Source organism: Panthera tigris, chromosome A2, assembly GCF_018350195.1.
Source record: "Panthera tigris isolate Pti1 chromosome A2, P.tigris_Pti1_mat1.1, whole genome shotgun sequence".
NCBI lineage: Eukaryota > Metazoa > Chordata > Mammalia > Carnivora > Felidae > Panthera > Panthera tigris.
The window spans coordinates 60211193-60355371 of NC_056661.1; the positions used below are offsets into that span (position 1 = coordinate 60211193).

A 144179-nucleotide genomic window follows, 5' to 3' on the forward strand; every position below is an offset into this window, starting at 1 on the left:
TCTCTCTCCCTCTCCCTATCTCTCTCTCTCTCAAAAAAAAAAAAAAAGAAAAGAAAAAACTCAATCAAAAAATACCACATTAATCAACCTCCAACCCCCACTGGGGCTTATTTTTCACCTTATAGCTTAAATATGAGTTGTTTGAGGAGACCAGTGTGCCTCTCAATTCTTCTGGCTGCTCAGGGTCTGCAGAGGAGGTGGGAGTTTATTGAGTCCTTCTTGTAGAGCTAGCACTGTGTGTCCTCAGAAGCAAAATGAGGGCTGGCCATGACCTATAATGTTGGAAAATAAGGAGGACAAGCAGTGTCCTGGTGAGGCCTTGTATTGTGGCCTTAGTGCATGTGAAGACATCTGTGATTTTGACCTATATTTTGGGTGTCTCTGAGGCAAGAGTGCCCTAGTTCCTTAGCGTAAAAGTTTTGGAACAGCTCCTAGGCAGTGGCCCAAGACTTTGTAAAAAGTTGCAGATGGAACCATTTTCTGGCCAGAGCATCCAGTGCTAAAATGGCAGCCTAAATTTGGCCACTTTTGCTGACTGTTGGGTGAGTTGTTTCCTTTATCAGGGACATAAACATTCCACTGAGCTCCATGATGTAGTATGGTGGTCATACCACCCATAAAGTATACAAAGTCCATTGCTGTTCACTAGGTTAATGTCAAGGGGGCTCCCTACATAGCCAAGGGGACTGGGGGAGGGGTGACCTCTTCTGGTATGGTAGCATCTGGCAGGGGACTAAGGAAGGACAGAGGAGGCATCCTTCTGTAGTGGCATATGCCAGAGAGTCCAAGTTTGACTCTATCCTGTATTGAGTCCTCAGTAGCTATGCCTCCCAAGGCTCAGTGGGCTGCTGCGTAGGGAGGGTCACAGGCCAGGATCTGTGAGAGCCTCCCTTTCCAGGAGAGCCTCCCTTTCCAGGAGAGCCTCCCTTTCCAGGAGAGCCCAGTATGTAGCCAGCAGTTGCTGCTCAGTTGGTGTAAAGTTAGGCAAGGAGGGTATTTTCTTGCACCCAAGGGTTTCTTGGGCAACATATATTCATTATAGGTATGTGGTCCAGGACTCCAAGAAGCATAAGAGGAGGTTGCTAATGCTTTGTCAGTGAAGGAATTTTTGAGGGCACTGATAGCAATGCCTGTTGACTTTAATTTGGACAGATTCTAGAGCCTTTTGTTGGAGGTGTCTGTTTAAAATAGCCTCCTTTGCAAGTGACAGCATAAATGGACATAAGTCAAATGTGCAGAGGAGGACTGTGTTGCCTCCAGAATTCAAAAAGGACTACAAGGTGTTGGACTTCTATGAACAGTTTATTAACAGTGTGGGTGCTGAGAGTCAATGGCTGTTTTCTGATAGTGTCAAGGATGGAGTTGCCCTCAATTTACCAAAATAATTTTTAGGAATTTGCCAAGGTGTCTGGCTTTGCCCCACATGTGGAGTAATGGCCCATCCTCTCTTTGCGAGCTCCTGAGTGTTTTGCCTTTAGTGAATGTGTCACATGAGTCTCCCTGGAGGAGGACATCATAATGTAACATTAGACCTGTGGTCCTTGAGAAAGGTGCATGCAGTTAAGATGTTGCCTGCAAGACCGTGCATGGCAGAGCTGGTTGAGGTACCCCGTGAGTAACCTGGAAAGTCTATTGTGTCCATTCAGAGTTGAAGGTCATCGGCGCCTAAGAGGGTGTGGAAATAGGCATTGAACAGAAAATATTAGCCCAATCTATAGTAGCAAAATCCTTACTGGTGCTGATCAGGGGGAGTCGGTAATTTCAGTTACATTGGATGTTGTGTATGGGGCCACAGTGGATGCCAGAGCATTAAAGATGCAGTCATTCACCCTGTGGCAGGTTCTTTCCAGGTTTAAGAGCAGGCCAAATTGGACTTTTAAAAAGAGAAGCAGTGGGGGTAATCACCAAGTAGGTCTTGTATGATAAATTTCAAACCTTGAAGTCCCTGTGTTAGCTTACATTGGGCTGTATTAACTATTTTATTTTTAGCTGGGTGGAGGGGGGTGTTCCGTGGGGTCCCATCTTGGCAGTTTAATTTATAATTCAGACTAGGTGCAGGAGTGCCACAGAGCACTTGCCAGATACAGATTGCCCTGAGGTGCCTCCTGCTGGGCTATGGCCAGTTGGCAATAGTTCTTGCCTTGGTGATGGGAGGAGATGGCATTACCCGGGAGAGACAGTGGGACATGGAACAGGCTAATAATGCACAAGCTGGCCAGCAGTTAGTGGCTCCATCCCAGGCAGCACTGGCCATGTCAGGAGCTAGTCAGGCAGCAAAGAGCAGTTACAGTGCAAGCTGACCAGGCGTCTTCTGTCAGGGTTGGGCAGTCCTGTTTGTGATGCCAGCTGCTGCAATCACCCTCTCCTTACTCTGCTGGTGAGGGAGGGGTTCCAACCCTATCATATGGAGATGGCCAAACACATGACCCCAACACTGGACTGAGGAAATCACAGTTTATCGGTCACACAAACTCACACCCAGGGACACGCAGGGTTGCACTGGAAAGCAGAGTGAACCATGAGGGGCTGCAGGAGGCAGGCTTTGTAGTAGCAATAGCATGAGTTGCCCCAGTTCTCATTGGAAGGTGTGATTGACTTGTTTGAATAATTCTGTGGGCTGGCAGGAACTAAAACCCCCTACTCAGGGATAAGTGGGAACTGTGCCTGGTCCCCTTGGTAAGGACGGTTGCTTGACTGGGGACCTTATCCACTGGAGAAGAGTGGGGAGGGGGAGATGCAGGTAGACCCTGTGAGGCCCTCCTGGTTTCACCACATGTCAAGGCAGCAGATCATAATAATTTTAGGGCCTTACACCACTCAACCTACAGAAGGCTGATTGGGTTTCTTCTTTTCTTTGTTTCTATGATTCTGTATATTCATTTTTTCACTCATTAATGCAACACGTATGTGTCAGCAGTGGGGGAGAGAGGACCAGCACTATTCTGGACCCTGTGGAGGACACAAGAGCCAGGCTCCACTCTCACAGCATCACAGTCAAGCAAGGAGGGCAGCAGATGCATTAGTGAGTGTTAGCAGAAAGAGCTATGAGGCAAGAAGGCCAGCTGCATCTCAGCCTTGGAGAGGGAGGTCCCAGAATGCCTGAGTGACATGAAGGAGCTGCTTGGAGAAAGTGCTTGAAGACAGCCAGCCCTGGGTAGGCATGAGTGCTCTGGTTCTGTGTTTTCACCTGTGGGTGGGTTCTGCCAGCGACATCAGAAGCGGGAAGTAAAGAAGAAGCCCTCCATTATTGAGAATGTAATCAGCTTGATCTCTGAGACCTTAATAGGATGAGGAAGAATTCAGGCCTTTTAAGATTGACATTTTGGCTCAGAACCAGCCCAGGCTCCAGATGACCATGAAAGGAATAGGAGGCCATTTAGAAGGTGTGCTTCTGGGAAGACACCCAGTTCCCACTGAAGAATCAGAAATGAAAGCCAGGAATGGTGATGTGCATTCCAAAGCTCTCTGGCCACCCTCTGCAGGCCTTCCTAATTGTCCTCCAAAGACACACTCCCAAAGAATCAAGGGCGTTGGAATAGATGAGTAGGTCATGCTGCAGGCCTCGGGATCCTGATTCTTTGGTCCAGGCTTGGGCTTGGGCTACACATTTCAGGAGCTCCCAGGTCATTCTGGTGGCAGAGTAGACTGAAAACCACTGATGCAGTCCTACCTCTCATGATTAGAGTTTAGAGGCCTGCACAGGGGCAGGGCCTTGTTCAGGGTCATCCAGGAAACAACCTAATGCTTGACCCAGATTCCATCTGCTGTTCAATGCAGCCCCAGAATCTAGTTCAAGGTCTTTGAGCTTTTCTCCTGTGCTAGCTATTTTTAAAATTACATTCTTGATCTTCTGGATTCTGACCCAGTAAACCATGTTGACATATTTTGTTCTCAAGTTGCATGGGAAAGTAATCTTTCTCATGTAATGATATCTTTTATTTATTTTTGGTGACATTTTATGTTTTGATGGTTATAAAAGCAAGTAATCACAATAGAATGTTAGAACATTATAAAATAAAGGTCATTTTAAATTCTGCTTCTCAACGGTAGTCACTCTTAGCATCTTGATGACTATCCTTCTGAACTTCACTACTTGCGTGTGTGTGTATTATGTGTGTGTGCATTTATCTTAATTTCTCATTTGGTTTTTTAAACAGAAATGAGAAATATTTTTTAATAATTAAGAACTTAATAAGAAATCTCTTTCTATATGGAATTATGTAAATTATTGTCTGTTTCCATATCTTCTGTACTGATGAGAATGGTTCAAGGCCCACTGTGTATGATTATACATTGTATTAGGATGTTTGACCACATTCAAAACTAAATCGCAGGAGTTGTTGAAGTCAGAAGAAAGCAATCGCTTGTTGGGGGTCCCTCCAGCTGAGTTCTGTGGGAGCCGTGTGGTCAGTGTCCAGAGAAACCAGCCCAGCCCAGCCCAGAGTGGTTCTGTCTGAAACCAATTAACGTCTCAACTCTTTTCTCTGAAATATGCCACTTGTGTCTCCCTTGTCCTGGTTCAGACTCTTGTTTGAACACAAGAACCCAAGCCACAGATGCAGGCAGCATCAGACAGGAGAAGGGTGGGGAGCAGAGAGCATGGAGGGTGGTGGAGGCAGTCTGCCCCCAGAGTTGGGAGCTGAGGGTCTTCGTCCTGCCTCTGATACTGACTTGCGGTGTGGTCTTGGGTAAACCCTCTCAGGGCCTTTGTTTTCTCATTTGCAAAATTGGTTTACTTCCTGCTGGGTATCCTAGAGATATTTTGAGAGTTTGGTGATTGAACATGAAATCAGTGTGAAAGGGCAGTGAGAGGCACAGATGGGTACAGGGAATGAAGATCTTTCAGTTCATTCATTTGTTCATTCCTTCATATGCAGGTCGTTGAGTGCTGTGTATGGTTGGTTGATCCTCATTTCTTGCTCCCATTCCTTGGGTTTCCTTCAGAGCACTTATCACAGGTCATAATTACATTTCCATTTTTATGATTATCTGCCATACTGGAAAGCTCTAAGTACGTGCTGTTCAGCTAACAGATGTACCACAACACTTAGACCAAGAGTCTGGCAAACATAAGGCCCTCAGTACTAATCTGTGGAGTAAGTGAATGAATACTTTCCCTTGCTCTGAAAGATTATGGCCATGAATCAACCAGACTCCACCTCAAGAGGAGTGCACTTTGGGATGGGAGGGTTGATGTATGTGCATTTCATTATGTCATTAGGCATATGTGGACTTCCCTCAGAGGGGTTCAAAAAAGAACGTTGGTAATTCTGGGGAAGATGTTAGGCTCTGGCCAGGACACTGGAATGGCCTCAGAGATGAGAAGTCACCTCAGTTGGCCATGAGGTTTGGCAAGAGTTTGACCTGAGCAGTGAGTGGAACATGCAGAGGGAATAGTGTGAACATAGGCACAGCCCATGTGAGGGTCCACAGGAAGCTCCTTTTAGGGCATGCGGTGTATGATCATGTACTAGACAGACAGAGGGCTCAAAAGGATGCTTTCCTCCCAAATTGTGAGAGACCTTGAATGTCTGGCCACAAAATTTGAACTCTCTCAGGTAACGAGTTGACAGCTATTGAGGATATTTGGGCAAGCAGGTGACTTGAAGATGTAATATAAGATGTTAATGTGAAGAGCAGGTATTACTTTTGGTGGACAGAAGGGTTAGGAGGTAGTTAAGGGCTATGGTGAAGGTGGTGTCCATGAGCTGGAGAGGAGGGGAAAGACATGGGGACAGGCAGATTTGATGTGGGGTTGAGTTGGTTGGGGAACGGGCAGTCAGAGTGCAGTTTGGGCTTCTGGCAGAACCATTTATTGAGACAAGAGGCTTGGGGGAGGAGTTGGAAGGAACAAACGTGAAAGACTAATTGAGTTATACAGGGGTTACACAGAGCCTGAAAGCTCAGGGGAGGGGTCTGGACTAGAGAGAGGTTTGGAAATTGTTAGTTTCTCTGAGATGAGAAAAGTAAAGGGTGGGGATGAGGTTCCCCAGATGTCCCAATTATCTATTGCTATGCAACACACTGCATCCACATTTAGTGGCTTGTTTAAAGCTAGTCATTCAGTTTGATCATGAATCTACAGTTCGAATAGGGCTCTGTGAGAATGGATGTCTGCTGTGTGCAGCATCTGCTGGGGTGGCTTGCCAAGCATCGTACCCAATCCAGGCTAGCTCACTAACATGACATGACAGTTGCTGCTGTCACCTGGATCCTCAGCTGGAACACTCATACGTGGCCTTTCTGTGTGACTACTTGGGCTTCCTCATAGCATGGTATCTGGGTTTCAAGTATGAGCATCTCAGGAGATGGGAAGCGGAGACTGTTTCTCAAGAACCAGACTGACACAGTGTCTCTTCCACTGTGTCCTACTGGTCCAGCAGTCACAGGTTGAAGGGAGGAGACAGAAACTCCAACTCCCAATGGGAGAATGTCCAAGAAGTTTAGAGCTCATTATGTCTGGCTCCAAGGAAGGGCTTAAAAATATCTATTGAATGAATGAGCAAATGAATTGTTTGAGGACAGATGCAGAGAGAGGAATATTTGGGGCATGAGGAAAATAGTTGTTGGAGTAGTTTGGCTGGAGTTAGGAGGGAGGTGGATAGGCCTGGGGAGGTCAGTAGGATCTAGATTGTGAACTCCAGGCTAAGGGGATGGGACCTGAGTGTGGGATAGACTATCCAACAGAGGGGAACCAAGAAGTTGCCCAAGAGGGCCCTGGTTTAGGAACAGGAGCAGAAGTTGAGACTCAGATCAGGAGCCTGGTCCAGGTGAAGTCCCCCAGGGTCAGTAGGTGAGTGTGCTTCTGACCTTCAGCCTTGGGCTTCTTCTGGCTGTGACCTTGATCCCTGTTCCAGCCAACCCTCATGCCTGACATTCCATCCCTGCTACCTGTGGAATGCCCAGTGCACACCCAACAATAGACTTGCTGGTAGTCAAAGGTGATATCCAAGCCTACTCTCTGGAAGGAGGTAGTAAGCTGGGTATCAGGGCTGGTCTAACCTTTGTAATGGATGAGAGTGGAGTCTCTACGGAAGCATCTTTTAAAAAAAATTTTTTTATGTTTATTTTATGTTTGAGAGAGAGACTGAGCATAGGTGGGGGAGGGGCAGAGAGAGGGGTAAACACAGAATCCGAAGCAGGCTCCAGGCTCCGAGCTGTCAGCACAGCCCAATGCATGTCCCAAACTCAGACCGTGAAATCATGACCTGAGCCGAATTCAGACACTTAACCGAGTGAGACACCCAGGTGCCCCTATGTTTATTTTTGAGAGAGAGGCAGAGCATGAGCAGGGAAGGGGCAGATAGAGAGGGAGTCACAGAATCAGAAGCAGGCTCCAGGCTCTGAGCTGTCAACACAGAGCCCAACGCCAGGCCTGAATTCACAGACCTGAACTCACAGACCTGATCATGACCTGATCAGATCATGACCTGAGCCAAAGACACTGAACCGACTGAGCCACCCAGGTGCCCCTGGAAGTGTGCTTATTAGTTTTCTGGGCCCTTGAGAGTAAAGAGGGCTGCATTTCCTCTGTGAACATAGCTTCTTCATATGGTCAAGAGCCCTTGGATTCTGAAGTCAAGATGATCACAGGTTGTGGCTTCTTTCTTGGGTACCTGCAGCCCTCTCAACCTTGAGGCATGAAACTCCTCAGGGGGCTGTAAGAGTGGGTCCTTTAGGCTGATGTTTCTCCAGGCCCTTGTCTGCCAAGAGTAGAAGCAACTGGGGAATGTGTGCAGAGGTGGTCAGGATTCTTTGTGTCCCTCACCAAGGTCAGGCCTCATGTGGTTCTGTCTCCCTGGGTCTAGCCCAAGCCAGTGTAGGCTGGAAGGCTGGATGCTATCAAGGTCACTGTGAGAGACTGATAGCTGAGGGACGTCCTGGATGACAGAGCAGCTACTCTCTGAGGAGAACCTGATCTGCAGGTGGTGGAGAGACAGTAGGAGTTCACCAAGGCCCCACATGAGGCTCTGAGTCACACTGGCCTTTGTTCCTTGCTTGCTCTGGCCCTTGGCTGAGGGGCATTCGGGGATCCTGCCAGCAGCTCAAGGCACTGGCAGTGTTCCCTATGTGCACATCTTTGGAAGCATATCCTGGTGCAGGAGGACGACAGAGGACACAAGTGGACGTCTTGCTCCTGTGAATGTGGTTGGCAGCCTGATCATGGTGGTCACCCAGCTGAACCTGCAGTTTTGCTTCCAGGGCAAGAAGTTGCGAGGCTTCAGCTGTGAACTCACCCGGTCCCCCCATGGGGTCTTCCCTGAGACCGTCTTTTCTATCATGTGCCAGATCATGGTGCCCATTCTACTCTCAGGCTTGGGCATGTTGACAGCCAGCCTGGTGATGAACACTATCCAAGTGCGTACCAGGCATTTGGGGGCCTGGGGGGAGGGGGGTGGGAAACCAGGCTCCCTAGGCATCACAGATATGATAGGCCAGGGGACACCAGAGGCCCTGAGTCGGGGTGCAGCCCAGGATTCCCGGGCTCAGTGGTGCCAGCAGGAGGATCCTCCAGGGGGCCTTGTGTCTGAAATTCCAAGAAGCTTCTGACGACCCTCTCCAAGGTCAGCCCACACTAACCACGTTAGCTCAAACCATTTTCCTTCCAGATTCATCAGGCAGGGCCTGGAGGGGTTCAAATCCTCTGCCTTTCACTTACTATTTGAGGGAATTCATTAGCTTCCCCCGTATCAGTTCCCCATCTACAGATGGGGCTAATGAATGCACCGACCTCACTGGGTTGTGAGGGTGAGACACCCAGTGTGCTTCGTGTTGTGACTCCAAGGGTGATGGGCACTGTTCCCTCCAGTCCCCAGAATCTTTGTGGGGCTCTTCAGTGAGGGGACAAGGTCCAGATCCCGGGATGGGGTCCAGATGAGTGTAGGGATGTGGTAGTCTGTGTTGATTAGAAGCATTGTAGGGAGGCCCTTAAACGAGCACACACTCTGGCATTCACTTCTCCTGGTCTCTTTATGCTCTGGGGTTGGTTCACGTAATGCTGTTTGAATCATTGAGGGTTTGCTCTGTCTACCTAAACATTTTTATAGAGTTAGTGTGTGATAGAAAAATTAGAAAATATGCACAAGTGAAGAAGGAAGGGTGCCCATAATCTCTGATCAACATCGTGGTGCGTGTCTATCAAGAATGTGTAAACATAAATATATGGGATCTTGCTATGTAATGTGCTTTTATTATATTTTTTTGAGAGAGAGTGTGTGTGCATGTGTGTACGTGAGTGAGGGAAGGAGGGGCAGAGAGAGGGAGAGAGAATCCCAAGCAGGCTCTGTGCTGTGAGCACAGCACCAAATGTGTGGCTCAATCCTATGACTCTGGATCATGACCTAAGCCAAAATCAAGAGTCAGATGCTCAACCGACTGAGCCACCCAGGCACCCCTGTAATGTGCTTTTTAATCAGTGAAATTAAATTTAAATTTAGTTGGTTTTTTTTGGTTTTTTTTTTTTTTACGTTTATTTATTTTTGAGACAGAGAGAGACAGAGCATGAGCAGGGGAGGGTCAGAGAGAGAGAGGGAGGGAGACACAGAATCTGAAACGGGCTCCAGGCTCTGAGCTGTCAGCACAGAGCCCGACGCGGGGCTCGAACTCACGGACCGTGAGATCATGACCTGAACCGAAGTCGGCCGCTTAACCAACTGAGCCACCCAGGCGCCCCTTAAATTTAGTTTTGCAGCCCATGGGAACATTGCATCTAGTGCAGTGCCTTCCTCAGTTCCACAAAGCATCTCCTTCCTGATGACAGCTCAGCATTCTTTGTGCATCTGTGTGTGAGTTGAAGAGAGATTATCAACACCCACCCTGTTCCCTGGTCTCTGAATGAGACTCTTGATGGCTCTGCCTTCAGACTTCAGTGGATGGGATACTCACCCCTCCTGGGGCTAGGGCGGCCCTTTGTGTACTGGCCAACTTGCTGTTAGAAAGCATTCATTTGGGCTTGCAACCTAGATCCCCGTCTCTCCCACCTCAGAGCTTCACCCCTTGGGGTGCTCTACTAGTCTCTCACCCAGCTGAATCTGCAGTGGTTCAGCTTCCTAAGACCCTTCTCCAGAGAAAGACTCTGCCCTGTGTCTCTGTTTTGACCTTCCATGGCCACTTCATGGAACATGGTTTTAAGCCCCTACACCACAGTGCATGTCCCTCAGTTGCTGCAGCCTGAGAGGTTATTTATCAGTCAGTTGGGGGATCTCAGCAGAGTCTGGAAGATTGGATGGGATGTCAGGGAAAGAAAGGCTCGGGATTGTACCCGACCATCAGCAGGGGTGACACAGGAGGCCAGTCCAGGAGGAACTCCAACTGGCGGGCCGTTTCCTGACCTCTGTGTTAAGTCTCCATCTGAGAGTCTAGCATGCAGAAAAGGGGATGTCTTGGGAAGCAGGCCCAGAGCATACCTGGGCAAATTTTTCTGCAAATCCAGGACTTGAGCCATCCAGCTTTGGGAGGCCCAGCATTTGGGAGGAACAGAAAACAGCCCTGAAAGACACAGCTCATTCTTTCTCTCCAGTTTGCAAATGTGCAGTGACTCCCAGGTGTGGTGGGGTTCAAGGGCACTCAGGTTTTCGTGGCTCCTGCATGTGCACCACCACCTCCCTGGTCACCCCCGCTCAGTGGTTCAGGATGTGGCCTTGTCAACACTGTTCCAGGGGGAAATTACATAACATAGGAGGGTGGCCTGGCTCCCACTGTACCCAGGCTGCCACATTCTGGGGCCTCATAGCCCCATGAGCCTGCAGCAGGGATAACCTCCTGGCAGGGGCACCTTGTGGCTGTCTCTGGCATAGTGGGCTGGCCCGAAGAGTACTGGTTGGGTGCTAGCTTTACCTACTGTAGATTTGGGGTCAGGAGTCTCTCTGTTTATGGTGTTTGGGGTCAGTCTATAGTTGGGTCCAGGGATTGGGGCCCAGTAAGGGGCCAGAGTATCAGTTCAGTTTTTTTTTTTTCAAAAAATTATTTTTCAGATACACAAGTAAGGTATATATAAAAGTTTCTCTCTCCCTCTATTTTTTTAATGTTTATTTTTGAGTGTGGTGGTGAGGGGGGGATGGGCACAGAGAGAGAAGGCGAAAAAGGATCCCAAGCAGGCTCCAAGCTGGTATCAGCGAGCCCAATGCAGGGCTTAAAGTCATGACCCATGAGATCATGGCCTGAGCCAAAGTTGGATGCTGAACCAACCGAGCCACCCAGGAGCCCATGTTTCTCTTTTTTATAAAATAAGTATCTCAGCCTTCAATCTCATTCCTGGAGGAAGCTTCTATTATCATGTCATGTGTATCCTTTCAGGCCTTCTTGGGGGTTTATGTAGACCCGTGGGCACCAGAAACAGTGACAGCGGCTGTAATTGTTAGAGTGTATGTAGTCTTTCTTCACTGAATCAGAGATGAATCAGGGTATCTGCTTTTGAGCAGTTAGTAGCTGAGCACAGAGTAGGATAGATGAATTCATTCATTCATCTGGTTCCTCGTTTATTCATTCAGCATATTTTGTTGAATTCTGTGTTAGCTGCTCTCAGGCCCCAGGAGTGCAATGGTGAGCAGAAACAGACCTGTCTCTGCCTCCCTGGCTTTTGTAGTTTAAGTGGTGAGGCAGGTGATTCATCCCACGAGCCAGTGTTAAGGGAGTGGAGCAGTGAACAGACATTTGCCTGTGAAGAAAGAGGGAACAGTTCATTCTTCCCAGAGGAGTCAAAGAATCTGCAGTTAGTAGGACAGTTGGAGTTGGACCTTAAAGGATAATATAATAGTTTCTGGGATGATGTGAGAGAGAGCAGACAGTCCAAGCAAAGGGATCAGTGTGTGCAGAGATACAGACAAATGAGTGGGCATTTGCAAGGAGTGAGGAACAGCAATTGGCCATGGTCATGGGGTGGGGTGCTGGAACAGCCCGTGAGAAGGGCTGTCTGCTCTGCTCAAGTTGTATGCTGAGTACAGAGGGGTTGCTGATTTTTGTCCTCGTTATTTTAAAATAAATGTGTATTTTATTGAAGTATATCATGGATGTGTTGAAAATTGTACGTGTTATGTGTACAGTTTGAATGACCATCTCAGGATAAATGCACCTGTGTAATCCCCATCCAGGTCAAGAGCATTTTCAGCCCCGAGTGGGCTCCTCCATCCTCTGCCCCACCTAAACCAGTCTTCTGCCTTCTAATACTGGGCATTAGTTTTGGATGTTTTTGAAGCATGATACTACCAGAGACATTCCTGTCTATTTCTTGTATGTTTTGAGGGGACAGATCTATTGGGTGTATGCCCAGGATCAGAACTGGCCAAGGGGCTGAGTGACAGGGTCATAACTGTAACAGAACTGAACTGTGGCAGCAGGGTGAAGGCCACAGGGAAGAGCTGGGAAGCTGTGGCTGTATCAGAGCCCTGCGAGTGCAAGAACCATTACTAACTCTGACTGATTTTGATCTCCCCAGTGCCCCTCATAAGATTTATTTGAAGCATTGCCAGAGAGGGCAGTGGTGGTGGAAATTAAGACAGTTACCATGACTTGGATGCCAGGCTGTCAGGGAACACAAGGGGTTACTTAAGTCCCTGCTGGAAGAGCAAGAATGCCTGGAGCCACAGTGGGCAGGGCAAAGGGTCTGGGCAAGGAAGGTCAAGTCTGGAATCCTGATTTTGAAGGGCCCATGGGATGTCAGGATTCAGTCAGCAGTTGGGTAGGCAGGTGTGGTGCTCAGAAGACAGATCTGAGCCAGAGATGTCGAGCATCACCAGCACAGAGCACAATGTCTTAGTCAGAAAACCCTAACTCCAAGTGACTAGAGTCATTTAGGATTCCTATAAAGAAGGCTACAGATCAGACTGCTCTAGTACTTGTTAGTTCCCTGGATTAACAGTGTCAGCGAGGATCCAGGGTCCTACTGCTTTTCTGCTTTAGTCTTCCCTGTTAGTTGACTTTGTCCCATAATAGACCCCTGGTGGTTATATGGTGCCTGATGTGTCTAGATGTGACTTCTCAAGTCTCTGTGGCCATCATTGTGTCCCAGCCCACACCCACATGACTGATGCAAAGGCTCTCCTCCTGCCCTTCACCCCCTTAGGGCCGCTTGTTAATGTAGGGAGGATGGAGATGGCTGTGGGTGAGGTCATGTAGGGTGTGCAGTAGAAGGTGACTCAAGCCTTGGGAGGGAGAGGAAATGGCAGGGAAGGAGAACGAAGATGAAGCATGAAGGACTCAGGATTAATAGGTTAGGAGATCTACAGCCTTTTGTCTCCTGACCTCTGGGAGCCACTGTTGGCAGAAAGCAGACTTGGAATGGATGGGTCAGGAACCATGAGTGCGCAGAGCAGTAAGTGGTTTGATGCCAGCCTAACCTTACCCTTGGCTTGGCTCTGTCTGTTCTGTAACAGGGAGTTTCTCAACTGTGGAGTTAGAGGACAGGCCTCTTGAAAACGATGGACTGTTTTCTTGAGCATCAGTTCCATAAAGCTATTACGTAACCCAAGGACGGTCCAGAGTTGAAAAGCCTGTGTCCATTTGGAAGAATCAAGAATTATTGTTAGACCTTGGTAAAATTTCTAGCTTTGCAGCCTGCCTATCTGGAGAAAGGAAATAAAATTCTTTAAATTAAATAATATTAAGAAAAAGAGGTCAGGAGCAGGAAGAGGAGCCCTCAATGGAGGTCAACATGGAATAAGCAGAGGTCAGTTTCGGACTGGGGGAATGTGGTTGTGAGTTCACAGGTGTGACATGGAGTGAGAGGTGTGCCTGTCACACAATTGGAGCTTAACACCAGCTGGGACTGGGGGTAGGGGAGGTCCATAGCTCAGAGAGCCAAGGAGTGAGGAATGGAGGTTAGAAGAGCCCAAGGAAAGGGCATTGCTATGGGGTGGGGAGGGACAGCAGCTAGCATAGCATCTGAGAGGGTGAGAACAAGACTCACTACGTTCAGTGGTGCTGAGGAAGACAAGGGCAAGCTTCTGTGATGGGATGCAGAGAGAGGGGATTTATTTTTACACTTGAGTTGGTGGGGACTTGGTCTTGTGTGTCAGCGAAAATGAAGGTGCTTGGGAGCAGGCTGAGGTGGGAGGCCAGAGGAGGCTTGGGGTAGAGGATGCCGGCCTCAGGGGAGGCTGGAGCCCAGGGAGGGGTGCCTGTGCCAGGAACTGGGCTAGGGACTTCCGTTCCATGCATGCTGTGGCACACTGGTGAGATAGCTGCACAGGGGCCAAATGCTTCTGGAAGCCTGGGAGCCACTGGAGGCCGCTGACAGACAGTGGGAGCACCTTCTTGCCTGGTGACATGGTTTTCTTCTGAACTTTCAGAGAAGGGTAGACTCATAGCTCCATCAGAGCTGGGATTGGATTCTGAATTTCCCAGCTTTGCCAATGAGGTAAAAAGAAAGAGGGAACCGGCAGCCATGAGTGCTCTTCCTCTCTCTGAGGACATGAAGGACGCCTGACCCTTTCACTCTAGACCCTGTAAGATGTTTTGTTGGGCTGCTTTAGAGGACTCTTCTGGGCTCTACCCCCATTCTCCTCCCTTCCCACCATATCTTCAGTCTCAGGCAACAGGGCCCAGACCCCAGGGCTCCTATCTCCTAGCTGACACAGTAGGAGTGTTGTTTTAGGTCTAGAATTCTAAAACCCGGAGGAGCTCTTAGCGTAGGGATCACAGAAATCTATAGGGGACTGAGAGGTAAATTAAGTCAATAGAATCAGATGAGGTATTGAAAATTGATGGGGGTAGGTTGGGGATAAGCAATCTAATTGCATATAAATTGGTGGGAATAATTTTCACCTCACAAAGAAGTTATTTTTGAGAGAGAGAGAGAACACAAGTGGGGCAGGGGCAGAGAGAGAGGGAGACACAGAATCCAAAGCAGGGTCCAGGCTCTGAGCTGTCAGCACAGAGCCCGACGTGGGGCTCAAACTCACGAACTGTGAGATCATGACCTGAGCCGAAGTCAGACGCTCAACTGGCTGAAAGACCCAGGTGCCCCCCTTTCATACTTTTTTTAATCTTTTACCTTTGATAGAGACCTGGATAGAGCTACATTCTGTCTGTTTTGACAAATCCAGTGTCCCCACATGATACTCTGGGTCACCGGGAAATCTGTGTCACTCCTTTGTCCCAGATGTTCTCACCAGCTCTCCCATTCATGAGAAATCTCCCAGCTTTGAAACTGGTGACTTGTTCCTGTTGCTACAGACACATGGGCCACCCTGGGTATGTCGTGTTTGCAGGCTGGATCCCGCCAGTCAGGCTCGGACACAGTCTGGCCTCTAGTTTTCCTAGCTGCTGAAGTTGCCACAACTTCTCTCAAGAAATTTCGAAGATGTGCCAATATGTGTGTTTGGATTGATCTTACTCTTTCCCCACCAGCACTGGCCTGTGTTTATGGAGGTTAAAGACCTATTGACGTTGGTGCCACCCCTGGTGGGCCTGAAGGGGAACCTGGAAATGACGCTGGCATCACGACTCTCCACTGCTGTAAGTAGATAGTTGAGCATCTGGGCCACCTGCCTCCCAGGGACGGACACATGGGCACCTCCCAGTTTCTCCTCATAGCCTTGTTAGGCAGGTGGGTTTGCCTCTCCGAAAAGACAGGTGTCAAGAGGTTTTGTTCTGTCATGATGCTCCACCTGGTCGCTCCTCATAGCCTGCTATCTGTTGTTCCACAGCGCAACTGGACTTCTGGTGAGGGCCAGGCTCAGCCCCGTGTGCCCTTGGTTTTTCCTATAACCTGCTATGTCCCAGAGCCTGGCTCCACACATTCACACAGAAGCTGTAATGAGCAATGCAGCCTCACTGAAGGGTTTTAGAGATGAAACAGGATTTTCGTCACCACATCATCCATCTCTGTTAGAGGATTTTCTTTTCTATGATGGTTCTGAAATGCCCCATCAGCAGAGGGGTCTTCTCAGGACTCCCTAACTCACTCTGTCCCTCGGGCTGTCACTCATTCTACCCCTCCTAGCTATCCTGGGAATTGCAGTTCTTTTCCTTCTATTATGCAGAATGCTCTTTCCCCTTCTGTGAAACCCATTTCACGTTCAGGATGTGAACAAGGCTGATGGCAAGAGTAGGTATGTTGTAGTCAGGAAACTGAAAGAAGAGTGATGTAATTGGAATAGTGAGGGAAAGAGGTGGGGCCTGCCTAGAGAGTGGGTTAGGGGTGGCTAGCCGGACAGTGGCCCCCAAAGAGCCACATCCTAATCCGTGGGACCTGTGCATAGTTTCTTATGTGGACAAGGTCTTTGCTGGTGGGATGAAGTGAGGGACCTTGACACGGGAGATGATCCTGGATTATCCACATGGGCCCAGTGTCATCACAAGGCTCTCTAGGAAGGGGGGGACAGGGACGTTTCAGAAGCAAAGGCCATGTGAGGGAAGTCAAGTCAGAGAAGATGCTATGCCACTGGGTTTGAAGTTGGAGGAATAGCCAGGAAATGTGGCTTTACCTGCTGGAGAAGATGAAGAAACAGATCCCTCCCTCGAGCTTTCTGAGGGAGTAAGGCCATGTGGACACCTTGATTTTTGCCCCATAATATGCATTTCAGACTCCTGGCCTCCAGAAGGTAGGAAGTACAGAAGTGTATTTCTGTGTACACACTAGAAATAATCATTTACAAAATACAGTTGGAAAAGAGGTATCTTTCAAACCATTGATTTTATTTTTTAATTTTATTTATTTATTTATTTACAATAGAATGTGCTTTTAATAACACTAGAAACCAGAGGAAATAAACAAGGCTGCATAGGTGATTTCATTTGCACATTTCACAAAGCAATCATGTACAATAATGAATACCCTAATTACTCAAGAACGTCCATATTAATACAGAAAAAGAATTACCAGAGGTTACATAATATTTGTTTTCAAAACAGACAAGATGGCTTTCACTGGACTTCACTGTACCCCAGAGAGATACCCAAGGTCCATGTTAGAATTTCAACACAAAGAAAAATTTGCAGGAAAAAAAAAAGATACACAGACTCAGGAAAAAGAAACATCTTTTGAAAAGTTACTCTAGGTTGTAATAAGATTTTAAGAGTGATTTCAGCTGGAGTTGCCTCTTTAGTGAACAAACAGGGGCTCTGAGGCTCACTGTGTGATGGCACAGGAGGAAGAAAGAAGCGGGACACAGTAACAGAGATGAGAACCCAAGCACTCTGGCACCAACAAGTGCTATTACATATGCAGAAGGCACTGCTTAGAGGAACTAGGGTTTCCAAAACCAGACATATTTTGGAGTGGCTAGCAGCAAAGATGGTTGGACAGGTGGCTGTTTAATGAATTTTGAAGACAATAGAATTCACAGTGGGAAGCTTACAATAGAGCTGGCCTTCTATAGGAAATCTTTCAGGAACCCTTGTGTTCTTGTTAAACATATAGGAAAGACCAAGCCAACAGATCTGCAATTCACATGCAAGACAAAGCAAGTGTGATCTGGGCTAAATACACAGAAAGGAATCAGAGCCTTCTCAAGAAGGCAAGAGGAACATTTTTGTGCACCTGCTTCTTTTACTGTGCTGACTTAGGGCATTCCACAAGAGTTGAAAATAGTGATGGATGCAAAGCCAATTAACCTGGTCTGTCAGTTATAGGTAACTGCATAATATTAAAACATAATGATGAAGAATTATAGTTGAGGTTGCTAAAGGCTAAGGAAATTCTCCAATTCTTAACTTACAATAAGAGCATTTACAGTAAATTCAAACATACAACTTACAGCTGGTTTGTCGGCTTTCCAATTCATTGCCCCAGTTTGTAAACAAGCTCTAATCACTTTGGTAGCCATCTGCACTCAGGGACACAAAGCATTCTGCAAATCACTAAAGTCCTATTTAAAATTTTCCTCCTTCCACCTAAATTTCCAGTGTGCTAAGTAATCTGCAGGACAGAAGGCAGAGAGGAATGAAGTGTGAGTCTGAACGTAATCCTGCAAGGCAGAGCTACCGTGAGTCTGAACGTAATCCTGCAAGGCAGAGCTACCAAGCCAGCCTCCACCTAGACCAAAATAAGAGCACAGAAATATGAGGGAAAACATTTCCTGAAGCTCAATTCCAAAAGGTTAAGTTGCTCAAAACTTCCAGTTTGAGAGAGGAGCATGGTTTTAGCCTCAGGTCTCCCTTTCTGATCTATAAACATCAGAAGGCCCCTCAGGAGTCACTGAAACAACATAGCATAGAAGCATCTATCAGAAGACTTAATGCTTTGCGGTGCACTTAGTTCACAGGATAATAGGAGCAGATGGAATTTCTTTAAAATACATACATAAAAGCTTACTAAGTTCTCCTAAAGATTAAACACAAAATGTCCATAACTAACCATCACTCTCCTGCCAGAACAGAGCCAGAAATGTTGAGTATGCAAGTACTAATTACAAGGATTTTAAGATTAGTCAGAAACAGTACCAGGTAACATCCCAAAGTGTACAAGCCAGTTAAACACATATAAAATTGGTACTAATCCAGTTAGATATACAAAATGAAAATTATGGATGTTGCCTCAAATATCTGGGATTCCACAAATTTACAATCAGCCTATGTAACAAAGTAGACTGTAGTTTTAAGAAAACATTACCATTCAATATCTATTTCAAAAATGATCTCAAGTCCCAATGATGTCAAAAGTCATTTATCTGGAAATTAGAATCATTTAAATGTTTGTACAAATTTGCAAATAACAAACCAAAAAATTAGAAAAGACCTGTACAAGGCTGGCCTTTAATCTATGTTTTTCCCAAATGTGTTTGACAAATCCATTAATTCAGCAGAATGATAATGGGCTATTGGTTCTCATGTAAATTGGGTGGTCTTGTGAACAGGCCCAAAGCTGTTCCATGGAGGCACAGGATGGAGAGCTTGGTTCTCTGTGGTTCATCTGGTCAGCAGAACACAGGTGGTACAAACAAAAGTTTAACTTATCAAAGACATGAGACCATCACAGTATTACAAAACTTTCCTTTGACCTAATGGATATTTAAAACAACAATGACAACAACAACAACAAAACACACATAGTTCTGTAGCTACTGCTTATGTAGAAAACTTGAAAGCACACCAGTATCTGCATGTCTTTTCTGCAGTTATATGGTGTAATGAGTTTGGCACTTCATTGTAATGAAATTTCCAATGACACAGTCCTTACCTACAGTGGCACATAACCTGCAAACATCAGGCAAACATCCTGTACAGGAAAAGTGTCTTCGCTGCCAAGTCTGACAAAAGGAAAAAAAAAAATTGCTTCCCCCCCCCTTTTTTTTTTTAATCAAGAAAAGGAAAATGAGGGGTGAAGGACATCTTTGGACTGCTTCTCTCCATTCCTGTTGTCACACAATCTGAAGTCCTTTAAACTGTAGCCTGTTCACTAACTCACTGTTAGCCTGATACCCAGCTATGTGTCATCGTCTTAACGCTGTGTGGGAAGCTTTGGTTGGGCAACACATTGTCAGCGTCAAAATCTAACATATCACCGTCCATGAGGTTGTTCCAAATGATGGACTCCATGTGAATCAACATGCCATCCAAGTCGCTTGGGAGCCTACCCTGGTTGAGAAGGCCCATCCTGCCATGGTCATTGCAGCTGCTCACTGAGGAGTAGGCCCCCAGGGCTTTCATCTGCGTGGTGTGCGATAGCAGCACTTGTAAAGCTGTCTTCACTGGCGGCGGTTCATTCCTGAGGTGTGGAGCATGGTGCTGACTGCATGGGGCAAGGCACCCCCATTAACTGCAGATGTTGGCTGGGTATGTCCGGGGTGGGTGTGGGAGCTGGGGTTCATCATTTTGTTATGAGATGCCTGACTACCATAGGTTGACATGACCAAATTAGGGCCCATTAACATATTGTGACCAAGGACCTGGCTGTTGGGTTGGGTGATCCCAGGATCAACTACTGTCATAATGTCCTGATGGGGAGGAGAGTAAGTAAGCAACTCCTTCAAGAGTCCCGGTGCACAGTTACAATGATTCATACCTCCATAGCTCAATTTGTTGTCCTGAAGTGTTTACATAGGCATGTGGGGAAAAGGACTCCTGCTGGACTGGCCGTGTGTATATTTTTGGGAGTTGGGGCTGGGTGAATTCAGACTGGTGTTTGGTAGTACATATGAGTAGCATGGTGTCTGCTGCATCATGGTCCCAGGTGAAGACTGAGTTGAAACAGTTAATGGCATTGGTGATGAGACAAGGTTGAGATTATCCAAAAGGTTTTCCATATTTTCAGGATTACTTATCTCAGACAGACTGGGTGGAGCAGAAGCCATCTTTGCAGCAGATAGTGGGTACACCATAGAATGCACATCCCCATCTCTCAGATCATCCTGTTCTGTCATAATGGGATAAAGTCTCCCACTAATAGTACTAGCATTTGAGCTAGTTGGAGGGTGAAATGCATGCCAGTTATCAAAGCCATCACTGCTGTGAGAGCCAGGGCTGTCCCAGGCACTCTCCTGACCAGACTGTAGAGACACTTTTTCTCTTAACAGCTCAGCCCTGGCTCTTAGCAAATTTACTGTTGTCCAGAGACGCAGCTCTTCTCTAGGGGGATTTTCCACTCCTACCTCCCTCTGGATTGAGCATCCACCAAGAACTTTTTCCGGTTCCTTAATTCTGCACACGAATGAACTTGGTGTGTAGGGCCAGATTAAAGCAAATTGAATTCTTCCAGCCCGCCGAGCTGTTGCTGTCACTCTTACCCTTGAAGTATGGCACATACTTGACCATCTCCTCTTAGATCTGCGACAGCATGAGCTGCTTCCACCCTGAGCTCTTGATGGACTTGGTGATGAGGTGGGCATAGGACAGGTTGCCTGATGCATTCCTGAGGGATGAGCTCCTCTTGTGGCGACCCTGCGAGGGGCCCGGTGGCGGCTGGAGGCATGGGCAGGTGCCAAGACAGCGGACTTGTGCAAGCAGCCAGCCTCTGGGCCCTGCAAGTCCCTGCACCAAACCCTGGTGGTGGCCCCAGCTGGACCCAGGCCTGAGCTGGAAGTTCCTGCTCTCCTCCAACAGGCTCAGGTTGCTCAGGAAGCTTGTGTTGACAGCAGCCCCTGAGGGCAGGCAGGGCTGGAGTGGCAGAGCTGGGCTGGCCTAATGCCGGCCTAGGCAGCGGCCAGGTACACAAGCGTGGCAGGGCCATCGGCTCCAAGTCCTGGTGGATCTCCAGAACCCGGGGCGGGGCACTTCAGCCACGGTGAGCCCTTCCTCCCCCAGCCGCGGGAGAGCCAACCAGGAGGGGGCACTAAGAGCTGGTCCGAGATTTGGAGGGGCGACATTGGTGCCTTGAGCCCACGAATACAGGAGGAAGGTGCAACGGAGTGGAAGCACGAGCCCCAAAGTTGACTTCTGACTTCGCGGATCCATCAAGCTCTAGGCTCTTTCAGGTTCGCTCAGCTCAGGCTGGACGGCAGGCAAGAGTCTCCAGGTCAGGACAGGGTCTGTGGACTGAAGACAGACTGACGGACGCTCGCTCTGCTGGGGGCTAGACCGCAGCACTGCTGTCTGTTGAATATGGCGGTGGCCGCTGCAGCAACTCTATGTTTACATTTTTTTAATGTTTATTTATTCTTGAAGGAAAGAGAGACAGAGCCTGAGTGGGGGAGGGGCAGGAAGGGAGGGAGACACAGAATCCAAAGCAGGCTCCAGGTCAGCACAGAGCCCCATGCGGGGCTCGAACTCAGGAGCTGTGAGATTATGACCTGAGCTGAAGTTGAAAATTTAAGTGACTGAGGCACTCAGGTGCCCCAACATGGTCCTTTTTAAATAATTTTTAATTGTGATAAATGCACATAAAAGAGGACTTACAAATTAACCATTTCTGAGTGTCTAGTTCAGTATATTATTAAGTATATTCACATTAAGTATAGTCACATTGTTTTTTTTTAAGGAAATCATATAAATTATTTAACCAAAAATCTAATTTCCTTTGAAAGACATAAATTGTTTATTAAACAACCATTAATCAAGAGTACTATTATACTAATTAAGAGAGAATGGCATAATATTGAGCAGAGTTCTTTGAGAACAGGTCCTGATTGGAAATATATGGTAAAATTTTTTTAACTTTATTTTTTATTTTTTAAAATTTACATCCAAATTAGCATATAGTGAAGCAATGATTTCAGGAGTAGATTCCTTAATACCCCTTACCCATTTAGCCCATCCCCCCTCCCACAACCCCTCGATCAACCCTCAGTTTGTTCTCCATATTTATGAGTCTCTTCTGTTTTGTCCCCCTCCCTGTTTTTTATTATTTTTGTTTCCCTTCCCTTATGTTCATCTGTTTTGTCACTTGAAGTCCTCATATGAGTGAAGTCATATGATTTTTGTCTTTCTCTAATTTCACTTAGCATAATACCCTCCAGTTCCATCCACGTAGTTGCAAATGACAAGATTTCATTCTTTCTGGTTTCTGAGTAATACTCCATTGTATATATATATACCACATCTTCTTTATCCATTCATCCATCGATGAACGTTTTGGGCTCTTTCCGTACTTTAGTTTTTGGTAATAGTGCTGCTATAAACATGGGGGTGCATGTGTCCCTTCGAAACAGCACACCTATATCCCTTGGATAAATGCCTAGTAGTGCAATTGCTGGGTCGTAGGATAGTTCTATTTTTAGTTTTTTGAGGAACCTCCATACTGTTTTCCAGAGTGGCTGCACCAGCTTGCATTGCCACCAACAATGCAAAAGAGATCCTCTTTCTCTGCATCCTTGCCAACACCTGTTGTTGCCTGAGTTGTTAATGTTAGCCATTCTGACAGGTGTCAGGTGGTATCTCATTGTGGTTTTGATTTGTATTTCCCTGATGATGAGTGATGTGGAGCATTTTTTCATGTGTTAGTTGGCCATCTGGATGTCTTCCTTGGAGAAGTGTCTATTCATGTCTTTTGCTCATTTCTTCACTGGATTATTTGTTTTTTGGGTGTTGAGTTTGATAAGTTCTTTGTAGATTTTGGATACTAACCCTTTATCTGATATGTCATTTGCAAATATCTTCTCCCATTCTGTCGATTGCCTTTTAGTTTTGCTGATTGTTTCCTTCGCTGTGCAGAAGCTTTTTATTTTGATGGGGTCCCAGTAGTTCATTTTTGCTTTTGTTTCCCTTGCCTCTGGAGACGTGTTGAGTAAGAAGTTGCTGTGGGCGAGATGAAAGAGGTTTTTGCCTGCTTTCTCCTCGAGGATTTTGATGGCTTCCTGTCTTACATTGAGGTCTTTCATTCATTTTGAGTTTATTTTTGTGTACGGTGTAAGAAAGTGGTCCAGGTTCATTCTTCTGCATGTCGCTGTCCATTTTTCTGAGCAGTACTTGCTGAAGAGACTGTCTTTATTCCATTGGATATTCCTTCCTGCTTTGTCAAAGATTAGTTGGCCATATGTTTGTGGGTCCATTTCTGGGTTCTCTATTCTATTCCATTGATCTGAGTGTCTGTTCTTGTGCCAGTACCATACTTTCTTGATAAGTATAGCTTTGTAATACACTTGAAGCCGGGGATTTTGATGCTTCCAGCTTTGGTTTTCTTTTGCAAGATTGCTTTGGCTATTTGGGGTCATTTCTGGCTTCATACAAACTTTAGGAATTTTTGTTCTAGCTCTGTGAAGAATGCTGGTGTTATTTTGATAGGCATTGGATTGAATATGTAGATTGCTTTGTGTGGTATTGACATTTTTTTTTACATTTATTTATTTTTGAGAGACAGAGCGAGACAAAGTGAAAGTGGGGGAGGGGCAGAGAGAGAGGGAGACACAGGATCGGAAGAAGGCTCCAGGCTCTGAGCTGTCAGCACAGAGCCCGACGCGGGGCTCAAGCCCACAGACTGTGAGATCATGACCTGAGCCAAAGTCAGACATTCAACCGACTGAGCCACCCAGGTGCCCTGGTATTGACATTTTAACAATACTTGTTCTTCCAAACTATGAGCGTGGAATATTTTTCTTTCTTTTTTTTTTTTTTTTTTTTTTTTTGTATTTTCTTCAATTTCTTCCATAACCTTTCTAAAGTTTACAGTGTATAGGTTTTTCACTTCTTTGGTTAGGTTTATACCTTGGTATTTTATAGTTTTTGGTACAAGTGTAAATGGAATCAATTCCTTGATTCCTCTTTCTGTTGTTTCATTATTGGCATATAGGAATGCAACTGATTTCTGTGGTTTGATTTTATATCCTGCAACTTTGCTGAATTCATGGATCAGTTCTAGCAGTTTTTTGGTGGAATCTTTTGTGTCTTCCATATAGAGTATCATGTCATCTGTGAAGATTGATAGTTTGCATCCTCCTTGCTGATTTGGTGTCTGTTATTCCTTTGTGTTGTCTGATTGCTGAAGCTAATACATCTAATACTATGTTGAATAACAGTGGCAGGAGTGGACATCCCTGAGGTGTTCCTGACTCTAGGGGGAACAGTCTCAGTTTTTCTTCATCTAGGATGATATTAGCAGTGGGTTTTTTTGTATATGGCTTTTATGATCTTGAGGTATGATCCCTCTGTCCCTTCTTTCTTGAGGGTTTTCATCAAGAAAGAATGATGTATTTTGCCAAATGCTTTCTCTGTATCTATCGAGAGGATCATGTGGTTCTTTTCCTTTCTTTTATTAATTTGATGTATCACATTGATTGAGTTGCAGATATTGAACCAGCCCTGCATCCCCGGTATAAATCCCACTTGGTTGTGGTGAATAATTGTTTTAATGTATTTTTGGATTCAGTTGGCTAGTATCTTGTTGAGAATTTTTGCATCCATGTTCATGAGGGATATGGTCTATACTTCTCCTTTTTAGTGAGGTGTTTTTCTGGTTTTGGAATTAAAAAAATACCATTTGATTTTGATGGAAGCAGTAGTAATGTACCTCTTTCATTTCTGGTTTTGAGTCCTCTCTTTTTTCTAATCAATGCAGTTACAGTTTTGTGAATTTTATTGATCTTTTCAAAGAACCAACTCATGGTTTCATTAATCTTCTCATTTGTTTTTCCATTCTGTATCTGTGATCTAGTCACTATTATTTCCTCGCTCCTAGTAGCTTTGCGGTTAGTTTGTTCTTCTCTTTCACATTAAAAAAATTTTTTTTAATCTTTATTTATTTTTGAAAGAGAGATAGAGTGAGATCAGGGGAGGAACAGAGAGAGAGGGAGACACAGAATCTGAAGCAGGCTCCAGGCTCCAAGCTGTCAGCACAAAGCCCGATGTGAGGCTCGAACTCACAAACCATGAGATCATGATGTGAGCTGAAGTCGGCTGCTTAGCCACCTGAGCCACCCAGGCGCCCCTTCTCTTTCACATTTAATAAGTTGTCATTTTTGGTGGTTGACTGAGATTATTATTTTTTTTAATTTAAGACTGTTTACAGCTAGAAATATCCAGCTTAGTACTGTGTTAACTGTATCTCTTAAGTTTTGGTATGTTGTGTTTGCATTTTAATTATCTGAATATATTTCCTATTTCTGTTGTGATTTCTTATTTGATCCATTGGTTGTGAAGAGTAATTTTTTTTGATCTTCATGTATTTGCTGATTTTCCAGTTGTCCTGCTATTGATTTCTAGTTTCATTCTAATGTGACTGGAAAAGACATTTTGTATGATTTCAGTGTTTAAAAATGTATTGAAACCTGTTTTGTGTGGTAACATATGGTTCATCTAGGAGAATGTTTCAAGGCTACTTAAGAAAAATTTGCGTTCTATTTTTGGGTGGAGTGTTCTATCTATGCCTGTTTGGTCCAGTCATTCCATATTGTTAGTCATATACTCTGTTTCCTTATTTGTCTTCTGCCTGGTTCTTCTGTCCATTATTGAAAGTCTTCAACTATCATAGTAGAGCTGTCCATTTCTCCTTTCATGTCTGTCAGTGTTTGCATTTGTTTAAGAGCTCTGATATTTGGTGCATTTATAATTGTTATATCTTCTTGATGATTTGACCCCTTTACCATCAAATAATATCCTTGTTTGTTTCTTACAACAGTTTTAAATGGAAAGTCTATTTTGTCTGCTAATAATATAGCAACTCCTGCTCTCTGGGTTGCTCTTTGCATGAGATATTCCCATCCTTTCATTTTCAACCTAGGCATCTCCCAAATCTGAAGGGATTGTTTTGTAGAAAGCATGTATTTGGACCCATTTTTTTTCTTAATTCTGCCAGTCTATGTCTTCTGATTGGGGAGTTTAACCTATTTATAATGAAGTAATTACAGATAGGTAAGGACTTATTATTGCCATTTTTAAAATTGGTTTTCTGTATGTCTTACAGCTTTATTTTTGTGCCTTATTTCTTTCCTTAATGTCTTTCTGTATGATTAGGTGATTTTTTATAGCAATACATTTTGATTCTCTTGTCGTTTTGTTTTTTGTTTGTTTGTACTCTATAGTTATTTCCTTTGTGATTACCATAGTGATGACATATAGCATCCTAAAATTACAACAATGTATTTTAAACTGATAATAGTTAAGTTCAATCACATAAAAAAGTCTACTCCTTTATACCTCTGCCCTCTTCTACCCTTGATTTTATGTTACTGATGTCACAAAATATCTATTTTTATTAGAGTATCCATTAGCATAGTTTCATTGTTTTTATGCTTTTGCTTTTTAAATTATATAAAAGAATAAAAAATGGAGTTACAAAGCACAATTAAAATAATATAGGTTTTTATATTTATCCAAATATTTACCTGTACTGGATAACTTTATATTTCCATACAGCTTTGAGTTCCTGTCTAGTGTCCTTTCATTTTAACTTGAAGGGCTCATTTTAGCATGTCTAAAGTCCTGTCACTTTAACTTGAAGGACTTCTTCTAGGGCAGGTCTAGTGGTATTGAACTCTCCCTCAGCTTTTATTCATTTAGGAATGCTCTTGTTTCTCTCTCTCTCTCTCTCTCTCTCTCTCTCTCTCTCTGTTGTTGTTTTTTTGTTTGTTTTGTTTTTTGCAGTACAGTTCTGCTGTATATAGAACTTTTGGTGAATTTTATTTTTTCTTCCAGCAAAAAATATATTTAAATATATTATCCCACTACCTTCTGACCTGCATGGTTTCCCCTGAGAAATCTGATATCTTACTGAAGATCCTGTATTTGTAAGGAGTCTTTTCTCTTGTAGCTTTCAAGATTATCTCTTTGACTCTGACTTTCAGTGGTTGGGTTATAATGTTTCTTGGTGTGGGCCTCTTTGAGTTTGTCCTCCTTGGGTTTGTTGACCTTTTTGCATTTGGATATGCATGTATTTCCTCAAATTTGGGGAAATTTGGCCATTATTTATTCAAAAAAGCTCTCTGCCCCTTTTTGTCTCTCTTCCCTTTCTGGGAAACACATGAGATGGATGGATGGGTGGATGGATGGATGGATGGATGGATGGGTGGATGGATCTGATTGATGGTGCCCTATAAGTCCTGTAGGCTCTCTGTTCACTTCCCTTCATTTTTTTTTTTTGTTGTTTCTGAGACTTGATAATTTCAAATGACATTATCTTCAAATTCACTGATTCATTCTTCTTCCTGTTTGAGTCTGCTATTGAACCCCTCTAGTGAATTTTTCAATTCAGTGATTATATTTTCCAGCTGCATATTTTTCTTGGTTCCTTTGTAAAAGTTTCTCTTTGTAGATATTCTCATTTTGTTATCATCATTTCCCTAGATCTCTATCCATGTCCTCCTTTAGTTCTTTGAACATATGTAAGACAGTTATTTTAAAGTATTTATTAAATAAGAGAGTGAGAAAAGTGGGGCTCACCCAAAGTGGGGTTTGTGCTCACCCAAAGAGGGCTCAAGCTCATCTACCATGAGATCGTGACCTGAGCTGAAGTCAGATGCCTACCCAACTGAGCTACCCAGGCACTCCCTGCCTTCTCATCTTTTGTCGAAAAATTGGCATTTGAGAAAATAGCTACCTCTCCCAGTCTTTGCAGACTTGCTCATGAAAGGGAGGACCTTCACTAGTCAGTCTGGTGTGAAGGCTTAAAGTCTTTTCAGGCTTTTTCTGGGCATGTGTCTTCCCTGGGCCTGTATATGTACTTTTTTTTCCATTCCAATTCACCACACATGGCTGCTATTAAATGTTTTAATTACCTTGGGCACTTGGGTGGCTCAGTCGGGTGAGCATCCAACTTTGGCTCAGGTCATGATCTCATGGTTAGTGAGTTTGAGCCCTGTGTCAGGCTCTGTGCTGACAGGTCAGAGCCTGGAGCTGGCTTTGCATTCTGTGTCTCCCTCTCTTTCTGTCCCTGTCCAGCTTGTTCTCTCTCTCCCTCTCAAAAGTAAATAAATAAACATTGAAAATTTTCTTTAAAAACCTTTTAATTACCCTAAAAAACTCAGCATTGCTTCTCCTTGGGGACTTACATGCTTTATTGTACTTTTCCGTCTATAGTCTTTGCCCCAGACATGCATGGGCCTGCAATTCCCTGCAGCTGTACTGTATCCAGCACCCTGGATACAGGGTTTCGGCAGCCTGGAAACTGATATCCAAACTATGCCACCTTTTCCTTTGATCTCCAAGTCAGGCAAAATGGAAACTAGACCCTCAGGTATCCTCCAGGAAGGCCAGGATGTTGCAAACTGGTCCACTGTTTTCCTTCTATCCTGAGGAAGGCACCATGCACTGCACTACTCTGTACCAAGGAGGAAGTGGTGCAAGGATAAGCAAAGACACTGTTGGATTTTCTACTGTTCTAAGTGTGGGTTTTTCTTGGTGAGGGGTCACTTGATTTTGCAAATCCTTGACTGGTTTCTAGAGCTCTCACAAAGCTGTTTTGGTCAGTCTCTTGTTTTACTTGGTATTTGCATGGGGGGAATGAGGCCTGGAGCTTCCTAGCCTTCCATCTTGCTGATATCATTCTCCCTCACTTTTCTTTTAAATTTGTTTTTTTGTTTTACTTTAGTGTGTCTTCTAGTAATCAGATAGGATTTGTTGGAAGTGAACTTTTTGGACATTTGCAGTGTGACAATATTTTATCTTCACAATTGAATGCCAACCTGGAAGTATAGAGAATGCATGGTTCACAATTATTTTCCGTCAGTACTGAGGCATATTTTCAGGGTCTTCTTGTGGTGAGTGTGGCTGATGGAAGCCTCATAACTTTTAAAAATAAAATTTTATTTTTAAGTAATGTCTATACCCACTGGGGGGCTCAAACGCACAACTCTGATATCGAGAGTTACATGCTCTACTGACTGAGCCAGCCATGCCCCCCTGGAAGCCCCATTAGTTTTAGAATCTAATTTCTTTTAGATTATGTGTTCACCTTTCTATCTGGACTTTTTGGTATATTTCTCTTTATCAGCTATGTTCATCATGGTGTCTCTGGCAAGGGCCTTTTCTCATTACCTTACATATATCTTAGATTTTTCTATCTAAAGGGTTATGCCCGTCTTCAGTTCTATGGAAACCTTGTTACTGCTGTTACTGCTGAATATTTTGGTATTCATTCTTTCTGTCACCCCACCCCGCACCCCCTACTACTACTATTGGGTGCACAATGCAACTTCTGAATCTACCTTCTGAGTTCCTTAACTTTCTTTTCACATTTCTTGTATTTGTGTCTGGTCTGGGGGAATACTTCTGCTTGATGTTTTATTTCACTAAATCACTTTCCATCTCTCTGACCATTGTGTTATTGAGGTCATCTAATGAAGAGCTTTTGTTTGTTTCTGTCTTTTTTTTTTTAATCCTCTCTTTTAAATTCAGAGATCAAGTTTGTACTTTCTAGAATTTAAAATTGTCTTTTCACTTACGGAAGCACCATTCTCCCACATCTGTTAATTTGCTTGCCCTAGAGTCTTATTCAATTTCCTGTTTTGACTGTTTCCTTAGATTTTTGTGCTTCCATTTGTTGACTCTGATGAATCTCTTTCATGATTGTGACCTTCCTTTCATGAACAGTGATTTTTGGTTGGTTGAGCATCATTTTATTTTAGCTTTCCTCTTACTCTGTGAATCTCTGAATGCGGTCCTTTAGAGGAGGATACTTGTAGTGATTGGGGTTGGGGGGGGTGAGTCAAAATAGGTTACCTGGAAGTATGTGCTAGTAACTGGGCTTATGGGTCTAGAGACTCTTTGTCCATCTTATCATGGCCACTCTGGGCACTGCTTTGCCTTTTTAACCCCAACACACACACACACACACACACACACACACACACACACACACACACACACACTACTTCTGCTTAGAGCCCAATGGCCAGGTGTCTCATTGTTGGCAGACAAGGGAAGAGGCCAACTCTTCTGGATGTTCCTGCTCTGCTCTCTGGGCCAAAGCCCTTTCAGTTGTCCCAGGCTCCCTTCTGCTCCCATCATCCTCAGGGCTACCTCTGCTTTGTGCAGTAGACCTTTTGGTTATGGGTCCTTCCTCCAACCTAACTCCTGCTTTACATTATTTAGGGATGCCCTCTTAAGCCGTGTTAAACTATAGATACCTCTTTTTATTTTCCACAACTTGTGTCCATTTTAAAAATCATTTCCTCAATGCTAGAATGAACCCTATGATCCTGGGTTTGACTCAGAAATATGAATATGGACTCACGTTTGTTTTAATATGTATGCAGATAGGTACAACAATAGACATGGGTATGTGTATATTCATGGGTTAGGATCCATACATACATTTCCTAGCTCTCCCACTAACAGAACCTAGAAGCAGTACCATCCCAGTGGCACCTAACACATCTGCCATCTAGGTCTTGATTTCTGATACCATTCTTCAATAAAAGAAGCCAACATTCTTGGGAAAATGGCTCATCTTAGGACTGGGGCAGAGAAAATACAAGATGTACCTGGAGTATCAGATAGTGCCAGAAAGTAAGGAAGTACTAAACAGCATGTGGGTGCATGTCAGAAAGACAACCTTAATGAGCTCCCAATGGCCACAGTGGGAGCAGTGTTAGTGACAAAATAAATATAATAGTATTATGACCTGAAGAATAAAATAAATACCCATGAGTCCAATCATACCATGTAAATAAATGATTTAAGAGGGGGAGAAGGGACCACTGTATCTCAGAGAAAATTTTATGTGCAAAGAATGAAGGAAATATAAAATCACCATTAGAATACCATACTGATCATTGTCACAGGCAAAATCCACTAATGAATTAGTAGGTGGCACTTGAAGGAGAAATAGGATCTTTGCTTGGCCCCAAACTATCTCCCCAAATACTTGTGAATCACTATAGTAGTTTGTAGATGTCCTCAAATCTTTGATACGTTGTTCTCTAGGAGGTGAAGCTGGATTCCCTTGCCTTGAATATGGAATGGGCCTAATGACTCACTAGTAAATAACAGAGTATCGGAAGGGAAACACAGTAAGTTTATAGTGGAGAATCCTGGCAGACACCACCTGAACCAAGGACCAAGGTTAAGGCCACATCTCATCAGCCATGTTGGTATGACAGCTCTCCAGATACCATGTGAAGAGAAAAGCACTATACCTCTGTAGCCTGATTTCCCTCAAAACCGAATAATCTCAGTGTAATCATGAGGAAACACCAGACAAACCCATTTGAGAGACAATGTACAAAATATCTAATCAAGTACTCTTCAAGAGTGTCAAGGTCATGAAAGACAGTGAAAGGTGAGGAACTGCCACATATTGAAAGAAACCAAGGAGACATGATGACTAGCTACATGGGCAGCCTGAATTGACACCCTGGGACAGAAATAGGACACTAGTGAAGAAACTGGAGGCATCTGAATATGTTCTGTCGTTTAGTTAATAAAGTTGTACTAGCCTTAATGTCTCAGTTGATAATTGTCCTGTGGTTATATAAGGTGTTAACATCAGGAGAAGCTGAGTGAAGGGTATATAGGAAAGTATATTAACTTTGGAACTCCTTTGAAGTCTAAAATTAATTCAAAATAAAAAGATTGTCTTTCCCTATCCTTCAGTTTGGTTAGGAAGGATAGTAAAACATTCAGTCCTCCATCTTAATCCAGTAAGTCTTTTTTTTTTTTGTTACTGGAAAATAATTGGTATATTTGTTATTGGGAAAAAATATACAAAATAATGACAAATTGGGTTTTTTTTTTATTGTGAATAAGCTAAGTGTCCTTATGAAGATAAAACTCAGTGGATAAGTCAGGATCCTGGCAGGAGAGAGGTGGCACATACAGATGGGAGCTGAGCAGGGTTTAATGAAGAGTTGACCACATTGTGGGCAGGATTATGGGAAACTGCAAAAGGGCAGTGAATCACCCTAGGACTGGCAATAACAGGAAGTGATGATCAGTCTAAGCTGAAAGGGGCAAGAGGATGGGTAGAGGTAGGGATGATTCTCAGAACCTGGGAGAGCTGTAGGAAAGGGCCATCTGGCTGGTGCTGCAGGTCTGTGTGGAGGAGCACAGCCACTGGGGCAGTGGGAAGGGCACAGAGATGCTTATACCCCACCCTCACTCTTGCTGTCCCTCCAGTGACTTTCCGTGACTCCCCACTGACCAAAACCAACCAGAAGCAACAGGGCAAGGGAGCTTGTATATGCATCTATATGGGTCAGCCTTCCAGGTACAATCCAGACCCAGAAGGTGCCCGGAGGATATGTCATCTTCATGGTCTGAATCCGTTAAAGCAACCTGTTACGATGTAGCCAATAAGGAAAGATTTAGAAAATCTAGAACTGAGATAGGACCCCATAGGATTTCACATAGCAATTTATACTTGTAAGACATTAAAAGACATTTTAAAATGTTCAAGTCTGTGTGATCCAAATGAACATTTGGGAAGGGCCTCCCCAAATGTCACCCACTGAGATGAATCTAGGTCAGTCTCCATAATAGATGTCCCAAATTCCCACTGATTTTCTCTTTACATTCTTAGCAAAAAGCCACTGAGCCTGTGCTTGGACTGGCTTTGTCTCTCCAGCTCTTACCCGGACATTTCTGGGACCACCATTCCAGGGTAAAGCAGTATCCATCTACCTTGATGGAGACCTGCTCCCAAGTGCCCCCTCCCTGTGGGTTATCCTGCTAGTCTGGTTCTGCCCTGCTTCCTTCCCTACCTTTTGCTGCCTTGGTCTGTTCCCCACTGGAAAATGGTCCATCCATTCCACATGCTCTGAAATCCTATTTCCTTACCATCTCACCCCTTCTCACAGCTTCTTTCCCTCAGGTCCTCCTCCTTCCTTGTTTGTATGAGTTCTGCAAGCTCCCCAGCCCTCCAGTCCTCCTGCTGCACCTCTTGGCATCACTCCCTTTCCAGTTCAGCCATTGAGGAAGGAATGCCCTTCTAATTAATACTCAGGGGTCATGGGCCGGTAGCTCCCCCTTATCTGATGAATAAAGGGTTAGAGTTGGTGGATTGATAGGACACAGTAAATGCACTGGTTGAGTCCACCAAGCACCCAGCATAGCATGGAGCAGAGAAGGGAAATGAGCCTGTTGGCCTTGCATGTTTGGTGTGTGGCAAGCTGTGTAGCTTCGTTCTGTTCCACCTTAGTCCCTTGTCCCGATGGGTACTCCCAAGGTGCATATTAATCTACCTGTGTGAAGTAAAAGTCACCTGGCTCCATGGCGTGTGCTACACCTGAGGTTTCCATCATGCTGAAAAGAAAAGCCTCCCCTTATTTGAAAATGAAAAGTAATTTTATTTTTTCTTTGGAGTTCAGGAACATAATGAACTAATTACAAAGGAGCTAGAAAAGTATATTTGCTTGAAACCTTTTCTTATCTACATCTTGAATTTTGCAGTAAAATGCTATGAAATTAGAAGCTGACTACCATTTTTTAAAGGAGAAAATTGTATTTCTGATCATGTTTTTTTATCCTAAGAAGGACTTAAACGTTTCTTAAATGGGATGATTTGCAGAAGTGAGATTGAGGAGGTTAGTGGTCAGCTGAGATGTGACTTGCTGTTAGTGGGAAAAGGGATTGCAGGTGCTGAGGAGAACATGGCTGAAGACCTAGCTGAGGATGCAAACCAGCTTCTCAGCAGGGGTCCTCCCCCTGCTGCCCATGGATGAGTTTGAGAGGTGGCTCTGAAATTGTTGGTGACGCTTACCTCTGTGTGTGCTTGAATACTCGAGTATGGGAGAGATGGTTCATGACACCATCTTATTCTCAAAGGGATTTGTGTCTTACCTTCCCATCCCACATCAGTTTTGAAAGTTGGGCAGAATAATTTGTTCTGGTGTTAATGAAATGGTATTTGCTGATTTCTCTCCTGAGAGATTGCCTTTTCCAGGAAGGCTTCACGTGGCTTTTTGACCAGCCAGACTTACCCTTTGCCCTTTTCTTTTCATCCTAGGCCAACACTGGACAAATTGATGACACCCAAGAGCAGCACAGAGTTATCAGCAGTAACCTCGCCCTCATTCAGGTGACTCTCCCCTTTGTCCATTTGATGAATCTCCTTCCTGCTTTGAATCTGCAATCAGGCCGGCTCCAGGTAGGAAGAGCAAAGACTAAGTGAGCCCTTGTCCCTGTACTCCAGACTGAGCTTTGGGAATGGGCCCCTCGTCCATTCTGTAACCACCAGACCACACTCATATGGCAGCTGGAGGATCAGCCCAACTACAGGCACTGGCACCGGAGTGTAGATGCCTCTTCTTGGAACCCAAGTTCGCTCCAGCTTCTCTACCTCCTTCTTTCCAAGACAGACTTATTGAAAGATTCGCCTATACTTACTTACTCCTGTTTCTCATAGCATGGACAGGGCTAACTGCCTTCTCTTCCCACTGTCTTGACTTAAGCTGTGCTTGCCAAAGTCACTGACATCCTAATTGGTGTACCCTCTGACTGCCTCGTGCATATGATCCCGCTTATAGTTTCTGGAGATTCTTCCTGTCTGGAAGTTCCTCCTTGGCCCCACTCCTGCCTCTCAGCCTGTGCTTTCTCAGCTTTTGCAGGATATCCTCCAACCCCCACACCATTGTCCCTTAAATGTTTCATGCGTGTTCAAACTTGAACCTCCTTCAAATAGACCCTAGTTGGGCTAAGTTTTCATCCGAGGAGTCTCAGAGTATTACAAAATCAGGAAGCCTAGGGCAGGGGGAGACTGGGAACAAATTGGCTCAGGGCAAGAGAGGAAGTAGTTTTATCCAGAACCTTCTGGGCTTCTTTGGCTGGGGGCAGCCTGAGGCTGCACAAAGCACCTGGACTCTAAGATCAGACAGGCTGGTGTTAAGGCTGTCATTTATCAACAGGTTGGCCTTGGGCAGACCACACAAGACTTGCTTAGCTGTATCTCCCTGTCCATCAGAGTAGGTGGGTATCCACTTTACCTCTCACCTGGGTTCTAGAGCCACTGTTTCTGGCTGTCTACGGGGCATCTCCATCTGCCCCTCACCGAAGCATCCCTGAAACACCTTAGCCAGATCTGGCATCATCACCTTATATCCTCACACTCACCTCGTGTGAAGTCCCCAATCCCAAAGAGTTTGATGGTTGAAAGTTCATTTTGGGGGTCGACCCTTGGGCAAATCACCTCATCTTATCTGTAAGATGGTCTGTTGTGAGGTTTCAATCATGTAAGGCCATGGCACCTGGCCACATGTGGTAAACTCCCAATCATAGTAGCTGTGCCTAGTGAGGAGTCTTCCCATTAATCAAGCCTGAGACCGAGTCTCTCTCAGCATCTCTGCTCCTCAACCTTATGACCACTCGCGGAAGAGTCTGCCTCTGAGCTGTACTTGAATCCAGCCCTGCTTCTTTTCTTCCTTGCCTTGGCCTCTTGGTCTCCTGCATCACTGACATCAAACCTCTTCATTGCCCCAGGTTCCTTCCCCTCTGGCTCCCCTCTGCTTGGACACCTGAGTGACCTTTTCTAAATCCTAGAGCTGATCAAACTGCCTCCTCCTGAAGCTCCTTTGTTGGTTCTACTTGTCAAAGTGTAGGCCTGGCCCAAAGGTACTCCTGGTCTGGTCCTGTCCCTTCCACAGCTTCATGTCCCCCACACCTGCTGCCTTTGTGTGTGTGGTTGCCTCTCCTTGGAATGTCCTGTCTCTTCTTATTCTTCTGGCAATGAAGTTCCAATCAGGTCTCAGTTCCAGCCCGACACCAGGTACTCTTTGGGGCCTTGCACATGCAGCTGTAGCTGACCTGGTTGCAATTCTGTGTGTAGATGTCTGCCTTCTCCACTTGAGCCGAGTCACCTGTGCCAGGACCATGGCCTATGGCTGAAGAGCTTTGGAGATTAAATGAGATGCTCGTGATACCCTTAACAGAGAGGCTGGCAAGGGGCAGGTAATAAGTGCCTGAGCTACAAGTTTCCAAATCCTTGTCCATATGTATGCACATTTCCACATGATCGATTATCAACCAACATTCATTAAGTCCTGACCTGGGCCAGACACTGGCTTGGCACATTCTGGTTTATAGCATGGATATAAGTTTGTCTCTTCTGTTTGTTAAGGAGCTTAACATTGAGTCACACATGGTCCAATAAATTTCATAATTGAACTTCTAGTATTCTATCACAAATATACCCAAATTTCACAATATCACAAATATTGTGATATTCTATCACAAATATACCCAACAGTAATATTTAAAATATACCCAAGAGTGATTTTTAACAACTGGTAGGGCCCAGGAACTCAACTAGTAAGACTGAAGTGCAGCCACTAAGAGCTGGTCCAACAGGGCCGTTGCAAACTGTCCAAATTCAGCCCTATCCCACCTCATTCGACCTTCATCACATGGGTGCACATAAAATTGTTTGTAGGCTTCTGCTCAATAAATTACACCACAATGACATTATTCTCTTTTTGCACGAATTTCTGAAGATAACTTCCCACAAGTTCACAAGGTATGAACAATTTAAAGATCTAGATTTTTCCAAAAAGGATTATAAAATATTTCAATGCTTAGTATTAAGTAATAGCACCAATGTTAATGTTTTAATTATTAGTTTCTCCATAACCTCACCAGCATTGAAAGTATTCTTCTAAACTACTTTGTATTTCCCATATAGGTGTATGTGCCCATAGACAATATATGCTATGACTTTCTGTGTTTTTTTTTTAAATATTGTTTTATTTAAGTAATGTCTACACCCAACCTGGGGCTTAAACTCACGACCCCAAGGTCAAGAATCACATGCTCTTCCAACTGAGCCAGACAGGTGTCCCTGTCTTTCTGTGTTTTTTTAAGCACAAAAAGTATTATGCTGTACCTATAATTCTGTAACTTGTACTTTTAAGAATGGCTTAATGAATGAAAATCACTTAGAATAGCAGATAGCACTCAGGAAATGTCAGCTCCAGTCATTATTCTCATTATTACATGGTTCTTTGTTCACATGTGCAAATGTTGTACTGAGAAAATGCTAGATCATAAGTATATGGGTAAATTGTAGCCAAGTTTCCTCCCAGAATTCCTGTACCAATTTTATCACCATCTGTATGTAAGAGAATCATTTTCCCACATATTTGTCAATGTGTATTTTATATTATCAACCTTTTAAATTTTTAAAAATTTATCTAATGTTTATTTATTTCTGAGGGAGAGAGAGAGAGAGCAGGGGAGGGGCAGAGAGGGAGGGAGAGAAAGAATCCCAAGCAGGCTCCGCATAGATGGCACAGAGCCCACTGTAGGACTCGAACCCATGAACCTTGAGATCATGAACTGAGCTGAAAGCAAGAGTCAGATGCTTAATCGACTAAGCCACCCAGGTGCCCCTAAACCTTTTAAATTTTAATTTTACCTAGTCTGGGGGATAAATATAGTGTACCCATGCACTCATTGATTGATTCATTCATTGGATAAGCACAGACAAGGGCTTAGCACCTGCTGAGTTCCCCACCCCCCCCACCCCCCGCCAAAACTGAGAGGGCACTGACCTTTTCATAAAGGAACACCAACATCAATTACAAAGAAATAAGATACCTACTTTCAAATTGGGATTAATTTTTTTTTTCCTATTACTTGGGAAGCTGGTCACATTTTTATTTGCTTTTTAGCCATTTGTATTTCCTTTTTGTATCTTGTCAATTTATTCCCCTTGTACATTTTTCTGTTGGGTTATCTTTTTTAAAAAGTTGGCGTTGCTTGGGGTGCCTGGTGGATGAGTCTGTTAAACATCTGACTTTGTCTCAGGTCATGATCTTGTAGTTCATGAGTTCAAGCCCCACATTGGGCTCTGTGCTGACAGCTCAGAGCCTGGAGCCTGCTTCAGATTCTGTGTCTCCCTCTCTCTCTGCTCTTCTCCTGCTCATGTTCTGTCTCTCTCCCCTTCAAAAATAAATAAACATTAAAAAAACACAAAAGTTGGCATTGCTTTGTAAAATGGACTTCATGATTTTGATCACTAACCCTTTATTACTTATAAATGGAGATATTTTCTCCTGCTCAGTTTCTGTCTTTGAAGTTTGTGGTATCACATTGAAGTCATACTTGGATTTATATACAGCTTATTTCATTTTTCTTCATAGATTTTACATATCTTCAGAAGGAGTCTTTCTCTAATCCAAAATCTGAAACACATTATCCTATATTTTTTTCTTTTCATACATTAGGTTTTATGTTTAGTGGGGTGTGTGTATGAATGGTATAATGTAGGAATCCTTTTTTTCCCCTAGATATCCACTTTTCCTTACCCCGTTTATTCAGTACCCACCCATTCCATACTGATTAGAAGTTCCACCTTTATCATATTAAATTTCCATATATACATTTTCATCTATTCTTGATGGTGTTCCTGGACTCCAGTCTGTCCTGCTGATCTATTTGTCTATTTTTGTGCCAGTACCACCCTGTTTTAATTACAGTAGCCTTAAAACTAAATATTGATAATGAATGTGCCAAACTCCCTCTTGATCTTTTTTCTCAAGGTGTCTTGGCTGTTCTTGCACATACTCATCTTTATGGAACTTAAGTTGTCAAGTGCTATGAAAAGTCTTATTGGGACTTTAACTGGAATCACGTGGGTTAACTTGGGGAACATTTTCATCCGTATATATGGTAGAGTTCTTTGTTTTTTTAGGGTTCTTTAATAATACAGCATGTTTCCATTGAGACATTTGAATTACAGTTGATCCTTGAACAATATGGGTTTGAACTGCATGGGTTCGCTTATAGGCAGATTTGTTTTCATAAATACAGTACTGTAAATGTATGATTTCTTATGATGTTCTTAATTTTATTTAGCTTACTTTATTAGAATACAGTATATAATATAGCATACAAAATATGTGTGAATCAAGTTTGTGTTATGGGTAATGCTTCTGATCAGCAGTAGGCTGTTAGTAGTGAAGTTTTGAGGGAGTGACAAGTTATACACAGGTTTTCAACTTTACACAGTGTCGGTGCCCCTAATGCCAATGTTGGTCAAGGGTCAACTGTACTGATAACATGCCAGTATTGATACTGAGATCTGGGCACCTCATGGTACTGGCCTGCATGAGCAGCAGAGGTGTGACGCCACTGAGATGAGATGGGAATTGCAGCCGGGATGGGGGAGAATGGAGAGAAAGAGGGCCACCAGCATGAAGGGCAATTGCCAAGGAAGGAAAGTCTGGGAGAGAGACAGAGTGTGCACAGAGACTTCCAAGGCATAGCTGTGGATCGTGGAAGTTTCCACATTGCAGGAGAAGTTGCATGTCTGAGCAGCTGGGGGTTATAGAGCACTTTTGCCCAGACCAGTGAGAGGAGCCATGAGCAAGAGACTGGTGGCCCTTGGCCAAAGGCTGAGTAGGAGGTGAAGATTTCATGACGGAAAATGGCATCAAACAAGTTGCAGAACAAGAAAACAATAGTTTTCAAGGGAGTTGGATTAAAGCGAGGTGTTTGTTTTTTCCAGGTCGGAAGGGCTGTTGGCAAATTTTAGGGTGAGGGAAGGAGGTTAGGTAACCTCAAGGTCAGAGAGGAGGCAGAGGCAAAGGCAGGGAGGAACAATGATGGTCAGAGACACCTTTCCTCATGTTTCTGATTTCTGCCCTGACAGGTGCAGGCCACCGTTGTGGGGTTCCTGGCTGCTGTGGCCGCCCTGCTGCTGGGTGCTATGTCTAGGGAGGAGTTGGACTTTGTGAAGGTGGAGTTGCTGTGTGCCAGCAGTGTCATCACCGCCTTTCTTGCTGCATTTGCCTTAGGTGAGCTGTGCCCCCACCCCAGTTACCACCCCCTCCTAGCTCTCCCTGTCCTCCATTCTTCAGTACTTTGCTCTCAACTCTTTGTGTTTCAGTTCCTTGAGATGTGGAAAATGGGTGCACTAATGGTGGGGCCTCACATGTCCTGCCAGAGGATGGGGGAGAGCCTATTAGTTAAGTCTCCAAGCCCCACCTTATGGATGGGCAAGGAGGACAATGAGTCCTTTCTTAGGCAATGTATGTGTCCAGGAGTGAGCTGCTGACTCCATTTCTCTTCCCTCTGCTTGTTCAGAGAACTGGCCTTTGCTCAGTTGACACATTCATCTGCTCATCCGTCCTCCATCCATTCAATGTTTCTTGAGCACAGCTTGTGAATGGGCCTGTAGAAGATTCTGGCATCTGCAGTCCTGTAGGGAACAAGACTCTAGCATTAGCTTCAATTTCATCTCTGCAGAGAGGTCTTTTCTGACTCACTCAAGTTCTGCCCTCTGCCCTTCTCCCCAGCTGCCGACATGCTCTTCTGCACTATGCACCTGTTTTCCTTATTGAGCACTTACAAACATCTGCAATTGTTCATTTTCTTCATTCTTTTCTGTCTCACCCCTTTGCTAGAATGTCAGCTCCTCAGAGAGGTGCCCTGTTAGAATAGGGCTTCTCCTATTCTGCTCCTGTCACACCACCTGCCATGCATCAGATGTTTCCTCCATGTCTGCAGAAGGCGGAACACACAAGGAGTGACAAACAACCCTGTCTTCAGGGAGCTCACTCATTTCAGGGGCAACCATGGTTGCCGTGCAATTACCATGGAATGTCCCCCCATTCGCTCCTTACTCAGTACTTACTGAGTGTCTATTGTGTGCCAGGCACTGGTGCAGTGGAGGGGATGCACTGGTGAGTAACTGTACTGTTTTGTGCTGTGTATGTTCTGGTTTGGGGTGAGACATCAGTATGCAAGCACATAGCAAATTTCAGCTAAGTGCAAGTGTCTCCTTTTTGAAGCCTCTCTGATCAGCTCTCTAGCATGACACCCCCATTCATAGTCCTGCTTTATTTTCATGTCCTGTTTTTTACTTCAAATGCTTGTTCACTTACTTGTGTGCTGTCTGTCCCTCCACCCAACAAGCATTTACTGTATGAGCCCAGAGCCTGATGGCTATTTTCAACACCTAAAATAGGCATATTACCAGCTGCCAAATGTTTGCTGAATGAGCGGACTTCATTTTGGTTCTCTTCTGGACTGCATGTCTGAGTGTCTCTCGCAAACAATGTGCACGTATAAGAAAGAATAAGTGCTAACTGTGAATCGGATTTGCATTTACCCTTCTGTTCTCCATCTGACTGCTCATGAAACACCTTTGAGCTCAGCTCTCTGTAAGGATAATGTGGCAGGTTATTTAGTGGTTTCTCTTCATTCCTGTGCTAGTGTATGTAATCGGGATGGAGGGTAAGAGTGCAGAAACCCAGGAGCAAATTCATAAATTGCACTTCCCTGGGCAGACTGCTCCTGGTCATGTACCTGTGCCTGTGCACATGGGGCAGGGGCTAGGGTGCCATCACTCAGTCTGTCCAAGGGAAGAGAAGAATGAGTATGCCACACCTTGTGGAGAAATAGAGCCCAAGAGATACTTGATATGAAGTCTCCTCTGAAAACAACACAATCAAATGATTCCAGAGGCCAGCCCTGTTCCTGTGGAGTCTTGTAGAGAATGCCATTCCTAGCTCCCCATTTTCCAGATGAGGAAAGTGAAGCATAGATGAGGGGTGAAGTTCAGCAGCATGGACATAAACTGGGTTGTCCAAAGATGTGTAGAAGTTGAGGAGCATGGCTGGTGGCTCATAGTGTGACCTCAGCATGACTGCTGTAAAGCCAGGTGGTGGTGGTGGTTTTTAATAAGTGCTCTCAAACTGGTGGTTTCTATGTAGTCCCTGTTTTTCACCAGACCACCAGCCACACAGACTCAACCTCACTTAGAACTGGCATTTCAAAAGAGATAAAGTAGCTATGACCTGGTCACAAAATAGGGCACAAACTGTGACCAGTGGCAGCAGTGTTAGTAGGCCTTGAGGTGATAATTCTAATTATATTTAGAGTTACAGAGTAGTGAGTAAAGTATTTAAACACCAAGAGCCAAGATACAATGTGTCTTTTAAAAAATGTTTATTTATTTATTTTGAGAGAAAGAAAGAGTCAGTGGTGCGAGCTTAAGCAGGGGAGGGGTAGAGAGAGAGGGAGAGAGAGAATCCCAGTCAGGCTCCGTGCTGTCATCACAGAGCCTGACATGGGGCTCGACCCCACAAACCATGAGATCATGACCTGCGTCAAAACCAAGAGTTGGACGCTTAACTGACTGAGCCACCCGGGAGCCCCCAATGCTGTTGGATTAAGTCCTAGGCAGTAGATGAGGGCTGGAAGATTGCATGTGACAGTCATCTCAGAACACAGTCAGAACACAAAATAGGACCCAGGGAGGTATAGTGGCCATGAGAATGTGTCTCTTGGGTTTCCAGTGCTACACCCAAAAATTTACCCCCACTCCCCGCTGTTAGAGGTTACCTGCTGCCTTCGCCCAATGGTGGCCCTGCCAGGATCCTGAGATGGGTCTGTTCCCCAGAGATGTGGACCCGCTGACAATGCTGTGCTGTAGTCTGCATGTGCTTCCCCTGCTTTCCTTCCTGTCTTCCACTGAGGGTGGCCTACATGCCATCTCGTGGCTCTCCCAACACCCCTGGGGCCCCCCATTCCTCCTCACAGGCCTTGTCCCTAACAAACCTCTCATGTGGCTAATCCCACTGGGGCACCTGTGTCCCCAGGGACCCCGACAGACACAAGATGCTGTGCTCTGCCCCTGGGGCTCTATTGCTCACAGTGGTTTTGGAGTCCTCTTCCTGTCAGGGAGCAGCTGTGAGCTTCACATCTGTAGTTTCTGGTTTGGGAGCCCAGGAACTACCTCCCTGCTGTCTCCCCCATGGGTTTGAGTGTATCATCAAAGCTTCCAGGCTGCTTCTTAACATCACGCCTGCAAGTGACAGGGTCCACCCTACTGCAGCCTTCTCAGGCTTCAGAATAGCGGGGAAACTGAGTGTTAGGGCAGCCTGGCTCAGGTGAGGGCTGTGTGGATACAGGAAAGTTACTGAGCAGCCTCCTGACCACTTTCTCATCCTGTGCTTTGAGTTTCCTCTGCCACCTCCCTGCAGGAATGCTGATGGTCTGCATAGTAATTGGTGCTCGGAAGCTTGGGATCAATCCAGACAACAACATTGCCATGCCCATTGCTGCCAGCCTGGGAGACCTCATCACGTTGTCCATCCTGGCCTTTGTTAGCAGCTTCTTCTATAAACACAAAGGTAAGAGGTACCCCTTGAGGTGGGGCACACGAACAAGGCTGGGTCCAATGTCGGCAAACAGCAAGCTCTCCCATCCACTCAGGTCAGCAGATAAGTTCAGTCTCCACCTTAGGGCAGGGGTGTGCAAGGAGACCAGGGAGGGCCAGAGGATGGCCTGGCCACTTCAGTGTGCCCTCATAGGTTAACAGAGCCTCCATGGGTAAGGCATGTGTCACACCGGCCATGTACAAACCAGCTGGGAAGGGACTCCCAAGGAGGCATGTCATAGCTATGGGCAGCAGCATATGCTCTCCCTGCTGGTGTGAGGCAGAAGAAGCCCAGGTCTCCTCAGAAGGTGCCCAGTGCCCTGGTCATCAGCCAAGAGAGGCGTTCACACCTCTTGTATGACAGACCCTTGTGGCCAGAAGCTCTGACTCCACCAGGGGTCTCCCTAGATCTGCCCTGGGAGCACACTGAACATGTTCCTGTCCTGGGCATTGTGGACAGGTAGCATCTCCCTTTCCCAGATGGTTCTCACCTGCTGACTACTCCCCTCTGAGCATCACAGTTTTTGCTTTCCACCTAAGCTGGCTGCCCACAGTTGTTTGGATCTAGTAAGTGTTGATTCTCTGCATGGTCATAACCCCAAGTACCTGGGGGCAGGTGGCATCAGTGAGTGGAGTGGACAGTGAAGAAGATGGTGGACAGCAGTAGGGCATGTGGTGACACTTATTTGGAGGAAATACCTAGACACAGGCACAGACACAGCGAAGCTCTGGCTTATCGTTGCCCTGTGGGAACTCAGACTCTGGACCAAGAGAAGTCACCCAGCACTTACATGCTGGCAGCTGAAGCAGACTGACAGAATACCTGTGATTTAGTGTGTCTGGGCATTGAGACCCTCTCCCTCTCAGTTCTGGGACCAGCTCCTTGTCACCCCAGGAACTGCCTTCCACCAATACTATTTGATGGTTGGGAGATCCTCAAAGTTCCTGTAAGTGGCAATGAAGATCTAATGATAAGATGACCTAATTTTATTTTTAAACCATAGTGAATTTAAAACAAGATTTGTGTGTGGGTTGGTTAATCGAGTTTTACTTATAAAACAAATTTGGGTCACTGGTGTTTCCAGACCCTTCTTCTCTGCCCTAATGTGCATGTTGCAACACACGACTTAGTAGCTGTTGAATCATTGTTGGGTTGTCCATCCCTCAAATTAGACTGTGAATTTATCTTGGGTGCACTTACAGTTTCACTGGGCCTGGCACATATGAGATAAATCTTCACTGATGAAGAATGAGCTGCTGACTGGGTCACCTGTCAATGTAGTTGGGAAGACAAGCCATGTGTGGGGGAAGTATTCATCATGGTGGTGGGAAAATATGAGGTGGAGCCTCTGCCAGAGCTCCTGAATCATTCTAGAAAAATCAGACTGAAAAAATGTCCTAAAAGCAGCACTCCTGTAGGCTGCTGCTTCCTAGAGCTTTTGAGACTTGCTTAGAGCTTCCTGGGCCTGTCTCCCACCTCCTGGGATGGCGAAGAGGCTGGCCCCTTCCATGATGAGTTACTTTTTCTGTAGTCCAAGTTGAGCACCTATGGCCTGTGCTTCCATGTAGCTGCCCAAGGAGACGGGCCTCCCTATGGCAAAGGAATGAACCATGATTGTTTAGTGCAGAGAAAGACAAGAGGGGAGGGGTCCTCCTAATGATGCTGCTCAGAGAAATGGGATGTGGGGCACAGACCTACCTGCACACCTCTGCGTGCTGGGGTCCACTTGGCAGAGGACTGTGCACCACCTGAGCCTGTCCTTTAGAGGTGGGGCTGGGGGTGAGAGGATAGCTCTAGAGAAAGCTGGTGTCTTGTTTGGAGTGATTGGGAGGGTGACACACAAAATATAAGGGAAGAAGGGAGTGAGTGAGAATGGTGGTATGTGGGGCCCTGACCTGGCTCCAGGAACAGTCAGGTGTCCCAGAACCGTCAGAGTTCTGCTGGCTCCAACCAGCAGAGAAGATGACACAGGGGCATAAGTAGCTGCAAAGCTGGGTGTGGTCTGAGCCCTGAGGGACCCATAGATGCTGGGGAGGCCACCTTAGGCTGGCCTCAGCCAGGTGCAGATTGACATCATTAACCAACTCTGGCTGTAGCCCTGATGTCTGCATGCTGGCTCGGGTGCTGGTGGGCCACCTCTTCATGCTGTAGTCTCTCCTATGCCCATCTGAGGGGGAATGGAGAACATGACATGAGTTTGTGCTCAGAAGGTGCTGGGCACAGTGCTGGCCTGTGGACACAATCCCATAAATGTAACCATTAATAATAATAATAAGGTTGAGGTGGAAGGAGATGGGAGAGGTTATGTATGTCAGGAAAATAGCAAAAAAGAGAAGTAAAGGGGCTTGTGACAGGAATTGAGGATAAAGAGGAGCTTTTCCAGTTTCTTAATAAGATGGAAAAAATCTTTAGAAGTATGGTAGGTTGTCCACCCTACCGGAGACAGAAGCGTCTCCTCAGCTCCAAGCCCACCTCTAATCATTGCAGCCCAGACTGTGGCCCCACAGTCCATGCTCATGTGCCCTGGCACTCACACTGTCTGTCTGTCTGTCTGTGTCTGTCTGTCTGTCTCTCTCTCTCTCTCTCTCTCTCTCTCTCTCTCCTCCCAGATAATCGATACCTGACGCTCTTGGTCTGTATCAGCTTCATGGCCCTGATCCCCTTGTGGGTCCTCATTGTCAAGCAGAACCCGCCCATCATGAGGATCCTGAAGTTAGGGTGGTTCCCAGTCATTCTAGCGATGGTCATCAGCATGTGCACATGAGTGAGGGCTGCCACCACCCCTTTGCTCTCCATGCCACCCCTGTCTGGCCTCTGCAGACAGGGAGAGTGGCCTGAGGCCACCAAGCCTCCAGGGTGAGGATGTAAATCATGTGGGTTTAAATCATTTTCTGGCTGATCATGGTTGGAGGCAATCATTGCTGTGGGCTCCTTCACTAAGTCCCGGTGCCGGTTGTTGAGTCATACCTCTTTGTTCTTCATCTCTTTCCCTCTCACCAAGAACCTTAGACCTTATTTATTCTGAGAGGCAGTCCTGTTTACCACTGCAGGAGTATCAGAGCCAGGAAGAACTGAACCTGGAAACATCAGATGAACACACTGATGCCAGGACCTCTTGTCCCCTCGTGGCACTGCAGGACACCTGTCTCCCCCATCCCTGCTGCCAGAGTTCCCCTGCTTGGGCTTCAGGGGGTCCCTCACCTGGCCCCACAGTGATGGCTCTGTGAATACCATTTCCACAGCATGGCTGCTGGTGCGACCTAGTGGGGCTGAGGGATTCGTCCCCCTGGGCCCTTGGGCCTTCAGCTGAGCTCAGGTCTTCCACCCTTGAACCTCACTCTCCAGAGCCCTTTCTGTTAATAGACCTGGATGAGCACCACCCCAGTGCTTTCTGGGGTGCTTTCCTAACGTTGACTCTTAGGGAGAAGTGGTTGTGGTCCAGGTGTCTTTGATTCCAGAAAGCTCCTGGGCTCCTTTTACAAACTGATCCAACCTCGCCAGGACTGTAGGAGCAGGACAGTCTTTGCTAAACTCCAGGGGCTGGTAGGAGCAAGGTCTTATTGCGACATCTCTAAGAACAAGGAGCAGAAGTGGATTCTCATGTAGGTTCCATTTACTGCTCAGGAAAGTAGCAGTTCAGCTGTGGTACATGAGCTGTCACATGGGAGAGTCCAGCCAGCTATGTGACCTCAGAGAGTTTGTAACTTGTTTTTAATGGGCTAACATTATCTGATGGGCCTTCTGTAACAGCTGAGGCTCAGAATAGAGGCGGAGAATCATGTGCGTGGTGGAGAGGACACTGTGGATACCAGCCTGTCTATATCAGATATTTTGTGTAGGGGTCAGGAAAGTGTTTGCTACACTGAGAAAGGAAACTGGTAAGACATTTTGAAAAATTTTTTATTTTAATATTTGTTTATTTTTGTGAGAGAGAGAGAGAGAGAGAGAGAAAGAGGGCCAGCGAGCATGACTGGGGGAGGGGCAGAGAGAGAGAAAATCCTAAACAGGCTCCGGGATCTGAGCTGTCAGTATATAGCCCGACGTGGGGCTCGAACTCCAGAATAATGAGATCACGACCTGAGCTAAAGTCAGACTCTCAACCGACTGAGCCACCCAGGTGCCTCTGATAAGACATTTTGTATAGAGGTGTACCAGGTCCCCTACAAGGATAGGGGATAACTAATGATAAATAATGATAAATGATAAACTAATCATTTGCCCTCTGCTCTCTCCCCAGTTTTGGAGGGCTCATCTTGAACAAAACCATTTCTAAACAGCAATTCCAAGGCATGGCCATATTTACTCCCATCATATGTGGTAGGTATTGGCAGTCACCATCACCTGGGACCCCTGGGCTGTGTTAGCCCCCAGGGCTTGGGCAGTGGGACCTGAAAAGCAGTGACTTCAGAGCTCCAGCCCCAGGCCCTCAAAGGCAGAATCTGGAAACTGAGCCATGGCTGTGTTTCTGCTGGTCAGAGACTACCGGGCTGGTTTTTCTCATATGGAAGGAGACCCTCAGGGAGAAAGCCCTGACCACTGCTCCACCAGCTCACACTCTTCCTCACAGTCACCACAGAGGCTTGAGCTGTCCCACAGAGCTAAATCCCATGCCTTGAAGGCACATCTAAGCCAGGATTCACTGCCACCTGATCGTGGCCTTCATAACTGGGGTGTTGGCTTCTCATGGTTTGTTTGTATGTTTGCTAATTTCTTAAATTTAGATTCATTGATGACATTTAAAACTAAGACTTTTGCACATAAAAATCTGGATTTCTGCCTTCTTCAAAAGCAAGACTGTGACAATACTGAGTTTACATTCTGGGTGAGGAAACAATCAGCTGCCACTCAGACAGGACTTGTGTTTGTCAGGTTTGCCTGAATCCCCTCCATTCCCTGTTGTCTTCCACCCAACCCTTCATTGATCTCCCTTCTAGGCTTAGACCCTATGGGCTCTTTTAACCAAAGCTTGGTTTGTGTCTGGCTTCTGATAAGGATCTGTAAATGGGACTGACCAGTCAGGGAGGGAACCAAATGTGATAGCTTTTTGCATACTTTGCTTGGTCCCAGGCCCTGGTGTTCTGGGGCTGCAGAAACAGGCTACAGAGGCCTTTGGGCACCCCCTCTCCCCATTTCCATGGGAACCCAGGTGATTATTCCTTGAATATCAGTGGGCCACCCAGCAGGTCTGCCCCAGTAGAGGCAGAGCTTGCCCGTCATACAAGGAGCTGGCCATGTGAAAGACAACAACTGCTAAGGCAGGCTAAAGCTTGGAAAGATTTTCTTGGATGTCACCAACTCAGATGACTGTGGGGCCACATGAGAATGTTGAATGAGTTCAGCCAGTATGACAGTAGCTGGGCAGTAAGGAGCAGCAGGAAATAGGTCATGCTGCAGAACATGTTCCTGGTGTGGAGGGAGAGGGGCCTGCTTAGCTCCAGCCAGTTGCTGCCTGGCAAGTTTGGAGGTCCAGAGTTGCCAAAACTGACTTCTTAGGAGAAGCCAGCAATTTATGTAAATGATAACAATTAATTTGAGTTACATTTTTAAATCCACTCCTCCCCCTTTTTTAAATCATGTGGATTGAGCAAAATAGATCTGCAGCCATCCTCTGCCCACAGACTTTTGCATCCAGGGTTGTTGGTCTCTACCTCTGGAGATCACTGGGGCACATCTGGCCCAGTGAGGGGTTATTCCCCAATGGGCTGAGGAAACAGGATGAAGGCAGCCTGCCCACTCTCTAAAGGAGATGGTCCTGAACAGACGCTCTTCTCTGTCAGCCTGTAATCCTGTCCCTGCAAAGACAGCTCAGCATGGCCTTTGTTGTCTTGGCATGGTCCATTCTCTGTGGAAGCTGGGAGTCTCAGCCATAAGCCCCAGGCCTGTTGCATATGCTATCCCCTCTTCCCTTGCTGCTGTTGCCCACCTTCTCTTCCATCTCCTTTCCACCTTACGTGAAAAAATCTTTTCATTTTCTCAGATGTTCCAGTCTGTAATCTGATCCCTGTCACTTCCCACGGCCTTGAAGGCCTTATCAAGATATCCTCCCATAGACCTTTCCATCACTCTCCCTCCCTCCCTCTACTTGACAAATCTGTATTGTAAACCTACTTTGCCAGTCACATTTCCTTCACCATAAGAGGTAGCTGTCAAGGTGATACAGTTACTACCCTGGCGCTTCACTCACAAGGTCGAGTTTACCCTTGCTTGCAGCCAAATAAAATCTGTTGTAAAGTGGGAGGGAAGGAAAAGAGACCAAGTGCTACATCAATCAAGGGAGGCTTCTGGAGGAAGTAGACTTAAAATAAGGGCCAGAACTGAGAGACTGGCATAAAAAGGGGGAAACCACATTCTTTTTCTCCTCCCAGGTGTTGGTGGCAATCTGGTGGCAATTCAGACCAGCTGGATCTCCACCTACCTGCACGTGTGGAGCACACCTGGGGTCCTACCCCTCTGGATGAAACAATACTGGCCTAACCCATGCTCCACTTTCTGCACCTCAGGTGAGTCTGGTATCTTCTGGAAGCCACGTGGCCATTTCTTTCAACAAGTAAAATTTGCCATTAGTGGAATCTGGTGTCTGTAGCAACAGAGGTCTAAGGCCAGTGCTGACCTCAACAGAGATCATCTTCAAGGTCATGAGTCCTTCTCCCAGAGACCTGACTCCCACCCTTGCCTTTAGTTCATTGATTCATTCATTCATTCATTCATTTAAATATTCAAATATTCAAACACTCAAATATTCGTTGAAGGTCTGCCAGGTACTAGATGTCATATTATTGTGATGAGTCAGGGAAAGCTGAGTCTTGTCCCCATGTATATACATGGTCCAGAAGAGCAGATATGGGGGCCTGTGTGGCTCAGTTGGTTGATCATCCCAACTTTTTATTTTTGGCTTAGGTCATGACCCCAAGGTCATGGGAAAGTCTCTCTCTCTCTCTCTTTCCCCCTCCCCCCCCCCCGCCTCCCTCTCCCCCTCTCCCTCCCTCTGCCCACAGTACTCTCTTCCTCTCTAAAAGCAAAAACAAACAAACAGAAGAGCAGATAAACACACCAAAAATGGAGCTCTTGACTACATATTGTGGTCTGTTTTTTAGGGGGTTTTTCTTTGTTTATTTTTTTTATTTTATTTTTTATTTTTTAAAATTTACATCCAAATTAGTTAGCATATAGTGAAATAATGATTTCAGGAGTAGATTCCTTAATGCCCCTTACCTATTTAGCCCATCCCCCCTCCCACAACCCCTCCATCAACCCTCAGTTTGTTCTCCATATTTATGAGTCTCTTCTGTTTTGTTGAATGAGTTCAGCCAGTATGACAGTAGCTGGGCAGCTACTGTCCCCATCTCTGTTTTTATATTATTTTTGTTTCCCTTCCCTTATGTTCATCTGTTTTGTCCCCTAAAGTCCTCATATGAGTGAAGTCATATGTTTTTTGTCTTTCTCTAATTTCACTTAGCATAATACCCTCCAGTTCCATCCACGTAGTTGGAATGACAAGATTTCATTCTTTTTGATTACCAAATAATATTCCATTATATATATATGCCACATTTTCTTTATCCATTCATCCATCAATGGACATTTGGGCTCTTTCCATACTTTGGCTATTAATTATAGTGCTGCTATAAACATGGGAGTGCATGTGTCCCTTCGAAACAGCACACCTATATCCCTTGGATAAATGCCTAGTAGTGCAATTGCTAGGTCGTAGGATAGTTCTATTTTTAGTTTTTTGAGGAACCTCCATACTGTTTTCCAGAGTGGCTGCACCAGTTTCCATTGCCACCAGCAGTGCAAAAGAGATCCTCTTTCTCTGCATCTTTGCCAACATCTGTTGTGGCCTGAGTTGTTAATGTTAGCCATTCTGACAGGTGTCAGGTGGTATCTCATTGTGGTTTTGATTTGTATTTCCCTGATGATGAGTGGTGTTGAGCCTTTTTTCATGTGTTAGTTGGCCATCTGGATGTCTTCCTTGGAGAAGTGTCTATTCATGTCTTTTGCCCATTTCTTCACTGGATTATTTGTTTTTTGGGTGTTGAATTTGATAAGTTCTTTATAGATTTTTGGATACTAACCCTTTATCTGATATGTCATTTGCAAATATCTTCTCCCATTCTGTCAGTTGCCTTTTAGTTTTGCTGATTGTTTCCTTTGCTGTGCAGAAGCTTTTTATTTTGATGGGGTCCCAGTAGTTCATTTTTGCTTTTATTTCCCTTGCCTCTGGAGACGTTTTGAGTAAGAAGTTGCTGTGGACAAGATGAAAGAGGTTTTTGCCTGCTTTCTCCTCGAGGATTTCTCCTCAATGCATTTATGCATTTCTCTTTGATGGCTTCCTGTCTTACATTGAGGTCTTTCATCCATTTTGAGTTTATTTTTGTGTATGGTGTAAGAAAGTGGTCCAGGTTCATTTTTCTGCATGTTGCTGTCCAGTTTTCCCGGCACCACTTGCTGAAAAGATTATCTTTATTCCGTTGCATATTCTTTCCTGCTTTGTCAAAGATTAGTTGGCCATACGTTTGTGGGTCCATTTCTGGGTTCTCTATTCTGTTCCATTGATCTGAGTGTCTGTTCTTGTGCCAGTACCATACTGTCTTGATGATTACAGCTTTGTAGTATAACTTGAAGTCTGGGATTGTGATGTCTCCTGCTTTGGTTTTCGTTTTCAAGATTGCTTTGACTGTTCACAGTCTTTTCTGGTTCCATACAAATTTTAGGATTATTTGTTCTAGCTCTGTAAAGAATGCTGGTGTTACTTTGATCGGGATTGCATTGAATATGTAGATTGCTTTGGGTAGTATCGACATTTTAATAATGTTTGTTCTTCCTATCCAGGAGCATGGAATCTTTTTCCATTTCTTTGTGTCTTCAATTTCTTTCATAAGCTTTCTATAGTTTTCAGTGTATACATTTTTCACCTCTTTTGTTAGATTTATTCCTAGGTATTTTATGGTTTTTGGTGTAACTGTAAATGGGATTGATTCCTTCATTTCTCTTTCTGTCACTTCATTGTTGGTGTATAGGAATGCAACTGATTTCTGTGCATTGATTTTATATCCTACAGCTTTGCTGACTTCATGGATTGGTTCTAGCAGTTTTTTGGTGGAATCTTTTGGGTTTTCCATATAGAGTATCATGTCACCTGCAAAGAGTGAAAGTTTGACCTCCTCCTTACTGATTTGGATGCCTTTTATTTCTTTGCGTTGTCTGATTGCTGAGGGTAAGATTTCCAATACTATGTTGAATAACAGTGGCGAGAGTGGATATCCCTGTCATGTTCCTGATCTTAGGGGGAAAGTTCTCAGTTTTTCCCCATTGAGGATGATAGTAGCGTTGGGTCATTCATATATGGCTTTTGTGATCTCGAGGTATGCTTCTATCCCTACTTTCTTGAGGGTTTTTATCAAGAAAGGATGCTGTATTTTGTCAAATGCTTTCTCTGCATCTATTGAGAGGATCATATGGTTCTTGTCCTTTCTTTTATTGATGTGATGAATCACATTAATTGTTTTGCGGATATCAAACCAGCCGTGCGTTCCAGGTATAAATCCCGCTTTGTCATGGTGAATAATTTTTTTAATGTATTGTTGGATCTGGTTGGCTAATATCTTGCTGAGGATTTTTGCATCCATGTTCATTAGGGAAATTGGTCTATAGTTCTCCTTTTTAGTGTGGTCTATTGTCTCGTTTTGGAATCAAGGTAATGCTGACTTCCCAGAAAGAGTTTGGAAGATTTCCTTCCATTTCTATTTTTTGGAACAGTTTCAAGAGAACAGGTGTTAACTCTTCCTTAAATGTTTGATAGAATTCCCCTGGAAAGCCATCTGGCCCTGGACTCTTGTTCTTTGGCAGATTTTTGATTACTAATTCGATTTCTTTACTGGTTATGGGTCCATTCAAATTCTCTATTTCTTCCTGTTTCAGTTTTGGTAGTGTATATGTTTCTAGGAATTTGTCCATTTCTTCCAGATTACCCATTTTATTGGCATATAATTGTTCCTAATATTATCTTATTATTGTTTTTATTTCTGGTGTGTTGGTTGTGATCTCTCCTCTTTCATTCTTGATTTTATTTATTTGGGTCCTTTCCTTGTTCTTTTTGATCAAACTGGCTCTTGGTTTATCAATTTTGTTAATTCTTTCAAAGAACCAGCTCTGGTTTCATTGATCTGTTCTACTGTTTTTTGCGGTTTCAATAGCATTAATTTCTGTTCTAATCTTTATTATTTCCTGTCTTCTTCAGGTTTTGGGTTTTATTTGCTGTTCTTTTTCCAGCTCCTTAAGGCGTAAGGGTAGGTTGTGTATCAGAGATCTTTCTTCCTTCTTTAGGAAGGCCTGGATTGCTATATACTTTCCTCTTATGACTGCCTTTGGTGCGTCCCAGAGGCTTGGGGTTGTGGTATCATTTTCATTGACTTCCATATACTTTTTAATTTCCTCTTTAACTGCTTGAGGAAATTCATTAGCCCATTCATTCCTTAGTAGGATGTTCTTCAGTCTCCAAGTATTTGTTACCTTTCCAAATTGTTTCTTGTGGTTGATTTTGAATTTCGTAGAGTTGTGGTCTGAAAATACGCAAGGTATGATCTCTATCTTTTTGTACTTATTAAGGACTGATTTGTGTCCCAGTATATGGTCTGTTCTGGAGAACGTTCCATGTGCACTAGAGAAGAATGTATATTAGGCTGAAATGTTCTGAATATATCTGTTATGTCCATCTGGTCCAGTGTGTCATTCAAAGCCATTGTTTCCTTGTTGGTTTTTTGATTAGATGATCTGTCTATTGTGATGAGTAGGGTGTTGAAGTCTCCTACTGTTATGGTATTACTGTCGATGAGTTTCTTTATGTTTGTGATTAATTGATTTATATATTTGGGTGCTTCCACATTTGGCACATAAATGTTTACAGTTGTTAGATCTTCTTGGTCTATAGACCCCTTGATTATGATATAATGCCCTTCTGCATCTCTTGATACAGTCTTTATTTTAAAGTCTAGATTGTCTGATATAAGTATGGCTACTCTGGCTTTCTTTTGTTGACCATTAGCATGGTAGATGGTTCTCCAACCCCTTATTTTCTTTTATTTTTTTTTTAATTTTTTTTTTCAACGTTTTTTATTTATTTTTGGGACAGAGAGAGACAGAGCATGAACGGGGGAGGGGCAGAGAGAGAGGGAGACACAGAATCGGAAACAGCCTCCAGGCTCCGAGCCATCAGCCCAGAGCCTGACGCGGGGCTCGAACTCACGGACCGCAAGATCATGACCTGGCTGAAGTCAGATGCTTAACCGACTGCGCCACCCAGGCGCCCCCAACCCCTTATTTTCAATCTGAAGGTGTCTTTAGGTCTAAAGTGGGACTCTTATAAACAGCATATACATGGATCTTGTTTTCTTATCCATTCTGTTACCCTATGTCTTTTGATTGGAGCATTGAGTCCAATGACGTTTAAAGTGAGTACTAAAAGATATGAATTTATTGGATTATGATGCTTATAGAGTTGGAGTTTCTGGTGGTGTTCTCTGGTACTTTCTAATCTTTTGTTGCTTTTGGTGTGTGTGTGTGTGTGTATATATATATATATATATATATATATATATATATAATATCTTTACATTTATATAAAATTTTATATTTATATATATTTATATATTTGGTATATGTATATATATATTTTTTTTTCATCTTTTCTCCCCTCAAAGATTCCCCTTAAAATGTCTTGCAGAGCTGATTTAGTGGTCACAAACTCCTTTAATTTTTGTTTGTCTGGGAAACTTTCTCTCTCCTTCTATTTTTTAATGACAGCCTTGCTGGATAAAGTATTCTTGGCTGCATAATTTTCTGATTCAGCACACTGAATATATCCCGCCACTCCTTTCTGGCCTGCCAAGTTTCTGTGGATAGGTCTGCTGCAAACCTGATCTGCCTTCCCTTGTAGGTTAGGGACTTTTTTCCCTTGCTGCTTTCATGAGTCTGTGCTTGCCTGAGTATTTTGTGAATTTGACTATGGTATGCCTTGTTGATGGTCAGTTTTTGTTGAATCTAATGGGGATACTCTGTGCTTCCTGGATTTTGATGTCTGTGTCTTTCCTGAGGTTAGGAAAGTTTTCCACCATGATTTGCTCATATAACCCTTTTACCCCTATTTCTCTCTCTCACTCCTCCGGGACCCCTATGATTCTGATGTTCCTTTCTATTGAGTCACTGAGTTCTCTAAATCTTAAATCGTGCTCTTTTGCCTTAATCTCCCTCTTTTTTTCTACTTCGTTATTCTCTATAAGTTTGTCCTCTATATCGCTGATTCTCTGTTCTGCCTCATCCATCCTTGCCGCCGCTGCATTCATCCATGATTGCAGCTCAGTTATAGCATTTTTAAAATCATTCTGGCTATTTTTTACTTCTGTTTTCAGCTCCAGCTAGTATTCGTATTATCGTGATTCTAAATTCCAGTTCAGACATCTTGCTTGTATCTGTGTTGGTTAAATCCCTGGCTGTCATTTCTTCATGCTCTTTCCTTTGGGGTGAATTCCTTCATTTTGTCATTTTGAAGGGAGGAAAGGAATTAATGAGGTAGAAAAATTGAAGTTAAAAAAATTAAAATTAAAAAAATATTAAAATTAAAAACACACACATAAAATCGAATAGATGATGCTAGATCCTAGGTGTGTTTTGGTCTTGGTGTTTTTAACCGTGGTGTGACAGATTAGAGGGGAAAAAAAGAGGGTGAGGGGGTGAGAAAACAAGGAAATTATGTGAGAATTTGCAAAAATGAATACGGTGAAGTAGACTAAAATGAGATTATGAGGTAAAATAAAATTTGAATAAATATATACAAAAGTAAAGAATATAGTAGAAAAAAATTAAAAATATTTTTAATAAAAATTAAAAATAAATATGAATTTTTCTTTTTCTGTAGTTAAGAAAAAGGGAAAGAAACAAAAAAGAGAAAAAGGATTTAAAAAAAAGAAATCATTTGAAAATTTGAAAAAAGTGAATATACTGTAGTAGACTAAAGTAAAATGATGGAAGTAAAATAGAATTTGAAAAAATTTACATAAATGCAAAACTATAGTATTATATTTTTTCAGTATTCAATATAATATTGTATTTTTTCACTTTTCAGCACTTGAAAAAGTGCCACTTCCTTCTGATGAGAAATTACTGTCATTTGAATTGTTTTTATTGTATACATAAGGTGTCATTTGTCTTTTGTTTATTTCAAGAATTTTACTTTACTTTTTACACTATGAGTTATGATATACCTTGGTGTCTATTTCTTAGGGATTTTCCACATTTAAAGAGAGATTTCACCTCTTTGAATAAATAGATTTAAATTTTTTCAAATTTGGGAAATTGTAAGCCATTATTTCTTCAAATACACTTTCAGTCCCACTCTCTTCTTCTTTTCCCTTAGGACTCTGATGACATGAATGATAGATCTTTTGTTCTAGTCCCATAAGCCCCTGAGGCTCTGTTTAATTCCCCCGTGCCAGCCTATTTTACCCTCTCTTGTTCAGATAGGCTAATTCCCATAGTTTTTCCCTTCAAATTCACAGATTTTTCTTCTGTCCTCTCCATTCTGCTATTCATTCCTTTCATTGAGTTGTTTGGGGTTTTTGGCCATTATGTGTTTTTTCCATTCTAAAATTTCGACATTGTTCTTCTTTGTATCTTTGTTTCTTTTCTGAGACTTTCTGTTTTTTTATCAAAACTTTCTATTTTTATCATTTGTTTCAGGTGTGTTTGTAATTGGTGGTTGAAGCACTTTTATAATAGATTCATTAAAATTGCTTTCAGATAATTCTACCTTCTTATCTCATTCTTAGTGTCTGTTAGTTGTATTTTCTCATCATGTTGAGACTTTTTTCTTTTTCCATTTTTTTAAAATTTACATCCAAGTTAGCCTCTAGTGCTATAATGATTTCAGTTGTCAATTGCAATGATTCGTCCCCTGTGTATAACACCCAGTGCTCATCCCAACAAGTGTCCTTCCTAAAGCCCCTTACCCATTTAGTTCACCCCCCCAGCCACAACCCCTCCAGCAATCCTGTTTGTTCTCGGTATTTAAGAGTCTCTTATATTTTCTTCCCCTCCTTGTTTTTATATTATTTTTGATTCCCTTCCCTTTTGTTCATCTGTTTTGTGTCTTAAGTTACTCATATGAGTGAAGTCATATGATATTTGTCTTTCTCTGGCTGACTAATTTCACTTAGTATAATACCCTCTAGTTCCATTAATATAGTTGCAAATGGCAAAATTTCATTCTTTTTGATCGCTGAGTAATACTCCATTGCATATATATACCACATGTTCTTTATCCGTTCATCCATCGATGGACATTTGGGCTCTTTCCATACTTTGGCTATTGTTGTTAGTGCTACTATAAACATTAGGGTGCGTGTGCCCCTTCGAAACAGCATACCTATATCCCTTGGATAAATACCTAGTAGTGTAATTGCTGAGTCATATGGTAGTTCTATTTTTAATTTTTTGAGGAACCTCCATACTGTTTTCCAGAGTGGCTCACCAGTTTGCATTCCTACCAGCAGGGCAAAAGAGATCCTCTTTCTCTGCATCTTTGCCAACATCTGTTGTGGCCTGAGTTGTTAATGTTAGCCATTCTGACAGGTGTCAGGTGGTATCTCATTGTGGTTTTGATTTGTATTTCCCTGATGATGAGTGATGTTGAGCCTTTTTTCATGTATTAGTTAGCCATCTGGATGTCTTCTTTGGAGAAATGTCTACTCATGTCTTTTGCCCATTTCTTCACTGGATTGTTTGTTTTTTGGGTGTTAAGTTTGATAAGTTCTTTATAGATTTTGGATACTAACCCATTATCTGATATGTCGTTTGCAAATATCTTCTCCCATTCTGTTGGTTGCCTTTTAGTTTTGCTGATTGTTTCTTTTGCTGTGGAGAGGCTTTTTATTTTGATGAGGTCCCAATAGTTCATTTTTTCTTTTATTTCCCTTGCCTCTGGATATGTGTTGAGTAAGAAGTTGCTGCAGCCGAGGTCAGGAGGTGATTCCCTGCTTTCTCCTCGAGGATTTTGATGGCCTCCTGTCTTATACTTAGGTCTTTCATCCATTTTGAGTTTATTTTTGTGTATGGTGTAAGTAAATGATCCAGGTTCATTTTTCTGCATGTCACTGTCCAGTTTTCCCAGCACGATTGCTGAAGAGACTGTCTTTATTCCATTGGATTTTCTTTCCTGCTTTGTCAATGATTAAATGGCCATATATTTGTGAGTCCATTTCTGAGTTCTCTAATCTATTCCATTGATCTGAGTGTCTGGTTTTGTACGATTTCCATACTGTCTTGATGATTACAGCTTTGTAATACAGCTTGAAGTCCAGAATTGTGATGCCTCCAGATTTGGTTTTCTTTTTCAGGATATCTTTGGTTATTCAGGGTCTCTTCTCATTCCATACAAATTTTAGGATTGTTTTTTTCTAGCTCTATGAAGAATGCTGGTGTTATTTTGATAAGCATTTCATTGAATATGTAGATTGCTTTGGGTGGTATCGATATTTTAATAATGTTTGTTCTTGCAATCCAGGAGTAAGGAATATTTTTCCATTTTTTTGTGTCTTCAATTTCTTTCGTAAACTTTTTATACTTCTCAGTGTATAGATTTTTCACCTCTTTGGTTAGATTTATTCCTAGGTATTTTATGGTTTTTGGTGCAACTGTAAATGGGATAGATTACTTGATTTCTCTTGCTGTCACTTCATTATTGGTGTATAGGAATACAACTGATTTCTGTGCATTGATTTTATATCCTGCAACTTTGATGAATTCATGGATCAGTTCTAGCAGTTTTTTGGTGGAATCTTTTGGGTTTTCCATATAGAGTATCATGTCATCTGCGAAGAGTAAAAAGTTTGACTTCCTCCTTGCCAATTTGGATGCCTTTTACTCCTTTGTGTTGTCTGATTGCTGAGGCTAAGACTTTTAATACTATATTGAGTAACAGTGGCGAGAGTAGACATCCCTGTCATGTTCCTGACCTTATGGGTAAGCTCTCAGTTTTTCCCAAATGAGGATGATATTGATGGTGGGTCTTTCACATATGGCTTTTTATGATCTTGAGGTTCGATCCTCTTATCCCTACGTTCTTGAGGGTTTTTATCACGAAACGATGCTGTATTTTGTCAAGTGCTTTCTCTGCATCTATAGAGAGGATCATGTGGTTCTTGTCCTTTCTTTTATTAATGTGATATATTACATTGATTGTTTTGCGAATATTGAACCAGCCCTCCATCCTGGGTATATATCCCACTTGGTCGTGATGAATAATTCTTTTAATGTATTGTTGTATCTGGTTGGTCTGTTTCCTGTTGAGTAATTTCACATCGGTGTTCATCAGGGAAATTGGTCTGAAGTTCTCCTTTTTTCGTGGGGTCTTGGTATGGTTTTGAAATCAAGGTAATGCTGACTTCCTAGAATGAGTTTGGAATCTTTCCTTACATTTCTAATTTTTGGAACAGCTTCAAAATAATAGGTGTTAACTCTTCTTTAAATGTTTGGTAGAATTCCCCTGGAAAGTTGCCCAGCCCTGGACTCTTGGGGTTTTTTGGGAGATTTTTGATTACGAATTCTATTTCTTTACTGGTTACAGGAGATTTCTTTTGTAAAAAGTGATTTTAGATTAAATCCCTGGCATTTAGGGTATAGGTTATTAAATTCTGGATCTTATTCAAGTCTTTTTTAGCTACCTCCTCTGACAGTGCACCACTGAAGGAAAGGGAATAATGCATTGCTTGCTTACTGCCAGGTAGGGCTGAAAGCCCAGGATTCCCCCATCTCTATTCACACACTGGGCGAAGAGGAGCACCTCATTGCTGGTGGACTGGCAGGGAGTCAGCATTCTTCTGATCCACCTTGTCCGAGAGGGAGAGGGATGCCTTATTACTGCTCCCCACATGGCCTTCGTCAACATGAAGGGGGGAGCTCATTACCACCAGGCAGAGTACCACTTACTCTCCACTTAGTCTTCTCTTAGCCCACGTCAGCCAGAAGGAGTGAGCACCACATTCCACATAGATTAGGTCAGAGTCCAGGCTCCCCACTTGGTCTTTGCTGATGAAAGTGGGGCTGCAGTCTTTCCTGTGATGTTTGTCTGGAATAGAGCAGCTGTTGTCTAGAAGTTCTGTGCTTTGCTAGGCTGTCCCTCTTCTGGACCTTTGGCTAGACAGAGCAGGCTTTTGTTGAGTCTTTTTGGGTCTTGCCCATTGATTGACATTTCTGGCTTGTTGGCTTCTCCAGCATCCAGTCTGGGATATATGAAATAAACCAGCACCACCCTCCAAAACACCAAACTCAGGTAACTTACCTCTGTGTTGTTTGTTGAATCCTGAGGTCCCTGGCCAGCCACTTTTTCTCTCCACCTTTTAAAATCTTATGTTTATTTTATGTATAATGTCCAGCATTTTTAGTTGTATTTAGTGAGAGGATTGGGAAGAGATGTGTCTACCCCATCTTGTCTTAACGTGGAAATTCCCATTATTTTACCTACTACTTGGAACCACATTTTATCTTTTTTTCTTTAATTTTAATTTTAGTTAACATTCCGACAGCAAGAGGGACTTGACATCTGGAAGGTTATAAGCTAACAGCTCTGCTCAGAGAATGGGAGGACTGGAGGACAGTGGGAGGGAGAGTTGTTGAGCCCCGGACGACAGAGCTCAGCTTGGTGGGAAACAAAGCCACTCGACAGCGCCATCTCCCTTGCCCATCCCCCAGCCAAAATCCCAAAGGGAACCAGTTCCTGCCAGGGAACTTGCTTGCACCGCACAAACCCCCAATGCTGTGCTTCTGCAGATCAATCCCTCTGGCGGGTCTGAATCCCTCCTGATGCCACAGGGCCCCTCCCGAAGCAGATCTCTGAAGGAAAAGCAAGCTGAGCCTGCCCCTCCCGCCCCTGTGCACCTTGCCGATCCACCCCAGCTAATATGCCAGATCCCCAGCACCACAAGCCTGGCAGTGTGCAAGTAGCCCAGATGGGCCACGCCACCCCACAGTGAATCCCGCCCCTAGGAGAGGGGAAGAGAAGGCACACACCAGTCTGACTGTGGCCCCAGCGGTGGGCTGGGGGCAGACATCAGGTCTGAGGGTGGCCCCGCCCACCAACACAAGTTATTCAAGACAGCACAGGAGAAGTGTCCCGTGGTCCCGCACCACTCCAGGGACTATCCAAAATGATGAAACGGAAGAATTCCCCTCAGAAAAACGTCCAGGAAATAACAACAGCTAACAAACTGATCAAAAATGATTTAAACAATATAACAGAAAGTGAATTTAGAATAATAGTCATAAAGTTAATCGCTGGGCTTGAAAAAAGTGTAAAGGACAGCAGAGAATCTCTTGCTACAGAGATCAAGGGACTAAAGAACAGCCAGGAGGAGCTAAAAAATGCTATCAATGAACTGAAAAATAAAATGGAGACAACTATGGTTCAGATTGAAGAGGCAGAGGAGAGAATAGGTGAACTAGAAGATAAAATTATGGAAAAAGAAGAAGCTGAGAAAAAGATAAAAATATCCAGGAGTATGAGGGGAAAATTAGAGAACTAAGTGGTGCACTAAAGAGAAATAATATATGCATAATTGGTATTCCAGAGGAGAAAGAGAGCAGGAAAGGTGCTGAAGGTGTACTTGAAGAAATAATAGCTGAGAACTTCCCTGATCTGGGGAAGCAAAAAGGCATTGAAATCCAAGAGGCACAGAGAACTCCCTTCAGACATAACTTGAATCGATCTTCTGCACAACATATCATAGTGAAACTGGCAAAATACAAGGATGAAGAGAAAATTCTGAAAGCAGCTAGAGATAAACGTGCTCTAACATATAAAGGGAGACCTATAAGACTCATGACCCATCTCTCTACTTACACTTGGCAGGCCAGAAAGGAATGGCAGGAGATCTTCAATGTGATGAACAGAAAAAATATGCAGCCAAGAATCCTTTATCCAGCAAGTCTGTCATTTAGAATAGAAGGAGAGATAAAGGTCTTCCCAAACAAACAAAAACTGAAGGAATTCATCACCACTAAACCAGCCCTACAAGAGATCCTAAAAGGGATCCTGTGAGACAAAGTACCAGAGACATCGCTACAAGCATGAAACCTACTGACATCACAATGACTCTAAACCCATATCTTTCTATAATAACACTGAATGTAAATGGACTAAATGCGCCAACCAAAAGACATAGGGTATCAGAATGGATAAAAAAACAAGACCCATCTATTTGCTGTCTACAAGAGACTCATTTTAGACCTGAGGACACCTTCAGATTGAGAGTGAGGGGATGGAGAAATATTTATCATGCCACTGAAAGTCAAAAGAAAGCTGGAGTAGCCATACTTATATCAGACAAACTAGACTTTAAATTAAAGGCTGTAACAAGAGATGAAGAAGGGCATTATATAATAATCACGGTCTATCCATCAGGAAGAGCTAACAATTATAAATGTCTATGCGCCTAATACGGGAGCCCCCAAATATATAAAACAATTACTCACAAACATAAGCAACCTTATTGATAAGAATGTGATAATTGCAGGAGACTTTAACACTCCACTTACAGAAATGGATAGATCATCTAGACACACGGTCAGTAAAGAAACAAGGGCCCTCCTTTTTAGCAACATAGATGGAACTGGAGAGTGATGCTAAGTGAAATAAGCCATACAGAGAAAGACAGATACCATATGGTTTCACTCTTATGTGGATCCTGAGAAACTTAACAGAAACCCATGGGGGAGGGGAAGGAAAAAAAAAAAAAGAGGTTATAGTGGAAGAGATCCAAAGCATAAGAGACTCTTAAAAACTGAGAAAAAACTGAGGGTTGATGGAGGGTGCGAGGGAGGGGAGGGTGGGTGATGGGTATTGAGGAGGGCACCTTTTGGGATGAGCACTGGGTGTTGTATGGAAACCAATATGACAATAAACTTCATATATTGAAAAAAAAAAAGAAAGAAAGAAACAAGGGCCCTGAATGATACATTGGATCAGATGGACTTCACAGATATATTTAGAACTCTGCATCCCAAAGCAACAGAATATACTTTCTTCTCAAGTGCATATGCAACATTCTCCAAGATAGATCACATACTGGGTCACAAAACAGCCCTTCATAAGTATACAAGAATTGAAATCATACCATGCATACTTTCAGACCACAATGCTATGAAGCTTGAAATCAACCACAGGAAAAAGTCTGGAAAACTTCCAAAAGCATGGAGGTTAAAGAACACCCTACTAAAGAATGAATGGGTCAACCAGGCAATTAGAGAAGAAATTTAAAAATATATGGAAACAAATGAAAATGAAAATACAACAATCCAAAGGCTTTGGGATGAAGCGAAGGCAGTCCTGAGAGGAAAATCCATTGCAATCCAGGCCTATCTCAAGAAACAAGAAAAATCCCAAATACAAAATCTAACAGCACACCTAAAGGAAATAGAAGCAGAACAGCAAAAACACCCGAAACCCAGCAGAAGAGAAATAATAAAGATCAGGGCAGAAATAAACAATATAGAATCTAAAAAAACTGTAGAGCAGATCAACGAAACCAAGAGTTGGTTTTTTGAAAAAATAAACAAAATTGATAAACCTCTAGCCAGGCTTCTCAAAAAGAAAAGGGAGATGACCCAAATAGATAAAATCATGAATGAAAATGGAATTATTACAACCAACCCCTCAGAGATACAAGCAATTATCAGGGAATACTATGAAAAATTATATGCCAACAAACTGGACAACCTGGAAGAAATGGACAAATTCCTAAACACCCACACCCTTCCAAAACTCAACCAGGAGGAAATAGAAAGCTTCCACAGACCCATAACCAGCAAAGAAATTGAATCAGTCATCAAAAATCTCCCAACAAATAAGAGTCCAGGACCAGATGGCTTCCCAGGGGAGTTCTACCAGACGTTTAAAGCTATCCTTCTCAAGCTATTCCAAAAAATAGAAAGGGAAGGAAAACTTCCAGACTCATTCTATGCAGCCAGTATTACTTTGATTCCTAAACCAGACAGAGACCCAGTAAAAAAAAGAGAACTACAGGCCAATATCCCTGATGAATATGGATGCAAAAATTCTCAATAAGATACTAGCAAATCGAATTCAACAGCATATAAAAAGAATTATTCACCATGATCAAGTGGGATTCATTCCTGGGATTCAGGGCTGGTTCAACCTTCGCAAATCAATTAACGTGATACATCACATTAATAAAGAAAAGAACCATATGGATCCTGTCAATCGATGCAGAAAAGGCATTTGACAAAATTCAGCACCTTTTCTTAATAAAAAACCCTTGAGAAAGTCGGGATAGAAGGAACATACTTAAACATCATAAAAGCCATTTATGAAAAGTCCACAGCTAACATCATCCTCAATGGGGAAAAACTGAGGGCTTTTTCCCTGAGATCAGGAACACGACAGGGATCTCCACTCTCACCGCTGTTGTTTAACATAGTGTTGGAAGTTCTAGCATCAGCAATCAGACAACAAAAGGAAATCAAAGGCATCAAAATTGGCAAAGATGAAATGAAGCTTTCACTTTTTGCAGATGACATGATATTATACATGGAAATCCGATAGACTCCACCAGAAGTCTGCTAGAACTGATACATGAATTCAGCAGTTGCAGGATACAAAATCAATGTACAGAAATCAGTTGCAGTCTTATACACTAACAATGAAGCAACAGAAAGGCAAATAAACTGATCCCATTCGCAATTGCACCAAGAAGCATAAAATACCTAGGAATAAATCTAACCAAAGATGTAAAAGATCTGTATGCTGAAAACTATAGAAAGCTTATGAAGGTAATTGAAGAAGATATAAAGAAATGGAAAGACATTCCCTGCTCATGGATTAGAAGAATAAATATTATCAAAATGTCAATACTACCCAAAGCTATCTACACATTCAATGCAATCCCAATCAAAATTGCACCAGCATTCTTCTCGAAGCTAGAACAAGCAATTCTAAAATTCATATGGAAACACAAAAGGCCCCGAATAGCCAAAGTAATTTTGAAGAAGAAGACCAAAGCAGGAAGCATCACAATCCCAGACTTTAGCCTCTACTACAAAGCTGTAATCATCAAGACAGCATGGTACTGGCACAAAAACAGACACATAGACCAATGGAATAGAATAGAAACCCCAGAACTAGACCCACAAACGTATGGCCAACTCATCTTTGACAAAGCAGGAAAGAACATCCAGTGGAAAAAAGACAGTCTCTTTAACAAATGGTGCTGGGAGAACTGGACAGCAACATGCAGAAGGTTGAAACTAGACCGCTTTCTCACACCATTCACAAAAATAAACTCAAAATGGATAAAGGACCTGAATGTGAGACAGGATACCATCACATCCCTAGAGGAGAAAGCAGGAAAAGTCCTCTCTGACCTCAGCCGTAGCAATCTCTTACTCGACACATCCCCAAAGGCAAGGGAATTAAAAGCAAAAGTGAATTACTGGGACCTTATGAAGATAAAAAGCTTCTGCACAGCAAAGGAAACAACCAACAAAACTAAAAGGCAACCAACGGAATGGGAAAAGATATTTGCAAATGACATATCGGACAAAGGGCTAGTATCCAAAATCTATAAAGAGCTCACCAAACTCCACACCCGAAAAACAAATAACCCAGTGAAGAAATGGGCAGAAAACATGAATAGACACTTCTCTAAAGAAGACATCCGGATGGCCAACAGGCACATGAAAAGATGCTCAACGTCGCTCCTCATCAGGGAAATACAAATCAAAACCACACTCAGATATCACCTCACGCCAGTCAGAGTGGCCAAAATGAACAAATCAGGAGACTATAGATGCTGGAGAGGATGTGGAGAAACGGGAACCCTCTTGCACTGTTGGTGGGAATGCAAATTGGTGCAGCCAGTCTGGAAAACAGTGTGGAGGTTCCTCAAAAAATTAAAAATAGACCTACCCTATGACCCAGCAACAGTACTGCTAGGAATTACCCAAGGGATACAGGAGTACTGATGCATAGGGGCACTTGTACCCCAATGTTTATAGCAGCACTCTCAACAATAGCCAAATTATGGAAAGAGCCGAAATGTCCATCAACTGATGAATGGATAAAGAAATTGTGGTTTACATACACAGTGCAGTACTACATGGCAATGAGAAAGAATGAAATATGGCCCTTTGTAGCAATGTGGATGGAACTGGAGAGTGTGATGCTAAGTGAAATAAGCCATACAGAGAAAGACAGATACCATATGGTTTCACTCTTATGTGGATCTTGAGAAACTTAACAGAAACCCATGGGGGAGGGGAAGGAAAAAAAAAAAAGAGGTTAGAGTGGGAGAGAGCCAAAGCATAAGAGACTCTTAAAAACTGAGAACAAACTGAGGGTTGATGGGGGGTGGGAGGGAGGGGAGGGTGGGTGATGGGTATTGAGGAGGACACCTTTTGGGATGAGCACTGGGTGTTGTATGGAAACCAATTTGACAATAAATTTCATATATTAAAAAAATTTAAAAAAATAAAGTCTATTTTGTCTGAAAAAAAAAAAAAGAAATGGTGAGCAGGAAGGCTGGAGGCCTAGATGAAGTGACTCAGACATACCAATGGGTTGTTACAACAAGGCGTGTCCAGTGTACACATGTAGGCAGATGCACATGCTAAAACACCACATTTAGCAAGCTAGAAACATGGTCCATACAAGAGATACATATCAGCTCACATGTCATTTCCTAAGAGAAGGCTTCCCTGCCTACACAATCTATAGTGACAGCCTCCCCCACCCCAAGTCTCCCTAGCTATTACTCACTTCATACCTTCAGGGCATTCAGAGCCCCACCCCTGCTCAGCACAAGCTGCCCCACCTGGAGGAAAAGTCCTCACAGCGGGCACGATGTCCTGTGCAATCTCTTCAACATGACTGTCCCCTGCCCCTGCTGTTCATAGCCCCCTCCTGTCCACCCCAGCCCACTTATAAGCTTCCTGAGTCCCCATCTTTCCTCTGTAGCACATACCCCTTCTAACATGCTGTGTTCACTGTCTCTCCTCCAAAGCATCAGTGCCACATTCTTTCCCTAAGTGAGTGAGGCAGGCATTACACCATAGGCCTCACCACCATTCTGTCTGTGCTATTTTCTGAATGTTTATTCCCTGTCCCCTCCCCTGCTCCAAATTCATATGTTGAAATCCTAATGCCCAATGTGAAATTGTTAGGAGCTGGGGCCCTTGGAACGTGTTTAGGTAATGAGGCTAGAGTTTCATGAATGAGATTAGTGCTTCTATAAAAAGGCTCCACACTGACACCTAGTCCCTTCCACCATGCAAAGACATAGCAAGAAGCCACCAGATATGAACCAGGAAAAGGTCCCTTACCCAACCATGCTGGTACCATGATCTTGACTTTCAGCCTCCAAATAGGTTTGCTTTTTATAAGTTATCCAGTCTGCTGTATTTTGTTATAGCAACCTGAATGGACTAACACACCCAGTGTGCACTGTGTTTCAGCCCTCAGCATGGGTGAGCTTCCCTGCTTCATTCTCTGCTAGATGGATAGCCATTCATTCATTCATTCATTTGTTCATCCATTTGTCATGTTTTTGTTCCAGCTCAGTGGCTGCCCCTGGCTCATCTTGTAGACCCAACTCAGATGGCACTTCCTTCATGAAGACCATCTTGGGCTCACTCTCTCCTGCAGGCCTCTATGGTCTCACTTGGGTCCCTTAGTCTGTTTAGTGTCAGTCTCAGTCAATTGATAGTGATGCTATCAGTTAGGAGTGCCTGAGGCCCTCACCTGGGCATGTACTACTTGTGATGAGTACCCACAGGCATTTCCCCATCCAGAGCCACTGCTGAGGCTGGACTGGCCCTTGTTGTTCTTATTATGATTGCAAGATGCACCACAGCAACAACCACCAAAGAACTTTGAAAAAATATACTCACAGGTCCTGGAGGGTACACAGCACACCCAAGGGCCACACATTAGGGTCTCAGGTAGGGAGAGAAAAGCAGACTTGGGAGTGTGCCTTTATTGAAGTCTCAGGAGGTGTGTCAAGGGTTTCAAGGTTCACTCTTTATTGGAAAATTATAGGGATTAAAGTATAAGAAGGGAGTCACTCAAGTGGTCAGTTATCCAGGGCTTAATAAAAGGGGAATTTCATAGTTGCGGTGACCTGGTTTCTCATCTAGCTGTTTCCCCAGTAGCTGTGTCAAACAGCTGGCAATGGGTTTATTCACAATGGGTATCTTTGAAATGGCTACCTTGGCAATCAAAAGCTGCATGTCAGGCAGGTTGTGTAGGTGCCAGTGCTGTGTTTACACTCTGATGATGTCTCCAGCCTGTGAGCTCTATGAGAACTCTGGGCCAGATGTGGAAAGGGGCTCAGAAAAATGTGATTATGGATAAAACACTGAATAGATGAAATTTTTAAACAGAGGCTCTATGTGGGTCAAGTTCACCAAAGGTGAGATTCTTCTCCCTTCTCCCTCCCTCCTGGACCAAGCCTCAATCACTAACAGGAGTCTGAGAGACCTCCTGCCATCTTCACCTCATCCAAACCATTAGCATTCTACATGATTGTTATGTGAAATTTTAATTTTGTTAGCCTTTTACATGACTCACGTCTGAATAATAAACTTAATCTTCACTCCAGAGGCAGAGATCCCTCTGTTCTATCTCAGACTGGACAGGACAATAGGAAAGTGCAGGATGTTTAGAAGGAGATGGAAGTACAGGGCTTCCAGGCAGTAGGAAGGAAGTGAGGAAACAGACCAATCCAGGCAAGAGCCAACCCCCACCCCACCATGACCCATTTACTCTTCTACAACCTGTTTCTGTGGTAGATGGTCTGTTCTTTAGACACAGCTTTAGGGGTCACCACACCTAGGTTTTAATCCTTCTACTGGACTTAGGCAAGTCATTTGGGCCTTTGCAGCCTCAGTTCCTAGCCTAAGTGAATCTTCCAGTGGCCACCTCACAGTGATGCTGCGCCAGATGTGGTATCAGAGGCAGGGCTGGCCAGGCACCTGCACTGGTCACTGTGAAGCTGAAACTGTGGTTCCACCCTGTCCTGTTAGTGTCATCCACAGAGCAGAAGCCAGAAGTATGACCAGTGTTTAAGGAGGGCCTGGGTGGAGCAATGCATGAAGGAGTAAGAGAAGGGCAGGAAGTTCAGGTTTAGCACAGAAAATGAGCCACTTGGCTTTTCTCCCAGACACTTCAGTTACCCAAGCCTGAACATGGATGGAGAATGCCTGGGAAAATAGGGTGCTGTAGGCTTATGCCTCCCACCCTTTTCTGCTGCTGCTGTCACCACCTCAAGTGAGGCTCCCTCCAGATACCTCCTGCCTCTTTCCCTCCCTACCTCCAATCCCCAAACTTCACCTACCCACTTCAGTCCCTGTAGCCATCTCTGTCCCCCTACCACTGGGTGGGCAGACAGCATCCCAGCCTTTCCCCTTCGAACCTTACCCAGACCCAGGGCCAACCAGGGGCTCCCTATAACCTCTTCTCCATGGAATCCTGGGAGCCCCAAGCAATTCACTTGGTACCCCAACCATCTAAGCCTGGGATGAGGCTCCAACTTATGAAGAGACAGCCCTTCTTTTCATGATACTCAGGCTGCTTTACCAAAGGACAGACATTTTCCCCCTAGAGCAATTAAAAGCCCATACAGTCTTGAGGAGACAAGAGTGATCCAGACCTCAGGTGCTACTGTCTCTCTTATGCTGCTGCTCTCAGGAAACAGTGAGCCTCTCTCAGGAAACAGGTAGCCACTCTCAGCAAGTCCAGGGTCACTTGACATAAAGACAAAACTCAAAAGCAAAGAGAGAAACACAGAAACACATCCCAGTTGCACTTTGAGGCTGGGCAGGAATCAGAGTGGAACCCTCCTCAAGAGATGGCACTTCTCAGGACCTTCAGGTGACTGCCAGCCCCAGTGCACTGCCTCCTGTCCTGACCCAGGCCACGCATGGCCACCCTCCTTTTCAGGAGCTGCACTCCTCTTCAGAGCCCCCCTCCCTCTGAAGCTCTCATTTTTGTCTGCTGTTGAAAGGATAGCTTTAACTGGGTCCTGGTTTGGGTGGGTGGGTGGCACATAGGACTCCAAGAAGGGCAGCATGGCCTGGTTGGTTCTTCTGGTTGTGATGATGGTTGTGGTTTGGTTAAGGCAAGTTGGGGTTGGGCAAAAGGGGCAGTTAGGGCCAGGGCTGGGCTGCACTGAGGGCCAGAAGGGGCTCCAATGACCTTGGGCTCCGCAGCCAGATGCCTCTGGCCACACCCTGCTCCTGAATATGCTGGATCTGGGCGGGTCTCAGGAGCAAGGTCAGGGGTGGGCCTGAAGAGTCTCAGATGTGAGAGCAGGATGTTGGAGGCCCCTGGTACTCCCATCGGTAGGAGAGCACTGCCAGGACTGGCTCCCTGCTGGCCTTCTAGTAACCAGAGGATAGGTGGCATAGTGGATTCCTAAGAAGGGCTGGGCTGCTGTCTTCTGAGTGTGCTGCTGGCTCTGAGTGGGTGGGGCAAGTTGTGGCAGGGCAGGAATGTAGTACTTAATGGCACTGTATTGAGTCTTTTTAAAAAAATTTTTGCTGGGCTGAAGCTCTTATTTCCAGGATCTGTGTGGATAAGCAAGTCAAATTTAAATGCTCTATTTGAAACATAAAAGAAAGAAAAATATAACAATGTGCACCATTCAGGGGGCAGAAATTTCTAGAGAAAAACTAAAGTTGCACAGCAGCAGTTATGACCTTCAATAATATTTTGTTACATTGAAAGATATATTCTGCCACATATCTTGCAGGGGAAACTTCTTTCAAGAAGTGTCACACCTAGTCTATTTCACATAGTTAAAAATGGCTAAATCTGTAAGTCTTTTACTTTTAGCAATGAAGAAGTAGGACCACAGAAGCTAGATGACATTGTTTATGGCAATCACGAGTCGGCATTTTTATTATATAACCCCCAGGATGAAAGACTGTTTGTTCCCTCCACCACTCTGCCTTATACTATCCTTTACTGCCAGACTTCATCTTACTAAAAACCCCATGTCATCAAATTTCCCTTGTTCTATCCAAAAAATGTCCTGCAGTGTAAGCCACTTGCCTCTTTGTTTTCTGTAAGGCTAGAATATAGCCAGCCAGGATTTTAGTACAAGGACCTTTCCCATTCTTGACTGGTTATCTCTATCTCAGTGCTATGCCAAGTTCTCTAATGTTTTCTCTCTGGGGATTATTTCCCAAACCTGGCTACTCTTCCCAGGACAGGCGCCTGTTCTGCCCATCTCTCAGGCTGTGTAGCCCTGAATGTGTCAACTGTCCTAACAAAGGTGAGTTCACAGGCCAACGTGAGCAAGCACTAGCTGTGAAGATGATGTGATATTAAACTGGTCTGAAAAGCAACATGGGAACAGCAAACCGATCTGAATTGTTCAGGTTAAAATATTCCAGTTGAGAGTAACATTGAGATATAGGAGAGGAAAAAAAGGTGTAATGACCATCTAATGCACCTGAATGAGTCAATCATGTCTGGTGAGTGGACGGAACCAGCAGTGAAGGATTCAGATGAAGACTAAGGACAGAAACAACAATAAAGAAGTCAGGCTCAACTCAAAGTTTAGAGGAACTGAAGTGCCTCAATTTGTATTCCTGCAAAATAACTGACAGTGATTTGTCAACCGTCATGCTCGGTGTGCCATGTTGTCTCTGGCATACTTCCTTATGAGGAAGTAGTGAAGGGCCCAAAACTTCAGTATTTTTCAGAAATAATTTCAAGCTCTGTAGGTCCAACTCGTAAATAGCACAGCCCTGATTCTATTATGTCTTGTCCTTGTCTTGAGCTTTTTCCACTTTTCCTTGCTTTTGGTGATTCTTTCTCTTTGTTTTTATTCCACACAGCTAGTGCAGACCGCTGCCACCACCTACCCCCTCAGCAGAGCTCCCTCTGTGGTGTCTACCACCCCCACCACTGACAGCCCCCATACTCCCTAGTCCAGGGACTGAGTTTCTGGCTCAGAGCTTTCCTTTTTCCAGGCCCCCAGAAGCCTTAAGTGTTGCAACAACCAGTGTTTTGTTATGTATATTTTCCACAATTTAAAAATAAGGGACTTGGTGGCACATGAATATATATATATGTCGGTGTACATATATATTTTTAATATTATGTACATAAAATATTAAGGTGAGTAATAAAGCACTGGTATATGTTAAAACATGGGTGAGCCTTAGACACATGATGCTAAGCATAAGAAAGAAGGCAGACGTACATGGCTACATATTTTATTCCATTTTCTTAAAATATTCAGAATAGGCAAATCCATAGAGGGAAAAAAAGCATATTGGTGATTGCCAGGGGTTGGGAGGGGGGTGGAAAAGGAAGTGATCATTTAATCAGGGCTGGGTTTCTCTTCCCCACTCAACTTTACTGGAATATGGTTGACATATAACATTGTATAGTGTAAGATGTACAATGTGATGATTTGATACATGTACATATTGTGAAATGGTTATCACTGTAAGATTAGTGAAGGCATCCTTTTCTCACATAATTATCATTTTGTTGTTGTCATTATGATGAGAATATTAAAGCTCTACTTTTACAGTTAACTTTCTCGTATACAACAGAGTATTGTTAAATATGACCGCCATGCTTCACACTAGATGCCCTGAACCTGGGTTTCTTTTTGAGGTGGTGATAATGTTCTGGAATTAGACAATGATGACGGTTTGTATAACTTCCTGAATAGACTGTAAATAACTGAATTGTACACTTTTAAAAGAGTAGATTTTGTGGTATGTGAATTATATCTCAGTTTTTTAAGCTGTATGGATAAATAAATAACTCATTTGGGAAAAAAGTTAACTTATAAAACATATATATTCTGGGCGCTTTATTTGGTCCCTGTCTACTAATCTCCCTAGACATCAGTAAAGACCACCCAAATGAGAACACACACTGTTCATTCAGAGCTTGCTCTAAATAGCAAGGGACTCAGCCATGACCATGTGCTCTTTTGGAAGAGACTCAAAGGCATAGGGAGAAGTAGAAAGCTTTATGGGGTGAAAAGGAATGTACAGCCTGATCAGAGGTTGTGACTGGGGAAACAGGAAGCATATTGGCTAGAAGAAGGCATTTTATGTGATTAGTTAGCTTTCCTAACTTAGAATCAGGACTAAAAATGAGAGGAACTCCAAGGCTGGTTGCTTCATGTTGTGGGTTAGGGCTTCTCAGGTTGGAGCAAGCAATTCACGTTCTTAAAGATACAGAAAATTCCATGTACTGAAACCCCCTCTTGCACTGTCTTCAATAAATTGTACACTGTCAGTGGATAGAGAAATTTTATGCAGTCAATCACAATTAACTACAAAAATGGTAACAATGACAAGAGTGATAAGTAACAACAGTGATACTTATTATGATTACTCTAAACCTCAGGATCTATCACTTTGCCAGTCCTCACCTTAAAGTAAATAGAAAATAAAATTTAGCTAGTTTGCTTTAACTAAAAGAATACTTTTCTGCTGCCACCACTGCAGGCCCTGGCAAGAGTACCAATTAACCATCAGGGTGTGTGTGTGTGTGTGTGTGTATCTCCCCTTTCCTTCTGGCACTCCTGAACTTGCTATTGTGGCCATGGCTGTGCCAACAAACCCAAGACTTCTGTAAGTTTGGGTTACTGGTAGTTGAAAGCACACAATGTCTGTATGGTGGGTCCAGGTGCAAAAAGTTAACCCTTCCCTCCTATGTGCTCTGCAAAGGAATAAACTTCCCTTGGGAAGGCAGCCCAAGGCTCCTGGACTGAAGAACTACACTTAGTGTAGGTCGGGACAGGTAGCAACAGACTTGCATGGCTGAGGCAGATGAATGAATTGCCTGGGGCTCCCAGTATGAGGGGAAAGGCTGAGGACACAGGGACCCTGAAGATTAGGGTCCTATTGGCTCCCAGTTCACTTGGGCCTTGAAGGAGCTGGGAGTTGGAGGGGCTGGGATGTCAGCTGCCTGCCACAGGACTGTAAGTAGGAGACAGCAGACAGGAGGAAGTGTGGCTTATAGTTTATGAAGCCAGTTTTTGACTGTTGACACCAGGGTATAGGAAAGACTTTATTCTTGTCCTTCACAAATGTTTAAGCTATTCCAATTCCCTGCCTTTCCATAGAAGTTTGAAAAAGTTCCATATGTTTTTTTTTTTTCTGTCTACACTTTGGCAATTCTAGCACTTGCTATATTCATTTAGTAGTTCATGAACATGTTTCTATCTCAGAACCTACAGATCTATCTCATTATAATGATATAAATAAACCAAAAATGGATAGTATTGCATTGTATGGATGTGCTGCAATTTACTTCCCTGGTCCCACTTAATGATTATTTATTACAAACATTCTGTATGGTCAAGCTTATCAATCTTTCCCTTATGACTTCCAAGTGGTTTTAAAAATTTTTTGAAAGTTCTCCACACTGGAATTATGAAATAAATATGATAAATACACAACTCTTCAAGTACTTTCATGGTTTCAATTTTGCAGTCCATGCCTGCCCATGCCCCTGTAGATTTCCCAAGGCCACTTGGAGCCTGGGAACAACTCCTCCTACTCTGAGAAGCCTCTGAAGGGATTTCCTCCTCTCCTTTGCCATGGTACTGGGAAATTTTTTATGTCCCTCCAGAGCCTGGAAGTAGTCCCAGTAGGCATGAGAATCTATTCAGGAGACTCTAAACGTTTTAGCAAACATCTCTCCAAAAATTACTGTCCCCAGGACCTCCTAGAAAACATTTCCAAGTCCATTTCCAAGGCTTCCAGGGTCACACCTTGCAGGCCATGAGGTTTGCTTCAGAGGCACCCAGGATCATGCTTGAGACACTCCATGTGTCCTTGGCTTGGGAAGGAGATCCGAGGCTCAAGAAGAAGTGATCCATGTCCTTCCTGATCATGATTGCTCAGGTGCTGTGGATACCTGGTGGATGCTTTTAGGTAGCTTTGTCCTTCAGAGCTCCAGGGAAATGGGCAAGAGATAAGATTTCAGTGCAGAAAGGGAAGCAGAGGTCCAGGAGCCTGGCATCACTAGCAGGATCATTACTGTGGTGTCAGAGGATTGGTGCACTATCCACCCACCTGAGGGTGGCTCTGGAGAAGGGTGCAGGGCTAGGCCAGCATTGTGATTCCAGGTCACTGGGGTGGCAGGCAAAGGTCAACCCACATGCTCTAGGACCTTCTGCACACAGGGTCTTACTGGGGCTGCTGGGCACAAGAAGACATAGGTCTGGCTCCTGTGCCCTTCTTTATGGTTCCAGTATTCATTTTTCATTTCCCAATATTTCCAAACCTCACCTAGAGCTGGGAACCTGCTATGGAGGTACAAGGGAGGCACCAGAACTCCCACCTTTCCGCATAGATTCCAGTCGTGAGAACATCAAAATTACTACAAGGCCCCTCTCCAGAGCTGGGGCCCTTCTCAGGATGGCTAAAGCCTACCTGTCTTGCCATCAATGAGTACTTGAAGTCTTGGGCCCACAGTCACCTGGTGGCCCACCCTCATCACCTTGGGTCACAGACCCACTCTAGTGCCATCTTGCCATCTTCACAGGTTGTTCTGTTTACCTGCCACCTGTGTGTGTGAGTGTGTGTGTGTGTGTGTGTATATATATATATATATATATATATATTTTTTTTTTTTTTTTTTTTTAGAATTCCATGGGAAATGTTCATGGGAGCATATCTGGACATGCTGCTGGAGGTCTACTTTGGGAGGCTGTGTGCATGAGTTCAGTCATCCCAGTGAGGTCCTAGGATACTTACTAGTGACCTTCTCAACAGCTGGCTGTCACTTGGTGCCTGCTCCCAGAAGGACGATCAGATGGTTTTTTGGTTGAAAAGAAAATGGAGTTAAGAATTGATTGGCCCTCACTGAAGTCTAGCACAGGATGGACATTAGCAAGGTGGAAATTCCTAGAGTTTGTGGTACTCCAAATTACTGCTGATGTTCTTACTCATCATCATAATTAGTACCATTGTTTGCAATGAAATGTGAAAACACTGAATCAAATTTCTCATTCCACACAGTACCTGACTCATTAAAGGCAATTAAAGGCAAAATTCCTAGACAAAGGAACTCATCTCAAATGAAAGATCAAGATGATGTCATGTCCAGAGATCTAAGTGACTCAAAGTGCTGAAGGGGAAAAATATTCAGCCAAGAACACTCTATCCTGCATGGGTATCATTTTGCATAGAAAGAGAGATGAAAAATTTCCCAGTTGAACAGAATCTAAAGGTGTCTGTTACCACTAAACCTGCCCTGAAATAAATATTAAAGGGGACTCTGAGTGGAAAGGAAAGAAGAAAACTGATAAAGACAAGAAAGCAACAGAGAAATTGTCCAAAAACAATAACAAAATGAGTAATAAAATGACACTAAATACATATCTAGCAATAATTACCCTGAATGATCTAATCAAGATGATCTAATCAAAAGACAGGGTGTCAGAATGGATAAACAAGAACAAAAACAAGATCTGTACTGCCTATAAGAGACTCATTTTAGACTTAAAGACTCCTGCAGATTGAAAGTGAAGGAATGGAGTAACACTGATCACGAAAATAGAGGTGCAAATAAAGTAGGAGTAATGATACTTGTATCAGGCAAACTAGATTTTAAACCAAAGATAGTGACAAGACATGACAAAAGGCACATTATTATAACAAAGGTATCTATCCAACAAAAAGATGTAAAAATTTTAAGTATTTATGCACCCAAGGTGGGAGCACCCAGATATATAAAACAATAACAACATTAAGTAAACCACTGATATTGATACAATAATTGTAGTGGACATTAACACCTCAATTCCATCACTGGACAGATCATCTAAGCAGAAAAGCAACAAGGAAATGTCATTGAATAACAAACTGGGCCAGATGGGTTTAAGAGATATATTCAGAAGATAACATCCTAACATTTTGACATTCTTTTCAAAAGCACATGGGACATTCTCCAGAATAGACCACATACTAGGTCACAAATTGGGCCTCAACAAGTGCAAAAAGATTGAGATCATAACATGCCTGTTTCCTTTATTATTTTTTTAATGTTTAATTATTATTAAAAAAATTAATGTTTATTTTTGAGAGAGACAAAGTGTGAGTGGGGAAGGGGCAGAGAAAGAGGGAGACAGAATCCAAAGTGGGCTGCAGGCTGTGAGCTGACAGCAAAGAGCCAGATGCAGGGCTCAGATTCACAAGCCATGAGATCATGAGACCTGAGCTGAAGTCGGACACGTAACCAACTGAGCCACCCAGGAACCCCAGTGTTTATTTTTGAGAGAGAGAGAGAGAGAGAGAGACAGAGAGACAGAGAGAGAGATGGAGCATGAGCAGGGGAGGGGCAGAGATAGAGGGAGACACAGAATCCGAAGCAGGCTCCAGGGTCTAAGCAGTCAGCACAAAGCCTAACACAGGGCTCAAACCCACAGTGAGATCATGACCTGAAGTCGGACGCCTAACTGAGCCACCCAGCCACAACATGCTTGTTTTCTTACCAAAACACTATGAAATTGAAGACAACCACAAGAGAAACATTTAGATAGGCCACAAATACACAGAGTTTAAACATGCTATTAAACAAGGAATTGGCCAACCAGGAAATCAAAGAAGAAATTTAAAGAATGCATGGAAACAAATGAAAATACAACAGTACAACACCTTTGGGACTCAGAAAAAGCCATCCTAAGAGAGAAGTATATAGCAATACAGGCCCAAGTCTAAAATAACCTAAACTCACACATAAATGAGCTAGAAAAAGAACAAATAATGAAGCCTATGGCCACAAGAAGAAGAGAAATAATAAGAAGTAGAGGAGAATTAAGTGATATAGAAATAATAGGACAGATCAATGCAGCTAGGAGCTGATTCTTTGAAAAAAAATTAGGTTTGCAAGGAAAATGGTGGCGTAAGGAGGACACTGGTCTCACCTCGTCACTTAGATTCCACCTGCATTTGCCTAAATAACCCAGAAAACTGCCAGAAGACTAAAAGAACAGACTCTCTGGAGCCGAGTATAGACCAGAGACCCACAGAGGAGGGTAGGAATGGCAGAGAGGTGGTGTGCACTACATGGACTGGCAGGAGGGAGCCGGGGCAGTGGAGGGGCAGCCCACCCGGCAAGGCAGAGCCCCTGAAGTCTGGCTTGCAAAAGCGGAGGGGCCGGACTTCGTGAGTTCTGACATCCAGAGGGACTTAACATCTGGAATGTGAAAAGTCAACAGCTCTGCTTGGAGAGCAGGAGGGCAAGAGGACAATGGGAGGGAGAGTTGTTGAGCCTGAGAATAGAGAGCTCTTCTTGGCAGGGGAACAAAGACACTGGCAAGCACCATCTCCCTCTCCCATTCCCAGCCATAATCCCAAAGGGAACCAGTTCCCATCACTGAACTTGCTTGCACCACGCAAACACCCAATGCTGTGCTTCTGGGGATCCATCCCTCCAATGGGTCTGCCTTCTGGTGCTGCAGGGCCCCTCCTGCAGGGGACTACCAACAGCAAAGCAAGCTAAGCCTGCTCCTCCTGCCCCTGTGCACCTCGCAGATCCACCCAAGCTAATACGCCAGATCCCATCAAAGCAGCACTACAAGCCTGGCAGTGTGCAAGTAGCCTGGACAGAGGCCACACCACTCCACAATGAGTCCTGCCCCCAGGACAGGGGAAGGTAAGGTACATACCAGTCTGACTGTGGCCCCAGCGGTGGCACATCAGGTGTGACTGAAGCCCTGCCCACCAACACAAGTTACTCTGGACAGCACAGGGCAAGTGCCCTGTAGTTGGGAGCCACCCCAGGGACTACCCAAAATGACAAAACAGAAGAACTTTGAAAAAAATTAATAAAATTGATAAACCCGTTGCCAGACTTACCAAAAGTAGAACAAAAGGGACTGAAATAAAATCTTGAATGAGACAGGAGAAATAACCACCAATACCACAGAAATACAAACAATTATAGGAGAATCTTATGAAAAACTATATGTCAACAAATTGGACAACCTGGAAGAAATGGATACATTCCTAGAAACATATAAACTAAATAAGAAGAAATGTAAAACCTGAATAGACCTATACCCAGCAAAGAAATTGAATCAGTAATCAAAAACATCTCAACAAACAAAAGTCCAGGACCAGATTCCTTAATAGGTGAATTGTACCAAATATTTAAAGAAGAGTTAATACCTATTCTTCTCAAACTATTTCAAAAAATAGAAGGAAAAATTCACAATACATTCAATGAGGCCAGCAGTATCCTCTTGCCAAAACAAGATAAGGATCCACTAAAAAAGAAAATTACAGGCCAATATCCCTGATGAACAAGGATGCAAAAATTGTGAATGAAATACTAGCAAACTGCAACCAACAGTACATTGAAACTCATTCACCATGGTCACGTGGGATTTATTGCTCAGCTGCAAGGATGATACAATATTTGAAAATCAATCAACATGATATATCACATTAATAAAAAATGGTAAGAATCAAATGATCCTTTCAATAGATGCATAAAAGGCATTGACAAAGTACAGCATCCATTCATGATGAAAACTATCATCAAAGTAGTGTGAGAAGGTATATATATCAACATAATAAAAGGCATATATGAGAAGCCCAAAGGTGATATCATGCTCAGTGGGATTAACTGAGAGCTTTTTCCCAAAGGTCAGGAGCATGACATTCAGGAACACACCACTGTTCTTTAACATAATACTGGAAGTCCTATCCACAGCTCTCATACAACACAAAGGATAAGAAACATTCAAATAGGCAAGGAAGAAGTTAAACTTGAAGTCTTTGCAGATGACATATTACTCTATATAGAAAACCTGATAGACTCTACCAAAAGAATTTCTAGAATGGATACACAAATTCAGTAAAGTTGCAGGATAGAAATTCAACATATAGAAATCTGTTCCATTTCTAAACAACAATAATGAAACAGAAGAAACATAAATCAAGAAATCAACACATTTACAATTGCACAAAACATAAAATACCTAGGAATAAACCTCACAAAGAATTTAAAAATCTAAACTCTGAAAACTATAAAATGCTGAAGAAAGAAACTGAAGATGGCAAAAAGAAATGGAAAGATGATCCACACCATTAATTGTAAGAAAAATATTGTCAAACTGTCTACATACCCAAAGCAATCTACACATATAATATAACTTCTACAAAATACCAAAAGCATTTTATACATTGTAGAACAAACATTACTAAAATTTTTATAAACTACAAAAGACCCCAAATTGCCAAAAAAAAAAAAAAAAAACTTGGAAAAGGAAAGCTGGAAGCATCACAGTTCTGAACTTAAAATTATATTACAAAACCAAATTGATCAAAGCAGTGTGGTACTGGCACAACATAGATCAATGGAACAGAATAGAAAGCCCAGACATGGACCCATAACTCTATGGTCAATTAATCTTCAACAAAGCAGGAAGGAACATCCAATACAAAAAAATTAGTGTCTTCAACAAATGGTGCTGGCAAAACTGGACAGCAACATGCAAAAATGAAACTTGACCACTTTCTTACACCAAATAAAAAATAAATTCAAAATAGATTAAAGATCCATATGTGAGACTGGAAGCCATATAAATCCTAGAGGAGAACACAGGCAGTAAGTAACCTCTTTGACATCAGCTCTAGCAACTTCTTAGCAGACATGTCATCTAAGGCAAGGGAAACAAAAGCAAAAATAAACTTTTGGGCCTTTATCAAAATAAAAAGTTTCTGCTGCACAGCAAAAGAAACAATCAACAAAACTAAAATGCAACCTGTGGAATGGGAGAAGATATTTGCAAATGACATATCTGATAAAGGGTTAGTACCCCAAATCTCTAAAGAACTTACAAAGTCGACAGGCAAAAACCAAATAAGCCAGTTAACAAATGGACAAAAGACATGAATAGACATTTTTCCAAATAACACAGATGGCCAGCAGATGGGAAATACTCATCCTCAGAGAAATAGATATTAAAATGACAGTGATATATCACCTCACACCAGTAACAATGGCTCAAATTATCAACAGAGGAAATGACACGTGTTGGCAAGGATGTTGAAAAGGGTAACCTTCTTACACTGTTGGTGGTAATGCAAACTGGTGCAGCCTCTCTGGAAAACAGTATGGAGGTTCCTCATACAGTTAAAGATAGAACTACCCTATGTTCCAGCACCTGATCTAGTAGGTATTTACCCAAGAGACACAAAAGTATTGACTCAAAGTGATAAATGCACCCCCATGTTTATAGAACCATTATCTATAATATCCAAATTATGGAAAGAGCCCAAATGAATGGGTAAAGAAGAGGTGACATTATATATATATATAATATATATATATATATATATATAATATATATATATATATAATATATATTATATATATATATATTATATATATATATATATATATATAATCACAGTGCCCACAAGGTGGAAAAATCATAAAAGTATGACCATAACACTCAGAGCTCGCAGATGTACCTGTGGGTACAGAGAGAAAGTGTGGACATCAAGAAGGGCTTCAAGGAAGGAGTGACATGTAACCTGGAATTTCCAGAAGTAGTTATCATCTAGCCAAAGCCTGGCACCCAGCAGGCACCAAATACATGAAAAATGAATGAGCAACTACGTGAATGAATGGCAATCCGCCTAACACAGCATGAAGAGGCACAGCACATCCAGACTAAGGTATGGAGATATGAGGTACACTGGGGAGAAGTGGGAAGGGTCTACAGGCTGACCTTCTTTACTGGCATCTTATAGCCACAATAGCATAAGTTCAGCTCCTCGGTGCTATTGTTTGTCCTGCATTCTGGGAAACTGCTTTTCATTTACAACAATTCCTATGAGCCCTCAGTGTCCCAGTGTGAAACTGTACATTCCTCAAGGGGCTTTATTAGAGAGAGGTTGAGGCACAGCTTCAGACTGAAGGGGGAAGGAAAGATGATAGGGGTTCCTTCAGAAGGGCAGTCATTGCAGGGGATACCTTGGAGGATGTGGCAGAGGTGGCCTTGGGGCATGAAAATGGGACTTTGGGGGTTTACCCCCAAGAGAGGGACTTCTGTTTGCAGGGGAGGCAATGGTGATGCCAGAGAGAATGTCAGTTTGGGATATGCACTGTGAGGTGCAGGGGAACACATTGGTGGAGAGTGCTGGGTACCGCTGCACATAGACAACAAAGTGTGACAATTAGGGTCAGTGGTCATGACCCACTTGACATGAGTAGACACAGTGGAAGCGACCTGACGACATGGAGGAAGTTCATTAACTATAGTCATCAAGGTGGAGAGCCTGCTGTGCTCATGTCACAGCCTCCCCATCATCAGCAGAGTGCTGGGCCAAGGGAAGCCCCCCAATACCCATGTGCTGACTAGACCCAAAATGACCTCTGTTTCAGTTTGAATCACTGGAATAGAATTTGCTGAATTCAAGTGACTGATGACCAGATGGAGGTTAATTAGCTATAAAAGTGAAACCTAGCATTACCAATGGAAGCAAAATTCCTACTCAAGGCAAAGCTCAGAATCCAGTCTAAAAAGCTAGACTCTCCACATGTAGTCCATCTTGATCCCAGGGTCTTTGCACTTGCTGTTCTCCCAGACTGAAATATAGCTGTACTGCATTGTCTGCTCCCCAAATGCCTTCAGTAATTTCTCAAACTTCCTTACTGAGTTTATATTTCTTCATGGTACACATCACCACCTGACTTTCCAATAAGTAGGTTCTACTTATTTTTTACTGTCATCTTGCTAGTCTGTATGAGAATGGAGAAGCTCCCCCCTCTCCTGCTTCACCCTGTTGTGCCTGGTGTCTGGTAAAGCCTGGAAAACGGTAGGCCTAGGTGAATGTACACCAGGTCAGGGAGCACTGAGCTTGAAGTGGGGACACGTAGATGTCATGGAACATTGCCCCAGATTGAGAAAAAGGACTTCAGAAGGACAATCTGATGAAGCTTTTGTTGTAGAGTTCTCCTTGTGTTATCTAGGAAGCAATGAGAACTCTAATAGGAAGGCTGAAAGAAATCAGTAGGATGATGGGGAAGAAACAAAATTAAGTAATGAACCTGTTTTGCTTTGACAAACCAGCATCTCCAGGCCAGGGGAAGACCAGCTGTTAGTTGGAAGATCGTTTCTCCACAGTATTTTTTCATAGTCGAGTATATGTCATTTTCCTCATAGTTCCCTGCAAAGGTTTTCAAAAACTTCTTAGTAAAACCATATGTTAGTTGAAAGATGTTTTCACCACACTCTTGTGTCACAGAGTTGAGTATATGGCACTTTCTTCATACTTCCCTGCATGGGTTTTCAAACACTTCTAACTTAGTGAAACAAGATGTTAGTTGAAAGATGGATTCCCCACAGTTTGACAGAGTTGAGTGTATGGCACTTCCTGCATAGGCCCCGAATAGGTTTTCAAACACTTCTAAGTTAGTGAAACCAGATGTTAGTTGGAAGATCATTTCTCCACAGTATTTTTTTCACAGTTAAGTATATAGCACTTTCCGCATATGCCCCGCATTGGTTTTCAAACACTTCTCACTTACTGAAAGGAAGATGTTAGTTGAAAGATGATTTCTCCAGTATTTCACAGAGTTTAATAAATGGCACCTTTGTGTAGGTCCCACAAGGGTTTTCTAACACTTCTAACTTAGTGAAGCCAGATTTTTGTTGAAAGATGGTTTCACCACAGTGTTGTTTCACAGAGTTGAGCATATGGCACTTTCTGTGTAGAACCCACATAGGTTTTCAAACACTTCCAACTTCATTGAACCAGAGGTTAGTTGAAAGACAGTTTTCTCTACAATGATGTTTCATAAAGTTGAGTAAATGGCGCTTTTGTTATACTTCTAGGTCTAGGATTTCAACAGGTCTAACTTTGTGAAACAAGTTGTTAGTTGAAAGATCATTTCTTCACAGTATTTTTTCACAGCGTTGAGTATATGGCACCTTATGTGTAAGCCCTGCATGGTTTTTGAAACATTTCTACCTTAGTGAAACCAGATGTGAGTTGAAAGATGGATTCAGCACACTGTTATTTCACAGAGTTAAGTATATGGCACTTTCTGCGTAGGCCCTACATAGGTTTTCAAACACTTCTAACTTAGTGGAAGCAGATGTTAGTTGAGAAATGGTTTCCCCACAGTGTTGTTTCACAGAGTATAAGGCACTATCTGCACAGGCCCTGCATTGGTTTTCAAAAATTCTAACTTAATGAAACCAGATGTTATGTGACAGATGATTTCCACCCAGTGTCTTTTAACAGAGTTGAGTATGTGGCACTTTCCTCATAGGCCCTGCATAGGTTTTCAAATACTTCTAACTTAGTGAAACAGGATGTTAGTTGAAAGATGCTTTCTCCACATTGCTGTTTCACAGAGTTGTGTATATGGGACCTCCTTGTAGGCCATGCATGGGTTGTCAAACACTTCTACTTAGTGAAACAAGATGTTAGTTAAAAGATGTTTTCCCCAAAGGGCTGTTTGACAAGTTGATTATATGACACTTTCTGCTTAGGCCCTGCATGTTTTCTAACACTTCTAACTTAGTGAAGCAAGATGATAGTTGAAAGACGGTTTTTCTCAGTGTTTCAAAGAGTTGAGTATATAGCACTTTTGGTGTAGGCCCCACATGGGTTTTCAAACACTTCCAACTTAGATGAACAAAGTGTTCAAATACTACACCTAGAAGTATAACAAAAGTTCAATTTAATCAACTTGGTGAAATATCATTGTAGAGAAATGATGCAGGGCCTATGCAGAAACTGCCATATACTCAACTCTGTCAAACAACACTGTGGGGAATCCATCTATCAACTGACATCTTGTTTCATTGTTAGAAGTGTTTGAAAACCCAAATGGGGAACTATGAGGAAAGTGCCATATACTCAACTCTGTGAAATAAGAGTGTGGTGAAACCATCTTTCAACTAATATATAGTTACACTAACTTAGAAGTTTTTGAAAAGCTTTGGGGTAACTATGAGGAAAGTGACATAGACTCAACTATGTGAAAAAATACTGTGGAAAACGATCTTTCAACTAACAACGGGTTTCACTAAGTTCAGAGTGTTTGAAACCTATGCAGGGCCTATGAAGAAAGTGCTATATACTCAACTCTGTCAAATTTCACTGTGGGGAATCCATCTTTCAACTAAAATCTGGTTTCACTAAGTTAGAAGTGTTTCAAAAACCTATGCTGGTCCTACATGGAATGTGCCAATTACTCAACTCTGTTAAACACCATTGTGGTGACACCATGTTTCAACTAACATCTGGTTTCGTTAAGCTAAAAGTGTTTGAAAACTATACAGGGTGTATGCGGAAAGTGTCATATACTCAACTCTGTGAAACAATAGTTTGGGGAAACTGTCTTAAAACTAACATCTTTTTTCACTAAGAGGTTTTTGAAAACTTATGCAGGGCGTATGTTAAAGTGGCATATATTCAACTCTGTCATACAACATGTGGAGAAACTATGTTTCAACTAACATCTCATTTCATAAAGTCGTGTATGGAAACATATGCGACATCTACACAGAAAGTTCCATATACTAAACTCTGGGAAACAATACAGTGGGGAAACCATCTTTCAACTAGAATCTGGTTTCACTAAGTTAGATCTGTTTGAAAAATATGTGGGGCCTATACGGAAAGTGTCATATACTCAACTCTGTGAAACAACAGTGTGGGGAAACCGTCCTTCAACTAACATCTGGTTTCACTAAGTTAAAAGTGTTTGAAAACTGTGTGGGGCCTACAAGAAACATGCCATATACTCTACTCTATGAAACACTGTGGGAAAACCATCTTTCAACTAACATCTGGTTTCTCTAAGTAAGAAGTGTTTCAAAACCTATGCAGGGCTATGCGGAAAGTGCCATATACTCAACTTCGTGAAACAACACTGTGGAGAAACCTTCTTTCAACTAACATCTCGTTTCATAAAGTTAGACGTGTTTGAATACCTATGTGCAGCCTATGCAGAAAGTACCATATACTCAACTCTGTCAAACAGACTTTGGGGAAACCATCTTTCAACTAGTATCTTGTTTCAATAAGTTAGAGGTGTTTGAAAATGCATGCGGTGCCTACACCAAGGTGCCATATACACAACTCTGTGAAACAACACTGTGGGGAAACTCTCTTTGAACTAACATCTTGTTTAACTAAGTTATAAGTGTTTGAAAACCTATGCAGGGCTTATGCACTAGGTGCCGTATACTCATCTCTGTCAAACAACACATTTGGTAAACCATCGTTCAACCAACATTTTCTTTCACTGAGTTAGAAGTGTTTGAAAACCTATGCAGCAAATATGTGGAAAGTGACATATACTCAACTCTGTGATACAACACTGTGCGGAACCATCTTTCAACTAACATCTTATTTCGCTGTTAGAAGTGTTGAAATCCTAGACCTAGAAGTATAACGAAAGCACCATTTATGCAACTTTGTGAAACATCATTGTAGAGATACCACCTCTCAACTTAACATCTGGTTCAACTAAGTTGGAAGTGTTTGAAAACCCATGCAGGGCCTACGCGGAAAATGCCATATACTCAACTCTATCAGACAGTACTTTGTGGAAACCATTTTCATCTAACACACCAAACTAACATCTTCTTTCACCTACACCACAAAATAACCAACATGTAGCTAACACACACTAAGATCTAGGCACCAGACGCACACCAGACACATACCATTATAGACAAGAAAGAGCACATAATCCTTACACACTTCCTGTGTAACACATTAGCTCCCAACATATAACACACTTACGAATCAAACCACAACATACCTAAAGTACCACACAGTCACACTTATGTAGAACTCTCATGTGGTCTTTCCTGCTTATAAATCACATAAAGACACACACCACATGTACACAACCCTCAGTGATTTACATGTAAATACACAGCACACATACATCACATACATAAAACACAAATCACATACATAAACACACCACCCACCTAACAAACACAACCCCTACACATTCCACACATACCAAATCCTGAACTATACACACACACACACACACGCACTACAGATACTACAAATTCAAAATCCACATATGCACAAACAACATGACATGTGTGCCACATATCACACCCACAACACATACACAATTATATAGTCAGCAAACACACCCTCCCTTCGCCACACAAGAATTACACATAAATCACATAAATACCACATATTTTTATAGACATCTCACATATAGACACAGCACACATATATTCCATGTACACATACAGCACACATATATTCCATGTACACATACAACACACATGCCACCAAAGTGATCTTTCACATATTCACCAGATACAAACTACACACACACCACACAGAACACACCACACATCACACTCACATCACACACAGACCCACACACACCAAACTTACATAAACCAACAAGCATATATATGACAAACACACACACAGTACCAAAATCAGACATTTACACACACTCACAAACACCACTCAAACACTACTCACACACCACACATATCACAAACACACACACATCAAACATACACTAATCACACATATGTCAAACAAAAACACAACACAAACCTTGCACACAGACATAGGACACACCACACCTACTGCACACACACCTCATACTCACAACACACATGTAAAACAGACTGACATACAGTATAGATATAGAGCACACATATGCCATATATACACCTTGGATACACAATATGGAAATCACAATTTCATTGCACACACAGCACACACACTCTATATGCATCGCACTTAGGAAACATAATTTACAAACACATCACACGCACACAACAGACACATTACATATACACCATAAACACGACACTGAGAACAGTGTCACCAAACAATGACACATCGACCCAAACACACATACACATACACCACACATGCACCACACATATAACACCTACACCACACACACCACACATACCATTCAAATGTATCACACCAACGAACACACCACAGATTCATGGTATATGCTCCCCACACACCACACGTTCATCACAGATAAACCACACATCCAGCACATATTCACCAAGCACACAATATATATATACATGTAACACACACCCACACATCCAGCACATATTCACCAAGCACACAATATATATATACATGTAACACACACAATGCCCCAATCAACATTCACCAGAAACATGCACACACACACACACACACACACACACACACACACACACAGAACTCGTATAATGCACATACACTGGTCAGCACACACCCTGAATATATAACACATACACACCAAGCACCACATATTTGTAAAATACACATATGATATAAACCATGCACAGACAACATATACTACATATACTCCAGACATCCCACAAGCACCACTCACACACTACACAAATATCACACACACATCACACATAGAACAACCACCAAACTCACTTATTCCAAACACACGCATAGCACATGCACACCACACTTCTACATCACCCACACCATACCTACACCATCACACCACACATTGACCTCACACATGGTACACAAAGAACACACAGAGAAATCAAACTGACTTACACCACCATACATCATAGATACACCCCACACATATAACATCCAATACATGCCAAATAAATGCCACAGACAACATATACATCATATTTTCACTGCACCCGTCACATTCACCACACATACAGCACCCAGAATTCACAAATACACACTGCGCATACCACAGATACAAAACCTAGACATCACACACAGCCTTACACCACACAAATACCATTCCCATACACACATATACCACATTCACACACATACACCAGACATTCACAGCTCATACACTATGTATAGCAGAGAAACACAACACATATACCTTATGCACACACCATACCCATAACATCCATGATACACCATGCACACACCATGCATATGACACACAAGCCAGACATACACAGAAATGTTACACTTACAGCACACACATAGCCCACATACACTGCACAGATACCACATGCAAAACTCCACATGTACAACCCATGCATCCCACACATATACCAACACACACAGCATGCCATACCCCTCACACAGGACACATATGCCCCCTACACCCCACAAATATATGACACACACACTACACATATGCCACAAATACACCACAGAGACAGCACACAAACAAAGCATATGTTAAACAAATATACAATATATACACAGAAGAGACTCAAAACGCATACACCACATATATCACACACACCACCAATACCACAGATAAAGACACATACACCATTGCCGTGCATATACTACACACACATGCAGAGACTGCTTGTCTACAACACATGTACTTCACACGTAACACACACACTACACATTATAAACATATATGTCACCATGACACAAATACCACAAAATAACCACATAAGTCACCCCACACACACAAAGACCATACATACAATCTCTACAGCAAAATCACACCACAGACACACAACGTATGTTCCCACATGCACACAACAACAGGAACACCACTCACATAACACAGATACCACACACAGGGAAAGAAAGCACCTAAGCCAAACATCAAACATGCAACACACATGCCAAACATTCACCACGCACGTGCCACACATACTACACACACAGAATACATATGACACAGATGAATGCATATGACACAATACATATGACACACACAGCAAACAACACACATACAACACAGACATATGCCATGCATACACCACAAGTATACCTCCCACACACCCCATGTATACCACACCCATGCCAAATATACATGACACACAACATAGCCACTCCCATTTTACGCCACACATACCACACACTTATATGTACCACATACAGAAAACATATTTCACTAACATACCTTGCACACACAATTCCACGCAACTACATCACAAAGACACCACAACTTAGACATGTGTGTTTAAACATATATACCATACATATGTCAATCACTGCCACACAAATAACACACACATACACACACTGCACAGACCACACTTACGTTGCATTTACTCCACATATAAACCACGTTCACAACTCATATATATCAAACAAACAGTTCCCATACATCACGCCATAACTCACTAAGATCTATATATACAGTGCACTCATTGAGTACCACAGATAATCCACACACAATATACATACAAACCCTACACCTACACTGCAGACACACTGCACATATTCAACACACACACACACTCAAATACACCACACAAATACCACTCACAGGAACACATACTTCACATTCACACACACCCATTACACCACACCTTATTCAACACACACACACATACACACACCCAAATACACCACACAAATACCACTCACAAGAACACATACTTCACACTCACACACACCACATCACACCTTCACCACAAATACACCATACATATACCTCACACATGCTCAGCACACACACACCATACACAACACATATTCCATATACACATACCAGACTCCATTTATTTTCCATACATACAACACACACAGAAAACACATGCACCATACACACAAAACACACCCCACTCACACCCCACAGATACACTATTCTTTCACAGCAATACACACACAACACATATACTCCACCAAACCACCACATAGACACCACCCATACAACACGTACATCACAATTTCAAGACACACACTACCCATACCTCCCATGCACCACACCTACAACACTCATATTTCACAGACACCACACACAAGACTCAGCATTTACACCACAACACATATTCACAAAGTCACATACATTCACAAATTCACATACATTATACACATGCCACAAACACACACCACACAAACACCAAACATTAGGACACCTATAGCAATGTACACACACAACATGCATATGCCACACACACTACACATACAGCATTACCACACATATAACATGCATGTACAACCACAATACACACAGAACATATGCCACACACAACATATATACCACACACACGAACAGTATATATGTCATATGATAACCACCCATATGGTACACACTCACAAACTACACAGACACCACATTCACAGCACAGATACACTGCACACACAAATATCACACATATGACAAATACACAATAAAAAACCTTACAGATACAAATAGACATATTCTATATCTATGCCACACACATACCACATGCACCACTCACATAAACCACAAAGAAAAACCCTTTACGCCCAGGCCAAACAAACACACACTACAAATACACAACACATACATTACACATATACCACAAATATACCACACACACATAGCATACACTCAGCAACACACACCACACACATAAGTACCAATACCACAGACACACCACACATGCAAACATTCACACACACACCACAAATAACAACCACACATACACCACACATGTGACCCACAAACCAAATATGTCACAAACAGTTCACATACACCACGTACACACCACAATACACCAAAATATACAAAATACACATATGTCACTCAGACACCACACATATTGCACACTTACCTCACATACATCACGCCTAAGACATGCATATATTCCTTACATACACCATTCCCTCAATGCACAAAAACACATAACTACAAACTCACCACACACACACCACACACAACACACAGACCATTGCACACACATTAATCACTTCAAACAAGGATTGTATATACCACACTCAACACACACACAACAAACACCAACCACACACATACCAAACACTCACACACCACATATACATATAAACCAAATCACCCAACATAAAACACACAACAGATACACATCACACACACTAAACAGGCACCACAAACACGCCACACAATATCAAAGACAAACACACACCACACAAACAATACAAGTGTAACACAGATTTACACCATGTATGCACAATGGATAAACCACACATAGCACACATATACACCATCCACGTGACAAGTATACACCATGCACACTTAACCTATTCACCCCAATTTCACCACACTCACCAATGCACACCACAACACACTGCACATAAATCACACCTAATCCACACATACAAAAGATATATCTCACGCAGAAACGGCAGACACACACCACACAACTATCACATATAGGCCATACACACCAATGCCCACATATCAAAAAACTACAGATACAGTAAAAGTTCACAGACACACCAAAAACATACCACACATGGAAACTCGGCACACACATCACAAACACACTATATATATACACAACACATATAACCACTTGTTAACCATACATATGACATGCATACCACACACATCACACACATGTGACTTATAAGCCAAAACACATGCACACATATACCATAAACATCAAACATATGTATATCCCACATTACACACAAACCAAACATGCTACCAACTGCAAACATAGACCACATACAGAATTTATATAACCTGTATTTAATATTTGTAACACACACAAACCGAACTGACAACACATATATAGCACATATGGACATATGCCACACACACACCATAGTTACACCACGAACACATCATATCACATTTATACCAAACCACATGTTAGACACCACACACAACATATACATCATTGCAATGCACACTCAACACACACGCACACACACACACACATTGCACATATACACTATACTTAACCCACACGTATAGAACACATCTACTTCACACATGCACACCACATACAAACCACACATATGCCACACACACAAACCTCACACACCAAAACAACAGATACAGCACACAAATTACACAATACACCACACATATTCTACACATCAAAACACACTACCCCTACCATACACACATTACCTATACACCACACACACAACACACTTGATTCACCTATGCCACACTAACACACATCAAACACATACTTACCACTTATACCACATGTAAACACCACACATAAGAAACACAATATGCCCACATATGCTGCAAGCACAATCAAATACATGACACATGCACCTCACACACCACACAGATAAGCAATACAGATGCCATACACACTAACTCCGCACATGCTTCATACACATCCCATATATACCAAAACTCACACCACCACACTTACTCCCACACATCACAGACATAACACACCTATCCTACACTGCACACATACCACACTGATACCACACAAACACACACCAAACAGACACCATGCACACCACAAGACACTTCACAACCCACACCTACACCACTTCCACTCCATCCCATCACCCATATGCTGCATTCCACCACAAATATATATTACACACATCACAAAAAGCACAAAGATCGCACATATACCACACACTGCACGTAAACTACACACACACCACATGTACACAACACCCACACCACTCATATCCTGCACATAAAAGATGCATACACAGCATGTCATATCACTTATACTCAACACACAAAGTATATGCACAAGAAATACAATACACATAAATACACACATATGATACATACACAACACCACACTGCCCATACACCACAAATACACCACATGTACACAGCACACACCACAGACACTCCCACATGCACCTGCACATTCACATGCGCACACACACCCATTACATGTACTGCCCAAACCATACATGTCACACGGAAACACACATACACCATACCCACACCAGACACATACCTCACATATATAACACACACGTGCACACACACACACACACCACATACATGCCACACATACCTCACATATCAAACTTCCATCACATATACACCATACATATAGTACACACTCTCACTCATACACACCACAAATACTGAACACATGGGCATACCATACATATTTTAGAAACACACCGATATATACCACAGGCATAACTATACAAAATAGCACACACTCACCCATCATGACACAGATACAACACAAATATAGCACATATACAACACATGTCCCACATATATGCCAAACATTCATGAGATATGTAACTGACAAACACAACAAATACACACAAATGCACACAAGCAAATCTACAAAACAAATATCAACACCACACATATCCATACACAATACATAAGACATACACACACACCACATGTTCATACACAGCACAAACACCACAAACACCACACACAGCATATGTGCCACACAAATACCACATAAACACAACTCTACATGGAGAACAAACACCTCAGAGATATACATACCATCATCACAACTCACATGCCATAATATAGCACAAATGAACACACATAAACCTCCTACATAGCACTGAGACACCACGCACACTCCACACACACCACACACATAATATAACCACACACACTACATATTCCACACATATCAGACATCATAACCACTATAAACAGATACTACACATACCACACACATAACAATACACCAACACACCACACCTATACCAAACAAGAGATATCACAGACATACCACACATACATCACACAATAACAACACATATGGGACACTCGCTCCACAAGTAAAACACACAATAACCTTACTAAATCCATACCACACACTGCTTATGTTGTACATATACCTCAACACACCACACATGTCACATACACACCACACCTATAATTCACCCACACATTCCACATACCCACAACACAAAAAGCTCTTACACCACGCATACACTGCACACACACCACATAGTCTGCCTCCATACAATGCACACCACAAATATACCAAATACACACTGCATCTATACCACAACATGCCACATATATACCACACATGCAGCACATGTCACACCTTCACCACATGTATAGCACACATATGCCATACACAAACACACACTCTTTACACACCTTAAGTACAACACCCTTACACCATACAGAGATAACACAAACACACCACACATTCATCACACAATAACCAGGTACTTACAACATACACACACACACATATGCACATACACACATACACACCACAATAACCACATATTTATATAGATTCACAGACATACACTACACATGCCACATATACACAATGGACACAGACACACCACACAAACACTACAAACACACCAACACTATTACACACACACACACACACACACACACTACATAGATATACCACATTCTCAACACACATAAAGCATACAAACACACCATGCATATACCACGCACACACACTGTGTACATATCACAGACACCCCATACAACACATACACATTCCATGTATACCACACATAAGCACTCATTCCAATCATAGATACACACACCACATCCTCACCAGACACACATCACACATACATACACACCAAACATACAGCATGATCCTCAAGCATATCCTGCAAACAGCACCCACACCACACAGAAAGCACACACAGGGTACATACAACACATGCAACTACACATACCACACTTCCATGAGAAAAATGTACCACGCACATCTATCACATGCAAATCAACACACGACACATACAGCACTGCTGCATCACCAATATACCCCAGACACCACCCATATACCCTTCACAGACCACACCTAGAAAGCACACACACACCAAGCACATACATGGAACATGCACTACACACCCCCCACCCATAAAATAACAATCCACACAACACAATCCACACTCGACAAATACACCACACACTCACACACCACTTACACACACATCAGAAATACAACACCTACAACATACAAACCACAGATTATACATACCAAACACACACAACACAAACCAGAAACACCAGAAACAACCCCACAAAACAAATTTCAAATACATACCATGGTGACAACCACCATTATCATAAATATGCCACATTCAATGTACACACACTACAAAGAACGCACATAGGCCAAATGTACGCCACATATATAACACATACACAAAAGATATATACTATACATTCCACACACAGACCACATGTTTACCACAGACACAACCTACACATACACCAGACACAGACAATATGTATATTACACAAACACAAAGACTGCCACAAAACACAGCCCTAAGACACCACAGACACACTACACATATTCCACACACATAAATACACCACACAAACACCACTGACACACCACACATATGTAAAACTCACACAGAGGATACATACCCCAAACACAACACTATTCATACACAACACATGTATCACACGTATGCACTACACATACACACAGAATTATTATGATGCACACACCACATATGTGTCCCAAACACAATCTGAACCCACACACCAAGTAACACTGCACATACAGCACACACACACACTGCACACACACACCACACATCAACAACATGCCCATATGCAACACATGCAACACTCATACTGCATATATAACACACATACCTCACACATAAGCCATGCAAACACAAGCCAAGCATACAATGCACCCACACCACATACAAAACCTTTTTACCACACACACCACACATACATTACAAATACAAGACACATATTTCAAGGACACACACAACACACACAAAAGACATGCAACCCTTATACCACTCATACCACATGGACCACAATTTCAACACATAGGTATGACAAATCTACCACACATATGCACACGTACTTCACGTGCCCCAACTTTACCATACAGATACCACACTCACCACATATACCACATACACATACCACACATAAACCACACACATGACATAAAAACCTCTCACCACACACAGCACACATATTCCACACAAACTCCCACACCTGTTTGCCACCACAAACTACATATAACCACATGGACACCATATGTACACCAGGCACATATTACCCCATGCACCACACACAGCACACAAAATGTACATACACCACACACATCACACTGATAACACTACATATAGAAGACACACAAAATATCACACATACAGTGTGCCCATGTGTATACCACACACAAATCATATACCAGCTATTAACCAAAAATACACTGCACAGACACAGTAGGCACACACATCATAAACACCACAAAGACCGCACATGTCTCACACACCATACACACTACATACATATATCACACACACACCACACACATACCTAATACATGACACGCATTTGCCACTCAAACACTACACATACATGACAGGGAAACCACACATATATGTCACAAATACCACACATGCCACACTGAATCCACACTCACACATACATAATACATACACCACGCCTATATTACACACACACACACACACACACACACACACATACCACAAGCCATACAGCTCATAGAAATAATGAACTCAGTACACAAACCACCCCCACACAAAGACAAGCACTAATAACACAATAATACACATGCATCACACACACACTCTACACCCACACACCAAATAAACACCACACCCATCACAAAATACCAAGCAAACACACATACAAAATATACACCACACACACACACATAACATACACCACACACAACAAACACATTCATCTCTCACACTCACACCATGCATGCAGCACACACACCAAAGACACAGACCACACACACAGCATGCCACAAATTTACCACCAACACACACAAAACAGATACTTGACAGACTCCTCACATATAACATTTCCACAAACACCACAAGTGAAAACAAAGGAATATGTAACACACATGCCACATATATACCAAATACATACAACACATGCCACACACACAACATTCAACTCACAAAGTCCCGACATACACTGTACTCACAGCATACTTTCACAACACCACACCATGTACACACCTAAGAAAGGTATACCACACACTAACCACAGATATACCAACACACACCAAACATACACCACACACAGACATCAAACACTATATATACATCACATAAACAACACAGATATATCACACATGCAATACATGCAACCACACAAATTACACACAAACACCACATATGTATCACACATACCACAATACACAAATACACAACACACAAACACAACACATTTATGAAAAATACACCACATATGACCACACGTATGTTACACTCAAGAACTTATAACACACATACATGCACACCCTGACATACCACACACCTTGCACATCACATTAGCCACATTAATACTACATACACACCTACATCACACACACACCATGTACACATACATACATTACACACACCACATATACACCACACAGTCACCATGCATATGCCACAAACTTATCCAACACAGATCACACATGCCCCACACACCCACAGTTATAACCCTCCCACAGTATCTCACACTCAACACATATACAGCACACAATTTCCAAACCATCTCCTGTATACCACAGAAACACACTCCACATACACACCACGCACTCCAAACCTACACCACATATACAGAAGACATGCCACCTCCTCTACACATAAACTACACAGACATCGCACACAATGCACATATAGACACAAATGTGACTCGTATAGCACACAGCTACACCACACCTACACCAAACACACGGCAACAGATAGTACAAACACATACCTCGCATGACACAAGAATACCACAAAAACACTTCACCCATTCACCACATACACAGCACATACACATCACACAGATATCTTCCACACACTATTTACTACACATAATACACATACCACACACATACATATACACCCTACACACATATACCACACAAACACACTCCATATATACACCACATCCATGCCAAATATGTAACACACAAAACACACTTATACTACACAGACACCACATACACAATAAACAAAATAAACACACCATGATAATCCATACGTACGTGACATACAGACACTATGCACACTACACACACCACACTTATATTACACAAACTCCAGCCGTATGCCACACCACAAAACCACACATGTACCACATACAAAACACACATGTCATACGAAGACCACACACGAACATACATTATATGTGGAGCATACACGCTCCACGCTACACGCTATACTATATATAGTACAGTCGCAACACATATACCACACAGCACACAGAAAGACACATATACCATACCTCCTACAAACCACTGACACAACATACACCATGCTCACCACAAAAATACCATACACAGACACAAACGACATATACAACATACGTGCCATCCATACAGAACAGGATTATGCACTGAACCAAAACCACTCCAAATGTATACCACACACACCACACATGTACCCCTCAAAACACCCACTAGACACCACCCATGCCTTGTGGTTTACTGCCTGAAATAACACTGTTCAAGTGTCTTTCATGTAGCCTTTCACATACATCTCACAGTTTGTTGAAACATTATTAGTGTGTGTTAGAAGAGCTAGCATGGCAACCGTGTAGCCTCATCCCTTGAACATAGCTAGTATCACTAGCAAATCATTCTAAATACCCCAGAAAGCAACACGAAGACTGACAGAACCAAGTCCACAGCTACAGGGAGAGAAGAATCCACATCAAAGAAGGTAGGAAGGGCAGAGAGGGGGGTTGGGGGAGAAATATATCAAGCGTGCTGCAGAGGAGAGGGAGCCCTCATTGAGGAAAGAGGTGGAGGGAGAGGAGCACAAAGGGGAACACACAAGGTGGATCTTTCCCCAAAGACACATGGAAATAGGCTCAACATCACTCACCATCAGGGCAATACAAATCATACTACAATGAGATATCACCACACATCTGTCAAAAGGGCTAAATTTCACAACACAAGGAACAACTGGTATTTGCAAGGATGTGGAGAACGGGAAACCCTCTGACACTGTGGGTGGGAATGCAAACTGGTGCAGACAATCTGGAAAACAGGACACAGTTTTATCAAATCTTAAGAATAGGACTTCCCTGGGGCACCTGGGTGGCACGGTCAGTTAGGCGACTGACTCTTGATAGCCACTCAAGTCAGGATCTCGAAGTCATGGGACTGAGCTCATTGGGCTCTGCACTGGCAGAATGGAGTGCACTTGGGATTCTCTCTCCATCTCTCTCTGCCCTTCCCCATCTCTCACTCTCTCACTTTCTCCCTCTCAAATAAATTAATTAAAAAATTGCTTACCCTTTAAAACTTAGAGTTGCCCTATGATCCATCAATTGCCCTATGAGGTATTTACCCAAAGGATACAAAAATAAGAATTCAAAGGGATACAGGCACCCCACTGTTTTTAGCAGCACAATGAAAAATAGCCAATTATGAAAAGGGCTCAAACGTCCATTGGCTGAAGAATGGATGGAGATGTGGTATATATATATTAAGCAGCCATGAAAGAGAATGAAAATTTCCTTTGCAATGATTTGGATGGAGCTCGAAGATATTATGCTAAGTGAAATAAGTCAGTCAGAGAAAGGCTTATACCATACGATTTCACTCCTATGGTAAGAAACAAAACAAATAATCATGGTGGAAAAAAAGAGAGTGGCAAAACAAGAAACATACTCTTAACTATAGAAAACAAACTGATAGTTACCAGAGGAAACATGGGTCGGGGGATTGGGTTATATAAGAGATGGGAATGAAAGAGTACACTTTATGTTGTGCACCGGGGATTGTGTGGAAGGGTGAAACAACTGAATTCTACACCTGAAACTATTATTCCACTGTATGTTAACTAACTGGAATTTAAATAAAAACTTTAAAAAACATTCTATATTAGCCATAGTGAAAGACCCCGTGTTTAAGTGCCCAAAGAATTACTGTGCTTCAAGTGACATTCTTGTCCCTCATAGAAATATAGAGTAACACTTTCCTCACCACCTCTCTGTGTAGACACTTTTGCTTTACTGATGAAAAGTACCCTTGGCTGCAAGAGGGTCTTAGAAAGCTTTTCGAGGATATGTAGTCAGAAGTATTCTTAAACCCTTGTGTAGAAGCACCAGGAAATGGCCTAGTGTTAGGTGCCTAAAAGTACAGTGTGATGCACTGTGTCTGTCCCCTCCACCAACTGAGATCCCTGGTTTGTAGGTGAGTTTCCAAGCCATTCCTGACCCAATGCAGGGCTCTCAGAGCCTGATGTCCCAGAGGACAGCAACTGCCGCCATGCCCCTGCTCCCCTGAGGCTGGGCAGACAACAGTATCATAGGAATGGAAGCCACGTGGACCCCCCCCCCCAATAGATGGAGCTACCCTCATTCAGAAGAACAGTCTGTGAAAATACACCATGCTCCATGGCATGATCAGCACACAAAAAGGCTTTTGAATAAATAGTGCACCAAGGTTCACTCCCACCTCTTGATCATCACGTGGAAGCACATTCCTCATATCGAAGAGCCACTGTTGACCCTCTCTACCAATATGATGATATGAAACCCACCAGAATTCAAAGTTCTGCTCTACTTCTTAAGGGAGAATGTGGGCCTCTTGCTCACAGGGCTACAAAGGGCATCCTTTTGAACACTCCTATAGCCAAAGACCCCAAAAGTTCTTTTGATTCCTATGCTGGCCAGATTGTGAATAAATTGTGCTTGCCAGGTTCTTCTAAACATGAAGAACACTGGCTCTCGTTTTGTATCCAGTTTCATAAAATTGCTTTATCATCCAAGTTTAATCTTGGGGTCCATAAATACTCCGTCTTTTAGAGTATTATATCGTGCTGCAGATGTTCAATGGGGACCAGCCCTTGAAACTGTGTGACAGGGGGAGCCAGAGTCCCTGGCCTTGTGGTTCCAGGACTACATGGACATCCAGAGCCCTAGGGCATCAGAAGGGGTCCAGTCGAGAGCTGTGCATGGGGAGTCTCGGGCAGACATATCAGCCAGGAGCTGGCTCCCTTGCTAGGCCTCAGGAAAATGAAGATAAACATCTCCATTCCACATTGATCACATTCCCATTGGATGGGAATATCGAATGCCCTTTGGTCCTGGCTGCAGCCATCTCCTCAGCCTCCCTGTGTTTCTGACTGCCTCTTGATTCATACTTAGGAGACTTGGAGCTGACACTCACTCAGCAGACACCCAAGGACGGGCATCTGGTTCCCACTCCATGCCATGCTCAGTTATAGCCATCAGCATCGGATATCCCAAAGGAGAATACTCATATCAATGAGCTTGGTGGTTGGCTATTTGTAGCAAGGGGTGGGGAGAGTGGAGCCAGATCGCCTCCTTGCTCTGCCTGATTGAGGTGCCTTCCTTCTGAAAAGCAGACAATTCACACATGAGCAGGAGGTTCCAGAAGTTGGTCAGCACAGAAAGAGCCCTTTACAGGAATAGGGTACCAATGCCTCTCTCCACACTTTGGAACCAGAGCTGGGGGTACCTCCCAGCTACAGCACTCTCAGTGCCCACTCCATGCAATGGCGTGAAAAGCATCAAAAGCCATCCAAGTCCCAGGGCTGTCTAGGTCCTTCTGAAGAAAGAAGGCAGGCCTGGTGTTGACAGGGCTCCCAGCTGGAGACTCTAGAGGGTGTTTTTGCCTTAGCCCTCTGGTGTTCTTCTTCTTACAGCCAGGTTGCCAGGAACAGGGCATGGGCATTCCCATCCCCATAGAATTCCTTGTCCACACTCTGAAGAGCTCTGACCCACCTTATTTGCCTTGACACATCTTGACACACAGCAGCTCGCCTCTCTGCTCTGCCTGATTGATATGTCTTCCTTCTGAAAAGCAGGCAGTTCACACAGGAGCTGGAGTCTCCAGAATGTTCTATCTTAAAATGTTCTATCTTAAAATGTTCTCTCTTAAAATGTTCTATCTTCTGTCTTCCACCTGGGAGTGTGGTCGAGTCCTTGGGACTGAGGGTGAGATTTTGCCACAGGGCTATTTCTTCATTAATTCACTGGGTTTCAGAAGTGTGTGGCCATACTGAGGTTGAGGGAATTTGAAGGCGTCCCAGCAGAGGATGTTTGGTGAGTAGGCTAGGCCAGAGATTTGGACAGGGAGCTGGCCTCTTTCTGGACCAAGCGCAAATGAAGCAAGACATCTTCTGTCCAAGTGAATCCCCATTCGCACTGGAAATGTCAAGTTATGGCCCACCTGGCCCCCACTTCATCTCCCTTGCTGTGTGTCTGAGAAATGTTTTATTTTTCTCCCTTAGGAGCCATGGAGTCATCACTAACTCAGCTCATACCCCTGCCTAGGCTGCAACTTCCCACTCTGTTCCTGTGCTCAGGGAGAGCTATCAGGCTCTGCTCCACCAAAGGAAAGAAGGCCTTGAGTCCCAGCGTACTTGGTGCTTGGACTGCTGTGCTATGGAGGGTAAAGGAGAGCCAGCTTGCCTCACTGACCTGGATGACTGAGGTGCCTTTATTCTGAAAAGCCCACAGTTTGCACATGGGCAGTATGAATGAGGAAGGGGTGAGCATTGGAAGAGCCCTTGCCAGGAATGAGGGAAGCAAGTCCTTGTTGCAGATTCCTAAGCAAGAGCCCTCAGAACCCCATAGCTACAGCTCAAACACTGCTGCCTCCCTCAACTGATGGGGAAAAAAAATGGCATGGATAGACCAAGCCAGAAATCCCTGGCTCCTAAAGAAAGAAGGCAGGCTTCTTGTTGACAGGGCTCCCAGGTGTAGTCCTTCAGAGGCCCCACGTTGGCCTAAACCCACAGGCCTTTCTTATTCTGGATACAACCTGGTTGATAGGAGACTGCGAATGGTACTTCATTCTCAACTTTCTCCAAATCTCATGTGTGGTGAAGAACTCTGGCAGTGTGTGTCTCCATTGCCACTCCTGAGCTTTTGTAATGAAAGGGGGTTGGCATGGACACTATTCTGGGACAGTGTCTCCTCTTGTTTCAGCTTGGAGGTTTGGTGGTGTGTCTGTGATGGTGATAGAGGTATAGCATTGGGTCCTTCTGAATTTCGTTTCAGAATGATGTGGCCCTGCCCATACCCAGGGTGCGTGAAGGTGCCCATGGAGAATGCTCTTGGGTAGTCAAAGCCCGTGGTTGGGGGTGGAGCCCACCTCCTGTGTGGGGCAAGGGGAAGGGAAGGTCATGGTCTCTTTCCTCAGTTTCCCATATGCCCATTTGAATGCACAGCTTTGGCTCATTGTAGTCATTGAGTAGTCATTCCTTTCCCATTGCTGCTTTCCTAACTTGCTCTCAGTTCACACATGGTTACCCTACCCTTTGTCTGTCACCTACACCAACAGAGGCCCCCAGGTTAGGGGTGAGTTTCCCAGCCTTTTCCAATCCAGTGCAGGGCTCCCAGAGGTGATGTCCCAGAGGACAGCTGCCCACCCCTGTACCTGAGCCCCTGGTGGCGGGCAGGCTACAGTATCATGCAAATGGGTAGGTACATGGACCCCTGTCCCTAATGGAGGGAGCAACCTTCAATTGAAAGAACAGTTTGTGCATATGCACTATGATTCTGGATGTGATCAGTGCACAAAAATGCTTTTGAATAAATGGAGCACCGAGGCCTCGTTCCCACCATCTGATCATCACATGGAAGCACATTCTTCCTATGTCACAGCCAATGTTGCCCCCCTCTACTAATACGATGGGCAGAAGCACACCAGAGGCCAAATTTCCCCTCTATTTCCTTTTTAAAAAACTTTTTGTACATTTATTTATTTTTGAGAGACAGAGTGAGACAGAGCACAAGCAGGGGGAGGGGCAGAGAGAGAAGGAGACACAGAATCCAAAGCAGGCTCCAGGCTCAGAGCAAGCGTTCAGCACAGAGCCTGATGTGGGGCTTGGACCCACAAATTGCAAGATTATGACCTGAGCTGAAGTCGGTCACCCAACTGACTGAGCCACTCAGGTGCCACCCCCCTGTATTTCTTAAGGGAGAATGTGGGCTTCTTGCCCACAGGGCTCCAAAGGGCATCCTGTGGAGAACTCCTGTAGCCAAAGGTCCCAAATGTTCTTGTGATTCTTGAGCAAGGCACATTATGAAATCATTGTGCTGGTCAGGTTCTTCTGAACATGAAGAACTCTGGCCCTCAGTGCATCCACTTTCATGACATTGCTTTGTCATCCATCAGGTTTGTCTTCAGGTACATAAAAATTCAGTCTTTCAGAGTACCAAATCCAGCTGCAGATGTCCAATGGGGCCAGCCCTGTGACTTTGGGACAGGTGGAGCCAAAGGGTCCCTGGCCTTTTGGTTTCAGGACTACATGGGCATCCAGAGCACTAGGGCTTTGGAAGGGATCCACTCGATAGCTGTGTAGAGGCTGGGCCAGACATATTAGCGGGAAGCTGGCCCCTTTGGTGGTCTAATGGGAAATGAAGATAAATATCTCCATTCCACATGATTGCATTCACATTTGATGGAAATATTGAATGCCCTTAGGTTCTGGCTGCAGCCATATTCTCTCCCTTTGTTTCTCTGTTTCTGACTGCTTCTTCATTCACTCTCAGGAGCCTTGGAGCTGGCATTCACTAAGCAGGTGTCATCCAGGGACAGGCATCGGCTTCCCAGTCAGTCCCATACTCAGTACCAACCATAAGCATCGGATATCGCAAAGGAGAATAGTCTTCCTATCTCTGAGTCTGGTGCTTGGCTGTTTGTAGCCAGGGGCAGGGGACACGGGAGCCAGCTCACCTCCATGATCTGCCTGATTGAGATGTCTTCCTTCTGAAAAGCAGACAGTTTCCACAGGAGCAGTGGGCTCCAGAAGCTTGTCAGCACAGAAAGAGCTTTGTACTGAAGAGGCACCAATGCCCCTCCCCACACTTTGGAGCCACAGCTCTGGGAACCTCCAAGCTACAACACTGTCACTGTTCACTCCATTCAACAATGGGAAAAGCAACAAAGGCAAGCCAAGTACCAGGTTCTATAGGTCCTTCTGAAGGAAGAAAGCAGTCCTTGTTGCTGAGAGAGCTCCCAGAAGGAGACTCTAGAGGGCACTTATGCCTTAAGCTCTCTGTTGTTTCTTCTTCTCCTCACGGCCATCCAGGTTGCCAGGAGTTGGTGCTGGGCACTCCCTACTCCATAGAATTCACCTTCCAAGCTCTGAAGATCTCTGGACCTCCTTATCCACCTTGACACATCTTTGCCCTCTTGTAGAAAAAAGGCTCTTCCCACAATCCATTCAGAATCAGTGTCTCAAGAGTCTATCCTCTGAATTCCACCTGGGAGTCTGATCCAGTCCTTGTGACTGCGGGAGACAGTTCCTCAGGGCTACTTCTTCTTTAATTCACTGGGTTTCAGAAGTATGCAGCCATTCAGAGCTCAGGGATTGGAAGGGGACTGGGGGAGGACATCTGGTATTTAGGCTGGGCCAGAGATTTGGGCAGAGAGCAGGACTTCTTCTGGGCAGAGGCAACTGAAGACAGCCATCTTTCCAAGTGGATCCCAATTCCCACCATAAATGTCAAGCTTTGGCCCACCTGGCACCCATTTCCCTTCCCTTGCTGTGTGTCTGACAATGTATTTTTTTTCTCCCTTAGGCACCATGAAGGCATCACTCACTCTGGCAAACCTGGCTAGGCTGCAATCTCCTGCTCTGCTCCTGTACTCAGGGAGAACTATCAGGCTCTGCTCTACCAAAGGAAAGAAGGCCTTGAGTTCCTGGGTGCTTGGTACTTGGCCTGCTGTGCTATGGAGGGTGAAGGGGAGCCAGCTTGCCTCACTGACCTGCATGACTGGGTTGCCTTTATCCTGAGAAGCACACAGTTTGCACATGGGCAGTATGAACGAGTAGGGTGTGAGTATTGGAATATCCCTTGCCAGGAATGAGGGAACCAAGTACTTATTGCAGATTCCTGAGCAAGAGCCCTCAGAACCCCATAGCTACAGCTCAAACACTGCTGCCTCCCTTAACTTATGGGAAATGTGGCATGGATAGACCACACCAGAAATCCCTGGCTCCTAAAGAAAGAAGGCAGGCTTCCTGCTGACAGAGCTCTCAGGTGTAGTCCTTCAGAGGATGCCTTTGGCCTAATCCCACAGGCCTTTCTCATTCTGGATACAACCTGGTTGATAGGAGACTGCAAACAGTACTTCATTCTCAACTTTCTCCACATCCCATGTGTGGTGAAGAAGTCTGGCGGTGTGTGTCTTCATTGCCACTCCTGAACTTCTTTGATGAAAGAGGGTTGGCATGGACACTATTCCGGTAGAGCGTTCCAGAGTAATATCCTCTTGTTTCAGCTTGGGGGTTTAATGGTGTGCCTGTGATGGTGATAGGGATTTTTCATTGGGTCCTTCTCAATTTAGTTTCAGAATGATATGGCCCTGCCCATACCCAGGGTGTGTGAAGGTGCCCAGAGAGAATGCTTGTGAGTAGGCTAAGCCTGAAATTGGGAGTGGATCACACCTCCTGTGTGGGTCAAGGGGGAGGGAAAGTCAGGATCTCTTTCCTCAGTTTCTCCCGTGCCCATTTGAATGCACAGTTTTGACTTGCCCTGGAGTCATTCCTCTCCCATTGCTGCTCTCCTAACTTGTTCTCAGTTCACACATGGAGACTCTGTGTCTGTTCCCTACAGCAACCAAGATTCCCCGATTTGGAGGTGAGCATCCAAGCCTTTCCTGACCTGATGCATGGTCTCAGAGTCTGATTTCCCAGAGGACATCTTATTCCCCCTGTCCCTGAGCCTTTGGTGGTGGGCAGATTATAGTGTTGTGGGAATGGGTAGCTACCTGGACTCCCATCCCTTATGGATGGAGCTACTCTCAATCAAAAGAACAGTCTGACAAGTGCAGCATGTTCCACAACCTTATCAGTGCACAAAAAGCCTTTTGAATAGGGCACCAAGACCTCTTTCCCACGTCTTGATCATTGCATGGAAGCACATTCTTCATATCTCAGATCCACTGCTGACCCTCTCAATGGACATGATGGGCAGAAACGCACTAGAAGCCGAAGTTTCCCTCTATTTATTAAGGGAGAATGTGGGCCTCCTGCTCACAGGACTCCAACGGGTATCCTTTGCAGAACTCCTGGAGCCAAAACCCACAAAATTTGCTTGTGATTCCTGAGTAAGTCAGCTTGTGAATGCATTGTGCTAGTCAGGTTTTCCTAAACATGAAGAACTCTGGCCCTCATTTCCAGGTTCATGACATTGCTTTATCATCTGTCAAGGGTCATCTTGGGGTCCATACAAATTCAGTCTTTCAGAGTACTATCTCCAGCTTGGAAATGTCCTATGGGGACCAGCCCTTGTGACTATGGGACAGGTGGAGCTAAAGTGGTCTTGGCCTTTTGGTTTCAGGTCTACATGGACATCCAAGGACCTAGGGCATCAGAAGAGGTCCAGCCAAGAGCTGTGTGTCGGGAGGCTTGGCCAGATGTATTAGTGGGGAGCTGTCCCCCTTGCTGGTCCTAGTGGAAATGAAGATAAACATCTCCATTCCACACTGATCGCATTCCCACTGGATGGAAATATTGAATGCCCTTTGATCCTGGCTGTAGCCATATTCTCTCCTTTTCTGTATTTCTGAGTGACTCTTCATTCATCTTTAGGAGTCTTGGAGCTGGCACTCATTCAGCAGTCACCCCTGGATGTGTGTCGGGTTCCCACTCAGTTCCATGCTCAGTTGTAGCCATCAGCATCTGATAGATATCCCAAAGGAGAATGGGGCTCCATACCCTGACCTTGGTGCTTGGCTGTTTGTAGCAAGGGTGGGGAGAACAGAGTCAGCTTGCCTCTCTGCTCTGCCTTATTGATGTGCCTTCCTTCTGAAAAGCAGACAGTTCACGCAGGAGCTGAAGTCTCCAGAAGCTGGTCCACACAGCAAGAGCCTCTTACAGTAAGAGGGTACAAATGCCCCACTCCACACTTTGGAGCCACAGCTGGGGGAACCTCCAAGCTATAGCACTGTCACTACTGACTCCATTCAATGTTGCAAAAAGCAACAATAGCTGACCAGGGCCCAGGGTGTCCTACATCCTTCTGAAGGAAGGTGGGCCCGGTGCTGTCACGGCTGCCAGATGGTGACACTAAATGGCACTTTTGCACAAGCTCTCTGGTGTTTCTTCTTATAGCCAGGTTGCCAGGAACTGGTGCAGGGCACTGCCTTCTCCATAGAATTCCCCTTCCAAGGTCTGAAGAGCTCTGGCCCTTCTCATGCACCTTGACTCATTGTTGCTGTCTTGTAGAAACAAGGTTTTTCCCACAATGTGTTCAGAATCAGTGTCTCAAGAGTCCTATCTTCTTCCTTCCACCTGAGAGTCTGGGCCAGTCCTTGTGACTGTGGGAGAGTTTTTGCCACAGGGCCCCTTCTTCATTAAATAACTGGGTTTCAGAAGTATGAGTCCATTCTGAGGCCCAGGGAATTTGAAGGGCCTCAGCAACCGATGTTTGGTGTGTATGCTGGACAGAGACTTGGGCAGAGAGCTGGCCTCCTTCTGGACTGAGGGTAAATGAAGCAAAAAATCTTCATTCCAAGTGGATCCCCATTCCCACTTGAAATGGTGAGTTTGGCCCACCTGGAGCAAACTTCCTTCCCCTTGCTGTGTTGTTGAGAATATATTCTTTTCTGTTAGGTGCCATGGAGCCATCATTCACTCAGCTGGCAGAACTGGGTGGGCTGCAATATCCCGCTCTGCTCCTGTACTCAGGGAGAACTATGAGGCTCTGCTCTACCAAAGGAAAGAAGGACTTGAGTTCCTGGGTGCTTGGTGCTTGGCCTGCTGTGCTAAGGAGGGTGAAGGGGATCCAGCTTGCCTCACTGACCTGCATGACTGAGTTGCCTTTATCCTGAGAAGCACACAGTTTACACATGGGCAGTATGAACAAGGAGGGTGTGAGCATTGGAATATCCCTTGCCAGGAATGAGGGAGCCAAGTCCTTGTTGCAGATTCCTGAGCAAGAGCCCTCAGAACCCCATAGCTACAGCTCAAACACTGCTGCCTCCCTCAACTAATGGGAAACATGGCATGGATAAACCAGAAATCCCTGGCTCCTAAAGAAAGAAGGTAGGCTTCCTGCTGACAGGGCTCCCAGGTGTAATCCTCCAGAGTTCTCCCTTAGCCTAAGCCCACAGGCCTTTCTTATTCTGAATACAACCTGGTTGATAGGAGACTGTGTTGAATACTTCATTCTCTAGCGTCTCCAAATCATGTGTGATGATGAACTCTGGCAGCGTGTGTCTCCATTGCCACTCCTGAGCCCTTTTGATGAAAGACAGTTTGCATGGAAAATATTCTGAGACAGTATCTCAGAGTAATATCCTCTTCTTTCAGCATGGTGGTGTTTTAGTGTTGGTGATAGAAGTGTTGCATTAGGCTATTCTCAATATGGTTCCATAATTATGTGGCCCTCTCCAAACCCAGGGCATGTGCAGGTGCCAAGGGAGAATGCCTTGTGGGTAGGCTAAGGCAGAGTGGGGGTGGATCCCACCTTCTGTGTGGACAAGGGAAAGGCAAGGTCGTGGTCTCTTTCCTTGGTTTCCCCCATGCCAATTTGAATGAACACCTTTGACTCCCCTTATTGTCATTCCTCTCCTATTGCTGCTTTCCTAACTTGGTCTCAGTTCACACACAGAGACCTTGTGTCTGTCCCCTACACCAACCAAGGGGTCTGGAGTGGAGGTAAGTTTCCAAGACTTTCCTGAGACAATGTGGGGCTCGCAGGGTCTGATACCCTAGAGGACACCAACCCCCCCTGTCCCTGAGCCCTTGGTGCTGGGCAGGCAACAGTATCGTGGGAATGGGTAGTCACATGTACCCTGCCCCTAATGGATGGAGCTACCCTCATTCGGAAGAACAAACAGTCTGTGCATGCACAGCATGCTCCATGACCGGATCAGCAGACAAAAAGTCTTTTGAATATACACTGCACCAAACCCTCATTCTCACCTCTTGATCATCACATGGAAACAACTTCCTCATATCTCAGAATCTCTGCTGCCCCTCTCAATGGATAGGATATGCAGAAGCACACCATAAGACAAAATTCCTGTCTCTTTCCTAAGGAAGAATGTGGGCCTCTTCCTCAGAGGGCTCCAATAAGCATCCTTTGGAGCACTCCTGTAGCGAAAGCCCACAAAAGGTCCCTGTGATTCCTGAGCAAGCCAGCTTGTGAATACATTGTGCTAGTCAGGTTCTTCTAAACATGGAGAACTCTGACCCTCATTGTATCCAGTTTCATGACATTGCTGTATCATCCATTACAGTTCATCTTGTGGGTACAAATTTAGTCTTTGAGAGTACTATTTCCAGCCTACAGATGCCCAAAGGGGAAAGCCCTTATGAGTATGGGGAAGGTGGAGACAAAGGAGCCCAGCCTTTTTGGTTTCAGAACTGCATGGACATGCAGAGCCCTAGGACATCAACCTCCCCTCAAACCAACTGAGAGCTGTTTTGGGGGAGGCTGAGCCAGATGTATTAGCTGGGAGCTGGCTTCCTTGCTGGGCTTAGCGGAAATGAAGATAAACATCTCCCTTCCACATGGATTGCATTCCCTTGGGATGGAATTATTGAACACCCTTTGGTCCTGGCTGAAGCCATTCCTCTGTTTCTGACTGCCTCTTCATTCACCCTTAGGAGCCATGGAGCTGGCACTCACTCAGCAGGCATCCAGTGATGGGCGTTGGGTTCAAACTGGGTCCCCTGATCAGTAACAGCCATGGACATTGGATATTCCAAAGGAGAATAGGCCTCCTATTCCTGATCTTGGTGCTTGGCTGTTGGAAGCAAGGGGGGGGGGGGAGGAGCCAGCTCACCTCATTGTTCTGCCTGATTAAGGTGTTTTCCTTCTGAATAGCAGATAGTTCACACTGGGGCAGTAAGCTCCAGAAGCTGGTCAGCACAGAAAAGCCCTATACGTGAAGGGGGCACCAATGCCCCTTTGTACACCTTAGAGCCATAGCTGGGGAAGTTACCAGCTAGGGCACTGTCACTTCCTACCCCATTTCATGATGGGAAAAGCAAGAAAAGTAGACCAAATCCCAGGGCTCTCGAGGTCCTTCTGAAGGAAGAAGACAGGCTTATAGCTGACAGGGCTTCCAGATGGAGACACTAGAGGGCGCCTTTTCCTAAGCGCTCTGGTGTTTCTTCTTATTCTGAGGGCCAGATTGCCAGGAGCTGGTTCTGGGCACTCCATTCTCCATAGATTCCCCCATCCAAGGTCTGCAGAACTCCGGCCCTCCTTATCCACTTTGACACATCTTTGTTCTCTTGTTGAAACAATTTTCTTCCGATGTTCCATCACAGCTAGCATCTCAAAGAGTCTTATCCTCTCTCTGCCTTCCACCTGGAAGTCTGGTCCACTCCTTGTGACTGGGGGAGAGGTTGTACCATGGGGCTCCTTCTTCATTAATTCACTGGGTTTCAGAAGTAAGCAGCTGTTTAGAGGCCCGGAGCAGTTGTGTGGACTCAGCAGCAGATGTTTGGTGTGTAGGGTGGGCCAGAGATTTAGGCAGGGAGCTGTCCTCCTTCTGGGCCAAGGGCAATTGAAGCAAGACATCTTCTTTCCAAGTGGATCCCCATTCTCACTGGAATTGTCGAGCTTTGGCCTACTTGGTGCCCATTTCCTTCCCCTTGCTGTATTTCTGACAATGTATTTTTTTCTTCCTTGGGAGCCATGGAGCCATCAATCACTCAGCTGGCGTCCCTGTGTGCCCACAAACTCTCACTCTGCTCCTGTGCTCAGTGAGAGCTGTCAGGCTCTGCTCTACCAAAGAAAAGAAGGCCTTGAGTCTCTGGGTGCTTGGTACTTGGCCTGCTGTGCTATGGAGGGTGAAGGGAAGCCAGCTTGCTTCTCTGACCTGGATGATTGAGTTGCCTTCATTCTGAGAAGCATTTTGCACATGGGCAGTGTGAACTGGCACGGGGTCAGCATTGGAAGAGCCCTTGCCAGGAATTAGAGACCACAGCCTTCTTGCAGATTCCTGAGCAAGAGCCCTCAGAACACAATAGTTACAGCTCAAGCACCATTGCCTCCCTCAACTGATGGAAAAAGTGACTGGGGTAGACCAATCCAGAAACCCCTGGCTCCTGAGGAAAGAATTCAGGTACTTGCTGACAGGGCTCCATGGTGTAGTAGTCCCTCAGAGGGCTTCTTTGGCCTAAGCCCACAGGCCTTTCTTATTCTGGATACAATCTGGTTGATAGGAGACTGTGCTGGGTACTTCATTCTCAACTTTCTCCAAGTCCCATGTGTGATGAAGAACTCTGGCAATGTCTCCCTCACTGACCCTTAGCCCTTTTGATGTAAGATGATTTGCATGGAAACTATTCTGAGATAGTGTCTCAAAGTCACATCATCTTCTTTCAGCTTGGGGGTTTGGTGGTGTTTTTATGATGCTGCCAGAGATGTTGTGTTGGGCCCTTCCCAATTTGGTTTCAGAATGATGTGGGCCTCCCCAAACCCAGGGTGTGTGCAGGTGCCTAGGGAGATTGCTTGTGGGTAGGCTAAGGCAGAGATTGGAGGTGGATCCCACCTCCTGTGTGGAAAAGGGGAAGGGAAGGTCCGGGTCTCCTTCCTTTGTTTCCCCGTGCCCATTTGAATACACAGCTTTGACTCACCTTGTTGTCATTCCTCTCCCATTGCTGCTTTCCTAACTTGGTCTCAGTTCACACAAGGAGACCCTGTGTCTGTCCTGTATACCACACAAGTTCCCCAGTGTGGACGTGAGTTCCAATCCTTTTCTGAGCCAAAGAAGGACTCTCAGAATCTGACATCCCAGAGGAAAGATAGCCTCCCTGTCCCTGAGCCCTTGGTGCTGGGCAGGCTACAGTATTGTGGGAATGGGTAGACACATGGACCCCACCCCTAATGGTGGAGCTACCCTCATTTGGAAGAACAGTCTGTGAATGTGCAGCACACTCCACCATCTAATAGGTGCACAAAATGCCTTTTGAATAAATAGTGCACCAAGGTCTCATTCCCACCTCTTGATCACGTGGAGCAAATTTCTCATATCTCAGAGTCACTGCCACCCCTCTTGATGGATACAATGGGCAGAAGCACACCAGAAGCCAACATTCCCCCCTATATCTTGAGGGAGAATGTGGGCCTCTTGTTCACAAGGCTCCAAGGGGCATCCTTTTGAGCACTCCTGTAGCAAAAGCCCCCAAAAGGTTCTTGTGATTCCTGAGCAAGCCAGCTTGCTAATACATTGTGCTCATCAGGTTCTTCTAAACAAGATCCATTCTCATCCTTCGTGAAGGACTCTGGCCCTCGGTGTATCCAGTTTCATGACATTGACTTATCCATCAAGGTTCATCTCTGGGTCCATACAAAAATCAGTCTTTCAGAGTACTGTCTCTGAGTTGCAGATGTCCAGTGGGGAGCAGCCCTTATGACTGTGGGATAGGTAGACCCAACAGGGCTCTGGCATTTCAGTTCAGGATTACATGGACATCCATAGCCCTAGGGCATTGGAAGGAGTCCAGATGAGATATGAGTGTGTGGAGGTGTGGCCAGATGTATTAGCAGCAAGCTGGTCTCCTTGCTGTGTCTAGGGGAAATGAAGATAAGCATCTCTATTCCATATTGAAGAAATCCCCTGGGATGGAAATATTGAACGCCCTTTGGTCCTGACTCTAGCCATTCCCATATTTCCAACTGTCTCTTCATTCACCCTTAGGAGCCATGGAGCTGGCTCTTAGTCATCTCGCACCCAGGTATGGACGTTTGGTTCCACTGGGTTCCATGCTCTGTAACAGCCATGAGCATCGGATATCCCAAGGAGAATAGCCCTCCCATTCCTAACCTTGGGGTTTGGCTGTAGGAAGGGGTGGGGGAAGTGCAGCCAGGTCGCCTCCTTTTCCTGCCTGATTAAGGTGTTTTCCTTCTGAAAAGCATACTATTCACACAAGAGTAGTAGGCTCCAGAAGCTTGTCAACACAGAAAGAGCCCTTTACAAGAAGAAGGCACCAATGCACCTCTCCACACTTTGGGGCCACAGCTGGGAGGAGCTCCCAGCTACAGCACTGTCACTGCTCACTCCATTCCATCCTGGGAAAAGCAAGAATAGCAGACTAAGTCCCAGGGCACTCTAGGTCCTTCTGAAGGAGGAAGGCAGGCCTGTAGCTGACAGGGCTCCTAGATGGAGACACTAAAGGGCACCTTTGCCTAAGCCCTCTGGTGTTTCTTCCTCTTCTCTGGGACAGATTGCCAGGAGCTAGTGCTGGGACTCCCTTCTCCATAGAATTCCCAATCAAGGTCCAGAGAACTCCGGCCCTCCTTGTCCACCTTGACACATCTTTGCTTTCTTGTAGAAACAAGGTTCTTCCCATGATCTGTTCAGAGTCAGTGTCTCAAGAGTCCTATCCTCTGACTTCCACCTAGGAGGCAGGTCCAGTCATTTTGACTGGGGGTGAGGTTTTGCCACAGGGCTCCTTCTTCGTTACTTCACTGTGTCTCAGAAGTAAGCAGCCATTCAGAGGCCCAGGGCATTTGAAGGGACTCAGCAGCAGATGTTTGGTGTGTAGGGTGGGCCAGACATTTGGGCAGGGACCTGGCCTCCTTCTGGGCTGAGGACAAATGAAGCAAGACATCTTTCCAAGTAGATCCCCTATACCACTTGAAATATCGAGCTTTGGCCCACCTGGCACCCATTTCCATCCCTTGCTATATTTCTGACAATGTATTTTTTTCTCCCATAGGAGCCATGGAGCCATCAATCACTCAGCTCACAGCCCTGGATAGGCCACAAACTCCCACTCTGCTTCTGTGCTCAGTTATGGCTATCAGCCTTAGCTCTACCAAAGGAAAGAAGGCCTTGAGTTCCTGGGTGCTTGGTGCTTGGCCTGCTGTGCTATGGAGGGTGAAGGGGAGCCAGCTTGCTTCACTGACCTGGGCGATTGAGTTGCTTTCATTCTGAGAAGCAGACACATTGCACATGGGCAGTATGAATGGGCAGGGGGTCAGCATTGGATGAGTTCTTGCCAGAAATGAGGGAACCACGTCCTTGTTGCAGTTTCCTGAGCAAGAGCCCTCAGAACCCCATAGCGACAGCTCAAACACTGCTGCCTCCATCAACTGATGGAAAGAATGGCAGGGATAGACCAAGCCAGAAATCCCTAACTCTTTAAGAAAGAAAGAAAGCTTCTTGCTGACAGGACTCCCAGATGTAATCCTCCAGAGTGCTCCCTTAGCCTAAGCCCACAGGCCTTTCTTATTCTGATATAACCTGGGTGATAGGAGACTGCACTGGGTACTTCATTCTCAACTTTCTACAAATCCTGTGTGATGAAGAACTCTGGCAGTGTGTGTCTCCATTGCCACGCCTTGACCATTTTGATGAGAGATGGTTTGCATGGAAACTATTCCAAGACAGGATGTCAGAGTAGTATCCTCTTCTTTCAGTTTGGGAGCTTGGTGGTGCTTTTTTGATGGTGATAAAGGTGTTGCTTTGGTCCCTTCTGAATTTTGTTTCAGAATGATGTGGCTCTCCTCAAACCCAAGGTTTGTGTAGGTACATAGGGAGAATGCTTGCAGGTAGGCTAAACCAGAGGTTGGGGGTGGATCCTGCCTCCTGTGTGGGACATGGGGAAGCGAAGTTGGTGGTCTCCTTCCTCGGTGTCCCCCATCCAGTTTGAATACACAGATTTGACTCACCTTGTTGCCATTCCTCTCCCATTTCTGCTTTCCCAACTTAATCTCAGTTCACACACGGAGACCCTCTGTCTGTCCCCTACAACAACCAAGGGGCCTGGAGTGGAGGTGAGTTTCCACAGCTTTGCTGAGCCAATGCAGTGTTTCCAGGGTCTGATATCACAGAGGACAGCTAGCCCCCTGTCCCTGAGCCCTTGGTGCTGGGCTGACTACAGTAGCCACATGGGTCCCCCACCGTAATGGATGGAACTACTCCCATTCAGAAAAACACTTTGTATGATCAGCATGCTCCACGACCTGATCAGCACACACAAAGCCTTTTGAATATACACTGCACCAATACCTCGTTCTCACCTCTTGATCATCACATGGAAGCACCTTTCATAACTGAGAATTTCTGTTGCCCCTCTTGATGGATACAATGGGCAGAAGTGCATCAGAAGCCAAAGATCCCCTCTGTTTCTTAAGGGAGAAGGTGGACCTTTTGTTAACAGGGCTCCAACGAGCATCCTTTGGAGCACTCCTGTAGCAAATGCCCACAAAATGTTCTTGTGAGTCCTGAGCAAGCCAGCTTCTGAATAACTGTGCCATTTGGGTTCTTCTTTTTATTTTTTTAATGTTTATTTATTTTTGAGACAGAGAGAGACAGAGCATGAATGGAGGAGGGTCAGAGAGAGGGAGACAAGAATCTGAAGCAGGCTCCAGTCTCCGAGCTGTCAGCACAGAGCCCAACGCGGGGCTTGAACTCATGGACCGTGAGATCATGACCTGAGCTGAAGTCGGATGCTTAACCGAGCCACCCAGGCCCTCCACCAGTCAGGTTCCTCTAAACATGAAGAATTCTGGCCCTCGTTTCCGGTTTCATGAAGTTGCTTTATCATCCATCAGGGTTCTTCTTGAGGTCCATACAAATTCAGTCTTCTGGCCTGGGCTGTTTTTCCTGTCTTTCCCTACAGGGGATAGAGGCAGCAGAGATTCAGGGGTAATGGGACCATGCTCCAGGCTGTTGGTCAAGTGTTTGGCACCATTCCTGTGGTGCATTAGGTTTTGAAGGGCAGTCTGCACTGACTAGGTCCTGGAAAATACCTTGTATGTGTGGATTACGTGTTCTTCAGAATCTGAGGCCAGGCACTAAGGACAATCTGACAGGACAATCTCTCTTGTGGGTTGTCAGAAAATAATAACTCTTGGTTAGCACAGAAGCAACGTGAGAATTCACCAACAATCACTGGGAGCTCACTGTGTGATTGACAGCCTCACTAGCCCACCCAGCCTGCAAACCAAGTCCTACTTAGCAAATAGCAATATGATGGGAATGGCCCTATGGATAGCTAAAGTTTCCTTTTAGATGAGAATGGAAGAAAGCTGAGAATGCAGTGTCTCCATTTGCTCTTGCTCCAGAGGTGAGGTCAACTGCTCTCAACACCTTTGGCCCTAGCGACACACAGATATTCTGTGCTGTGTACTTTCCACTGACATACATCTAATGTCGATATAGATCTGGAAGGCATTTTGCAGGGCTCCCATGGCCCAACCTATTCTGCTGTCACAAGTACTCATCCAGAATCCCCAATTAAAATCAGACGGAATTGCTCTGAACGATGGGCCCTGATTTGCCCATGGAAGATTCTAGTTTTAAAAAGAGTAAAACGGGCCATCTGGATGACTCAGTCACTTAAGACTCTGACTCTTGGTTTCAGCTCAGGTCATGACATTGCAGTTTGTGAACTCAAGTCCCATGTCAGACTTTGTGCTGACAGCTCAAAGCCTGCAGCCTGTTACAGATTCTGTGTGTATGTGTCTCAGCCCTTCCCCTGTGCGTGCACTCTCTATCTCTCAAAATTAAATAAATATTTAAGAAATTAAAGAAAAGAAAGAAAATTCTGCAGGACAATTCAGCCCAAAAAAGCCTTAAAAGGAATACTGCACCATGACTTGGTTAAAAAACTGACAGCACCCTCGGGAACACTGTTACTAGAAATCATTCCCTGAAGTTTAGAGCATACAAAGGAGCCAAGGTCAGGAGCCTTCCTCCTCTTTCTGAAAGAAAAGTGCAAGCCTTTTGAAAATGGGCACCCCCAAAAAAAAAACAAAAAACAAACAAAAAAAAAAACGGGCACCCAGGTGCAGGTTATGGATATTTCCTTTTGCCCCTACCCATAGGTGTTTCAAACTATAAACAACAGCTTCTCCAGAGGTTGTGTTATGCACACTCTTGTCAGCTTAATTCTGCTCTCCTTTGTAGTGAAGCACTTTGGCCCTCTGCCAATTTTTTTCCCTCTTTTTCCTCTTTTTTTTCAAACTAAGATCTTGCTGGAGTCAATTCGCAGTGTCTCAGAGCAATAGCCTCTACTTTAAACTGGGACTCTGGATGTGTCCTGGTGACTCTGGCATAGATTGGCAACAGGACCTCTTGTAATTTCCCATGAGAACTCTGTCCACAATGGGAGACCTAGGGCATATGAAGGTGCCAAGTTGGGTATGGGTGGATGTGTGTAGGAGGTGAGGTTTGGGGAGGGACTGGCCTTACACATGCAGCAAAGAGAAATGAAGGTAGGTATACATACCCAGCATTACCCCATTCCCATCTGTAATTTAGATCCTGTCCTGCTTTGTAGCCATTCCTACTGACTTGCTATTTTCTAGGTCCTTGGTCACATTCAGGGACAATTGGGCTTCCAGTCACTTCATACAAGCAGAGCCCAAAGATTGGTGCTAAATTCCCACTCTTGGTCCTTTGCTATGTGAGAGCAAACAGTAACTTCAAATCAAATGAAGGATGGCCTTGTCCCTGAGTGCTTGGTGCTTGGTGCTTGGCCAGGTCTGTTAAGTGCAGTGAAGGATACACATGCCTTTATTCTGAGTCAAACATGATTCCCATATACTCACTATGCTTCAGGACCTAGTTAGAACAGATAGGGCCCTTTCAAGAAGTGCTACATCAGGTCAAGGCTCCAAACACTTGATCACCAGCTAGGTCCAGGAACCCCTTACCTCAAAATCAATGGTACCTCTATTTCCTGACGGGAAGAACAGGAAAAAACCACCAAATCCAGCTGTTCCTGTCTGCATAAGCCTCACAAAGACTTTCAAACACTTCTAACTTAGTGAAATGGGACTTTCCTTGAAAGGTGGATTCCCCAAAGTGCTCTTTGACAGAGGTAAGTATAATGGCCCTTTAGGCATAAGTCCCGCATCCGTTTCCAAACAATTGTAACTTTGTGAAACGAGATGTTAGTTGAAAGATGCTCTCCCCAGTTGTGTTTCCAGAGTTGAGTATATGTCACTTTCTGTGTGAGCCCTTCATGGGTTTCCAACACTGCTATTTTAGTGAAATTAGCAGTTTGCTGAAAGGTGGTTTCCCTTCAGTGTATCACTGACTCGAATGTATGGCACTTTCCCTGTAGGACCCACCTGGCTTTTAAAACAAGTCCAACTTTGTGAAACCAGATGTTGGGCAAAAGATGGTTTCCCAATAGTGTTGCTCCACAAGGTTGAGTATATTGCACTTACCTTCCTCCTACTCCCCGCATAGGTTGTCAAACTCTGCTATTTCAGTGAAACAAGATGTTAGTTGAATGATGGTGTCTCCACAGCATTCTCTCCCAGAGCCGAGTGTACGTCACTTTCCACATGGTTCCCCACATTGGTTTGCAAACACTTCTAATTTAGTGATACAAGAAACCAGTTGAAAAAATGGTCCGCAGAGTGCAGTGTGACAGAGTTGAGTATATGGCACTTTCGGCACAGGCCCCACATAGTTTTCCAAACACTTCTAACATAGTGAAACGAGATGTGACCTGAAAGACGGCTTCCCCACAGTTTCACAGAGTTGAGTGCAGGGCACTTTCGGCCTAGGCCCTGCATTGTGTTTCAAGCAATTCTAACTTAGTGAACGAGACGTTAGTTGCAAAAGAGTTTCCCCAAAGTGCTGCTAGGCAGAGTTGAGTGGATGCAACTTTCCACATAGTGTCCACCTAGGTTTTCAAACCCTTCTGTCTTAGTGAAACGAGATGTCACTTCAAAGATGGTTTCCCCATCATGTTACGCTGAGGGGGATAAGTGTCACGTTCCGTGTTGGCCCTGCAAAGGTTGTCAAACACTTTTCCCCTAGCGAGAACAGATGTTTGTTGAAAGGTGGTTCCACCACACTGTTGGACAGAGTTGAGTAGATGGCCCTTTCGGCATATGCCCCGCATGGGTTTTCCAACACTTCCAACGTAGTGGAACCCAATGCAGGTTGAAAGATGGTTTCTCTACCATGACGCCTCACAAAGTGGAGGGAATGGCGTTTCCTTATACCTCTAGGTCTAGGGTTTCAACTCTTCTCACTGTACCATGATGTTAGTGGAAAGACATTTCTACACAGGGCAGTTTCACACTGTTAAGTATATGGCACTCTCCTTGTAGGTCTCGCCTGGGTTTTTCAAACTCTTCTAACCTTGTGAAACCAGATGATAGTTGAGAGACGGTTCCCCTCTGTGTTATTTCACAGAGTTGAGAGACTAGCACTATCCACAAGGGCCCAGCGTGTGTTATCAAACATTTGTAGCTCACTGAAACCAGATGTCGGGAGAACCATGGTATCCCCACACACACACAGGGTTGGTTCACAGAGGTGAATATGTGGCACTTTCGCTGTATGTGCCCCATGGATTTCAAGCACGTCTCAGTGACACAAGATTTTTGTTGGATGGTGGCTTCCCCACAGATTTGTGCCACAGAATTGCCAATGTTTGTTGATAGTTTCCCCAAAGTGCTGCTTGTTAGTGTTGAGCCTGTGGGACTTTCTGCATAGATTTGGCAGAGATTTTCAAACACTTCTAAATCATGGTAATGAGATGTCAGATGAAAGATGGTGTGCCCAAAATGCTTTTTGACCGAGTTGAGTATAATGCACTCTAGGCTTAATCCCGCATAGGTTTCAAACACTTCTAACTTAGTGAAATCACATGGTAGTTGAAAGTTGGTTTCTCCCCACTAGTCTCTCACAGTGTTGAATACAGGTCACTTTCAACATTGTTCCCAGCATCGGTTTTCAAACACTTCTAACAGTGAAACTAGATGTTAGTTGATAGAAGGTTTCACCACACTGTTGTCACATAGCGTTGAGTACATGGCAGTTTCGGTGTAAGCCCCGCAAGGGTTTCCAACTTAGTTGAACCAGATGTTATTTGAAAGGTGGATTCTCTACAATGAAGTTAACAAAGTTGAATAAAGCGCGCTTTCATTATTTTATGTCTAGGATTTCAACATTTCCCACTTTGTGAAGCAAGTTGTCAGTTGAAAGGTATTTCTGCACGTTGGTTTTACACAGCATTGAGTACATGGCACTTTCCAGAAGTAAACAATTTTTCAACTAATATCCTGTTTCACTGAGGGAGAAATATCTGAAAACCTATGAGGTATACTATGAGGAAAGTGATATATAATTGATTCTGAAAAATTACTGTGGAGAAACCATCTTTCAACTCCACCTGATTTCACTAATTTAGAAGTGTTGGAAAACTATGCCAGACCTAGGCAGAAAGTGCCATACATTGGCAACTCTGTGGTACAAACCTATGGGAAGCCACCTTCCAACTAAACTCATGTCACTGAGACGTGCTTGAAAACCATGGGACGCATACAGCAAAAGTGCCACATACTCAAATCTGTGAACCAACACTGTGTGGGAAACCATGGTTTTCCTAACGTCTGGTTTCACTATGCTACAAATGTTTGATAACACACAAAGGGTCCTTGTGGATAGTGCTATTCTCTCAACTCTGTGAAACAACACGGTGGGGGGGGGGCGTCTCTCAACTACCATCTGGTTTCACAAGGTTAGAAGTGTTTGAAAAGCTAAGAGTGCATACACGAAGGTGCCATATACTCAACTATGTAAAACAACACTGTGGAAAAAACATCTTTCACATGACGTCTGGATTTAGTGTTTGCAAACCTATGCGAGGCACACGAGGGAAATGCCATAGACTCCACTTTGTGAAACAACACTGTAGTGAAACCGTCTTTCACGTAACATCTCATTTCACGTTAGAGGTATTTGAAAACCTACCCAGAGCCTTTGCGGAAAGTGCCGTATAGTTTACTGTGTGCAACAACACAGTGGGGAAACCATCTTTCACCTGGTATCTGGTTTCACTAAGGTAGAATCGCTTGACAGCCCTTGTGGGACTTGTGTGGATAGTGATATCTCACTCAACTCCCTGAACCAACATTGTGGTGAAACCATCTTTCAACAAACATCTGGTTTCCATGAGTTAGAATTGTTGGAAACTCCATGCAGAAAGTGCCATAGGATCAACTCTGTGAAAATCTCTGGAGAAACCATCTTTCAAGTAATATGTAGCTTCATTAAGTTCGAACTGTTTGATACCCAAGGCGGGACCGACGGAGATAGTGTCATATAATCTGAACTAACATCTTGTTTCACTGCGTTAGAAGGCTTTGAAAACCCATGTGAGGAACTATGAGGGAAGTGCCAAATACTCCGCTCTGTGAGACATCATTGTGCTGAAACCATCTTTCAAATAACATGCGGTTCCACTATATTAGAAGATTTTGAAAACATTTGCGGGGAATTATGAGGCTGGTGACCCAGACTCGAGTGTGTGAAAAACATGTTGTGGAGAAAAGATCTTTCAACTAACATCTGGTATCACGAAGGTAAGTGTGTGAAAACCTACCCAGGGCCTAGGCAGAAAACGCCATATACTCCACTGTCAACCAGTACCTTGGGTGAACCGTCTTGTTTCAGTAAGTTAGTAGTGTTTGGAAAACGATGCAGGGCACTATCAGGGAGGTGCTATCTACGCCTCTGTGTGAAAGCAACAATGTGGTGAAACAATCTTTCGAGTACCATCTGCTCTCACTAATTTAGAAGTGTTTGAAAAACCATGCGGGCACCTATGAGGAAAGTGCCCATCCTCAACTCTGTAAAAGCACAGTGGGGTGAAACCATCTTTCAACCAACATCTTGGGTCTTTAAGTTAGAAGTCTTGGAAAACATTTGCGGGGAAATGTGATGAAAGTGACATATACTCGATTGCATGAAAAAAATATTGTGGAGAAACGGTCTTTCAACTAACATCTTGTTTCACTAAATTAGAAGTGTTTCAAAACATATATATGCCAGGCCTAGGACGAAACACCATCTATTCACCTCAGGGAAACAACACAGAGGTGAAGCCATCTTTCGAGTAACACCTGGTTTCACTAAATTTGAAGTGTTGGGAAACTATCCAGGGCCTGTGCATAAAGTGTCATAAACTGAATTAGATCTGACAGGACTTGGGGAAAACTATCGTTTAAGTAACATCTCGTTTCACAAAGTTACAATCGTTTGATAACCAATGTGGGGCCTGCACCGAGGGTGCCATATACTCAACTCTGAAGCAACACTGTGGGGAAACCATCTTTCAGCTAACGGCTCACTTCACTAAGTTAGAAATCTGTGAAAAACCCAGGCAAGACCTACAAGGAGAGTGCCATATACTCAACAGTGTGAAACTGCCCTGTGTAGAAATATCTTTCCACTAACATCGTGGTACACTCAGTGAGAAAGGTTGAAACCCTAGACCTAGAGGTATAACGAAACGCCATTCCCTCCACTTTGTGAGGCGTCATGGTAGAGAAACCATCTTTCAACCCACATCGGCTTCCACTACTTTGGAAGTGTTGGAAAACCCATGCAGGGCATAGGCTGAAAAGGCCATCTACTCAACTCTGTCCAACAACAGTGTGGACATCTTTCAACAAACATCTGTTCTCAGCATAACACGATGGGGAAGCCAACTTTGAAGTGACATCTTGATTCCCTAAGACAGAAGGGTTTGAAAACCTAGGTGGACACTATGTGGAAAGTTGCATCCACTCAACTCTGCCTAGCAGCACTTTGGGGAAATTCTCTTGCAAGTAACATCTCGTTCACTGAGTTAGAATTGCTTGAAACACAATGCAGGGCCTAGGCCGAAAGTGCCCTGCACTCAACTCTGTGAAACTGTGGGGAAGCCGTCTTTCAAGTCACATCTCGTTTCACTACGTTAGAAGTGTTTGGAAAACTATGTGGGGCCTGTGCCCAAAGTGCCATATACTCGACTCTGAAGCAACACTGTGGGGAAGCCATCCTTCAGCTAACATCCGGCTTCACTAAGAATTGCTTGCACACCCACACAGGTCTTATGCGGAGAGTGCCATATACCAAACTCTGCAATAACACTGTGGGGAAACCATCTTGGAACTAACATTCTCGCTTCACTAAGTTGAGCTGCTTGACAACTCAATGCGGGGCCTACGCAGAAAGTGCCATGTACTCAGTTCTGCCAAACAACACTGTGGCGACTCCATCTCCAAAGTAACGTCTTGTTTCCTTAAGTTACAAGTGTTTGAAAACCCATGCAAGGAGCTATGTGCAAAGTGCCTTCTACTCATATCTGAGAAACAACACGGTGGCGAACCCATCCTTCAACTACCATCTGATGTCACAAATTGAGAAGAGTTGGAAAACCCATGCAGGGCCTAGGCAGAAAGTGCCACATCCTCAACTCTGTGAAACAACTTTGTGGGATAAGCATCTTTCAATTCACAACTTGTTTCACTAAGTTACAAGTGTTTGAAAAGCTACGCTGGGATCTATGAGGCAAGTGACACATAACTCGACTTTGCGAAACAATACTGTGGAGAAACCATCTTTCGACTACCCCAAGGTTTCATTATGTTAGAAGTGTTGGGAAACTTATGCGGGGCCCATGACTAAATTTTAGCTCAACTCTAGTAGACAGCACTGTGCGGGACCCACCTGCTTCAGCTAATATCCTGTTTCAAGTAACATCTTGTAGAAGTGTCTGAAAACCCACCCATGTGGGGCCTACAACAAAAGTGCCATGTACTCCACCCTGTGTAAACATCTAAGTAATACCTGGTTTCACTAGGTTAGGGAAAGTGAACATACCCACAGCTGTATGAAACATTGTGGGGGAAACCATCCGACAAGCATCTGATTTCCCTAAGTTATAAGTGTTTGGAAACACTTGTGGGGCCTTTGGGGATAGCTCCATATACTCAATTCTGTGAAACAACACTGGGGAAACAGATTTCCAACTACCATCTGGTTTCACCAAGAGAGAAGTGTTTAGAAAACTGTGCATGGGCTATAAGGAAATTGCCTTATACTCAGCTCTGTGGAACAACAGTGGGGCGAAACCAACTTTCAAATACCATCTTTCACTAAGTTGGAAGTGTCTGGAAAACGCTGGGGACTATGTTGGAAGTGCCATATCCTCAGGTCCATCAAAGTCCCCTTTGCGGAAACCACCTTTCAAGTAACATCTTGGATCCCTATGTGAGAACTGTCTTCAAAACCTACAGGAGGAGAGATGTAGGAACTGACATATACATGACACTGTGACACAATACTGTGGAGGCACCATCATTCAACTAACTTCTGGTTTCACCAAGTTAGAAGCATTTGAAAGCCTACGCAGGGTCTATGAGGAAAATGCCCTACACTCAACTCTGTGAGAAAACACTGTGGTGGAAACATCTTTTAACTGACATCTGGTTTCACTAAGGTTGGGAAACGCAGGCAGGGCCTGCAGGGAAAGTGCCATAGAGTCAGATCAAACGACACTGTGGCGAAACTGTCTTTCAACTACCGTCCGGTTTCACTACATTAAAAGTGTTTGAACACCTATGCGAGGACCTAAGCAGTGACATTTTCTCCACTCTGTGACAAAACCCGTGGAGAAACCACATTGCTCTAAAATCTTGTTTCACTAAGTTAGAAGGGTTTGAAACAGTACGGGGTGAACTCTAAGGCAAGTGCCATCTACTCAACTCTGTTTTACAATCAGCACAGTGGGGAAGTGACTTGTAAATTAACATCCTGCTTCGTTGAGTGAGAAGTGTTGGAAAACCTAGAAGGGAACATTAAGGCAAGTTCCCTATACTCACCTCTGTGAGAAAAAAAGACTTCATTGCTCAGTAGGCTTAAAGTGTTTGAAACTCTATGCAAGAAACGATAACGAAGTGTCCTAGACTCAATTCTGAAAAAACACAGTTGGGAAAACCTCTTTCAACACACATCTTCTTTCACTAAGTCAGAAGTGTTTGAAAATCTAGGCCTAAATGTATAATAACAAATACCCCTCAACTTCTTGAAATAAAACCACAGAGAAACCCTGTTTCAAAGAATATCTGGTTTCAAATTGAGAGAAAACCCTATATCAACAAACATCTGGTTTCAAAATGAAAGGGATTTGAAAACCTTTACACATTACTGTAAGCAAATGGTCTTATACTTAATTCTGAAAAAAAAAAACCACTATCGAGAAACCATCTTTCAACCAACTCCTTGTTTCACTATGTTAACCTATCCTGGGAACTCTAAGGAAAGTGCTTTATACTCAACTCTGTAAAAAAATCTGGAGGAATTCAATCCCTTAATTCACTAACAATGTTTGAAACTATGCGTGGAACTATGAGGACAGTGAGTTGACTTCAACTCTGTGAAAAAGCATAGCAGAGAAACGACCTTTCAAATAAAGTCTTAGTTCACAAAGATAGATGGGCTTGCAAACCTAGGCCTCAATGCAAAAAGAGTGCTGTATGCCCAACTCCTTGAATTAAAACCTTATCGAGAAACCGTCTTCCAAATGACGTCTTGTTTCCAAGTTAGAAGTCTTTGAAAGCATTTACAGGGATCTGTAAGGACAGGGCCAGAATCTTAACTCTGTGGGAAAACACAATGGGGAAAAGGTTTGTCAACCAACTTCTTGTTTCACTGGGTCAGACTTGTAGGAAACTACCATACACTCAGCTTTGTGAAATAACCGTGTGGGGAAACCACCTTTCAACTAACCTCCTGTTTCCCTAGGTTAGGTGCTTGATAACTTGCACTGAGAACTATAAGGAAAGGACATTACTCAACTCTGAGAAAGCACAGTGGCGAAAACGTCTTGCAACCAACTTCTTGTTTCAGTAGGTTAGAAGTCTTTGACTCCTTATGCGTGGAAGTAAGGAAAGTGCCATGAACTCCTCTCTGTGAATCCACACCATGGAGAAAGCTTCTTTCAACTACCTGCTTCCTTCACAGTGTCAAAAGTGTTTGAAAACTTATGTGGGGAAATATACGGAAAGTGCCATGTACTTAGCTCTGTGCAACAGCACTATGCGGAAACCGTCTTTCAAATAACTTCTTGTGAATGCACTGCATTTCGAAAATCAATGCGACGTAATAGACAGTGCCGTATATGCACTCTGTGGAACAACACTGGGGGATGGGGGGAAACCCATCATTCAACAAACATCACGTTTCAGTAAGTTAATCTCCAAGAAAACGACACTGGTGATCAGGGCTTTCAACCACCTTCTGGTTGAATCGTCTTCGCTAGACATGTTTGAAAAAGCCTGTGTGTGGAATTATAGGAAAGTCCATGTACTCAGTTCTGTGAGGTAATGTGGGAAACCATCTTTCAAACAACTTTTTATTCCATGCACTTAGAATTCTTTGAAAACCTATGCAGAAAATATTGGGCAATGGCACTGACTCACCGCTATGAAATATTGTGGGGGCAACACCTGTCTACTCATTTCTTGTTTCACAAAGTACAAGTGTCTGAAAACCTATGCCGGAAACTATGAGGGAAGTGTATTTACTCAACTCTGTGAAAACACACCGTGAAGAAAAGACCTTTCAAACTACAATTTTGTTTCACTACCGCAGAGGCGTTTGAATATGTACATGGCGAGCTCGAAGGCAAGTGCCATAGATTCAACAGTGTGGAGAAATCATTGTTAAACTAACATCGTGTTTTGTTGAGAGAGGTGTTTGAAAACTTATGCGGGGAACATTCAGGAAAGTTCCATATACTCACCTCTCTGAAAAAACACTGGATAACCCACCTTTCAGCTAACATCTTGTTTCACTAAGTTGGAAGTGGCTAAACATCTAGGGCTATAAGTATAATGGCAGCGCCAGACCCTGAACTCCTTGAAGGAAAACCATGGAGAAAACATCTTTCAACTGAGGTCTGGTTTCAAACTGAGTGGTGTTGGAAACGCTTTGCAGGGAACTAGAAGGAAAGGGCCTCATGCTTAATTCTGAAAGTGCACTATGGCTAAACCGTCTTTCAACCAACCTCTTGTTTCACTAAGGTAGACGTGTTGGAAAAACCTATCCTGGCAACTATAAAGAAAGTGCCATCCACTCAACTCTATGAAATAACATTGTGGAGAGGTCATCCTTCAACTAGTTCCTTGTTTCACTAACAATTGTTTGAAAAACTGGGCAGAGAACTATGAGGACAGTGACCTGACCCTGACTCTGTGAAAAAAACGCAACAGGGATACCACCTTTCGACTAACATCTTGTTTCACTAAGCTAGCAGTGTTTGAAAAAGGAAGCAGCAAACTCTAAGGCAAGTGCCATCTACCCAACTCTGTTTTACGAACAACACTGTGGAGAAACCATTTTTACACTAACATCGTGTTTCATTGGGTGAGAGGTGTTTAAAAACCTAAGCAGGGAACATTCAGGAAAGTTCCCTATGCTCACCTCTGTGAGAAAAACAAAAAATACTTTGGAACACACATTTTTCAATTAACTTCTTTTCCCTAAGTCTGACGTGGTTGAAAAACTATGTGGGAAATGATAATGAAACTGCCATAGACTCAACTCTGAAACAACCCGTTCGGGAAAGCCTCTTTCACCAAACATCTTCTTTCACTAAGTCAGAAGTGTTTGAAGTTCTAGGCCTAAATGTATAATAAGAGTGCTATATGCTCAACTCTTTGAAATAAAACCGTGTGTCAACTAACATCTTGTTTCAGGGTTAGAAGTTTCCCAAAACCTTTACAGGAACCAATAAGGAAAGGGGCGTATACTCAACTCTGTGAAAAACCACTGTGGGGAAACTGTCTTTCAACCAACTTCTTGTTTCCCTTTGTTAGACGTGTTCGAAAACCTGTGCGAGGCATTATAAGAAAAGTGCCATATACTCAGTTCTGTGAAATGATCCTGTGGAGAAAAGTGTGTTTCAAATAACTTCTTGTTTCAGTAAGAAGACTTTCCAACCTATGCAGAAAATATGGGGGACTGGCATAGACTCACCATGAGAAATAACATCGTGGAGGAACCATCTTTCCACTACTTTCTTGTTTCACTATGTAACAAGTGTCAGAAAACCTATGCGGGTAACTATGAGGAAAGTGCCATATACCTAACTCTGTGACAAAATGCCATGGAGAAACGACCTTTCAACTAACATTTTGTTTGACGACCTTAGAAGTGTTTGAAATGTAAGTGGCAATCTCTAAGCCAAGTGCTTAGACTTGTGCCATATTGAACACTGTGAAAGAATAGGGTGGAGTGACCATTTTTAAAATAAGATCTTGTTTCTTTGAGTGAGAAGTGTTTGAACACCTACCTATGCGGGGAAGAATAAGGAAAGTTGCATATACTCAACTCGGTGAAACACACTGGACACAAAGGCATCTCCTTTCCCCAACTGAGAAGTGTTTGAAAATCTAGGCCTAATTGTATGCCGACAGTACCGTACACTCAACTCCTTGAAAGAAAACCATGGAGAAAATGCCTTTCAGTTAACATCTCGTTTCACTGTGTTAGAAGTGTTTGAAAACCTATGCGAGGAATTCTAAGGAAAGTGCCATATCCTCCACCCTGTGAAACAAGAATGTTGAGAACCTACCTCTCAACTAACACACCAAACTATCATCTTGTCTCACATACATCCCCCTATAACCAACGTTTAGCCAATACTCGCCAAGGTCTACATACCAAACACACTCCACACACCTACCTCTCACACACCACAAACACCACACTTCAACCTCCCACAGTGCCTAGGAAACATAAACACCAAACATATCACACACAGACAAGACATATGACAACGTACCGCAAGAACACACATTCAAATCTATGTACAACACTTTTCTATACTGCTTAAAAATCGCACTGGACACCCACCCCATATATAAACGCCACTCACAATTTACATGTAATATACCCAACCCACTACATCCCATACACAAAATATCCATCACACAGTCCAAACATGACACACACATCACGGTACCTATACAGCACACGTATTCCACACACATGCACACACATACACGCACAAAAACACACACTTTGCATATACCATGCACAGAAGTGCACACACTACACATACACCAGAGACATACTGCTGATAAATCACATAACACGCGCTGTCCGTACACCACACACCTAACAAACACAACACCCCAATTCTCCACATATACCCTGCTACATCTCTGCTGCCCCTATGTGCCAATGGGATGGCAGAAGACATCAAAGCCAGGGCATTCCCTATGTATTTGAAGGAATAATCGAAACCTCATAATGCCAGTGCTTTTGGTGTGGCCTGCAGAGAAGTCCCTTTACCATAGCCAAGGGCTGTTTCTAATTCCTGAGACAGTCAAATTGCTAAAAGATTGTGCTAGCCACTTCATTCACAACAGTCTCCCATCTCTCCCATCTCCCATCTCTAATGAAGAACTGTAGCACACCGAGTATCATTTGAACCCCTTGCTCTGCTGTCCAATGAGTTTCTCCCTGAGGTTCATTCTAAGTGAGTCTCTCAGAGGAACAGCCTCTGCTTTCTAGTGGAGAGGGTGGTGAAGTCCTTGTGAGTGTGCAGTGGATTTTGAGACAGGACCACCCCTTCATCTGGTTTCAGAAGCATATGGACATCCAGAGACCTGGGTCATTGGAAGATACCCAGCAGAGAATGTTTGTATGTATGCTGAGCCAGAGGTTGCAGGAAAGACCGGGCTTCCTTTATGGATGGAGAAGAAATGAAGTGATACATCTCCTTTCCACATTGATCCATTTCCCATTTGAAATGTCGAGCTTTGGTCCACTTCCTAGTCATTCTCTTCCCATGGCTGTGTTTCAAGATAAATTTTTGTTCACACATCAGGGCCACAGAACTGTCACTCAGCTGGCACTCTGGCACTCAGCTGGTACTCAGACTCCCATTCTGACCCTTTGCCCCATGAGAGCTTTCAGGCTTGGCTATCCCAAATGAACGGTGGCCTCTGAGTGGGTGGTGCTTGGCATACTCTGGTATAGAAGATGAAGGGGGGCAGCCTTGCTTCACTCACCTGCTTAAGTTGCATTCATTCTGAGAAGCAGAAAGTTTGTACATGGGCAGTAGGAACCAAGAGTGGGTCAACACTCCAGCGGGAAGAGCCCGTGCCAAGAACAGGGAGTGAAGTCCTTGTTCCAGACTCCTGAGCAAGAGCTGGCAGAATGCAACAGCTACAGTTCAAACACTGCTGCCTCTGACAACTGATGGAAATACCGGAAGGGACAAAGCCAGAAATCTCTGACTCCTGAAGAAAGACTTCAGGCTTCTTGATGAGAAGGCTCACTCCTGTGTGCAGTCCTTTGGAGGGCTTTGTCTAAGCCCTTTGTCTAAGCCCACAGGCTTTTCTTTTTCCTGACACAACCAGCTTGATAGGAGAATGTGATGGTTGTTTCAACCTCAACATTCTCCATGTGTCAGCTGTGATGAAGAACACTGGCACTCTGTGTCTCCATTTACACAACGTGGCTCTCCTTTTTTAGTTAAAAAAAAATCAGGTTCTGTTTAAACCCAGTTTCTGAGAGATATACTGTCTTTCTTCCAGTTGGTTTCTGCCGGTGGCCATGTTTCGGTAATATAGGTGTTTCTTGGGCCCCTCTCAATTAGCTGTCGGAAAGGTGTGACCAACCAAAACCCTAGGGTATTTGAAGGTGCCCAGGGAGAATGCATGTGGGTAGACCAAGCCACTGGTTAGGGGGAGATCCCTCCTCCCACGCGGGACAAGTGAAAGGGAAGACAGAGATATTTCCTAGATTTGAACCAATGTCCATTTGAAATGCAGGACCATGAGTCACTTCATAGTGATTCTGATCCCAATGCTGTTTTTCTAACTTGTTCTCAGTTTACACACCAAGACCAAGGGGCTCTTCCATACCAACCAAGGTCCAAGGTTTGGAGGTGGGGTTCCAGGCCTTTCCGGAGTCAATACAGAGCTCTCAGAGTCAGATACCTGAGAGGACAGCTAGCATGCCTGTCTCTGAGCCCTCAGTGCATAGCAGACCACAGTATCGTGGGAAAGGGTAGCCACATGAACACAGACCCTAATTGACATAGCTTCATTTGGAAGAAAAGACAGACTGTGAATGTGCAGCATGCTTCGTGAACTCATCAACACACAAAGAGTCTTTTGAATAAATGGTGTATCCTACCCTCGTTCAAACCTATTGATCATCACAAAGAAGCATATTCTTCATGACTCAGAATAATTGTTGTCCCATCTCCTGACGTGATGTGCAGAAGGACAACAGAAGCCAAAGCTTCCCTCTGTTTCTTAAGGGATAATATGGGTCTCTTGCTCACAGGGCTCCAAGAGGCATCCTTTGAGGTACTCCTTTAGCCAAGCCAACAAAGGGTTCCTCTGAGGTCTGAGCAAGCCAGTGTGCTAATATACTGTGCTGGTCCAATTGTTCTCAACATTACCCAAATCTCATCCTTAATGAAGAACTCTGGCCCTTGGTGTATCTAATTTCATGACATTGCTTTCTCTTCCACCACAGTTCCTCTTGTGGTCCCCACAAATTCAGTCACTCAGAGTCATAGCTCCAGCTTGCAACTGTCCACTATGGACCAGCCCTTGTGACTTGTGGGACAGGTTGAGCCAAATGGGCCATGGCTTTTTGATTTCAGGACTCCATGGACATCTAGACACCTAGGCCATTCAAAGGGGTCAAGCTGAGAACTGTTTGTGTGCAGGCTGGGCCAGATGTATCAGGAGGAAGTTGGTCTCCATGCCTAGGGAAAATGAAGTTTAACATGACCCTTCCACATTGATCACATTCCCATTGGATGGAAATATTGAACGTACATTGGCCCAGGCTGGAGACATTCCCTTTCCTTTCCTGTCATTCTGACTCAGTCTGTGTTCAACCTTTGGAGCCCTGGAGCTGGCACTCACTCAAAGGGCACCAACAGGTGGGCGTCAGGTCCCACTTGGTCCTGTACTCAGTGACAGCCATGAGCATCGGCTATCCCAAAGGAGAAGAGCCCTCCAATCCCTGAGCTTGGTGATTGTAGCAAGGGGTGCAGGAAGGGGAAGCAACTTGCCTCATTGCTTTGCCTGATGGAGGGACCTGGCCTTCCTTCTGAAAAGCAGAGAGATCACACAGAAGCAGGAGGCTCCAGAAGCTGGTCAGCACAGAAAGAGCCCTTTACAGGAAGAGGGGCCCGATGCCCCTTTCCACACTGTGGAGAAAAACCTGGGGGCACCTGGCAGCTATGGCACTGTCATTGGTCACTCCATTCAATGATGGGGAAAGCAAGAAAAGCAAAGTCCAGGGCCCTCTAGGTCCTTCTGAAGAAGGCAGGCCTGTTGCTGACAGGGCTCCCAGATGCGGACGCTAGATGGCGCTGTTGCCTAAGGATTCTGGTGTTTCTTCTTCCCATAGCCAGGTTGCCAGGAGCTCCTGCCTGACCCGTCCTTCTGCACATAACTCCCCTTTCCATCCCTAAAGAGCTCTGACCCTCCTTATCCACCTTTACACATCCTTGCTCTCTTGTAGAAACAAGGTTCTTCCCACAATCGGTTCAGAGTCAGTGTCTCACGGTCCTATCCTCTGCCTTCCACCTGGGACTCTGACCCAGTCCTTGAGACCGTGGGAGAGATTTTGGCCACAGGGCTCCATCTTCATCAATTCATTGGGTTCCAGAAGTATGTGGTCATTCAGAGACCCAGGCCAATGGAAGGGTCCCAGCAGAGAATGTGTGTCGGTTGGGTGAGAGACTCAGACACAGAAGTGGCCTTCTCCTGGGCCAAGGGCACACGAAGTAAGACACCTTCTTTACAAGTGGAACCCAATTCCCACTGGAAACTCAAGCTTTGGCCCTCCTCATGCCCATTTCCTTCACCTTGCTGTATTTCTGACAGGTTTTTCTCCCTTAGGAGCCAGGGAGCTATCAGAAACTCAGGTAGCTCACCTGGATAGGGATCAAACTCTCATTCTGCTCCTGTGCTCAGTGAGAGCTCTCAGGCTCTGAGCTAACAAAGGAAAGCTGGCCTTTATTCCCTGGAAGATTGGTGATTGGCCTGCTGTAGTACGGAAGGGGAAGGGGAGCCAGCCTGTCTCACTGTCCTGGATGACTGTGTTGCCTTCATTCTGAGAGGCAGTTTGCACATGAGCAGTCGGGACAAGGAGAGGGTCAGCACAGGGGAAGCCTTTTCCAGGAACAGGGAATGATTTCCTTGTTCCAAACTTGTAAGAACTAGCAGAACCAAATACCTAGAGCTCAAACCTGGGGTCAACATCAACAGATAGAACGTGTGGGAGGGAGAGATATTGCCAGAAATCTCTGTCTCCTAAAATCAGAATGCAGGCTTCCCAGCTGAATTCCTGCAGAGGGTTCCCTTTGCCTCAGCCCACAGGCATTTCTTATTCTGGATACAACCAGCTTGATAGGAGACTGTGCTGAATACTTATTCTCAAACGTCTCCACATCTCATGTGTGAGGAAGAACTCTGGCCGTCTGTGTCTCCATGTCCACTCATTACCCTGTTTTTGCATAAGGTTCTGAATGGAATGTATTCAGAGACATTGCCTTAGAGTACCATTCCCTTCTTTCAGCTTGTGAGTCTGGTGGTATCCCTGGGACGGTGAGATAGGTATTGCAATGGGGCATTCTCAATTTGGTTTCAGAATGATGTGACCATCACCAAACCTAGGGTGTGTGAAGGTGCTGAGGCTGAATACTTGTGGGTAGGCTCAGCCACGGGTTAGGGGATGTTCCTGCCTCGTGTGTGGGAAGAGGGTACGGAAGATAGATTATGTCCTTCCTCGATTTGACCCATACCCATTTGAATTCAGAGCTTTGACTGGCCTGGGAGTCATAACTAACCCATTGCTGCTTCTCTAACTAGTCTCAATTCACACACCAACACCTTGGGGATGTCCCATACACAACCAATGTCCATGGATTGGAGGTGAGTTTCCAGGCAGGTCCTGTGCCAATGCAGACCTCTAAGATTCTGATAGCTGAGAGGAGAGCTAGCACTCCTGTCCCTGAGCCCTCAGTGCCTAGCAGGCTACAGTCATCATGGGAATGGGTAGCCACATTGACTCTCACCCCTCATAGATGGAGATACCCTCACTTGGAAGAACAGGCAGTCTGTGCATGCGCACTTTGCTGCATGACCTGATCAGCACACAAAACGCCTTTTGAAAACATAGTGCACTAAGGTCTCGTTCCCACCTCTTGATCATCTCATGGAAACACCTTCTTCATACCTCAGGGTCACTGCTCTCCCAAATTCCCTCTATTTGTTATGGGAGAATGAGGGTCTCTTGCTCACAGGGCTCCAAGGGGCATCCTTTGGAGTTGACCTGTAGCCGAAGCCCACAAAAGATTTCTCTGACTCCTGACCACACCTGCTTGCTCCTTTATTGTGTTGTTCAGTGTTTTCTCAGCATCATGCAATTCTCATCCTGAATGAAGATCTCTGACCCTAGGAGTATCAGGTTTCATGAGAGTGCTTTATTCTCCATCAAGGTTCATCTTGGGGTCCATACAATTCTGTCTGTCAGAATAATAGCTCAGGCTTGCAAATGCCCACTGTGGACCAACCCTTGTGTCTGTGGGACAGGTTGAGGCAAAGGGGCCCTGGCATTTTGGTTTCAGGACTCCATGGACATGCAGAGCCCTAGGCCTTTTGAAGGGGTCCAGCTGAGAACTCTTTGGGTGGAGGCTGGGCCAGCTGTATGAGTGGGGAGCTGGCCTCCTGCTGGACCTAGGAGAAACGAAGTTTAACCTGTCCTTTTCACATTGATCACATTCCCACTGGGTGGACATATCGACACATTCCCTTTGGTCCTGGCTTCAGCCAGTCCCTTTTGCTTCCTGTCGTTTTGACTCAGTCTTTGATCAACGTTAGTAGCCCTGGGGCTGGCACTCATGCACTGGGCACCAAAGGATGGGCTTTGGATGCCCACTCAGTCCTTGGCTCAGGGACAGCCATGAGCATGGGCTATCTGAGAGAGAATAGCCCTCCAATCCCTGTGCTTGGTGGTTGGCTCTTTGTAGCAGGGGCTGGGGGGAGGGGAGCCAGTTTGCCTCATTGCTCTGCCTGATGGATGGGCCTTCCTTCTGAGTAGCAAACTGTTCACACGTGCAGGAGGCGCCAGAAGCTCGTCAGCCCAGAAAGAGCCTTTTATCGGAAGATGGCCCCAGTGCCCCTTTCCACACTTTGCAACCATAGCTGGGGGCACCTCATGGCTACAGCACTGTCACTGCTCACTCCGTTCAGTGCTGGGAAACCAAGAAAAGCAGACAAAGTCCCAGGGCTCTCTAAATCCTCCTGAAGAAAGAAGGCAGGCCTGTTCCCACAGGGCTCCCAGATGCAGACTCTAGAGGCCTGGTTTGCCTAGGTGCTCAGGTGTTTCTTGTTCCCATAGCCAGTTTGCCAGGAGCAGGTGCTGGACACCTCTTGCTCCATATAAATCCCCTTCCTATCTCTGGAGAGCTCTGGCCCTCCTTACCATGATCACACATCTTTGCTCATTTTTAGAAACAGGGTTCTTCCCACAATCCCTACAGAGTCAGTGTCTCACAGTCCTATCCTCTGCCTTCCACCGGGGAGTCTGACCCAGTCCTTGTGAATGTGGGTGAGATTTTCCCACAGGGATCTTTCTTTTACTTCATTGGGTTTCAGAAGTATATGGCTCTCAATAGGCCCAGGGATTTCTCGTTGCCCAAAAGAACGATGTTCGTGTGAAGCCTGGGCCAGAGATTTGGGCAGGGAGCTGGCCTCCTTTTGGCCAAGGGCCAGTGAAGGAAGACACCTTCTTTCCAAGTAGGTCCCAATTGCCACCGGAAATGTCGAATTTTGTGCCCCCCTCCTCCTTGGGCCCACTTCCTTCCCCTTGCTTTCTTTCTGACGTTTTCCCCCCTTAGGAGCCATGGAGCCATCACTCACTCAGCTGGCACCCCCTGGGTAGGCATCAAACTCCTGTGCTCAGGGAGAGCTCTCAGGCTCTGATCTAGCAAAGGAAAGATGGCCTTTAGTCCCTGAGTGCTTGTTGCTTGGCTTGCTGTGGTATGGGAGGTGAAGGGGAGCTATCTCTCCTCCCTGAGCTGGATGATTGAGTGGCCTTCGTTCAGGGAAGCACACAGTTGGCACGTGGGCAGTATGGACCAGTCCATGGTCAGTGGAGGAGGATCCTTGTCCACGAATAGGGAACAAAGTCCTTGTTCCAGACTCCTGAGCAAGATCCAGTTGAACCCAATAGTGACACCTCAAATACCGTTGGCTCCATCAACTGCTACCAAAAGTTGGAGGGACAGATGTAGCCAGACGCCTCTGGCTCCAAAAGAATGAATGGGTGTTTGTTGCTGACAGGGCTTTCAGGTGTGTCATTTCAGAGGGCTCCTTTTGCATAAGCCCACGGGCATTTCTATTTCCAGATACGAGCAGCTTTCTAGGAGACTGTGCTGGGTACCTCATTCTCAACATTCTCCAAATCTCAAGAGTAATGAAGAACTCCAAGAGTCTAAGTCTCCATCTCCACCACTTAGCCTTTTTTGTCCAAAGAGTTTCTGTGTAGACTTTATGCAGAGCCAGTGACTTAGAGTACAATCCTTTTCTTTCAGCTTTCCTGTTTGGCTTTGTCCTTTGGATGGTGACGTAGGTTTTACCCTGGGTCCTCCTCAAGATCGTTTTAGAATTTCTGGCCAACCCCACACCTAGGATGTGTAAAGATACCCAGGGAGAATGCTTGAGGGTAGTTGAAGCCAGTGGCTAGGGGAGGATCCTGCCTGCTGTGTGGGAGAAGATGAAGGGATGATAGAGATATCTCCCTCTTCGAATTGCCCCATGCCCAGTGGAATGCAGAACGTGGTCTCAACTTCCTATCCCATTGGTGCTCCTATCCCCTTGGTCACAGTCACCCACCAAGACCATGGGGCTGCCATGTCCACAACCAAATCCCAAGGACTGGAGGCGAGTTTCCAGTCATTTCCAGAGTCAAAAGAGGCCTCTGAGAGTCTGATGTCCCAGAGGTCAGCTGAACTTCTGTCCCATAGCTCTGGTTTCTTAGCAGGGTATTATAGCAAGAGTAAATAACTGCTCTTCATTGGCAACAAGGTTCTCCCTGGAATCTTGTCAGAGCCAGTGTCTCAGAGTCCTATCCTTTCTTATGAAGTGAGGAGTCTGGTACAATGCTAGTGAGTGGGCAGGAGGTTTGGCCACAGGGGCTGTAGGAATTGGGTTTCAGAATTTGTGGGCATCACCAGGCCGAGGGTATCTGCAGGAGCCCAGTGGAGAATGCTTCTGTGTAGGCCAGCCAGAGGTTTGAGGAAGGGAGCCAGCCTCCTGTCTGGTTTGAGATTTCATTCAGAAAGATCTCTCTTTCCTAGATGGGTGCCATTCTCTTTGGAGATGCCAACTTGGGAACTGCTCTTACTCATTCCCATGCCACTGCTGCTTTTCTAGCTAGGTCTCCATTCACATTCCAGGAGCATAGGGCTGTCACTTACACGGCAGTGGCTGTATAAATGGTGCCAGTTTCCCAGTCAGTTCCTGAGGAAATCGAAGGTTCTCTGGGTCTCATATCCCAGAGGAAACCTGCCCCTTCCATCGCGGTGCACATGGTGTTGCTTAGCTGGCTAGGGTATGCACGAGCATGGGTAGCCAATTGGCCTCCCTCCCCTCACTAATGGAGACCCCTTCGTTTGGAAGAACAGCAGGTTTTCATGTGGGCAGGAACTCCCGGATCTGGTCAGCCCAGAAAGTACCTTTGGATGGAATCCTGCACCAAGTCCCACTTCCAAATGCTTGCCCATCAGCCAGGAGCACATCCCTGCTACCGCTGTATCACTGCTGCCCTTATGGACTGATGGCAAGGGCAGAACACACACCCAGAGCTACGTCTTTCCCTATGATGCTTAAGGAAGATCTGGGCAGGCTTCTTGCAGACAGTGCTCTCAGCTGGAACTTACACATGGCACCGGTTGCCAAAGCCCACAGGTGTTTCTCATTCCTGAGTCATCAGTCAGTGAGCTCACGAAGATGCTACTAGTCATTCTTATCCCTGATGTACAACTCTGGCCCTCCCTCTATGCATTTTTCACCCCTTTGCTCTAGTTTCACTCTGAGCCCTCCCTGGGCTCCATTCCAGGTGAGTGGCTTAGAGTCATACACGGGGCCCTCTACTGGGAATTCTGGTCCATTCCCTGGGACCGTGGCATGTGTTTGGCCAGAAGACCCCTGGCTCTTCAGCAGGATAGTCTTCCCTGTATGATGGTTTCCCTCTACATGAGTCTCTCAATACTTGGATTTCTGGCCAAGGAAGGAGGCCTGTCTTTTTGTGTTTGTGTTTGGCCACAGGGACACAACTTCAGAGCCTCGCAGACTTTCAAGTGCCTTGAAAAGACAAGAATAACTGTAAAATGGGAAGTTGTTACACTGTCTGAATGACACTCAGGGCAAGATCTATTTATTTTAAACCAATGCAGCCATAAAGATATGTGAACAGGCAAGGCAACCCTGCTCTAGTATCTCCCTCTGCATTTCTTCCAGGCATATTGCACACTGGCCAGCATCTTGACTCAGTTCATCCTCATTGTAGGTTATTGCTGGCTTTGTTCAATGCATCACATCATGCATATCCCTTTCCTGTGAGGGCACACTAATCCTGCAAAAGTGGAATGGGAGAAGTGAACTAGTAAGGAGGCTGCCCTCCTGGGTTCCACCCTATCAGCCAGTCCTTGCCTTCTGCCACTATCCTTGGGGCTCTTGTAAACCTCGTCCTGCCAGCCAGAAATGTTGCCATTGCTACTGTTGAGCATGCTGAAGGAGGACAGAGCTGCACAGAACAATGTCATGTTTGCCACCCCATGAGCACACGGTGGCTTTGCTGGGCTGCTTAGGCAGCTATGGCACTGCCTCATGGACAGGGCTGTTCACACCTTAGCCCCTGACCCACAAACTTCCTTGTGGACGTGCCCTGCACGCAGCACTGATGCCTGTGATCCTGATGACCCCTCTGCCCCAGCTGGAAGGTAAATCCAAGTCTGGGTAAGCGCAAGTGCTGCCATTAGCAGTGGTTTGGCTGCCTTGCTTGGTGCCCATCTGCCATATGCACAGGCTTGTGCAAAAATCTATCCCTGGGCACCAGCTGAGTGACAGCCCCATGGCTCCTAAGTCTAACCAGGGACATAGACATAGAGCCAAGGAAAGGGAATGGCCTTACAAAGAGCCAAAGGTCAATATCTCCAAAGGCAACAGGATCAACCTGGAAAGGGGCTATGCAACTTCTTTCCCCCTCAGCCAAGAAAGGAGGCCAGCTCACTTCCCAGCCCTCTGGCTCAGCCGAAGTGCCAACCTTCTCTTCTGGACCCTTCCAGCGCCCTAGACCTCTGAATGCCTGCGTAGTTTTGACACTAACCTACCAGGCGCCCTGTAGCCAAACCTCTTGCACAGTCACAAGCACCCGACTAGGATCCCCAGTGGAATGCCAAGGATATTCTGCCAAGAGACTACATGCAATGGATCCCAGAGAGGGCCTAGTTTGGAAATAGAGCAAAAGGGTGAAAATGGATCCACAGAGGGCCAGAGTTCTTCATTAGGGATGACAATGGGATGATGTGGAGAATAAAGTGACAAGTGCCATGTTCTAGCAAGTTGGCTGTCTCAGGAAGCAGCAACACCTGTGGACTTTGGTGAAGGGAGCCCACCACAGGCTACACCTGGGAGCCCTGTCAGCAAGGGGTCTGCATTCTTCATACCTTACCAAAGGTAAAGGCTTTGCATGTGTTCTTTGCCCTTTCCCACTAGGAGACGGGCAGCAGGGAGTCGGCTGTGGCTCATGGTCAAATGGTTAGAACCGAGCCTGGTGCAGTATTCCTTTCAAAGTCCCTTTGTGCCCTGACCAGGACATGGAGCCTGGTGTGCATGCATGAATCATCTCCTCTGCAGGATGAAGGCACCTCTCTCAGCCAGGGAAGGGAGGCCAGCGGGCTACCCATCCCCGCAGTTACTCCAGCTAAGCACCAAGCCCCCAGCGACAGAGGGGCCTGCTGTCCTCTGGGATACCTGACACTACACTGAGAGCTGTCCATTGGCTCAGGAACTGACTGGGCACTCCACACCAATGTTTGCACCTGGGCTGTGTACCTGACACAGACTTATGGATCCTAGCATTTTCTAAACAGAGGACGTTCTTCTGACACTCTTCCTCTTAATGGCTCCCAGGTAGCACCAGTTTGTTGAACCAAGAGCAATAAAATGCAAATAGGCACCTGGAGGACTAAAGTTCTTCCTTAACAGAATTAACTGCCTACTGCTATCTCTTGGCAGGCTGGCTATCTGGGGTGTAAGAAATACTTGGGGGCTGGTGTCAAAGGAAACCTCCAAGGCTACACCTGAGAGTTAAATTATGCCAGAGCTATGGATTCTTCCTTCAGAAACAGAGGGAAAAGTGGTTTGGGTGGTTTTTCCTTCCTTCCCATCAGGAAATAGATGCAGCATTGATTCAGAGGTAAGGGCTTCCTGCTCCCAGCTGGTGATCAAGTGTTTGCAATGTCGACCTGATGCAGTAGTTCTTGAAAGGGCCCTTTTTGTGCTGGCCAGGTCCCAAGGCCTAATGTGCATATGGCAGCCATCTGTGACTCAAAATGAAGGCACCTCTGCACTTTGCTGCACTTACCACAGCTGGCCAAGTAACAAGCACTCAGGGACAAGAGGGCCATCCCTCCTCTGATATAAAGGTACTCTTTGCTCTCGCAGAGCACAGGACCAGAGAAGTTGAGCACCAATCTTTGGGCTCTGCCTGTGTGACGTGAGTGAAAGCCCAATCATCCCTGAATGTGACCCAAGATTTCGAAAATAGCAAATTGGTGGGAATGGCTATAAGGGAAGCCAAGGCTCTACATGACAGATGGGAATGGGATAACGCTGCTGGGCATCTCTCTCTACCTTTTCTCTAGCTGCATGTGTAAGGCCAGTCCCTCCCTAAACCTCTGGGACCGCCTACATGCATCCATTCATGCACAGCTTGATATGCCCCAGGCCTCTCATTGTGCACAGAGTTCTAATGGGAAATTACAAAAGGTCCCATTGCCAGTCTATTCAGAGCTCCCAGGACTCAGCCAGAGCCCACAGTTTAAAGTGGAGGATATTGCTCTGAGACATGGACTCTGAGTGGACTCTAGCAAGATCCTGCTTCAAAAAAAAAAGTGCAAAAGGATGGAAATAAATACGCAGAGGGCCAAAGTGCATCCTTACAAGATGAAGAGAATGGGATGAAGCTGAGAAGGAAGTGCCTAGCACAGTCTCCCGAGAAGATAACTATAGTAGGAAACACTTGTGGGCTGGGGCAAAGGGAACCATCCATCGCCTACACCCAGGTGCCCAATTGGCATGAGGCCTGCACTTTACTTTCAGTAAGAGAAGGAATGCTTCTGACCTGGGATCCTTTGTATGAACTACCTCTCAGGGCATAGAAAGTGCCCTGATTCAGTGATTCAGTGGTTGCAGGCCCGGGATCCTGTTGTGCTCTAGATTTTGTGACCAAATCACGGGACAGCATTCCCTGACAGGGCTTTTTAGGGCTGAATAGTCTTGCGGTCTACTGTGCATGCCTGATCCATCTGCCTTAGAGAAAGAGGATAATTCAGTCAGCCAGGGGAGGGAGGCAAGCTGGCTACCCATCACAGAGATTGCCAGGGCCAGTCAAGCAAGAAGCACTCATGCACAGGAGAATCATTATTCTCTGGGAAAAAGTGATTGCTCTCACATAGCACAGACCCAGAGTGGTAGTTGATCAGAAATCATGGATGTTGGCTGGGTGGCTAAAGACCAATTCCTCCTGGTTGTGACCCATCATGTCGTCATAAAAACAGAATATGGATTGGAAGGGCTGTATGGAAGGCAAAGGCTCTACATGACAGAGGAGATAAGGATAAATCTGGGAATGAAATGTCTCACATCGTTTCTCCTCAACCAGCAGTGAAGCCAGTTCCCTCCCAAACCCTGGCATTGCCTACACATGGACACTCTGCTGGGCACCCTCAAGTGCCTGTACCTCCCATTGTCCACATAGTTCTGAAAGGTGAATAATGAGGGGTCCTGTGTCCCAACCTATGCCCGAGACACAAGGATCTGGCCAGATCCCCCAACTTAAAGGGAAGGCTAGCTCTCAGAGACACTGGCTCTGAATGACAGCCAGGGAGGAACTACGTTGACAAAGGGGGGGGGGGGAAGGTATTGAAATGGAACGGCGAAAAGCCAAAGTGCATGATTATAGATGAGAATGGGACAAAGATTCCAATGAAGTGTCAGCACAATTTCCTTGCAAGGTACTGTCTAAGGAGTAAGAAACACCTGTGGCCAGACACAAACTAAACTTCTAATGGGTAACCTCCTGACAGCCCAGTCTGCAAGAGGTCTGCATATTTCCTTCTAAAGGACAGGGAAGACTTCTGGCCTTGGCTCTTTTTCCTGCCCTTCCCATCAGGGGATAGAGGCAGCAGGGATTCAGGGGTAGCGGCTCCATGCTCCAGGCTGCTGCT

At 44.4% G+C, this 144179-nt stretch overlaps 1 protein-coding gene across 1 annotated transcript; it reads left to right on the forward strand.

The window, feature by feature from the left end:
• Window positions 1–8163: 8163 nt before the first annotated feature.
• Window positions 8164–102056, forward strand: LOC102954880 (solute carrier family 41 member 3-like). Its single transcript, XM_042977196.1, has 9 exons — window positions 8164–8358; window positions 15346–15453; window positions 34187–34258; window positions 39824–39968; window positions 43161–43310; window positions 45947–46091; window positions 47575–47654; window positions 49703–49837; window positions 101737–102056. Exons 1-9 carry the CDS (start codon window positions 8164–8166, stop codon window positions 102054–102056), a joined length of 1350 nt encoding a protein of 449 aa, XP_042833130.1.
• Window positions 102057–144179: the final 42123 nt, after the last annotated feature.

What these genes read in the sequence shown, in the direction of transcription:
- LOC102954880 (XM_042977196.1), top strand. Translation starts at nt 8,164, where the DNA reads ATGGTGGTCACCCAGCTGAACCTGCAGTTTTGCTTCCAGGGCAAGAAG. An exon ending in TGGTGATGAACACTATCCAA is followed by an intron (nt 8,359 to 15,345) that starts GTGCGTACCAGG and finishes TTTCCCCACCAG; the next exon opens with CACTGGCCTGTGTTTATGGA. An exon ending in CTAGCGATGGTCATCAGCAT is followed by an intron (nt 46,092 to 47,574) that starts GTGCACATGAGT and finishes CTCTCTCCCCAG; the next exon opens with TTTTGGAGGGCTCATCTTGA.